General features: G+C 42.7%; 1 protein-coding gene and 1 pseudogene across 5 annotated transcripts; both read right to left on the bottom strand.

Moving 5' to 3' along the window:
- Positions 1 to 32839: 32839 nt before the first annotated feature.
- BMF (Bcl2 modifying factor) lies at positions 32840 to 117525 on the bottom strand. Of its 5 annotated transcripts, none has more exons than XM_061611460.1 (4): positions 117388 to 117520; positions 65732 to 66052; positions 61132 to 61295; positions 32840 to 41357 (listed from the first exon to the last, which is right to left on the bottom strand). In XM_061611460.1, exons 1-4 carry the CDS (start codon positions 117389 to 117391, stop codon positions 41256 to 41258), a joined length of 591 nt encoding a protein of 196 aa, XP_061467444.1. In that variant the 5' UTR covers positions 117392 to 117520; the 3' UTR covers positions 32840 to 41255. The 5 variants fall into 5 exon arrangements, with proteins under 5 accessions (XP_061467444.1, XP_061467447.1, XP_061467445.1 ...); XM_061611463.1 differs by lacking the exon at positions 117388 to 117520 and adding an exon at positions 98749 to 98839; XM_061611461.1 differs by lacking the exon at positions 117388 to 117520 and adding an exon at positions 78192 to 78443.
- On the bottom strand, positions 75528 to 75645 carry LOC133378517 (5S ribosomal RNA; annotated as a pseudogene).
- Positions 117526 to 144179: the final 26654 nt, after the last annotated feature.

Below are 144179 nucleotides of genomic sequence, written 5' to 3'. Positions count from 1 at the left end.
ATCCTCTAACAGTTCTGCTTCCAGTTGTTGCTGCCTCTGCGCTGAAAACACTTGCGTGGTACCTTTTCGCAGCAACGCCGACAGTGCATGCAAAGTCCAGACAGTGGTGGAATGACCGAGAGTCAATCCTTTCACCTTAGTTAAAAGTAAAGCCGCCGCAGTCAACGTGCGTGTGCATGTAGGAGTGCCACGAGCCACATTGTCAATTTGCTGTGAATAAAACGCCACTGGGAAGTGACTGGGACCGTACAGTTGTGTCAGAACTCCGCTAGCTACCCCCGACCTTTCATGAACAAACAAATGAAAGGGTTTACCGTAATTCGGCGGTTTCAAAGACATGGACGTGGCTACACTTTGTTTTAGTAATTCAAACACCTTTTCATTGTCCCGGCTCCATTGTATCGAATCAGGAGCTTTACTGGCAGTAAGCGCGTGTAGCGGTTTGCTCAATTCTCCACAGGATGGCAGCCACGGTCTGCAAAATCCAATCAGTCCCAGGAACCCTCTTAAATGTCTTTTTGTCTTTGGGAGCGGACAATTCTGTATGGTGGAAACGTGCCCGGAATCCATTTGCTGGTGTTAAAATGAACCCCAAATACTTAACCTTCTCTGATAGCCACTGAATTTTCTTCGGGTCAATTTTATGGCCCCTTGAATGGAAGTATAGCAGAAAAGCCTTACCGTCTTCCCGCAGCGCCCCCTGGTGTCCATTCGCAATCAAGATGTCATCAACGTACAAAACAAGAACTGAACCCCCTTTTGGGGTGAACCCCTCGAGGTCGTCCCGCAGACACTGGCTAAACACCCCGGGACTATCACAGTATCCCTGAGGAATTCGGGTCCACACGAAACAGCGCTGGTCCCATTCGAACCCGAACAAATGCTGCGAATCTGGGTGGAGAGGGATGCTGAAAAAGGCATTTTTTAGATCAATGACGGTAAACCACTTCGCGTCCCATGGAATTTGACTGATGATTGTCACCGGGTCTGGAACAACAGTGTGCAAAGGGATCACATACCTGTTTACCGCCCTCAAGTCCTGGCAAAATCTCCACCGGACTGGATCTCCGGGTTTCTTTGGGGGTTTCTTTATTGGTAGGATAGGCGTGTTGCAGGGGGTTCGCTGCGGCCGGATGACTCCTTTTGCAATAAAACCTTCGATTATGGGGTGTATACCTTCTCTTGCTTCTAATGACAGGGGATACTGGGCAACGTTTGGCGGCGGGAGGAATGGCTTTACCTGGATTCTGACAGGGCTTACCGATCGCAGCAACCCCACATCCGTATCCTCTGTACCCCATAAGTCAGGTAGCAGGTCAGCGAGATCTTCTGGTAAGCTGTGACCTATATGTTTGTGTTTAATTGTGTTCCCCACAGGCACCCCCAAAACACTCATCAATAAACCCACCCCGTCAGGGGTGCAAGTTAAGGTAGCCTCCAGTTTACATAGCATATCACGGCCCATTAAAGAAATAGGGCATGAAGCAGAATAGAGAAAAACATGGTTAAACATTTTATCACTGTATTTTACTTGCAATGGTAACGTTATGCACATGGGCGTGGGGTTTCCGTCTACCCCCATTGTCATTTTTACTTCCTTGCTTAACCAAGTGTCAGGTGCAACATTTATCAGGGAGTACGTAGCTTCCGTATCCACCAGAAAAGTCACCGGTTGTCCCTGCACGTTTAAAGACAATCTGGGTTCTTGAATTGGGAGAGAGAGAGAGAGAAAGAAACCTGCCAAAGACATAAGATTCATTAGCCCCGCTCCCAGCCTCTCCCTATCCACATGTAGTCATTGTTGGTTCACTGAACGTCCGCCGTACTGGTCCCATGAAGCCGGTGTCTGTTGAGCGGCGGGTGGAGGTGGGGGCTGAGAATCAGTGTTCGTACCTGTAAAATCTGGATAAAAAGGGTTGTTAGGGGTGTACTGCGCGTCCCCTGTCCTCCACGGACAGTTTACAATATCGGGTTCACGTCATAAAATACAAAGAAAACAATTGCTAACTATCATAGCTTGGGGCATATGAAAGGAGGTAAAGGGGTACCGGGGGAAGGACAAAGTGGAAACATCAAGACTATCTCTTAGACTCTATGTCTGCATATTTCGCATGTCCTTGAGATAAGCACTATGCAGAAGCAGACAAAGGCACTGTTGAGGGGAGGCCCAGCTGCAACCGGGCGCCCCCGTAAATTGGAGACAGACATGATAGTACATTGCTTACATAGCAAAGGAGTATTACAAGTCAAGGATATGAGGGGCATTGGAATAGCGTTTGACATTTCTATGCAAGGCATATTAGTAGCAATAAGCAAGGCCATAAGCATAAATGTGATACAGAAATGCATAGTAGGGAAGTTTCCAGCTTAAACCGGCTTTTATTATGCGAGCCACTGGAATGTAGGTAAGGGTCAGGTCACCAGGAAATAAACCGACATTTTATATCAAAAGTCAAATAAAGGCCACTTTGGTTCTGTTTCCCATAAAGCCCAAGCTAGTTTAGATAAGACAAGTGAACTATAGTTTTATAGACACTAGGGATTCCAATTTATCCTTAACATATTTGTTGTTGTTATGTGCCTCCAAGCCAATTACGACTTATGGCGACCCTATGAATCAGCGACCTCCAAGAGCATCTGTCATGAACCACCCAGTTCAGATCTTCTAAGTTCAGGTCTGTGGCTTCCTTTATGGAATCAATCCATCTCTTGTTTGGCCTTCCTCTTTTTCTACTCCCTTCTGTTTTTCCCAGCATTATTGTCTTGTCTAGTGAATCATGTCTTCTCATGATGTGTCCACAGTACGATAACCTCAGTTTCATCATTTTAGCTTCTAGTGATAGTTCTGGTTTAATTTGTTCTAACACACAATTATTTGTCTTTTTCACAGTCCATGGTATCCACAAAGCTCTCCTCCAACACCACATTTCAAATGAGTTGATTTTTTCTGCTATCTGCTTTTTTCACTGTCCAACTTTCACATCCATACATAGAGATCGGGAATACCATGGTCTGAATGATCCTGACTTTGGTGTTCAGTGATACATCTTTGCATTTGAAAATGACATATATATTAATACATATATTATATCCAATATATATTATTGGAGAACTGCATCACAAAATTTTGATAAGTGTGAGTTTTGAAGAATGGCTGTATTTCGATTCTCATATTGTTTTGGAAATTGTGAACATGACAAATTTAGCTTTAAATGCTAACTGAATTGCATTTCTCCCCCATCCCAGAGTGGTGGTGAGGTTGGCACAGCACAAATGCCCTGGTGGAGCCAATTACATAATCATTTTGTATACATGATGCAGCCAAATATCTAAGCAGAAAAGAAGCAGCTTTTAAATTTTTTCTTTATTTTAAATGTAGCATTTTGGATGGTATAAATCAGCAGAGAGCAGATACTGAATAAAGAAGAAAATTATAGTCAAGGATTTTTTAGAAAGGCACTGAGTACAGAAAAAACATTATGCAAAAGGATAAAATGTATTAAAATAAAACACATGGTAAGAAAAGAACTGGAACTGAAAGAAAGCACTGGCTGGGGCTGATGGGATTTGTAGTCCAAAATACTGGAGGGAATCAGTTTGTGGAAGGCTATTGTAGATGTTTGTGACTTCATTAACTGAATTACTGTCCACACAGAACCACATATATACTCTGATCAAGCCTTAGCATAGAAAATAAGCATGGGGGGTGTAAGGGGGCACACACTCCGACATCTCTGAGTTCATCAGCCCCTGCACACTTGTCCGACTCTGATCTTTTCCTGTTGAGCAGGAAAGTCTACTCTACACAACAATTAAAGCTACAGGAGCCCTGTCCTCTTTTTCACCTCTTCCACAATTTGTGATCGTAAGAGATAAAGTTATGTACCATTTGAAATACCTGTATCTTAGTGTGCACAAGTGCATATCTGCATCTTCTTTAAGCTCAAGCTATAATATCACTGATGTTTGCTGTCATTTCCTAGATACAGCAATCATGACTACAAATGAAAGCAAAGCTCTGTAGGTAAATTCTTAATGGGTCAGTATGGTGCATTATTTCCCATCATATTCCTAATTGCCTCCCCCAGTTCTATTCATCTTTTTGGTGCTCTTCAGCTTTCTGTCTTGAGTGGCACTGTCTGAGAGATCAACAAAGGAGCCCACAAATATTTTGAGTAGCATGCTATCTGCAATAATGGGCTCCACCATTCCTCTGTATATGCTGGAGGGGTGGGACAGAAGTTGCCCTCACTAGCACAGCAGCAGTCCAATATTTAGACTTGTATCCTAAGCCCACTTTCCTGGGAGCAAACCCGATTGAACTCAATATCTTATTTTTAAGTAGACATGTACAATATTATATTTTTAGCGTAATAATTGACCAGACAAATCTTTCCAAAGTATACTGGGAATTATTTTAAACTCTGCACATTTAATGTCACCTGCCACTTTCTTTTCTACTTTTCTAGAGTTATTGCATCATTATGAAACTCTGAAACTCGATCCAGATTCTCAGAATTGTGTTTCATTAGCTCTTTTTGACATTTATCTGCTCACACCTTTTTCAAAGCCATTGACAAATACGTCAGAACAAAACAAACAGTGCAGGTTCCTTCTTATAAAGATTGTGGGGTACTGCATGCTTTCCCACAAAATGCAGTGAAAGGACAGAGTGCACCAGAGAAGAAAAATAACTTGTGGTAGTAGAATGAGCAGTTAATATGAGGCTTCTTCGAATCATCACAAGCCAAACAACCCACTGGGTTTCTTTAAATGATCAGATGAGGTGTGAAACATCTGCTTTCTCGTTTGCTGTGACAGCCAGAAGTCAGTAGTTACTGGAGGTAAAAGTGGGATAATGTTGGTGGTTTTCTACTGCAAAGATTGTAAGTAAGTAATCTTTATTGCAGAGTTAGCCATAGGCCATATGCAAGATACAAACAGGTAAAAAATTAATAGGTATAAAATTAACATATCATGTGAAAACATTTCAGGAGGGGTTTGGCAGGGCATTTATCTCTGCAGCAAAGGACTCTCTCAGTTTCTGAGCTGCCACAGCAAAATTAGCAGTTGCAAAGGTCACTAAATTAAAATCATCAGATAAAAGCACATACACTCTTTCTCTGTCACAGCAAGGTCCTAAGAGAATTAAAAAAGGAGAAAGAAATTTTTGTCTGGGGTCGTCAAAAAGTGGGCAGTGGAGTAGATAGTGAACGATGTCCTCGATGGCCTTGCAGCCATAAATGCATTGGCGCAGGTTCACAGGGATACCCCTAAACCGTCCTTCAAGGTAGGCCGTAGGCATGGCTTGGAAGCGGAGAGCCGTAAATAGTTTGACATATGGTGATTTAATTTAATGCAGGGGTACCATCTTGAAAAGGGGGCCATCTCTATGGATGCACGGTCCTGTGCTGCATCATGGTCAAGGATCCAGTTGCGAAGGGCGATGTTACTGAGATCCATACGTTTAGCTGGGGAGAGGTCATATTTAGAAAGGATTATCAGCCATTCTGTGGCTCCCTTGGCAGATTGCATTTGTGCTTGCCAACACTGCTTGGCCAGAGATGCATCGTCCATGTTATTGAGACGAAGCCAGTATCTTAGAAGAGCTAAGTCTATGCGTGCCGTTATTGAGGGCAGTCCCAGTTCGGCTCTGAGATGGGCTGCCAGGGTCCCCTGTGGGAGGCCTAACAGTTGCCTCATAAATATATTCTGGATGGACTCTAGTTTAGTTCTGGCCATATTTCCCCAGAGTTCAACTCCATATAAGATTTTGGGGAGCATTTTTGCTTTAAATATTTTTATCAGCGGGGGAATAAGCTGACCCCCCCCCGTGTGTAAAAGAACTTTTTGGTTGATCCTATTGCTCGGGAGCCAGCTAGGGCTGCTGCCTTGATTTGCGGGGTCCAGGATAATCTATTGGACAAGTGTACACCCAGATAGTTAAAGGTGGGAACTTGTTCGAGAGTGTCCCCATTTAAAGGCCAGCTATTTTTGGCTTTCATAAATTTTCCGCAGATCATGACCTTTGATTTGGACTGATTAATTTTGAGGTTTTGGGAATCGCAGTATTCTTTCAATTTGTGGAACATGCGTCTAAGCCCAATTTTAGTTAAGGAGCATAATACCACATCATCAGCATATAGGAGGATATTGATCTTTTTGTCTCCAATAGAGGGGGGAAAGAAGGCAGGTGATGTAAGTGCTTCTACAAGGTCATTTATAAAGAAAATAAATAAGAAAGGAGCCAATAGGCAACCATGTTTAACCCCCCTGTGGACTGGTATTTTAGTTGACAGGGAGCCCGTGTTGCTTTGGCGCACCTGGGCTACTGCAAAGATTGAAAATATGACTTGCATGTGTATCCTTTCAATGCAAAAAAAAAAAAAGCTTGGGGGATGTATGGCTATGTGGTGTAAAAGATGGCATTATGAGGAAAAGGGTTCTATTCTGAAAGGGGGAATATGTAGTTACCATCCTCAGTTGGGATGCTCAGAGACCCCAGTTGCTTCCAGACAACCTGTTTATTGAGCATTCATCCTGATTTGTTTGCGGGGAGTTTCCTGTGCATTTTCCCATCAACTTCCTTATTGCAAAAAGTCTGGCTTTTGGGGGTGGGAAGTTTTGATGCACAAGATCTCCAAATAAACTTTAATTGTGCAATTTGAATTTGCCAGTATGTCATTGAAAATGTGAAAAGTGAAAAGTATCTCACTTGAAAATGGTGACAGTCTGGAGGCACCCCCAGACTTTTGAGTGGATAAGGCTGCAGACCTTACTTACAGTAAACATGCACAGGATTGCTATATATGTCTTTTAAAATGAAAAGCAGGCAACTCGCAGTTTTCTGGATAAATCTCTTGATAAAAGCTTGATCTCAACATTCCATCCCGCTTCAGTGTGATCAAAAAGCAGCACCCGGGATGGGTCTGTGTCAGGGGTCCTCAAACTGTGGCCCGCAAGCTTTATTCAGGTGGTCTGTGGCATGTCTGTGAAGAACTGTGGGAAAAGCAGCTGTGAACAAAAAATGTGCATTTTTATTTTCAATTGTACTTTTATTGCTTTTATTTCTTACATTGTACTTTATATTGTATTCTATGGAATTCAAATGGTAACACACAGTATGGGAATCAAAAGAAGCAATGAAAATGACAATTAAAAATCATACAGCATCTAGGACAGCACATTACAATTGCTTAAACAGGTAGAAAAATCATGAAATGGTCCATCAAGACTCAGCAGTGGTCCATAGGGAAAGAAATTTGGAAACCACCGGTCTATGCAGACAGATGAAAGCATGATTCTTATTGGTTGGAGATAATGTGAGTAAGGAGCAGGTTCAACCTTCATTCACAGTGGTGTGTCTGGTTGCATTAAAAGTGTGTGGCTGTCTTTTACTCCTGTGGGGGAAAAAGTAAAGATTTTGGCTGCTTTTGGAAATTGCTGCAAGATGCAAGGGTAAATCCTGTCCTCCACCCTTACACTGGGTGATACAGCCCTCACTGGCAGAAATTTATTTATTTATTTATTTTATTTATCCCAGATTCAATGTGTCTTCCTGCACTTCTGGAAGTGGGAGCTTTGCAATGCACAAGCCCTCTTTCCACTCAGATGTTGCTCAACATAATGATGGGCATTTTGCTCACATGTAATATTCAATTGCATTTCATAAGGGAGAACTAGAAAGTTGGATTTGGAGAATGGAAAGATTAGATAAAAATATTTCCATTCTCTGAATCCAACTTTCTGGTCCTTGAAGGATCCCAAACTTCACTGATGTTATTGGGAAGTGTTGTACGATTCCCTCCTTGGGCTTTTAAACTGGTGCATGCTTTCTTGTTATTAATGTATATAAATGCAGACCCAAACTGAATAAAAGATTATGGCTGCAGACACATTTGTAGTTATACTGTCTTCATTGTTTCCCCACACTTGTTTCTTGAATCCAAGTACACACAACATTTGTTTTTATGCTGCCCCTTTTTACTCCAAAATCTGAGATGCTTTTTCCCTTCAAGCCAGCTTCACATTGACTTGAAAACCCACTGTGACTCCAAGGTGTGTCCAATGGAAACTCTGCTCTGGGCAGTCCTAAAAGGTCTGACATGAACAGTGGGGCTGGATGTATTCCAATCAAATAATAAAGATGTGTATAACTGGGTGCAGATTCTTTTCAAACCGCACCCAAACAAAATGGTCTCTCTGCTTTTTAAGGAACTGGAGTGCACATAGCCCCAATCTGGAGTTGCTTTTTGGAAAGCTCTTCTGTGTTCCTGTGGTTGGCAAATCAAACCTTCAAAATGAAGAATAGTCAGCAGCTGTATCTTTATCAAAGTGAAAGAGATATGTGACCCAACTACACAGTATGTTAATCATGTTTTGGCACTTAAGTGCCAGGCACTGTGTGTGTGTGTGAGGGGGGGCCTTTCTTCAGAGCACAGCACACAGCCACAGCATTAGTGAAAATGATTTTTTTGTTAATGTTAATTACCACACAAGGAAGCAATTTTCATCAATATTATGGCAGAGAATGGAAGGTTTAAACCCTTCTTTTCCCACATGCTGTATTCCTGAGGACAACGGCCGCCCCTCATCCAGTGCCTGATATATAATTCATAAAAATTCACATTATTGCTAGTCACATTATTAACATAACATGTAGCTAGGCCCATAGAGGACTCACTTCCCTCCATAGGGTTTTTTTTTGCTTTAGTTTCCACTATTTTCATAAGACAATAAGAACCCTGATGTACCAGACAAAAGGCCTATCTAGTCCAGCATCCTATACTCACACAGTGGCCATCCCCATGCCTATTGGACGCCCACCAGCAGGACATCAGCCCCAGAGGCCTTTCCGCCTTTTGGTTCCCCAGCAACTGGTATTCAGAGACATGTCTCCGATTCTGGGGGTAGTTTATAGCCAATGTGCAGGGTGATGGACATGTTCAGGGGCATTGGGAGCAGTGCTTACATGCACACCCCTGTGCCCACTTTTAAACAGGCTTGATACCCTCATTAATTCTTGCAGTAGTAAATTCCATAGTTTAACTATGTGCTGTGTGAAAAAGTTCTTTCTCCTGTCTGTTCTGACTCTCCTACCATTCAGCTTCATTGGATGATCCCAACTTCTACTATTATGAGAAAGCGAGAAAAACTATGTTCTCCACACCATGCATAATTTGATGCACCTTTGTTCCAAACTAAAAAAGCTCCAAATGTTGTAACCTTTCTTCATATGGGAATTGTTCCACCCCCAGAAAAGGTGCCCTTTTCTTTACCTTTTCCAGCCCTACAATATCCTTTTTGAGATACAGTGACCAGAACTGTACACAGTATCCCAAGTTTGAATGCATCATGGATTTCTATAATGGCATTATGGCATTGGCAGTTTTATTCAGAGCTTGGAAAAATTACTTGTTTAAACTACAACTCCCATCAGCCCCAGCCAGCATGGCCACTGGATTGGGCTGATGGGAGTTGTAGTTCAAAAAAGTAACTTTTCCAAGCTCTGGTTTTATTTTCAGTCCTTTTCCTAATGATCCATAACATGGAATTTGCCATTTTCAAAGCTGTTACACACTGGGTTGATGCTTTTATCAAACTATGCACCATGCGCGCAAGATCCCCTTCCTAGTCAGTAACAGCTGCTAGTTTAGATAACACCTCTTTATAGGGGAAATTAGGATTCTTTAGCCCAATGTGCATCACTGTACATTTGCTTACATGGAATTACATTTGCCATTTTTGTGCCCTTTCACCTAGTCTGGAGAACTCTTCCTGATTAGAACTACTAGTCAGACCATTTCCATATTGTGTTCCAGTATTATGCACTCTAAATAGCAGCAGCACCCCAAGGTCTTGAGTAAAGAGACCAGCACTGTTACCTGAGATCCTTTAACTACAGTCACAACGGATTGACCCTACGACTTTCTGCAGGCTGGGCATATGCCAAGGGTGGCTAACCAGTAGCTGTTGGACTTCACCTCCTATCAGCCCCAGCCAACATGGCCAATGGTCAGGGATGATGGGAGTTGTAGCCAACAATGTCTGCAGGGCCATTGGTTAGCCACCACTGATCTATGTTTTGCTTTGAAAAATGGTCCTGCCCACAAACTCTTACTTGCATATATAAATGAGAAATTGAAAAACTTAGCTTTTGGATCATGGCAGACAAGAAGCAAAGCCTGATTAATTTTCTCAATTCGCTCTTCTCCCTGCACTATGGTTGCAGTCCAACTTGGTCTTCTCTCTGCACCATCTATTTGTATTTGAGCTATTGGGGTTTGGGGTTGTTGAGTAACATCACATCTAGTTTTGCCCTGAATTATAGGTTTAGTTCTAGTTGCTCTAGAATCCATAGGGCACACTGGTGATGGGAATGAAGTGTGTACTTTACAAAATCAAGCCAATGTGTTAAGACGCACTCACTGCTCCAGGAGTAGCTAATGTTGTGTTCTCCAGAAGTTGTTGTACCCCACCTCTTGTTAGCCCCAGCATAGGTGGGCAATGGCCAGGAAATTGTAGTCCAATAACATCTGGAGGGCACCACATTAGCTATCCCAGTGACTTTCTATGCCCCAGTGACTATTCTATGCCCCAATATTAGCTCAACTAATATTGCCTTCTGGCCACTCAGCAGGCAAGCTGTATGCAGTTTCTCTCTGTCAATATATTGATAGTGATGTTACCATGTACATAGGAGGGCCATACCAGAATTCCTTGAAACAGCCTAAACCATAGCTGACAAGAGTAGGAGAATCTGAGAACCAGATTAGTCCCAGAGGTCCCTGATGTCTGGCTGACTGGGGAAAGGGGAGGTCAAGGTAAGGTGCCAAGAGGGAATATTAACTGAACAAGAATGACACCTACCTATTGTTCTGCGTCAGGCATTGTTCTGATGGGAAAGGCTTCTGGCTGCCCATCCCTCTTGTTGGGCTGATTACCTGTTAAGAGCTCAGAATAGTTGGTTGATGGGAGCTAATGGCTAGTTGTGAATCTTTCTGCATTTGAATGGGAAACCCATCAGAGCTTGGTATAAGATGTATGTATGTGTTTCTGCAGTTTGAAAGTGCAGTTTGCAGTTTGAAAGGAGAGGGAAGAGCAGAGAGTAGGATGACGGGATGCAGTGCCTGCACAGCTGGTCTACTGCCTTACAGGAAGGCCTGTGATTTGCCTCCATTTACACTGTCTGCTTGTATATTTTTTTAAAAAGCAAATTTTATAAAAATTGCTAAGTATCCTATCCAGTCTTCTTCTCCCATCCAAATCAACCTGTTAGTGCTGCCCCTACAGTGCCTCACTGCTTGAGAAAACAGCGAGTATGCAATTCCAATTGTAAAGAAGGAAAAACCCTGTGCTGCAGGTTTTTTAAAAAGTATGTTAACACTGTTCTATATAAAGTTAAAGTTTCCCCTAGAGAAGTTTCCTCTGATATGAAAAGCCTTTCCATTTTGATGCAGCATATTATTTTATTTTTAACACACTATGGCTTGATATGCCTGACAATTTCACCAGAAAGGTCTTACGCCCTTGTCTTTTTCTCCAGTTAATATTTGGTCCTGCTTTCTGTTTTTTCTTCCCTTCAAGCAGTGCTTTCCAAATTTAAAGCACTGCATTTCAGGATTCTACGTTTTCTTAAATTCTCATTTCCTCTGGGCACTTGTTTCCTTCGCATAGTTACACTAACTGGAGAAAGGGGTGTGGGGGAGAAGATTTCCAGATTGAAATTTCCACTCTGTAATCTTCATTTTTAATATTGTTTTATTCTCAAGTTTCTGCAAGCTGCACGTGTACCTGCTTTGGTTTGAAAATGGCAAGTCACTTCAAAGCCTGTTCCCTATAGATCTCTTCTTCTGAATATTTCCCTTCCTGTACGACGGCTTAGATTTCTCCTTGCTGGTTTTCAATGTTTATTTTGGTATTGCATGTTCTAGGCTTCTCAGGGACCCCTCTTACTCCTGAAACCTCTCAATTGGTTGTTTGCAGCATTCTCATTCAGCAAAGTTTATTCACTTTCTGTAATGAGGTTTTGCTGTTGTTACCGATAGGCTGAATCCAAATTTTTAGTTGCACTCAGTAGTGTAGTGACAAATTCAAAAGTGAGAAGTCCCTTCATAATAGTCACAGTATGCCCCCTCACAGCCACAACCCTTCTAAGATTATAGAATCACCTGGCCAAGCTTGAATACTGCTTTCTGCTTCTCTATCACTGTCACCATTTGGCTGTCCTTTCTCAGAGATATTGCTTGAATTACTGAATTCAGTGTCTACATGTTTATCTCCTGCTGTTACCAAACTGCTTGATGATGTAGATGGAAAGCTATCATCAGAATTCACTGTCTCTTCTTTTGCAATTACAGAATTCTTACTCTCCACCACTTTTGAAGTAGGAACCAATAGGAACTCCTTTCACTCTGATTGGCTCCAATCAGCAGGAAACAACAAGGAAGCAAGTTAGAGGACTCTTCTCAGTGGCTAACACACTTCCTTTTTATGCTGATTGGCTCATAGGACACTAAAGACATAGGGACCCTGCTGGGACCTGGCTCCCAAAAAACTAAAGGGTCTAAGATCCTCTGAGACTCTGGACAACTACACCCCTGAAATCAATGGGACTGAAGTCCAGATAAATGTGTCCGATTTCAGTAGGCCTAAGTTTAATCTAAAGTGCAATCCTATGTGTGTCTACTCAGAAGTTAAATCCTATTGAGTTCCATGAGACTTACTCCCAGGTAAGTGCATATAGGATTGCAGACTTAGTCTAGGGGTGCTTCTAGATAAGTGTTCATTGCCGGATCGGTATCTCTAATGCAATTCCCCTTGTACTACACAAACTGACCATGCTGGCTGATGCTAATGGGAGTTAGAGTCTGGCAACATCTAGGGAGCCACAGGGTGTCTACATTCCTGGTGTAGATCTAACCCAAGATTTTGACAATAACTTAACTTTCTGATTCTTACAAACTGTGAGCCATGTGACATAACAAGATGAGTCTGTGGTTGTAAAAAAAAGAGACCGACGAAGAGGCCAAAACTAGATGGACAAGTTTAGTCTGGCAGATGCACACCAATGGCCCTGGAATGGCTGGCCTTTTCATGACTAAAGAAGAGGCCAGAGAATTTTTGGAAGGCGGCTTATCTTCACTACCCCCCCCCAGCTGAGGCCTGTGCTAATTCAGAATGAGTGTGGGAAGAAAACAAAGAAGTCTGCTTGTTTAGTTGTAGCTATGGTCAGACTGAGACAAGAGCTGGCTCATATGAGAGAGCTTAGTTGGACACTGGAAACATCCAAGGTCCTCCCTAGAAATCTGATTGGGAAGCACTATCTGTAGGGATGTTAATGTGAACCTTCATCTATGCTCAGCCTGTATCTTTGTAAACCAGAGGTACAAGTGTTTACCCAGGATTTTAGTTTCCTTTGAATGAGGTTATTTAAACACATATCACAAAAAGCCTTCAGTCTGTAGTAACCTCATTCAAAGGAAACTAAAATCCTGGGTAAACCCTTGTACCTCTGGAGTTCTCACCCCTTGGAGTATTGGAGTGTGAGCTCCTAACAATATAAAAAGAGCTCATTGGGCTGTGAATGCGCTGTGAACACACATTTGCCAGTGAACTGACAAGTGATTATACAAGTCAATGCCAACTCCATCGCACACATGTTGCCACCTCTTCCTTCTCTAGGTATGGTAAATAAGCAAAACTCCCTGCAGGTGAGTGTCTGAGGCAGGGTATTTGTGGAATTTGTGGGGGGGGGGAGGAGTATGAGAAGGAGTCAGCGGCAGCAGAATGGATTGGAAGAAGGGAGGGTGTGAATGGGGAGCATTTGATTTGCTGGTATGCTTGCCTATCAGCTCAGGTGCAAAGGTGGCCTCACAGCACAGCTGATCCCTATTGCATCACATTAATCCCCAGCCTAAATTTGGTTAGCATAGAAAGCTATGATTGACAGTGCATCTTAAAACTCTGCTTTTATTTTAAAAAATAAAAAATAAAAGAAACAACTGAGGAAACAGGAGATCTACTCCTTATGGTTTGGGAATCACATTGACACATGGAGCTAAATCCACTGTTCAGAAGCCAATGTGTGCAGGTATCAATGGCTCCTGTATCCTCAGTTTCCTTTCCCTTTTCAAGACAGCCAATGCCCACAGTCTTTTCCATCTGCTTCCCCCCAACTCTTTGAAGCCCCACACCCACTTCTTGTTAGCTCTTGCTATCAGGTTCAAAATTCTGCAAGATCTCAAGTCTATCATGTCTCTTTGACTGCAGTGTTCATCCTGAAAAAGAATCAATCCCCCTTCCATCCTGAATAAAGAGTCGATGTTCTTTCCCCCCTAAATGTACACACAGTTCTATCCCTGCTTCATCGTGAGCTTGAAAAAGCTGATCCCAAGAGAACCTATAATAATCCATTGAGAAGGGGGAGTCTTCATAGGCTGTTGACAGGAATAAAAGGCTTCTTAGTAACACTGAAGAGGAGCCCTCTTAATCTCCTAGCTCTTAATAGAGATAGACAATTTCCATGAGGCTCAAGGTTTTTGAGGGGGAGAAGAAGAGGCTTCTTAGGCAGTTCATGAGAGTTTGGCCTCAGTAAGATTTCCTCATACTCTCTGGACAGAGTCTTGGCAGATTTTCAGGGAATGGAAAACACACAGAAGGTATGGGAAGAGCAGCAGCAAATAGAAAAATGGACTGTGGTACATCAAGAATGTAAAAAAAAGCAAGAGCTAGAAAATTTGCAGTATTTGCTTTTGCCTGTTATAGACCCACAATTTCAGCATCTTACTCACCATGTTCAATACCTGCTTGGCAGTCCCATCTATGCAATGGGTGACTTAAACTGCAATCCTAGACACACTTATGGTAAACCCCGTTGGGTGGACTTACATCTGATTAAACATGCAGAGGGTTTTACTCAAAGCCATCATGCCAAGAAGGTTATTGCCAAGAGGGAATTTTCTCTCTCTCTCTCTCTCTCTCTCTCTCTTATATAATTATGTAAAAATAAATTTTGGTTAAAAATGATGTTTGCCCCCGTGGGATTGGCTCCATCTACGCTACATCAACTGTCTGCTTGCTTCAAGAGCTGATACATACTCTGCTTCTATGGAAGAGAATGCTATAGTCTCTTATTTCTTACTTGCCCAGCTGATCACTGAATTTCCATAGTAGAAGATGATTCCACTGGTGGATTTTCAATCTGTAGTTTCTTCAGCCCAATCAGCATCTGCATATCCCACTAGTTTGGGATCTCAGATAGCTGCTAACTTCAGTTTCATGGTTGCAGTGCTCTTCAGATATCTCGCCACTCTATTGCTTCCCAGTCCTTTTTGGTTGGCGAGCTGGTTTTTCGGCACAGGTATCCCACAGCTCTCACCACATCTGGCCTGGTAACAGTACTGATATACAGACATTTTCTGATGGCTTGTCTTGTATCTCTCAGCATTTCCTTAAGCAGCTGGCTTTTTCTTTAATTTCCCCTTGTAGCCTACAGCTTTCCTTTCTTGAGGAAGCTTGGCCAGCTGTTCCTTGGCTGCCTGCTTCCACCTATCAGCTTCAGCTTTGGGTAAGGCTTCAATCTCTTTCCAGGTCTCTGGCTCTGGAAGTTCACCTCTCATGACGTAAGCAAGTCTCTCGGGTGGTACACCTTAGTTGGTGTGTTCAGACCATCTGGCTGCTGGCGCTTTGGCTGCCCCTTCTGGCTCTGATGCCTGTTCTGGCTCAGATTCCTCACCTTCCTCTGCAGGTGTATTATTGTTATACCTTCTGTGGTGGAAGAATAACTCAGCTTCTTCTTCCATTTTGCTGCCATCTGTTTTGTCTGGCGCCCTTTCTGGTTGGTGTGCACACTTTCCTTCATCAAAGTGAACATCTCTGTACACTCCATCTTCACCAGTTTTGGGATCTATGACTCTGTATCCCTTCTGCGTTGAAGAACATCCAATGAATATTACTTCCCTGGCAGTGTGGTCAAGTTTTGGCCTCTTTTGTTTCAGGATGTGCACAAAGGCCTTGCACCCGAATACACGAAGGTGAGACACACTTGGTGTCCTATCATGCCATCATTCAAATGGCATTTTGTTGGTTGCAGATATAGGAAGTTGCTTCTGCAGGTAGGTGGCAGTAACCGCTGCTTCTCCCCAGTACTTTTGTGGTAACTTTGCATCCTCCAACAAGGAACAAATAATTTGTCCAAGGGTCCTGTTCATTCATTCCACGACCTCATTCTGTTCTGGGTTGTAGACAAATGTAGTCTGGTGCTCTATGCCTTCCTCACAGAGAAAGTCTTGCATAGCCCTGGACACATATTCTCCTCCGTTGTCAGATCTTATATTTGTGGCTTCCTGCCAAATTTGTTGGACACAATTCTGACATAGTCCTTCAAGTTTTGAAGTACTTGACTTTTCTCTCTCAGCAGGTACATTGTAGTATACCTCAAGTAATCATCTATAAAAGTCAGCATGTAAAAATTTCCACCTTAAGATGGCACTTTCATTGGCCCACAAAGATAAGTGTGAATTAATTCTAGAGACTTTTTGGTTTTCCTCTCACTTTTCTTAGGAAATTTTGGTTTCACACTCTATCTTTATACAGCATTCACATCTTTCTGTACATTTGCATTGTCTCATTTTAATGCCTCTAGCCAAATTCTCTTTCTCTAGAGTACTGACTCTGGCTAAGCTGGCATGTCCCATTCTTCTATGCCAAATATGCAAACATTCAGAATTACAGGTTTCCTTGACCGTATTTGCATGCATAGCTTTAAGGTATTCTAAATTTAAAAGTTCATTTTTCAATTTTGCAGTGCAACATATTTCTCCTTCATCCAGAATGTGGCAAAATTCTCCACTAATATAAAGTTTACCCCACAATTCCATTATCTTAGTAGCACTTATTAAATTGTCTTTAAAATCTGGAACATATAGGCAGTTTTAAGTTCAAGCTGTCTTTCGCCTTCTGGCATTTTGCAAAGCAGTTGGACCGTGCCTATTCCTTGACAATGGAACATGTCTCCAGATGCAGTTTTTACTTCCTGTATATAGTTTTTAAAATACTTAAACAATTTTTATCTTTTATTAGGTGAGTTGTCTATCACATAATTGTGAATCAATTAAAATCTGTTTTTATAATCATCTTTCCTTTCATCAGATACATGGAACCAGAAGCCTTTGTTTTTGCCTTTTCAGTCTGTCTTTGTTTAAAGTCAGGCTTTGCTCCTGTCTGACACCTATTGCAATCTCTTTGAAGGTGATTTGGAGATTTGCATATGAAACCCCTTTTGCTGTTTGTCTATGCCCTTTTGTGGATTTGGGCGATGACTCATCCCTCTGTCTTTTCCATCTCTGCCCGTAGTAAGGTTTGCCTTCTCAGACAGAGTTTGTTCCTGTCTCTCTTTAAAATCCTGGTCCTTCAAATATGATATAATCTGATTCATATTCTGATCTGTCTGTTGTAGCTCACAAGCAATTAATTTATGATGCTCATGGAGAGAGCTCAGGAGCAATGCTTTTTGCATCTCATCATCAATTTTTCTTCCACATCTCTCCAGTTCTTGGAGGGGTTTTGTGAATTTTTCTAGATATGTACTGAGAGTGTCTGCCTCTCTCTCTTCCAGTGTAAACATTTCCTTGAAAAGGAACATTATATGATTTTTAGACATGCTGTCATATATTTCTTCTAGCTTCTGCCACATTTCTTTCACATTCTTACATCCTATGCAAACATTTAGTGCCTCATCTGATAATGCAGAAATAAGCAGAGATTTCACTTTTGCATGCTTACGTCTCCAGGATGCTGTAGCAGTTTGATCCTCTGCCAAGGGTTCAGGATCGGTCAGGATTCCATATAGATCCTCTCCTTCCAGGAGTGTAGTCATTCTAAGACTCCAAACCACATAATTGTCCTTCCCCAGCCTCGAGATCCTTCTCTTAAGTGTTGATTCTTCAGCCATCCTTTCCTATATTTTGTTCTGCTTTTCTTTCTCTATCTTAAAGTCTCCTTTTGTTGATCTCTTTGTAAATCACACACAGTATTTAGCCTTTTTAGCTTTTAGGCACAACTTGCAATTCAACTTAGCTTACTGGGCAAGCACAACCCTTTGTTGTGTAAATTTTTATAAATGTTAGCAGAGATTGTCAATGGTCTGAGATGTGTGTGCGCCAGTGTGTGAGTTTACCCAAGTAGCAGGCTTTTACCCTGCATTTAGATCACTGAGACTTAAGACTTAGTAAAATAAGAAAAGCTACTTTATTATAGAAATACATAGTAGATAGGAAAGGCATACCTAGTTCTAATTTACTAACTAAGTTGGCACAATGCCCAGGTTTGGAAGTTGCCCTCATGGCTCAGGAGGGAGAGAGCAGAGACAAAGGTGTCTCCTCTCTCTCAGACAATCAAAGAAGGGAAAGGGCGGAAGGAGGAAGGGCAGATAAGCTTCCCTAAGCATATCAGTCTAACGACAGAAGGAAGTCAGTCAGAGCATCACAGGTAAAGGTAGTCAAGCCTATCCATCTGGAGGACCCTAACTCTATCTCCCTTCTGGAGCATAAACAAAAGAACAAAACAGGAGTTTCTCTTGCCCCACTTCCAACAGATGTATGGCCTTGGGAGCAGGGCCTGCAGCGCAGCTTTGTTGCAAATGTGTACACCTGATGCCCTTTCAAAATCGTCATTTGTAAAGTGGGCTTCAGATTTTTTTAATAAAGTCACATCTCACCTATACATGGGGTACCATCTCTCTAAGAAGCCAGAATCCTTCCAAGTCTAACCATCACTTTTTACTCACCAGCAACTGAGCAAGTGCTAGGGATATGGGGAGGAAAACTGACCTTAATCTTCACAGACAGCAGTGGAAAATACAGATCTTTCACACAAATCTGAAATGCATCCAAAATAAACATATATGATCTGGAATAATTATGGCTGTACATCTCATGGTTTATATGTGAACTGATGCCAAAAACTGATCTTTTACAACTGTGAAATACATAAAGCTGATGAACAGATAACTAAGGTGTAAGGGCATCTGCTTGTACACTAGGCAAGAAGACTCCAGAAGAAATAAAGGAGCTATAAGCACAAAGGTCTGCATGCCTGAAGAACATTCAGAGATACTGTAGTACCATTTGGTTATGGATGTGCCGAAATCTCTCTTTTATTGTGACCGCAACATTCTTTTTCTTGTTCTTATTCCAAATGCATATTCAGGTTTATGTATCCTTTGTGCTGAAACAATGCAAAGTTCTGTGTCAAGGAAAGCTGAACTCTGGATAAATTATGGAAATTGAACAAATTTGTATAATTCCTCTCATTTTGTATTTTATTCTGCAGTTATTGCTATTTTGCACAATATATTGCTGGTCCCAGGAACAAAAAGCTGTTGAACCCGATCCCCAACTAGTGGAAATCACTGCCAAGATTTTAGTAGGCATTGCCCACACATTTTTAAGCATACCTCTACAACAGGGACCTGAAACTTAACTTGCTTTTTTTTAAATAAAATTGAAATCTGAGATACTGTGCTCAGTATGACATTCTGTACTGGTTTCAATGCTCCCACAGAATTGTGGCATTCAACAGTTTCATGCATGTTACAGCCATAATCACATGTTGACAAATGTTCATTGTTCATTTGTGGTATTGCTACTACTACTGTTTCCATTCCTTAACTTACCCATGTGATGGCTTGCAACAGAGAGCAACCTTTTTAGTAAAATGCACAGTCAATACATGTAAGGTTCTAGTACTCTGTGTTGTCTGTCATGGTTCACCCACACTTTTACAGTGCTGACAATAACAGCCAGTTCAGAGAGCAAAAGAGAGGTCTTTTTAGACTGAGGGATTTTTACATTGGAAGTTAATCACTAAAGGAATTACAGCTAACAACCTGTTCAACAAATAAAGTATTGTGTTGCAAACATGGTTATTAGAGAAGAGTCATCCAAATCACTTACCCCATTTGAATCAGTCATGTTGGATGCTGGTGTAGAATCTAGGGGACTAATATCCAGGATATACTCAAAATTAGTGGAGACATTATTGGGACCATGAAGGGATTAAAGATAGTTTGGGGAAAGGATTTGGGAGAGGAAATAACTCTGAAGCAGTGGTAAAGTTTGTGGGTAATGAAGCCAATGAAATCTGTGTCAATGTACATTTGGGAGAATACTGTGGAAATGTTGCATAGATGGTACTATACTCCTATGCAGCTAACACACATGTAGAGAAATATCTCCCCAAACTGTTAGAACAGATGCAGGGGAAAGGAGACATAAACCTATATGCAACTTTGGTGGGAGTGTCCACCAGGTAGAGAGGTTCTGGAAAAGGGTGCTCTGAGAAATTTCTACAGCATAGGGCAAATGATGGTGAAAACTCCAGAACTAATGCTGCTTTCTGTGTTTGGACAAGACAACAAACATGTGAGACCAAAAGAATGTATATGTTTTATATTGGCTCCGGCTAGACTTGTTACTACACAAAATTGGAGAAATTCTATAGAGTTCTCCATAGATTGTTGATACAGTAAGCTTTGGAAGATAGCAGTAGCAGAGAAGCTTAGCCACCAGATACTGTGATCAAAGGGCTAGTGAAATCAGAATCATTTTTTGTTGTGGAGAATGACTTTATTTCTTTTAGTATGAAAAATAATATTACACCCCCTCACACTAAAAAAAAAATCATTTCAGTTTGGAAAAATTAGTCACAAATGGAAATTATGACAATTGGAGTTAATGTAGGATACTTGTGGAATCACCACTATAATTTGCACACATTCACAATAAGTAATGAAGTGGGCACCAAGTGGGCTCTGTGCAGATGGTCAAAAGGGCAAAGGGAAAGGGCTCATGGGGTCCAACACGTTATAAATGATGTATTTTCTTGAGCTTTATGAGTTTAATCAAAGTCATCCAAGAGCAATTCTGGGAGCCCAAAGCAGGTGGTTCATCCAGTGTTGCCTCTGGAATTGTGAAACATTTAAGAGAAACTAGATTTCTGCAAAGGAAGGGGAAATTGATGCATAAAATACACAGTTTAAATTAATAATCAAGCTTATAACTGCCTGTGCACCTCCATCATCTCTGGTAAGTGTATAGGAAAATGCTGAACCTGCAAGACAGCTGCTTAATCAGTACCTGGCAAGGTGAAGAAGGACTTCATGGTGCCAGGGAATTAAACTGCTGCCAGCTCAGGAAACAAGACCCTTGAAATCTAGCCCACATCTCAGAACTCACGTTATGATTTCCAAAGGACAACGCCCCATGTATTACACATGCAGCATCTCAGGCACTACCATAGCAAGGAATTCACACATTAATGTTTGGGGGAGAACCGGTCAATACATGATACATGGCTGCTTTTCTCCAGTTCTCCCCCACTTCGTATACTCCGGTAATAATTTTGAAACTCACTACATGTATCCTTGCCCCTGGGAGGAAAAAAAATTCTCATGGTGCTTTTTAAAAATTCTGTCAGACTTTTTCTTTGCCAGCTCACTAGAAAAATGTTTGGTCTGCTATTGTGCTTTTAATAGCAGTCGGATTTGCCGAAATCAGCAGAGGGAAGCTTTTTACAGCAGACTACAACGAAAGGCACCAGCTACAGGTGCTGGTAGAAATGCTAGCAATTTGGCTGATGGTTGCCACCACTCTCTCTATATGTGTGCCCCTGGACCGTCACAATGTAGCCTAGCCCTAGTGGTGCCACTGCCCCAGCACATTTGAGCAAACTCAGGGGTGGCTCCATGTCAGCGGGGCAGTGGAATCTGCTCTGGGTTTTAGTCTGAACTTTCAAGGAGGTGTCCAAGGTACTGAAGCACTTTAGACAGCTCTTTGAAAGTTTGGACTAAAACCCAGAGTGAATTCCACTGCCTCACGGACATGGAGCCATCAGCTGCTACTGAGCAAAATTCTGTCCAGTCAACGTTTCTGAGGGCCTGTTTTCTGAACACAGAGAACTAGATGTATTGTGTGTGTGCCAAGCAAGTGTGCCCTGAGCAAGCATGGTAAAATATATGAGACATGAAGTGTATCTCAGTGGTAATGCATGCACAGATTTGACAATGCTTACTTTATGGCAGTTTTGGGGCATAATACAAAGGGCTATTTGGTTTCATTCCAGTCCTCTGCTCATGTTCATTTGCTGCCAAGAAATGACTTACTTGGTGCTGTAATAATTCATATTGCTAAATGTCATATTATTACAATTAGCATAGTCTGTGCTATAAACTGTTAGCTGACAAGTTCACTGCTTATGTGTTTGGGGGGTCGTAGTGTGGCCAGAGATGGATCTCTTCTACCTTTGTGTAAAAAAAGAAGTTTTAACCAGTACAGCTTGTCATGAAGAAATGAGACATTTCCTTTTCTATGTAACTCCATCCACACTTGCCAAAATTTGCTCTTCTATATGACTGTTAAAGTTACAGGATCATTCCCCCCTCCACCCCCCACTCCTTCTATGCACCTGGACAGCCTTGTTCAGGGATGGGGAACTTGTGGGCCCTCAGATGTTGTTGGACTACAGCTCCCATCATCCCAGACCATTGGCCATGCTAACTGGGACTGATGGGAGATGTAGTTCAGCAACAGCTGGAGGGCCTCAGGTTCCCCACATCCTTGCGCTAGTGGATACAGTTTCTCTGGCACATGTCCAAAGCAATGCTTTCATCAGAGTAGAACTACACAATGCACATAGCAAAGTGTGTCACACCCCTATGGGACATGGCAATGGAGAATTGGAGGGGAATAGGAGAGTGTTTAGCCATATCCATACAACCACTTTCTCCCCTCAGTGGCAGGTTCTGGGACTGGAAAATAATCTCGATCAGAGAAAAATGGTCTTAGAGAAGTTATGGGGAAACTGTAGGTGGGGAATAGTTATTTCCAGCTTTTGGCCTGGCTGCAGTTTCCAGGCCTAATTCAAAGTGCTATTTTTGACTTATAAGGCCTTACCTTGCTCTGGACCACAAAATGTTTCTCCAAAATGAATCTACCAAGGCCCTTAGGTCATCATCTGAAGCTGTCCTTTAAGTGCTCCCTCCAGCATCAGCATGGTGGATTACCACAGGAAAGGGAGCCTTTTCAGTAGTTGTCCCTGACTATGGAATGCTTACTCCTACTCTTAGGCATTTGGCTGTTAATTTAGTTTATAATGTGTTGGCTATGTTAATGGCTGTTTTAATGGTAATTATACTAGACTGCGGGGGCGGTTGTTGTATGATCATTTTTATTTTATGTATTTTTTTTTTTATTAAGCTTATATACCGCCCGACTAGCAACAGCTCTCTGGGCGGTGAACATTAAAAATACAATAAAAATAACACAATACAGTATATCACAATACAAAACTGTACAAAAAACTGTACAGTCTAAAATCAAAATATAATAATTTAGAATTAACAGGAATTAAAATGCCTCAGAGAAGAGAAAGGTTTTAACCTGGCGCTGAAAAGATGATAGTGTCAGCGCCAGGCACACCTCCTCGGGGAGACCATTCCATAGTTCGGGGGCCACCACTGAGAAGGCCCTAGATCTTGTCACCACTCTCCGGGCTTCCCTATGAGTCAGAACCTGGAGGAGGGCCTTCGTAGTAGACCATAGTGTACGGGCCGGTTCATATCGGGAGAGGCGTTCCGACAGATATCGTGGTCCCGTGCCGTATAAGGCTTTATAGGTAAGTACCAACACTTTGAATCTGGCTCAGAAGCATATTGGAAGCCAGTGCAAACAGGCTAGCACAGGTGTTATATGCTCAGACCGCTTAGTTCTTGTTAGCAGTCTGGCCGCCGCATTTTGCACTAGCTGTAGCTTCCGAATCGTCTTCAAAGGTAGCCCTACGTAAAGCGCATTGCAGTAGTCCAGACACGAGGTTACCATAGCATGTACCACTGATGTGAGGTTCTCCTTACTCAGATAGGGACGTAGCTGGGCTACCAACCGAAGTTGGTAGAACGCATTCCGGGCCACCGAGGCTACATGAGCCTCAAGTGTGAACACTTTTAGTCTGCAATTTTATATAATTCTAGTTTTGTAATTTTTTTCTTGTCCTATGTAAATTGTCTTGAGACTGTATAGTATCTCAACAAACATGGACTTGGAAACATGAGTGTGTAGCTGCACCCTTAGTTGTAGAAACTTCTCTCCTTCTACCTGATGCAGCAATCCTTTGGCCACACAACTAATATTATCCAAATGGTTTAATATGCCCATAGAGCTAGGCACAGGGCCTTAAAAAGCAGTCATTTAGAAAGTCTTCAAGTTTATTCTGCTTGAGGCATCATTAATGATATCCTACAAGGAAGCCATATACATATGTATTTACCCAAACTGTTTACACAAGATATACAAATGTTTTTTTTATAGCACTGATATGACAGATCATGAAACAAGGTTTATCACACACTGGAAGCTTACCTATCCTTGATCTTTATGACTTAACAGTTTGTTTTGTGTGAAAGCTCAGCATAAATTATTAGTTCCTGCTTGCAAGCTGATAGCACTGCATTTAGTTCCTGCTTGCAAGCTGATAGCACTGCATCAAGTTGCTACTTTTGTCCCATCTCCATTGTTGGCACATAACTAAGCCTGCACCCCTATCTACACTTACCTGGGATTAAGCCCCTTAGAAGCCAGTGGGAGCCCTATTTGGCCTTCTCTCTCCCACATGTGTTTACATCACAGGAGGGGGAGTGTGGGGATAAGCCCATTGGCCCAAACCCCTGCATTGCATCCCCATAGCTGGAAACATCACCTTCCACAGTTTGGAAAGGCAAACCTCTGCACTTGAAAGATAGGCAGCTGCCTTATACTGAGTCAGACCATCGGGGTCATCTAGCTCAGTATTGTCTATAATGACTGGCAACGGCCTTCCAGGCCTTCAGCGGGGGTTGTCTCCTAGCCCTACCTGGAAATGCTGGGGCTTGAACCTTGGACCTTCTGCATGCAAAGCAGATGCTTTACCACAACACTGTGGAGAGCCTTCACTGTCTGTGTTCTAAATCAGGAGGCTCTCCACAGCAGATGTTCAGCCCTCCAACCAGCAGAGAATGACAGGGTTGGCAACTAAGAGATGTGAGAGATTTGAATGCCTGAACAGGGGGGTAAATCTGAGCTGCACATGAACAGGTCTCCCTTGTCCAGTTCACTTCCAGTGTTTATTGCATTATTAACTTATTACATAAATTTATCTGAACAGGTGGTTCATGACAGATGCTGTTGGAAGTCACCGATTCATAGGATTGCCGTAAGTCGTAATCGACTTGAAGGCACATAACAACAACAACCATAAATCTGTAGATAGCTGCTCTGACTTAGGAGTTGTTTAGAACAACAGCTCTGAGACACACCCTGTGCCCCCTTACCTTTCAGTGGGAAAACAACGAACATCCCAGGGTTTTCAGTTGAAGGGAAGATCCTAACTGTGTGCTCTATTCTTGGGTGTTCTTAAAAAGTGTTTTATAGATGTATTTTGTCTTGTGCCTTTTTATATTTCTGTGTTGGTTTTAAATTGTATTTATATGTTGTGTGAATTAATTTTTATTTACACTGTTGTACAGCGCCCTCAAAGCTTTTGATGAAGGACAGTTAAGAAATATTTTTAAATAAAAAAGAATAGAAGCTTCCTTGAAGATCTTTATGCTAAATGCACAAAGGTCAAGAGAGGAGAGGGTGAGGTCAGACGCCGGGGTTGGGGATGGTGCTTGTACCTCAACTCCCTCTACCAAGTTTGAGCCATCATGTGTTCTTTGGAACACCTGATAAGGTCTTGACATGAGACGCACTTCCTATCAGACATTCTGACTTACAGAAAATCTTGGGGACAGAGCTGAATTTGAAAGTATGACCCAATCTAGCATTTTTCAGCCCCTCCAGGTGCCCTTTTTTAATTGTGTATTCGTGATGATTTGTGCCCTTGATGGTATCAGGGTGGTTATATGCGCTCCTACTTTCAACACTGTTTGTGCCTGCAAAACTTCAAGGTCGACATACTGCTTTGTTTCCGATCAGTGCATGCCTGTAACTTCCTGCTGAAATCCTGTTACCTTTTATACCCCAAATGTTCCTGGGTTTGGTTGCTGTCCCAACTGTAGCTCAGATGTGCCCCTCCATACAGCAATAATGCAGTAATATTGGGGAAGCATCGTAGAACAGCTAAAAATGTGGAATGTGGGGCCATCTCCGTGTAAATCTACCACTAACACACTATCACTGCATCAATGACATGATGCAGAAAACACCCGCAAAAACAAAAGTCTGGAGTGACCCCTTTCACCATCAAAAACCATTAAAAGGTAAAAATAGGGGCAGTCATTTAACAGGGGTAGATATAAAAGTAGAGGGGCAATTTGAGCATATGACTCTCAAATCAATGGTTACTTCTTGTTTCTGGCAGAATTATTGTTCTTAACTTGTAACTTAACTTCATTAAGTCATTAAGCTGTGCAGAAATTAAAATTGGTTGCCTGTTTAAGGAAACACAAGAACGAGGAAAGGAAAACCTGCTTTTGTGTGTGTTTCTTGGTGGGTGTGGTCCTCCATTTCTACTTGACCTATTTACTGAAATCCAATTATCTCTGCTCAATGTAGGATTGTTGTTCTCTCTCTCTCCCTCTCTCTGTCACACACACACACACACACACACACAGGGCTTGAGGGTCAGATGCAGACAAGGTCTCTCTAGCAATTAGAAGGATGGGATTCTTTTGGATTCTCTTGGAGTGAAAGCATGTGACAGCAAGGGGCAGCAGGACACAGACACTTTTGTATACCTCAAGAAGCCTGAGGCAAAACAAGGCTGGGCAGAAAATATATAGACAGATCCCTGTTGGCACACAAGGGGAAGATAAGACTGAGAATGTGTAGCTAAAATCAGTTTTAGAATGCTTCACAAGGGAAGCCTACATTAGATATAAATGAGAAAGACATTTAAATTTTAAAAAGTAAGCCAATTCTCCCTCTCCTCAATTGTGTAGGCAAAAGTTAATAATTTATCAAGGAGACAGCGCAGTGGTGGAAAACCTGAAAAATAATTTCCCATGTTTTTGTCTCTGCTTCTAGTCCAACTGGAAGAAAAATTGCAGAGAAGGACGCATGGCAGCCTCCAAAAGACAAGGGCACACTGGCTTCTGAACGCCTATGGCTACAACAACCTACTGCAAATCATCTGAGCCTTGCATGTATCCCAGTAGTAATAGTGGGAGTGCCTCAATGCGATTCATGCCCTCCTTCATTATTTGGCACTTTAAGAAAAATTCTATTCACCAGGAACAGAGAACCTGCATGGCCCTCTGGATGTTGATGGATTCCCATCTCCCACCAGCCCCAGCTAACATAGCAAGTGATCAGCGATGATGGGAGTTGGAATCCAACATCTGGAGGGCCACAGGTTCTTCACCCTTGCTACACACACTTATAGCATAGGATTGCACTGTTACTTATGTAGCAAACACAAAGCATCTAGTGGGACCTTTTTGTGGCTTGACTTTTTGTCAGATAACAGCTTGCTCAGGAAACTATGTGTGTGTGTCACATATATGATTAAAACTGAGAATGAACATGTTTTAAATAGTGTGTTCAGCGCTATTTTTACATAACACAAAATTCTACTATCCTCATGTCTTTGATACATAAAGCTTAATAGTGTAAAAGCACAAGAGTGAAACAGTTCTATGAAGCCGTGATATCTATGCCATCCCAGGATGGAAATGGATGTTTCTCAACCTAAATCATAACAGAAGGGAGAATAGCAACAGACAGGCTGATTGCACTGAATTTTGACATGTGTTCAGGTTTCCTTAGTACGCGGAGACTGGAACAACCTCTACTTGAATTTATCCTCTGTTGATTTAACAAGATCCTTTCAAAACAAAAGACTATGCATCATTGACATTTTGCCTAGCGATAGCATTGGAGCACATTAAGAGAGTTCAGGGTTTGCTTATCTGATCATCTCAGGTTCTACCGAGTAATACTTTTCTTTTCAAACCACTTTTCTGTGTTCATATGAGCACAGCCTGCGATAGCATCTTTGTTCTACCAATTGAGTAAAGATGGGCTTGGCCTTTTCATGGCAGAATTGTTTATTATTACAAAGCTTGGGAAATGTGCCAATGCCCATTCTTTCTCTAGGGGAAGTACTGCCATCAATTTTCATTGTATCTTTCTGTACTAACACCTGCATACTCAGCCCTTTAAAAAAGTTTCATCAAATACAATTTAACCCATGTTAAGATGTTTAATTTACAGGAGAGTTTAAAAACAACTCAGACTGAATTTCTTGCAATCTGAATCAATTCCAATCCTTTCTCCTCCTGGAAGAAGGATTACAGCCAGGGCTTTCATTAACAGCTGATACAAGGCAGCGGGTGCTGAGCTGAAGCAACCCTTCTCAGAAAATCCAATGAGAGATCTCCCCTCCTGCCATAATTGAGCGAGAGAGAGATAGAGAGGAGCCAGCTCAAATTAAGTCCTATTCAATCACACTGATTTCAGTGTGAGAAATTTAAGCACATACTTAACTCTCCCATGAAAACAGATGGCACTTCAACTTGTGTTTCAATTTGCCTGGATTGTGCCCTGCTCTCTTCAGTTATTGGCGGCAACATGTGCATAAGAAATCAAACCATTATGGGGCCAATTCATGTTACCATTGTGGCATGGGAGCTGGATTTCATGGTGTTCTGTTCCTGTCGCAATGATAATGTCTCTTTACAGAAGTCACATAGGATGAGTGGATGATGTAGTTACTTTTCACACCGGGACTGCAAGGAGTTTCAAACAGCCAGCTCTTTTAAAAGCAACGAGACATCTATTCTACCTTTTATAGTTGTGTCCTATCCTTCCCTCTAACCATTGCTTGGGAGTGATTCCACTCCTATCCAATGGACTGGCACCAGAGGGTAGCATTAGGTGACTGATTTACCCCACGATATTTAACCTGGGGGTACATAGGTGTCATAACAGCCATATATGGTACTGGGAGAGATTGTTTGTCAATCTGGAGAACAGTACGTTGTTGAAACCTACCGGTATATTTCATTTTCATCAAATCCAGAAGCAGTACTTCAGTCCTTGAACAGATGCCTGGAAATAGTTAAGGGCTGGCTGGATCCAGAAGCTTGTATATGCCAGTTTGAGGCAGCAGTCTCAGCATCTTTAATAGAGGCAGTGATTAGATTGCTCCTGAAGAAACCTAATCTGGATTTGGAAGATGTAAAGAATCATAGGCTGGTTGTTAACATCCCCTTCCTGGGCAAGGGGCTTGGATGGTGGTTGGCGGCAAACAATGGATGAAACAATGGATGAAACTGATTTTTTAGATCCATTTCAATAGGATTTCAGACCTAGTTTTGGGACGAAAACTGCCTTGGTTGCTCTGTGGGGATGACCTCTACCGAGAGGGGGATAGGAGAGCAAGACCATTTTGATGTTCTTGGACCTTTCAAGAGTTTTCAGTGCCATCAACCATGGCAGCCTTCTGGATAAGCTGCCTTAATTGGGTGTTGGAAGTACTGTGGTATAGTGGTTCCACTCCTACTCAGATGGATGATTCGAGAAGGTGTTCCTGAGGGATTATTGCTCTACCCCTTGGCAGTTGTCCTTTGGCACAGATAGACACCCAGTGGCCCCCAATGCCTTTTGAAGTTGCCCCATTCCATTCTATCCCATCACTCTTACTTCTGTTCTCCAGTTTGCTGCTTTATCCTGACTTTTAAAAGCATTTCTCTCTCTTTCAATTCCCCCTTTTTGGAAGGGACAGCATTTTATTTAATAAAAATAAACTGAATTTGTAAAACTTTCCCCCCCTGGTTGTAAGGGTTTGGGGAAAAGAAGCTTTTTTTCCCCTTCAGCTGTCTGAGAACAAATTGGTAGCCTTCTGCTATGTGTGCATATAGTACATGAAAGAAATTACATTCACTTGCTTTCTAGAACCTTGTTTTCTAGCTGCAGTGTACTCTAATAATCCTCTGTGCAATTGAGAGTAGGCCCATCAAACCCAGTGGGTTGTACCTCTGGGTATAGTGGTATACCTCTGGGTACACATGAAGAGGACCGGGAATTCAAACCTGAGTTAGCCATGGTAACAACTGAAGTAGGGGATTTTTTACTTCTGCATTAGTTAATCCGGAACACCCATTATCAGCTCTGGCTTCACCTACTGCTGGTATGCATCCCCCCCATTTTTCCTTGAGAAAATACAGCCCTTGACAGAAAAGCAGGTTAGAGTTAACCCAGAGAAGACAGAGGTGATGATAGTAAGTCTTCCAAGGGCTGGACGGCTGCAAGTTTTACTTGTATTGAATTGCACTTAAAAGACAAACTGGGATGCTCCTGAATCCTGCCCTGCTGCTGGAGTATCAGGTGGTAGCTTTCACAGACGTTTAAGATAGTCAGCTGGTTGAAAATGTTTCTCTTAGGCAAAGAGTTACTTTGGGTAATCTCTCAAATACGATTACTGCAACACACTTTATATGGAGCCGCCTTTCTAAATGATTCAGAAGCATGCAGCACAGCATGCCCCGTTCAAAATGCCAGCAATGATCTTTTACACCCTTCATAGCCTGGGAGGTTTATGTACCCAAGGCACGCATCGTCCCATATGAATCCCCTATGTTCCCTCAGATCCACAGGAAAGGTGCTACTTCATCTCCCGTCCTTTACAGAGGTGAGAACTATAGAGACACAAGAGCACCTGAACACAGGGAACAAGAGAGAGGATTTGATTTAAGCATTTTATTAAAAATTGTACCAGTTATGAAAAAAAATCCAAGATCAAATTCAAATGCATTTGAAAGCACAAAAACAGAGAAAAGCCAAAACTGAATATATTGCAAAGGTCCAAAAAAAAAAAAGAATAGAGAAAGAAAAAGAAAAAAGAGGCGCTTCTCTTAACTTGCCATTCCGTCAAGGCAGAAGAGTCCTGAAGGCACACAACCAAGAGAGACAAATTGCTACATTCTCACTGGGTCTCAGTCCACGGAAAAGGAGGTTTGTGTGCTTCAGGAGCACGTTTGCCAAGGATCTGGATGGAGAGCCATCCTGCAAGCTGGGAGAATCTAAGTGTATGCAACGTGAGTGTATTATACTTTAAAACATTTAAAAAGCAAACTGGAGAGCTTTCTCTGCCACCCATCTGCTTTCCCAGTGCCATTGGCTAGTGCCAAGTTAACTTCCATAAAGTAAAAGAGTCCAGTAAGAGAGCAACACACACTTCTCTTTCTATATAAAAGAAATGAAGAGCATATCTAAATCCTTTTTTAAACACCTGCCATTGGAAAGAGAAAATGGAAATGGATCCCGACTTATGGCGACCCTATGAATAGGGTTTTCATGGTAAGTGGTATTCAGAGGGGGGTTACCATTGCCTTCCTCTGAGGCTGAGAGGCAGTGACTGGCCCAAGGTCACCCGGTGAGCTTCATGGCTGTGTGGAGATTCGAACCCTGGTCTCCCAGGTCATAGTCCAGCACTCTAACCACTACACCACACTGGCTCTCATTGGAAAGAGAAAGAATTGCAAAAAGGCACATGACCCACATTTAAAAAGTAACTTAACTTTCAGGTTGCTGCATTCCAGTAACAGGGTTTTCAAAAGCACCTTAAGAAGGCAGGTGTTGTCTAGGAACCCCCCACCTCCGCAAAACGCTTTGACTTATATATTTGTCTTCTTCACATCAATTGACCATAATATTTATCTGAAGAGGGGAGAGGAATGGCACACCCTTGTTTAATGGAGATAAGATCAATGTGATGAATACAGTGTTGGGGACTTGCAAGGGGGAGGTGGGGTGGTAATGTGTCCTACTTTACAGAGGACAGTCCTTTCTTCAAAGGGCTGTCCGGTCCAAGTCTAGTTTAAAGATAAAGACCCTAAGAAGAAAGAGCAGCAGAGGCCTTGAAGTGGGCCACCAATAGTTAGGATCTACATCCTAGAGTGAGTTGGCACGCAGGTCACCTGGTCACGCTCTTGTTCCCCACTACAATGAGATGTATTATAATTCTGTTCTAGGAATTATATAAATTTACATCTATACATATCTATACATATGCACATGCAAATCTGTGCCCCCCTTTTGGGTGATGTGTAAGTGGCCACACCAGCTGGAGCCCTAGGTTTAAAATTTCTTAAGCCACTTGAGGGGGGGGCATACCTGTCTGGTAAAGCATGTGCTTTTCATGCAGAAGCTCTCAGGTTCAATCCACAACATTTCCACTTAAAAGGATCAGGTAGCAAGATGGGAAAGAGTCCTCTGTGCAAAACCCTGAAGAGTCGCTTCCACTCAAACCAGACCACTGGTCTTCAACTGGTAGGTTGGTGCCCATTACTGGATCCCCACCTGGCATGAGGTAGGTTGCCACAGCGCATTACCTTCACAAAACTAGATGGTAAAAAAGTGTGGGGGGGAATACATGTTTGGGCTAAAGGCAGATCCCAGGATTGATAAAAGTCAAATGCAACTGAAAAATACAATAGTGGGCTAAGTGAATGGTCTGACCTGGTGTATGATATCCCATGAGTGTGAAAGAAGAAGAGGGTGTCTCAGTCTTTAATAGTTCTATCACAGGTGGAATTTCAACAGGCACAACTCTTTTTCATCTCTGTCTGACATGCCCATTTCTACACAGTGACTAAAGGTACAGGAGCTCCATTCTCTTTTGCACAAGATATTCTGGGCAAGTTTGCCTTATGTGGAACTTCTGATGCTGAATTGGAAGAAAAAACAATATGTACAATGAAAAGTGATATAAAAATGTCTGTATAACAGCAGCAGTTGCTTTCTGGGTTGTGTATGCCTACATTTCACTCCCTGAAACTTTTCAGAAGAAAAATACATAAACGAGAAATCATTAGATTTTTTAAAAAAAATCTGCATGCAATAATTTTCATAACAGCATTTGAAACAATGTAAATGATCCCATACTCTTATGACCCCTAAACTTCCCCCCTGTCTCCCCCATTCAAAGGCTTCAAATAGTTAAAAGATCTCACACACACAGGAAAAGACTTTCATATTCTCCAGTGCCTCCTTCTGGGATACAGGTCCCGTCATTAGGTCATAGCCACACCATACATTTAAAGCGCATGGCTTCCCCCAAAGAATCCTAGGAACTGTAATTTGCCCCTACAGTTCCCATCACTTTTAATGAACTACAGCTCCCAGGATTCTTTGGGGGAAGCCATGTGCTTTAAATGTGCTTTGCACTTAAGGCCCACAGAAAACAATGGGGCAAGTTAGGTATGAGTAACTTAAGTTCAATTGCTTTCAATGGGACTTCAATCAAGCGCAATTAACTTTCCCTCAGATTTTTATTTGAGAAGCCAACTTCCAAAATTAGTTTCAAAGGAAAAGCACCTCTTATGCAAACATGTGCTCGGACGGGAGGGGAAGGGAAGGGTCAGGTTGCCAACATTTGAACTACTCTCTGCAGGTGTGCCTTTCAACAGTAGCTAGATTTGAATGAATTAATAGGGTACAACCTTTTACACCATGGAAATGGACATTAAATCACCTTCCAAACCCTGCAACTCAAGCTGCTGATAAAGATCCTGAACAGCAAGGCATGTGAAACACAGATAACCCTGTCAATCTGAGGCAGAGGAAAAGAAGAACTTTAGATACCACACTTTATTTACACACATATACAATTATATTCTAGTGCATTTTATGTGTTTGGGATGCTTCCAAATGGGGGATTCATTTGCAAACAAATCATTTTGATTTACCAGAAATGGTAAATCCTGATAAAACTGAGGGAAAATATGGCATTTTGATGCTGACAATGTTGTGTGGATGCTGCAAAATTGCATGCATATGTAGCATCAATTCCACAATAAACACCCATCTTGAAGCACCCTTGATCTATTTTCTCCGGATACTTAAGGGTTAGAGTATCAGTTCTGAGCCCATGTATAAATGAAACAGAATGATCACAAGCACTCTTTAGATCAGGGATGGAGAACCTTTGGCCCTCCAGATGTTCTTGGACTACAACTTCCATCATATCTGCCCATTGGCCACGCTTGTGGAGCTGATGGGAGTTGTAGTCCAGCAACATCTGGAGGACCAAAGGTTCCACATGTCTGCTTTATATGCTGAAAGAGTTTCTGGATAGCTCAATGAGAAATTATTTTTGAGGTATTTCCCTCCCCGCCCCACTAAACAATCAAAAGCAACATTTAATTATTTTTAATTACCATACAAAACTGTTTTTAATTATAATAATTGGAATGACAACTAGGGTTGCCAACTGACCAGAAAAAAACAGTCAGATCTTTACGTTTCAGAGCACCAATATGTGCAGAAATCAGCAGAGATAGCTTTTCATGGCATGGGCTGTCACTAGCTAAAGTCAAACACTGTTGCCAGCTAAAGATCAAACAGCTTTCAGTGGCACAGCTACAAGTTGAAAAGCTGGCATCCCTGTCAACCTTGTCTTTCAAGCTATGAAATGGATCAGCTGTTAGGAAGGCACGTGAGTCCTCAACTGAGATGTCTCACAATGAAAACAATTTGCAAAGTCACACCTTGAGAATGCATCAGTGTTTTCAAAGTTAATTTTCTGAGGATTCACTGAAGTGTTCTGAAGGAGCCACAAAGATATTGAAGTGACATGTGGCATGATCCTCTGCAGATGTACTCAGAAGTAAGTCCTACAAGCTCAGTGGGATTTACTCTCAAGTGTGCAATAGGATTGTACCTTTGGTTTATTAACTTTTGTCGTTAGGCAGCTACTTAGAGAACACACTTTTAACTACAACAAATACAAAACCGTTCTGATACCACAAGTTCGCCAATAAAGGAAAACCCTCCACATTAGAATAAATTGCTGGTAGAATATGCCAGTGAGTGATATCCGCCATCAGAACAATTCCCAGGTCTGCTTTACGTGTTACTAGCTCCATTACTGAGATGATCATCCACAGTGGAACTAGCAATGGTCGGGGGGGGGCTCTTACTTGATCTCCGGTCACTGGTGTTGCTGCGTGGGCATGGTGCAAACACACTGGCAGGAGCACCAGATTGCCTCCACTGGCATGCTTGCATTGTGCTGATCTCGTCATTGCCTTGCTCCTGCCATTTTTTTTCCTCGTAAGCTGCAGCCAACACCAGTAACAGGTCACGTAAGTGCTGGTGTTCCGCCCTGCTGACTGTTACTGAACCCATACCCAAACATTTAAAAAATGTTGTAATATGAGAATGAACTACAAAGATATCTGCTTTCACTACTCAAAACTGGGCAGATCAGGAGTAAGAAATACTCACCAACTCGAAGATGGTTATCCTCACATGTCATTGTCTGTTCTGCAAAAGGTATTAAAAGCTACACCAGAAAAAGTTGGGTGTTGGGTTCCCAGGTTGTCACCTGGAGATTGGCCCTAGACCTTGAAAATCACCCAGTACATCAGGTGATAAGGCAACCATGTAACCATCCCAAGGCATTTTGCTGCCTGAGGCAAAGGAGATGGCACCTCTACCCTCCCATCTCCATCCATCCCCAGATGTCATTCAGACTGGCAGCTGAATCCTACTTCAACATTAGTGATGAGACAGGGTCCGCCACTGCACCTGAGGGGCTGCAGGGCAAGTCATCCAGCATATACAGCTCTTTCCTCCAATATCTCACTGTTGTTCCTTGCCCCCCCCTTAGCATCTGCTGGCTGAGGTGGCTGCCCCATTCTCCCTAACGGGCAGGCCCTGCAGCCATGACTTCCTTCCGCTGGTTCCTCCCTCCACCCCAATCTCTGCTTGCTATGACACGCTGGAGTCTGGGTGTGCTATATAGGCAGGCGTATGTGGTTGGTGGGGTAGGTCACAGCATGGAAAGAACAGGTGGGCAAAGTGTCTACCAATGCATTGGTTTTGTTTTTGTAAAGGTACAGGGAGGGGCCACACCTCGGTGAAAGGACACATGCTTGGCATGCAAGCAGTGACGGCAACAATTCCTCACATATCTGAGTACAGCTGGGATCCCTGTCCGAAACCCTGGGGACTCACCACCAATCAGCATAGACTAAACCGAGCTAGAAGGACCAATGGTTCCAGTCAGTATAAGGCACCTCCCTAAGTTGTAGGCTGCAACTTGGCAATCTGACCACAGTGTAAAAATACAAATTGATTTTTTTGGTGGTGTTTACAACATTTTCTCCACACTTACAAACAGGTAATAATGGTTACTAGTTATTGTCTGCTTTGTTTGCAGCTAGTGGGGTGGTTTCTATCAAGGAGTGCAATAAGCACAAGTACTTGTCATCTGACACTGTTACCTTCGACATTATGCTCAAGAGTCTCTCAACCTTTGCATATATAGCATTCCACTAGGCCCATCCAACTTGTAACACCATTTTCAGAATTAGTGCCATACTCAGCCCACTTCCACAGAGCTGTATTGTCAAAGTAGAAGCCAGCTATTGCTGCAAATCACCGACTATGTAGGTGCTTGTTTGTGCGAAGTACTCATTAATGCAAATCAACACAAGCTCACAGTTTCTTTAGAACAGCATCTTGGTGCATCTAACGAAGGCTTTATCGCCATGCCAAAACAGCCCTATTCAAACTCCACATGGAGCAAAACAAGCCAATCTGAGGGAAAGCAAAGTTGCACACATTGCCTTCCACGCAAGTACTGGATCCCCCTCCCTGTTCCCTTACACTAGTAGATACGGACAAAGCTTGTGAGTGGCGGAGAGGTGCTGGTATAGTGAGAAAGTCTCGCTCAAGGGCAAGCGTCCAAAACGAGAGTTCCATCCTTCAGCAACACTGATGACTCGCTGCCAGGAGGCTGCTTAAGTTGGCAGAAGAAGACAGGCAGACCTGGTACAATGGGGGGAAAAGACTATGCAGTATAGAAAAATCTACAGAGACCAAAAGAAAACGGTAGCAGTGGATAAGTAGCCACAGAAGTTAGACTGCAGGGCATTACTAGCACAGAGACCATCAGCACTTTGTGAAAGGCCAATGTTCCCAAGGGCTGTTCTTTTTATCTTGAAGACCAATCCCCTCCCTCCACCATGGCCTAATTTTTGGCAGCTGAGAGCTACCTTGAGCAGTACAGTTTGTTATGATTGCTGTCTCAGTTTCCAAGAACTGCAGCAAAAGCACTATTACTGGCTTTCATATATCCAACAAAAGTTAGGTTTTAAAAGGACTGACAAAGAAAGAACAGAAAATGTGAAAGAGATAGCAAAAGGAAAAGATGCCTAGAGAAAAAAAAACGCTCTTCTCCGAGGATGCTTCCAGATGGGGAATTAATTTGCAAACAGATCCTTGAGATATCACAGATGGGTAGTTGGCAACACGCAGGTTTTTAACTTTTGGATTTTTCCTGGGAAGGGTAAATCCAGATTAAATTGAGGTGTGTGTATGGAAATACTGAGTGGCATTTCATTCCCAATGATAGCATGTGGACACTGCAAGAAACTTGCATGCATGACAGCACCAATCCCACAATAAATAATCATCTGGAAGCACCTTTAGTGGACAAATATGCTGGTGACGGGTGTACAGAATGCAGGATTTTTGTTTTTAATGTCAGTTCATCCTAAAACTTGCACTTGAAAAAGTAGGCACACATATAAAAGAAATCAAAGGCTTTAACTCTATGGAAATGTGCACAGATCTAAAGATATAAAAAAGGGACCAAATTCCATTACCTTCCAAACAGTCCAGATTAAGTGATCTTGAGAGCTGTCCCTCCAAACTTCGACTTTCACAAATATCTAACTGTTCTACTGTTCCAACACTGCAATCCAAATCTCTGCTAGGTAGTGGCAGGGCTACCACCACATCCATAGCCCTGCTAATCACATGGGCTGTGGCAGAAGAGAGGCTTGGGATCCTGTGGATCCACGGCCATCTCAGCCCTTCCGTCCTCTCTGCCCCCAGAATACCCCATTTCAGGGCATTCTGTGGGCTGCCAACCATTCCTCCTAGCCCAGGGCTAAGGAGTTTTGGATTGTAGCCTTAAAGCATGAAATATTTACTTGAGAGGATGCCCAGAGATGTCCAAATGCACAACAGAGCACAAACGTATACCCTTCAACAATTCACAGATGAAGATAGGAACAAATATTCCTCACACCAAAGATCACTGTGCATACAATCCACCTCCGGTACTATATATATGCAGTGGCAGTGTCTGCACTCATTGGTCATGCCCTGCAATGCCTTTGCTTATGTGCATACATTTACAAACCCATGCACTCCCTCCCAGCCCCCAGGTTAAACTTTTAGACACTTCGGGAGAGAGCTGATTGCTGAGGAGAGCAACTCTAGCATGTCATAATAACAAAATGTTAATAAAACATCACAGAGGGTTAAAAAATGTACACTTCCCAGAGACTGATACTAGAAAAATATTGGAACAGTAAAGGTATATAAACAAAACACAATGGAGTTGCACACTATAGCAGACTCATTGGGAAGACCCATATCAAGCCAAGTCTTTCTAGCCTGCATAGCTGAGATATAAGTTTTAAAAGGGCATGAAAAGGACAGAGGAAGCAAGAAATGTGCAGCTCCTCATGTTCTGTGACCACATCTTAAGCAGCAGATTGCTGCTGTTCTCCAGGAACTGAGAAGTTAAAATTTCTTGTAGGTTCCCCAGATCCTCATTCAGGATCGGCACTCACGTCTTTATATATTCAAGACGGGATGGAGTGATTGTGTCTGTCTGCTAACCTATTACACAGCCTCACTGCAGGTCTTGTTTCTCAGTCACACACACTTTTAAACAGGAATGTAATCAGCATTATTACAATTGTTCAGTGTTAACCAACAGCCAATACTGACAATAATAAAAAACGTAAAGGGTTGCATCCAACCAAGTCATCCTTTACAATGGGACTTCCTTCCCCTCTCTCCCATCTGCTCCAGAGGGTTGGGGGAACCCCCAGCACAGATTTGGGGTGTGTGACAGGGGTGCAGGGAGAGGAAATGCTGTTGAGCAGGCAGAAGTCCTTGTACTATCGGCACCACTGTGTCGGATAAAATCCAGTATTATTGATTATTCAACAATAACAATTATGTCTTGATATTAACGGAAGGCACACATCTTTTGTTCTAAATAGTTTGTTGTGCTACCTTGATCCAGCTGTACGTACTATACAGTTTCAAAGCTGACAAGAACTCAGATGACATCTATTTGTTTACTAACCAATGTTCACTCATGACAGCCTCCAATTTTGCTGGCAATTGGAGATATACTGAATGGATTTTAGGTATCAACTGTGCAAAATGTGGGATAAGAATTACTTCTATTGATCAAGAACAGCAGTGAAAGGGGCTGCCAAAAATGAATCTGACAAGTCTTTTAATAATTAAAAAAGAAGAAGCCATAATCTTCCCCACACCATCACCAACTCCATAGGCCATTATAGGTTGTGCAATCTTGTTCGGCAACTAATTTTGTCCGAGAGCCATTCTGAGAAGGGGTGATGTACGTATATATTTATATGGTGGAAGGCCCAAACACCACCTCCCAAATAAGTCTGCCAACAAAGTCTCATAGTCACAACCACACCTCCAAAGTGATCCGTTTTCATATCAAGACTATTAGAAACTCTCCAAAGGCTGGATTTGGTTCAGGAAAACCATTTTCCAACATGATGAAAACAGTGTTCTAAGCAGGAAGCTACCAAATCATCATGGAAAATGTTAAAAAATAAACTAACAAAAAATAGCTCTGCCAATTAGCACAAATGATGCAAAGGTCAGCTTCACAGGAGCAAGACGCAGCAAAGGTAGAAGGAAATCTGGAGTAGAACGAAGGCTGGGGTGGAGGTACAGCTGAAAACCTTGTGGGAAGGAACTTTCTCTCTCCCAGACTGTCTTCTTCCCCAAAAGGAATAGTTGAAAAATTAGAAATTTTGGGAAAAACTGAATTAAAAAAATTAATTTTCTTTCACAACGGTTGTGAACTTCTTTAAAAGTAGGGTTTATAAATCATACTGGTAGAATCTGTTTGTGATGGTATTATTTTCTTAGATCAAAGATACCTTTTATACAGTAGTGTTAGTAATCATATCACTGTTACTAATTTGGGCTGAATTGCTAAATGAGGAACACTCTCAGATGTTGGAAAAAAGACTACTAAATGTTGCAGAATGCAGAACATCTTCAGGTATTTGGTGCAGGAGTGCTATCTGGGAGTCTGCCAAATATATTGCTCCTGCAGGATTGTGGCAACGTCACTGGACAAGAGACCCTCTCATATCTCGCGTGTGTCAAGATTGAAAATGTCACGTTCAAAACCTGCCTGGGTGCGCAAATCTAGTTTCATCGTTGTTTGGATCAAGGCCTCTCTATCTAAGTCCTGATAATAAACCTTTCTTCACATTTCCTGCAATGTTTACAGTTTTTGTAGTATACCAATAATGTGTGTTGTTGTTGTTTTTTAAAGAAAATTAATCCTATTTTCCCCAACTGGCAAAAACTAAGTAAGGTACTTTTGAGGGCAGTAGACTGCAGCTTCATCTCTAACACTGGATATATTTGAAATAATGGGTTGAATAAAATTAAGGCATTTATACTTTAAAATTTCATAAATATATCATACAGTACAAATTTATCTAAGTTAAACACAATACACTTCATATTCTTAAAGTAGTAGAGTAATCCTTTAAATAAGAAAGTATTGCATATATTTCAATTTTTCCCAAAATATTGTTTTTAAAGATGGGGAGAAGAGGGAACCCAGTTTCATGGCTTCATGAATTCCAGAGATTTCTAGTCAAGCTTTACCCCTTTTTTGCACCAGGGTCTCCAGTAATAAAATGTAAGAATTAAAGATTGCCCTGCTGTACATGTATGTTATTTCACAGTTGTTCCTGAACAGATCTTCTTCAAAGTTTTCCCATTGTGCAACAAAGGTGTCTCATTTGGAAGATACCCACATTTGTTTCAACTCATCAGCCCTGAAATATAACCAGCAATCAATGTTACAAAATGCTGTACGCCCTTCATCAGCTAAAACCGGAGGTTTCCTATACCAGCCCTCTACTTGCTCACTTGCGTCTTCATTACAAGCCATACACTTCATGGGAGGATTGTTCTTCAACAGTGTTGGACCAAAGCTCTCCACCTCAGAAGACAGGGAGCCACGGAGAGAGAAAGCAAGTCCTTTTAGAACAAGTCTTTTTGTACAAGAGTCCTCAGTTTCACAGGAACCTCCCATCTGTCTAGTGGCATGCACATTTCAGCCCTGGATTTGTTCAGTGCTCCCAGCAGACTGGATGGGACCTGGAAGAAGTCGGGTAGGTCTCACCTCCGACCTGCGCGGTGTCTGTTTGCCTCCATGTTCAACGCCACATTATGGAGGAAGAGAAGAATCTGCCACCAGACCTGATTTCTGTTCTGCTGGTGCTGCAAAAAGGGAAAATGGTCTAAACACGATTACTCATATTAAAATTATCACCCAAGACCTGATCTTATTCCAATGAAAACTAAGCTACATTTTCAAGAACAGACACTTCAATCCCAGCAGAACAACACGTCTGAAGGAAAATGAGAAGAGGGAGAAGAAGAAAAAGAGAGAGGTAGATTCTCCAGGAATAATTGTAGCTCCAACATTATAAAAAGAAAAGAGCAGACCCTTTATGTATTGTGCTCACAAAAGGATTAAGGGTTCCCCCCCCCTCCTTTTTGCAGGATTCTGCAGAGTTTAGCCAAGTGCTGTTTTTAATCAGATTGGCTTCTGAGCCACTCAAAGCCCCAGCTGCAAGAACAAACAACTTTTTTCCTTCCCCCCTTCTTTTTTTTTAAAGGAGAGTGACCCCCTCTTCTCCAAAACATAGGAGAAAGGAAAGGGAGGGGAGAGAAGTGTAGCTGGTGATCCATCTGTAAGTGATTTGACACCATGAAGGTCAAAGGGTTAATCTTCAATTTAAACCACACTGCTGAGACAGCAAAACTGATTTTATCCAGTACAAGAAAACACACTCCTATGCCCGCACACTCTCTCCCCCCACCATGCTTTGCTTCCCAGCATCTCCAAGATAATACTGCCCCTTTTTATAGCTCCTTTTGACAGTAAGCCATAAATAATCAGTCTTGGAGCCCTTTCCTACTGACTGGAGCCAATTAAACCTTAAGCAAGAACACACTTGAAAACAAAAACAGAAAAAAACCTAGGGGTTATTTCAGGTCCTATTATCAAGCAGCAAATGCAGGAATTTGGTGGGGGCGGGGACCCTTAACCCTCTGTGGCTACCTTTGAACAGGAGTACCCGTTCACTCATCTCTTGTCAAATGCCACAATCTGGCTTTGAGAGTTACGTGCTTTTGGATGCCAGATCAGAGTTTCAAAAATGAGAAATGTGTGTAGACACACAGCTGGATCCAGAGGTCCAGTGAGTGGAGTTCTGCTCACAGCATTCTGCTGTGGAAGGAAGGAGAGAGGTTTCGCCAGAGTTCTGCCTTCCCTTGCAGCCCTGGAACTCTGCTCCAGAGAGTTGGAGGACCCTCTTGAATAGCATGGGAGCTGGTATGGAAAGCTGCAGGGGGAATTGCCTTCAGTGAGCGGCAGCCTCTGGTGGATTGCAGCTCCTTCTGTGAACAGAAGGAGCTCTTCCGTCTGTGGAAGGTCTACTCTGGATCCAAGTCCCTGTCATTGTTCTGCACAGCTGTACTTAAGTGAAATGTGGTGCCTGCCTTATGTTCCATGATGCTGTGATGTAGAAGAAAGGGACAGCCCCTTAAAACAAAGGACCTCTGGCAGCTCCAGGGCTGTTTCTCCTTCATGCCATCCAGCCAAAGATTCTGGTTCTCCCCAATTATCAGCATTTAGTCTCCTTGTTTGTTAACAACGGCGTATTGTTTCCTCCAAAACATTCCAAGTAGCAGAGAATGAAAGCCTGGTTTATGGTGACCGGGGTTGACCCCAGACATTAAGAAAGCCCAAGCAGCTGCACCACATGACTGAAGAAGCACATATCTCAGTTATGCTTTCTGAGATTAGCCCTGTTGGATCTTCTGTGTCCTTGGAAGGGATCTGGAAACATACCAGTTGGATCACTTACTGAATCACTGACATCCCCAAATGACTGCTTGGGAAACTTCAACAGTCAAACCTGATCTGGAACTGCCAAGTATACTTTTGAGAATACAGTATTGGCTCTTAGTGCTTACAGAGGATTTGCACAAGGGACCTCCCCATACACGCATTGCTCCTGCAGTTCCCATCCTCCTTACTGGATATATTGGTGGCATGGTAAAATAATCACAGGTGGAGGAGGGGATTTGGAGGCGTCACAAGTATGCTGACTGAATATGCCTTTATTTCACAACTTGTACTTAGATCCTGCTCCTGTCTTACAAGTGCATTGGAAACACCAGAACCAGTGGGCTGTTGCTACGTTGTTTGACCATGCTGTGGTTTCTGTCATTCTCCTGGGTGGCAATCCACTTTGTAAAAAACAAATGTATAGCGTAACAATGCATGCAGAGATGGTGGCTGGGGTTGCCACTGGGAGGCACCTGCCATGGCTCACGCCACAGGAGGGGGAGGCACTGCTAACATCCAGGGCCCCCTGCTCCTGCACCTCCATGCTGTCACTACCCATTCATCTGTCCTTGGTGATGAGAGGGAGCAGCACCCTCCACTTGACTTGTGCTCTCCCTCTGTGCAACTGCGCAAACTGGGCCTAGAAGGAGAGTTCAAGCAAGTGCTGACAGTGACGAGAAGGAGAACATCATGCCCAAAAGGGCTCCCCAAAACCTGGTGCTGACTGCATATTTGAAAATATGAGGATAGCATGTAAATAAAGCCATGACTACTATAGGTCCATGAGTGGAATGTAGGTTGTTGGGCAGATTTTACCTCGTCAAATAGGAATGGTGTGAAGAACACAGTGACCTTGGCACATATACTGCTCTTGACATAGTGAAGACACCAATACCCCACAGCAGAGTTATCGCTGTAAGTGTGGCTTGCAGCTAACCCAAGGATTTACATCAGTACGAGTACAACTGAAGGGCCACATCTGAAACCACTTTTTGGCACAAAATACACATAATAACGTCTAATATGTACCACACAGGCAGGTATATTTACTTGCTCGATTTTTCCCTTCCAAATTCTCATAAGCAGCACTGGGGAGAGGATAAATTATTGAGAATTTGGAAGGGAAAAATCGAGCAAGTAAATATACCTGCCTGTGTGGTTCATATTAGACGTTATTATGTGTATTTTGTGCCAAAAAGTGGTTTCAGATGTGGCCCTTCAGTTGTACTCGTACTGATGTAAATCCTTGGGTTAGCTGCCAATGGGTTAAGTGTTGTCTTCTCTAGAAGAGGTCTCAGCACTGCCACTTTTGGCACAGCAGGGACCAACCCCTATACAAACAGGCACTGATCACCTGTTACCCAGAGGTTCAAGCCTCCTCAGGCAGCTTTAATTAGCCACAAAGGGCAAGGACTAAAGATACACCAAGTAGCCTGCCCATGTCCTTAGGCAGAAATTGAAGATATTGCTTCAACAGAACTAGACTGTACACTGGCTCCATTTATCTTCAATTCTGCTACAACCATCACATCCAAACTGGCACAACTGTGTGATTTGGTCTGCAAACTGTATTGCGCATTGGTCACAATAGACCACCAATGGTTCAACTTCAGGAAAATATTTCTGGGCAGGTCACACAACTTTTAGCACTTCAAATATATATCAATACATTGACCAAGTGGGGATTGCAGAGAGATTATTATATTTTGAATGTTAGCCATCCATTCCTGCCACACTTTTTCATGCAAACTGCATGTTAATAGTCTAGACCAGCCTTTCCCAACCAGTGTGCCTCTAGATGTTGTTGGACCACAATTCCCATCTTTCCTGACCATTGGCAATGCTGGCTGAGGCTGATGGGAGTTGTGGTCCAACATCTGGAGGCACACTGGTTGGGAAAGGCTGGTCTAGAATGATGGGTAGATGTTTTCTCAATAGGAGATAATAGTTAGGACACAGTTGGAAATCTTTACTTGAGGGTTGTGAATAGGAGAGGCCACTTGAACTTAAGTCTGAGCAATTATGCCCCCCTAAAATGTGTAGTCAATGAAATTAAGAGAACATTTTGATGGAATATTCTGGGCAGAAGAGTAAAATTTGTGAACAACCTTTTTGAGAAATTTCATCATACTTATTGTTGATTTAGATTTCTGTTGTTAGGTCATATTGGCAGGTGATAGAAGCAAAGGGCTAAGAGAAGAAAACTGGAAGGAAAAGGGGCCGGGCCTGTCATTTCTTTCAACAGTATTTAAATAACATTAAAACAATATTAAAACAATTAAAATTTTAAAACATTAAAATAACATTAAAACAATTCACAGATGGGGAAATGGGGGGAAGGGGCATTTTGCCAAATATTCTTCAGGGGAGGACTCAAATTATCCAACAATCCAAAAGGGGCTCAAAAGAGAAAAGAAAAAAATCAAAAATTAGTCAAAAATTGTTTTCTGACAAATTTTGTTTCCACCTACGACAGCATCCTTCCAACCCAGTTAACAGCAGTGAGATGACGTATGCTATACGTATATGTAAAACCAGCAGTTTTGGGGAGAAGCAGAGAGTTAGCAAGAAGGCAGGAAACATGTAGGGTCCCACTCTCTGGGGACGAAACATGAGGCAGTAGATCTGGTGCACAGCAAAAGCGCAATGCTGCTTGATTCCACTCATGCTCTCCTTGTGTCTTTGTAAATGAATCAAATATCACAAAATACCAGAAGTCTCCAATGACCTCTCCTCTAAGGGAGAAGCAGCACTTCCACTACTGGCATTAGGAACCTCAGGCCTCTATGCCTTTCTCTCTGGCCCTTGGGGCTCTGCCTGGGGCATAGCTCTTCCCCACCAGCCCTGTTCTGCATCTATCCCAAGTGCCTTTGCCTGGCTGGAATGTGTTCTTGAACTGTGATAATGCCTCTTGCCAGCCTAGAGGGAGGATGGAGAGGGGTGTGTGTGTAGAAACCTGTGACTTTTGTGTGGCTAGAATGTAGCCTAGTCCACAAAGGTAAGAGTCCTATCTGTTGCATTTTTTGCCTCATTCTTGTCTGCATCTGTCCCCCCCCCCACCTCAGAAGGCTGCCCATGAGGGAATGCAGGCTGGAGGTTTCCCAGCAAAAGTTTCCTACTGAATATTGTATAGAACAATATTCATATAATAATAATAATAATAATAATAATCAGGTTTTCAGTACCTGTAAGTGCTTAAGTGTCACAGGTCCACCTTCTCCCAAGAGTATGCAGCCACCCCTCCCCCATAAACACTGTTGAACTTTGCACTGCACCATATAAATTCTGTTCCTTTTTGGGATATGGTTATAATTATCCAGGAATCTAATAACTATTATTCCACCCAGAGTCTTGTACTCAAAAAACTTTCCATGATATTTACAAGTGGTGTGTATTGGTGTGTTTTGAGGATAAACGGAGAGAGAATTCAGAAGGAAGTAATAATGCTATATGAAACACCCACAAAATGTACTTATCTAGAAGTAATTTCTCAAAATATCTGAGATCTTATTTCCATCACATCATTACCAATTGGGACATCTAGTGCATGAAGTAGATATTTCAAGAGGTGGAGCTTCTTACACAAGAGAGCAAACTTTTATTAATGGAATGGATGTAAAAAAAAAATCACTTTGGCCCAATCTTCAAAAACCAAGGTGTGGCTACTTCAAAACCTACTATTACACTTTTATTAGACTATATGGGTTCTGAACCCTGAAGTTGCAATCCCAACAGCATAAAATGGAACTCTAAAAAATGGAGCAGGAAATCAAGAGGACTCCAGCAACACAAACACAAACCAATGAGTATGATATGCTAAAGACAAAGTATGCAGCCCACTAAAGCTGAGTCACTTGAAAAGTTGTTTTGCCTGCCAGGTGGCTGGAGGCAAACTGTGCTGCCACAGAACAGATTAGACATTAGGTAAAACAAGGAAATTGCTCACGTTCCCCAAGGCAAGAGGTCAGGAACAAGTTCCAGTTGGAGAAGGAAGTTGGTGGGCACAGTGGGGGAAAACAGAAGTAACCACAAAGGTGACCTTTAAAGATCTGGACAACACACACAGCCTTATATGTCTCCATCCTTACTATTAAAAAAAAAGTAGGCAATTAGGAAGGAAACTGTCCACTCTGCTAATGGTTCTTCAATGCTTATTTTTCAGCCCAAACGCCAAAGGGAAAATGAGAGAAATGCTTCAGATATTGTGAAGCCATCATTCTGTCGCAGAAAATGCATGCTGATGAAAGGGGTGTGTGTAGCAATATAGGTCAATCACAACATAACTTCTTATTTGATGTCCAGATGCCACTAAGCTTTTCAGAACAGCACAACACAATTCAGGAAGTGACCCAAGGGGAAAAGTAAAAGAGAAATCCTAGCCAAATAAGCAACAAGAAGGGTTAACAGAGTCTGTATGGTGAAAGACACTGCCTGAGGGTTTTGCAGAAACATTTGTGGTGGGATGGGGTGAGGAAGACTCAACTTATTTGCAGGACGTAAACAATTCCTTGGAGTGCTTATAGTTAAAAATAAACCGTAACTTGTATCTTTCCCTTTCTAACTCAGCCTGCAGGAAGGGGTAGCAAGAGAACACCATGGCAAGAGCCAGTTGATTTCTAAGCCAGAAAAAGATAAGTGCAGGCCACCATTTCCCAGGCCCACAAGGTATGGCCCTTCTTGTCTTGCATAACTCAGATGGTTTGTTTAGTTCCTTGTTCTGCTTGCAACAAAAAGGAAAGAAGGGCGCAGCATTCCCGTCACAGGCTCTCACCTCGGTTGCTTTGGAATTAGCAGTTCTTGAGAGGCTTAGGTGAAGGGTTTGAAAAAAAGGGTTCTAAGTTTTTAAAAAAGCATCCATACAAGCCTCGCAAACTGTTAAGGAAGGCATACCCATGCCTATCCTCAGAACAGGGCAAGCGCTGCAAGGAAAAGAGAAGGGAAGCTGTATCTCATTGGTCCAATGTATGTTTTAAGATGCCAAAGCAAAAAGCTTTAGGAAAACGTGTGTGAACTTTTGTGTGTATAGCCCACCAGATGGCTTTCCCATTGGTCCTCCACACTGGGGACCAAGAGCAGGATCGGGAATGAGTCTGCCCAATCAAAACATATTTCAGGAGAGAATATGGTCAGATTGATTGGTCTCTGCCTTCCTTGAGCTACCTCTCCTCTCACCTAGAGCACAATAGCACAAGCATCCTACACACGTATGGTCACACAGGATACCTCCTCCAAGTTACAATTCCTTTTCTAACTACCTCATAACACCCAGCCATTTCATTCTGCAGCTCGCTCTTGTCATTTTAAGTGTCTTTAGTGTTTATTGTATTTGCATGTGTTTTGCTGCATTTTTAAAATGTGCAGTATAAACCACCCGGACATATTTATACATTATGAGGGCAGTATAGAAATTCGATAAATAAATGATTAAAAGCTTATTCTTACAATAGTTTTGAAACCGAAGGACCTCTCTGCCACCTTTTTCTTCCATTAGGATGAAGCACAAAAGATCCAAGGGATCATTCCTCCTATCAAATTAGGATGGTGGTATATGGCTGTGCTGGCCATCTAGCCTGACCTCCTGCAATAGAAAGAATCCTGAGGTCTAAAATAACTCCCAGCAGCTGGCCTCAGAGATTCCTCTCCAGAAGACAGAGAATGACCTTAACTAGGCAGCTTGCAATCCAAATCAGCAAATACTGAGTCAGTCACAGGAAGACAGTTTATGTATGTGTGTGTGTATGAATGTAGGTATGTGGATGTGTGTGTGCATATATATTTTACAAATAACAAGTTTCTTACTGTCATTCCTAACCTACAGTGCAATCCTCTTTCATGAAGAACATAAGAAAAGCCCGGCTGGATCTGGCAAAAGACCCATCCTCCACCCCTACCCTTTTCTCACAGTGCCCAGCAAGTAGCATGAGAAGCCCACAAATAGGACAGGAGTACAACAGCACCCCCCACCTGCTTGTGATTCCCAGCATACTGCCTCTGAAAGTGGAGGTAGAACATTGCCAACATGGCTGGAATCCATTGATAGCCTTATCCTCCCTGACTTCATCTAGTCCGGTTTTATTTGCCTAATCCTATACATACCTACTAAGAATGAATTTAATGAATTCAATGGGGCTTACTTCAAGGTAAATGTGCATAGGATTGCAGCTGTTGGTCTCCTGTTTTAAAGAGAAGGCAATGCATTTCCTCTTAGTCTGCAGCAGCAAAGAAGCACTCTGGCACTAACAGTGAATCACTCACTGCCATTCGTAGTGCAGGGTCAGAGCCCAGATCTGAGGTCTCAGACAACCAAGGATCAGCATTTGTCACCATTTCAGAAGCAAACAGCACAGGGAGGGAGAGGATGAGCAGAACTTAGCATCCATGGAATGAAGAAATGGAAAGATGAGGGCAAGACAAAATATGTAAGCAAAGCATTCGCCCAAGGTATAACAGAAAAAGAACAGGAGAAAAGGAATATTTGAAGACCAGAACAGATACGAGAGAGGAAAGAGCAGCAGAGACCAGAGGCAGATACGGTTGAAGAAGAGAGTAAAGCAAAATGTCTGCTGCAACTTCTTGGGAACGGTTTCAGTTGATGTGGCCTGATGACATAGACAAGGTGCTTGCGATGATGCGGCCAGCAACGTGTCCTCCCAACCCTTGCCCTTCTTGGCTTATTAAAGCTTGCTGAGGGGGTTTGACCGAGTGGATCCAGGGTGTGGTCAACACATCACTGAGGAAGGAAGTGGTTCCAGCGGCTCTGAAAGAGGCGGTGATCCAACCACTCCTGAAAAAGCTGTGGACCCATTGGTCTGCAACAATTACAAAGCGGTCGCAAATAACCTCTTTTTAGGGAAGGTAATTGAGAGGGTTGTGGCACAGCAATTGCAAGTACTCTTGGATGAAACAGATTATCTTGACCCATCCCAGTCTGGATTCAGGTCTGGTTATGGGACTGAATCGGCTTTGGTCGCCCTGATGGATGACCTTTATCAGGAAAAGGACAGGAGGAGTTCGACCCTGTTCCTCTTACTTTACTTCTCAGCAGCTTTTGATACCATTGACCATGGTATCCTTCTGGGCCGACTTGATGAGATGGGCATTGGAGGCACTGTTTTACAGTGTTTCCGATCCCATCTCCAAGGTCATTTTCAGAGAATAGCATTGGATGATTGTCTTTTGGCCCCCTGGCAGTTGTGCTGTGGGGTGCCGCAGGGTACCATCTTGTCCCCAATGCTGTTTATATGAAGCCCTTGGGAGCGGTCATAAGGAGATTTCAGCAGTACGCTGATGATACCCAGCTCTATTTCTCTGTAACATCGGGAAAGGCCGTGCAAGCCCTGGATCGCTGCCTGGACTCGGTGGTGGGCTGGATGAGGGCCAGTAAATTGAGTCTGAATCCTAGCAAGATAGAAGTGCTGTGGGTTGGAGGTTCCCGAGTTCAGATAATTGGTCAGTTGCCTGCTTTAGATGGAGTTGTACTCCCTCTGAAAGAGCAGGTTCGTAGTCTGGGGGTGCTCCTGGATCCATCTTTGTTGCAGAGGCCCAGGTGACCTCAGTGGTTAGGAGGGACTTTTACCAGCTTTGGCTGGTAAGACAGCAGCGGCCATTTCTGGACCTGGATAGCCTGACCACTATTGTCCACACACTGGTAACCTCTAGGCTGGATTTCTGTAATGCCCTCTGTGAGGGGCTGCCTTTGAGGTTGGTGTGGAAGCTGCAGCTGGTGCAAACTGTGTTGGCGAGACTGCTCACTGGGGCAGGGTATCGCCAACATGTCACTCCATTGCTGAAAGAACCTACCCGGACACTGCGCTCAACATCTAAGGCCCTCCTCCGAGTGCCATCCCATCGAGAAGCTCGGAGGGTGGTGACTAGAACCAGGGCCTTTTCTGTGGTGGCCCCCAAACTGTGGAACAGCCTCCCCGATGAGGTGCGCCTGGCGCCGACGCTACTATCTTTTCGGCGCCAGGTGAAAACCTTTTTATACTCCCAGGCATTTTAAAGTGTGTTTTAATAGCTTTTTCATCATTATTTGTATTTTGGATGTTGTTTGGTTCTTTTATTGTTTGTTTGTTTTGTTTTCTTGATTTCTTGTATTTATTGTATTTATACATTGCTTGTTTTTTATCTTTTTGTACACCGCCCAGAGAGCCTTCGGGCTTAGGGCGGTATATAAATTAAATAAAATAAATAAATAAATAAATAAATTGGCTGCCCATTTGCTACTGGGCCAAGTTCAGGGTTCTAAACTTGGTGTACAAAGCCCTATACAGCTTGGGACCAGGGTACCTGAAAGACTATCTTACCCCTTATATACCCAGTCGATCACTGCGCTCGGCAGGTGAGGGCCTCCTGCGGATACCATCGTATCAGGAGGTCCATTCAGCACAATATATGACACGGACCTTTAGTGTGGCGGCACCTACCCTGTGGAATTCCCTTCCCTTAAATATTAGACAGGTGCCATCTCTGTTATCTTTTCAGTGCTTGTTGAAGACCTTCCTCTTTCAACAAGCCTTTTAAGTTAAGATCTTGTCCCAGTCTGTGTTGGAATTGCTTTTTAATGTTTTTAAACCTTTTTTTTTTACAAAACAATGTTTTCAACCTTTTTTTAAAAAAAAGATGTTTTGAAAGCTTTTTTTAAAAAAATGTTTTTAAATATGTTTTGTTTTAATGTATTTTAAAGTCTTTTTTTATAATGTTTTAAAGTGTTTTTAGTGCTTTTGTTTGCTGCCCTGGGCTCCTGCTAGGTCTAGGAGGAAGGGCGGGATATAATTAAAATAATAAATAAATAAATAAAACATCACCAGAAGCAGAGTGGGAAACCCACTGCTCAGGCAGGAACAGATACGCAGCTGTCAAGGGTTAAGAAGAAACAATTTTGCAGGTAGTGAGAGAGATCTTTACAAGGTAAAGATCCAATGCCAGGAGAAGCAGCTTTATGCCAATGTCTTCACCAAAAGCAGATCCACACTTTATACACCATTACAGTACCGACGTAAGTGATCTGCATCAGTAATAAACACCATGTATGATGGAGAAATGTGCATTCAGGGTGCTCACACTCGGGAGAAGCATCCCATAGCACATCCTTGCTAGGTATCAACTGCACCTTCCCTTTACACATCTTCACAGCAGTTAATACTGGCCAACTGCTGCTGTATAAATTGCTTACCAAGCGTGCATTGGCATTTAGCCAAGGTAGATCTTGGGTCTCAGCAGTTATCAGAGGGCAGCAAGGCCCCTGGTTGAAGACCAGCCTGCCCCAATAGGGTCAGCCCATCTCAGATCTACTAAGTATGCATTGATGTGGCACACTGATGCTTTCTGCAGGAATCTAGGTCTGAGAATCTGTTCCTAACTTGCTCTTAGATTTAGTGCAAGCAAGTCAATGAAAGCAGATTGCCAAAGAAATAAGCACAAGGCTTATCTTGCCTGTAACAACTTTATTTTACAGGGCATGCAAAAACATCCTTCTGTTCCTAAGAAACCAATGGGTACGGATCTTTTGACCCAGACAATCTTTCCCTCTTAGCTGATGCCCCAACAAGGAGGGAGTGGCCTCTACTTATATTACACAAAACTGAAGGTAGAAGTAGAACTTTCATGTCTGCTGGTGGAAGCTACTCAGAAAATCTTTAGACAGAGCCACACTCCCACTCTGTTGGAAACACACAAAGGCCAGCAGTCAGGTGCAGCACCAAAGTCTCGGTTAATTCAGCCTCTTGTCAGCAGTTGTGATGACTCAGAGGCTAAATATAGAGAGCGATTTAAACAGTGCTGGCCACAGAGCAAATACTACCCAGCTTCTCCATTTCTCACGCACAGTCATACACAGACACATGCCCTGAACATTTTTTCTTCGTATGTCTAACTTTAAAAAAACAAGCAAACCAAAAACGTATGAGCAGCCTGAAGAGGCACAGTTCTTGGCTCAAGTGTCTTTTCATTGTCATTGCCTGGGGTTGCATTGCATCACACAAGCAACTTTTTAAAAGGGATGGTGTGCAAGGCAAGCAGCATTCGGCAGCAGAGGGTCAAGGAAATGATTCCTTTTGTGGGGGGAGTATTACTGGTATTGACAAGAACACCTATGAAAGGCTATGACATATTTGCCTCCCTTGGTGTAGCTTCTGCAGAAGCATAGAGGAATTTAATAGTTGGTGCTTCTCCCCTTTTTGCCTCACTGCCATAAACTTTTATTGGTCAATATATACAGCTCTCAGTTACAACTCATTTTCAGCATAAATGTCCCTGGAGCCCCAAAGCATTATCTCAGCAAGATCTGGAGGCCAGAACAGGGGACTGGAGTCAGGTCTCCTGAATTTTATTGACAGTTATGAAGCCCTCAGTACTCTAGGAATAAACTGCTTCTCATTTCTTATAGACTCCCTGTCTATTACATGAGACTGTAGCCAAAATACAGTCAAAGGGAAATTGTTTACTTCTGCTGTTGTTCTAAAAGACTGTACACTGTTGAGTTAACATTTGGTAGATTCTTACACTTAACTACAATCCTATGCATTTTTATTAGGGGTTAGGTTTTAGTGAACAGTGACTTACTTCTGAGTAAACCACAACAGGACCAGTCTGCGGCTCATCTGCAGCCTGTGTCCTGCCTACCAAGGATTCAACAACTGTTCCTTAGATGGGCTGGCATCATGCAACAAAGTCCAAGCCCTGGAGATAAAGATGTGTGAACCTCAAAATGGCTCAATAATTTTTTAATGTTTTAAAAAGATGGATTAATGTGCTTTGACATACTACCAAAGGAAGGAAAAGAGTATCGTAAACAGAATTTGTCTTAAATATTAAAGTGAGGGCCATTTTTCCAATACATTAAAAGAGCAAAGGAGTTGAGTATATCTTCTTGAAAATGAGCCTGGTGGCAGTTTAAGCTCTAATGAAACTACTCCCAAGAATAATATGCATGTGGATTTATGTACATATTTAATGCTGGAAGCCTCTTCATATTCTTTAGTTCTTTTCTTGAGTTTGGATAGTCTTAGAACTCAAAGAATAGCTCTGCAGTTTGCCTTGTTTTATAAGTTTACAAAAAATTCTCACTCTCCAGTAACACATTTTCCTGCTGGATGAAAAGGTCTCTGCGTCAAGTTTAAAAACAATACAAAATGAACACCTATATTGAGTTGTTTTTTGTACAGTTTTTAAAACTATTTTTAGCTGTTTTTATAGTATGTTTGTACATTGCCCTGACACATATGTGAAAGACAATTAATAAATTAATAATAATAATTTGTACCACCTACCACCACCTCCTTTAAAGTTTAACAGGTAACATTCTAGGGACTGTAAGGTTTAAGAAAGGATTAGATAAACTCTTGATATTTAGATGAACTCTTGGTCACTGAATAATGATCAAGATGCCTGAGCAAGGAAAGAAATGTGCAACCTATGCAGATCAGATCTTTCAAAATTGTTACAACTGTATAGTCACATACATGAAACCTTTCCTACAAATGTCTCTGCTCAATCACTGTTCAACACCTACATTTTTGAAGAATTCTGGGGCACAGCATGTGAAACTAGAATGGACCTCAGTGGTCCTCTAGCCAGGAACATTAAACACTGTTGTGTTCAATAGATGCTTTTCCAGTCATTATATTAAAAATATTTTCAGTCAAAAGGAAACACACCTTTCCTCAGCAATTTATTCCATCAACTAACTGTTCTTATAACTGGGAATAGTTTCGTTATATATATTTTAAATAGGGCTAGAACGTTTAATTGAGTAATCAGGAAGATTAATTGATTTTGTTCAAATCAAAATTTTGAACTACTAAGAAAGTGTCACCAACTAATTGGACAGCAGATTATAAAAACGACGGATGACAGCTATCATCTCAAAGAAGCATTCCTCTTTGCTCACATAGGAGGGAATGTCATTTCTAAGATGGTGCTGTCTATAACAAGTGTGTACTATAATTGTTCTTATAATTCCATATTCTATTGCTGTAACCCACCCAGGGATCTTATGGTGAAGGGCGGGTAAGAAATCTAGTAAGTAAATAAAGAAATACTTTAAAAACAAAGAACATATACATCTTGCTTCAGAAATAACTTTTAATACATAACACAAATTTAATCAATAATATATTAAAACTCGTATGATTAATCAAGTAGCATTTAAACAAACTGCAGCTCTGATTTTAAAAAACATAAGTAGAGCCCTTCTGGATCAGACCAAAGGCCCAACTAGTCCACTGGCTAACCAGATGCTTATGGGAAGCCCACAAGTGAGATAAAGGCGCAAGTTCATTCTCCTTACTCAGGCTCTTCAGGAACTGATATTCAGGGACATACCACTCCTATATCAGAGGTAGTACATAGCCATTGTTGCTAGAAGCTGTTGATAGCTTTCTTCTCCATTAACTTGTCTATCCCCCCCCTTTAAAGCATCCAAGTTGGTGGCTATCATTACATCTTGTGGGAGCAAATTCCATTAACTATGTGCTGTGTGAAGAAGTACCTCTCCTGAATCTCTCACCATTCAGCTTTATTGGATGACCAACAATCCCAGTATTATGAGAGGAGAAAAATGTCTCCCTATCTACTTTCTCCACACTATACATAGTTTTGTTCACCTCTTCATGTGCCCCCCCTTACTCACTTTTCCCTAAGCTAAATGGCCCATATACTATAATATTTTCTCAGAAGCGAGTTGCCTCAATTCCTTGACCATTTTGGTTTCCCTTTGCTTCACCTTCTCCAGCTCTAGACGTCCTTTTTGAACTGAGGCAACCAGAATTGTACACAGTATTCTTATAACTATTCTCAGTTATAAAAACAGCTGCACCATAGATTTCTTTAACACAATTAAAATATTGGCTGTTTTATTTTTGATCCCTTTTCTTAATGAACCCTAACTAACAATATTCATTTTATTTAGGTTATGGTTCTATTAGGGGGTGCGGGTGAGGGGTAGCCTTTGGCAGTTTTTCTGTCACATCCAAAGACCTGGCAGCTCACGGAGGCCAGGGAAGGAGGCAGAGCGGTTTTTTCTTCCTCTTCTTTTTTGTGCCCCCCCCCCCGGCCACTGACTGTAGTGGAAGAGAAACCAGTTATACTAGCTGGCACAGTATCAGGCCAGATCCATGAGCCTGTAGGGGAGCTTTGGTCCTTGGATACAAGGTTGTCCTGTCCCACTTTTAGATTGCTCTCTTTCAGGTCCTACCGAGGACACCACCAGAGGCACATCTAATCCAGTGGCATACTGCTGTTCTGTCAGTGAAGCAGGATGTAAGCTGCTTGCCATAGCCTTTGACCACTTTTTGGATTGCTCTGAAAATGCCATTTTGAGCCATTGAACCAGTCTGAGGCAACCACATGGGCAAGTCACAGTCTTCCTGGCCACAGACATTCCCTCTAATAATATACAGAGAGTAGCAGCTGGACAGCAGTCTGTTATCTTTGCCAAAAATGAGAGGAGAAAATTGGCGAAGAGTGAGGCGGGAAGGAAAAGACGGTATTAGCATAAGCACAGCAATAAATAAAGCCTTCAATGGTTTCAAACATAGTTCCATACAAAACACTAAGTTTCCCTACAAGAGGGCCAATATCAGTCCAAAGACTGAGTGATGACGACCCACAGGTTAAGTTCTTTCCCATCTGTGTTCAGGGTTACTTTCTGTCTCCTACCTTTTTTTAAAAAAAGAAAAATGGTCAACTAGTACTCTCCCTCTCTTTTACAACACTCTGTTATTTCAGCTGAAAGAGAAAGAGCCCCTCCTCTCTTGGCTGCATGAGGTTGTAGTAAAGAGGGATGCTTTTATTTACTAACTCTTCCACATGCTTGGCTGACACGCCATTCTCCTGCCTCTGTCTCCAAGCTTTTCGCACACTACTTTTGCTCTGCAGTCGTTCCTCAGAAGCTCTCGATGCCACGGCAATACACACATACTTCTTGCCCAAAAAAGAAAAGGGGAGGAGACCTGCCAACTTTCTTTTTTTGATTACAGCTTTTATTTTATTTTTCCTCCTGGGGCATTCTTGGACACATTTCCCAGACAAAGACATCGGATAGCTACACTCCCCAGATGGAAAGCGTCGAGTTACAACCAGTTCTACGGCTTCCCTTCAGGACTCTTGACAGGAGGGGAAAAAAGAGTCACCCTGTTAACCTTTGCTGCACTGGGCAAAGTTAGCTACACCAGAGATGACATTAAGGATGGATCTTGAAGAAATACTGTCTAAGGGAAAAAATAAGAGAGGATGATGTCCAAAGGGGGCTGGGAGGGTAGAAGGAAGAAAAGATTTTTAAAAATCCCTCCCCATCAATCAGGTGGATGTAACATATTCACAGAAAGCAATAAACTAGAATGCCACATGACAATTTGATGAGTAAGTTTTAAATGCTCCAGTTAACCCTTTTTTCACATTGCCTTTGGAAATCCTGCTTTCTTAGATCAAAGAATTTCGGAGGCTGCACTCTTTTGCCTTGGAACCTCCCCAACTACTTTGCTCAATTGCAGCCACACCCCAACATTGTAGAAAGAAGCCTTGGGAAGGGAGGGGGAGAGAAAAAGCATGACGGTGGCATGAGATTCTGAGATAACCAATGGACAGTTGCAGTGTGAATCTCTGGCACCACATCAGATGATCGTCACAAATAGTGGGCATGCACATCCTTTCCCCTGGGTTGATCCTACATTTGCACAGAACTTGGTAGTGGTCACAGAATTCCTATAGGAAATACCCATGGCTGCAGAATGTCACACTCTCACCCTCTGCAGCCACTGCCCAGATTCATTTCCGATACTATCCAAAACTGCAAGAGCTTCCTGAATTGTAATCCCACTCCTGTCCAGTTGGAAACATCCACAGTGAAACACTGCAACTCCTGTGCCTTCATTTACGTGCATTAAAACAGCTCAAATGAACATCCTATCTTACAAAAAGCCATAAAAAGTGCAGGTTTCCTTCTTAGAAAGTTTGGCATGCTCAGTTACAGAAATCCCTGGCCCCTGACCAAAGCTTTGGCCTTGTGACACAACATGTACTCATCTTTAGAAGCGAAGCAGAACCCACAGCAATGATAAGCTCTGGCGTGTAATTCTTCTCAGCTGGAGTGGAAACCTGCCCAGGTCCTGATAGGATTGTTCTGGGTATGTTAAAGCAAACTGGTTTTAACGGTCCTGGCTCTCCCCCAAAGAATTCTGGGAATTTTTTATCTTTGTTGCAGCACTGAGATTTCTGTTTGAGAACGTTCTACGTGGGCTGGGAAGGGAGAGACCCATTGAAGTAGCAGTGAGGGTAATTTACTCAGAAGTAAGGGGGAGAGATGCAAAGCAGAGGGACCATCTCATGACTAGAGGTCACTTTACCTCCACTCAGACTGCAAAGAAGAGGGGCCAGAAGTTCAAGGCCTTACATTTTCTTCCTTTGGTTTAGGACATACTATAAAAGGAGAAAAGTCCAAGGTGAAACTGACACCTGGTGGTTCTGCAGGTGCCTTTTCTTCCAAAGAAGTTTAAATAAAAAGCAATACTAAATAGTGGATTGGAGCCAGGATCCTTTAGTGAGTATACCAATACTGTACACTGCACTCTAGCCCAACTCAGTAGAGACAGGGTAGCTAAGTGGATGTCTCTAGTTCAAATCCCACGTCTGCAAAGAACTCACTAAGTGGCCTTAGGCAAGATCCTCTCTCAAACTGTCTGTCTCAGTCCCCCTCATCTGAGGTAGGGGGGATAATGATACTAACTTACCTTATAGGGTTACTGTAATGACTGCAACTAGAAAATGCTTGTGAAGCAGCACAAAACACTTAAAAGCACTATACAAATGTTAAGTGTTATTACTGTTAATCTACCCCAGAACCAATGATAGGGTGGGAAAGAGGTAGAACAAAGAGAGGTATTCTGGATACAGCTAAAATTCTGTTAGTGTCTGGCAACCTTTTTGAAAATAGCAGCAGTTCCTCAGTGTGTTGTGTTGTGAATTGAAATGAGATGTTGGAGTTGGCAGGACAGAGGAGAATCCTTGGGTTGGGAGCCAAGAAAAGGGGAGATGAAGGAAAAAGTCACAGGCAAAACAGTGGACTGAGGGAGGGGCATGATGGAGGCTTCTGCATTACCCACTCTTTCCTCTCCATGACAGAAGCATAGTTTGGAATGCAAACTACTGAAACCCAAAACCAGGCCTTTTACATTTACACCATATGGTAGCATGTTGACAGATGGGATGGGCAAGGGAGGGGATCCCTTTAGGGATGCAGGGTACACCTGCGTGTGTCTACATAAAGAGAGACACATTACACTCTTCTGTGTGATCCCGCTGAAAAATCTAGTTCATCCACGGGACATATTTGGCTCCTAGTGCAACAAGGTGCCCAAGGGCTGCTCCGAAGCATTCACCCCATGAGGAAAAGTAGCCATTCGCTAAATACTACTACTACTACCACTACTACTACTACTACTACTACTACAGGTAAAGGTGTCCCCGCACTTATAGTGTGAGTCGTTTCCGACTCTTAGGGTGACGTCTTGCAACGTTTACTAGGCAGACCGTATATATGGGGTGGGATTGCCAGTTGCAACCCCGGCCTTTCTTTACCCCCCAGCATATGCCGGGTACTCATTTTACCGACCACGGATGGATGGAAGGCTGAGTGGACCTTGACCCCTTTTACCGGAGATTCGACTTCCTCCTTTCGTTGGAATTGAACTCCAGCAGTAAGCAGAGCTTCAGCTGCATTACCGCCGCTTACCACTCTGCGCCACGGAGGATCTTACTACTACTACTTTATTTAGTGCTCTTTAGGTACATGGTACTTTTCAAAGAACGAGAGGACAATTCGTTGCATTCAAGGGCTCACCATCAAGAAAGTAAACACAGGAGACACAGCACAGCACAGAAGAGGAGGAAAATGGGAGACAAGGATAGACACAGGAAGAATGTGTGATCATTTCAGTTGCACATACTACTGCTTAGTTACACCAGGGCAGGTGTAGCCAACATGGTGCCTTCCAGATGTTGTTGGACTATTTATTTATTAAATTTATATCCCACCCTTCCTGCCAGAAGGGCCCTTTATTCCTACCCACTGGCCATGCTGGCTGGGGCTGATGGGAGTTGGGAGTCCAATGTCCAGAGGGCACCACGTTGGCTACCTCCAGACTGGGACATGAGGACTAAGAGTTGTACCAGAGACTTGATGTGGAAAAGTGGGTTTAGAAGAGGGATTTGGAGAAAGTAAAGGCAAGGGCATCACACAGGTATTCTTGAATACAATTCCATGTGTAAGACATAGTAAGGGAGAAGCTTGTTTTCTGTTGCTCCAGAAGGTAGGGCTAGAGCCAACTGATAGAAATTGTACGGAAGCAAATTTTGGCTAAACGTTAGGAAAATCCTCCTAATGGTAAAAACTGTTCAATAGTAGAACAGACTGCCTTGGTGGGCACACCTTCACTTAAGGTAACTAAGGATACTGCATTGTAGATCCTACACTGAGCAGGTGCTTAGACTAGATGAGCTCCAAGAACCCTTCCAGCTCTATGATTTTGCAAGTGGAGAGTTGTTTGAGTGAGCAAGAGACTTTTGGATAGTTGAAGTTGTGGAGCTGGATGAGCAGGGGGGTTACAAGTGAGAATCCAAAGATATGTACTGAGACACATCACTGCGGTGTGGTTAAAATTGCCCCTACATAAGCTAACCCACAGTTTCTTGAGAAGAGCAGTCTGGCCCCTTCCTCAACAGTTTTGCTGGCTTCTGTCTTTGTCCTACAAAACTTAATGAGGACCATTTAGAATCAAGCTTCTATCTGTATAGCTCCTCATGGGCCCTACTCATGTTGCAAGGGTAGCTGACTTTATATAAAAAACTAATATCGTTATGCGATATGGTGCTTTGGATTAGGGAGGCCTAAAAACAGAAAAACAAAATAGAATACTAGTTCTTAAAAAAACTATCAGGCAAAGATGAAATACGGTTAAAAGAAACAATTTCTCAATTGAATGTTATTAACAGTAATGCAAAAAAAATTGACTACACAGTGGAAAAAGAAGAGGTAACACATTTGGCCAGCCAAGGTAATCTCAAAGCATCCTTGCCAATGAATTATGTACCACACTCCACCACCAACACCCCACTTTCCTTGCCCAAAAGACAGCCTACCCTCTGTAGGTGAAGCCTGTGAAACTGGTCTGCAATGCACTGTAACTTCCGCGCAATCTGAACTTCAGTTTGCAGTTCTTGCGGACTCTCCCGAGGTTCCTCCTGGAGGTGTGGATTCAATGAGAAACCAATTGGGTTGACATGTAAACGGTACCCAGCATTCCCTGCCAAACATCAGAGAAGATAGCTTACAGCCTCTCATCATGTGCTATAAAACAACACACCATAAGAGAATATAGTTAAACTCTATAGCAAAAAGTATCATAACCAAGATTACCTTGTTTCATATGTGAGACATATTTGAGACACCTTCAGCATATTATCTGAGACTTTGCTTTTAGTCTTTAAGCCAAGAATGGGGAAGCTGTGGTCCTTCAGAATTTGCTGAACTACAGCTTTCATTATCCCCAACCATATGCCACGGGGCTGGCCAGGGCTGATGGGTATTGCAGTCCAGCAACATCTGGAGGGTCATAGATTCCCCCATCCCTGCTCTAAGCAAATACAGTTCATTGAATCTCCTGAGAAGTGTCATTTGGGTGGCAGCTTGAAAGAGGCCTTGCTACAACAATAGCTTTTTGGAGCACACATAAAAATATTAAATAGTCCCCCAAAAGGACACACACACATCCTAACTACTACATTATTCTTCTTAAAGAAAACAGAAATAGTGGTGAGCAAAAGCAGAGTCACGGAACTTGGAATTGCCCCAGTTATGCTATTGGAATTAATTGTGCAACTTGATATTTATTTGTTGACTTAATTGCAAATAGGACTAACGCGTTGTTGTTATTATTAGTTAATTAACCATATGAATTTAAGGGAACAATTCTAAGCTCCTGGGGAGGGTCATTGGATGCTGTGAACCTCTCCATTCCTCTGACCCCTTCCCTTAATCCTAAAGTACTGTCAGCCCTGGAGCAACACAGTTAATTCCCTGCCAAGGGCTTGATGGCAGAATTGTCTGTAAACTCATTCAATCTGCATATGGTTAGAAAAATAGCACTCAAGAAAAAAAAGCAAATGCCTTTTCCAAGTTGCTGCCCATCTCTTTCTGCCCCTCCCATGCATGTACTGTTATTTTAAAAAGAATTAGCACCTTTTAAAAAGATCCTCTGCCTAGTTCAATAGGTGCACTCTTTAAACAAAATATTTTCAATCAGGTAGGCTGCAATCCTATACCTACTTATTTGGGAGTAAGTCCCGCTGCACCCAATGGGACTTACTTCTGAGTAGACATGCATAGGATTGTGCTCCTAATCTAGCCAGTTAATCAATTAAATGTTGCAGCCTTAACTGCAAAGTGTGAGGGGGGAGACTGCAAAATAACCCGGAGTGGGGTAGAAATGTGTTTGATGACACCCTGAGACTATTAAGAAGGCTTTTTTACTACAAAATGGCACGAGCTGTCATAGGTGACAAACTCTGTCAGATGCTAAGTTCTTAAAGAGACGGCAATAATGAATGTTTATAATATGCAAAGAAACCATAATCTCTGTCAGGGCCCAGACTAATTCCTTCCTCTTTCAACAAGTCTTTTAAGTAGTTAAAGGTGTTTTGTGTTAATATGTTTTTAAAGATGTTTTGTTTTAATATCTTTTAATGTCTGGTTTTTATGATGTTTTAGAGTGTTTTAGTGTTTTTGTTTGCTGCCCTGTGCTCCTACTGGGAGGAAGGGAGGGATATAAATTTAAATAATAAAAATAATTCAATTAAATTTCTGAATAAATAAGTTAGAAATTGTCAAGCAAGAAATGGAACGTATCAACATTACAATACTTGGGGTGAGTGAATTAAAATGGACAGGAATGGGACATTTTTAATCAGGCAACTACAAAATATTTTATGCAGGAAATGAGAAATTAAGAAGAGGGGTTGCTTTAATAGTGAGAAGTGATGTAGCAAAAGCAATTAGGAGCTATAACGCAAGGTCTGAGCGAGTGATATCAATAAGATTAAATGGGAAACATATTAACATAGCCATCATCCAAGTCTATGCTCCAACAGCAAATGCAGGAGAAGAGGAATTGGAGAGATTTTACGCAGAAATACAGGAAGAAATTGATCACACACCAAAATAAGATGTGATAATAATCATGGGGGACTGGAATGCAAAAGTAGGGAACAGAGAAGAACTAGGAATTGTAGGGAAATGGGGCTTAGGAGACAGAAATGAAGCAGGAGAAAGACTTATTGAATTCTGTGAAGCCAATGATTTGTTTCTTGCAAACACATTTTTTGAGCAACCGAAAAGACGATTGTACATGTGGACATCACCAAATGGTCAATATAGGAATAAAATTGATTATATAACTGGTAGCAGAAGATGGAGAAGTTCCATACTTTCTGCAAAAACAAGACCAGGAGCAGGCTGCGGTACAGATCATGAACTGGTAATATCGAAAATCAGAGTAAAGCTAAAGAAGAAGAACAAAGTAATCATAATGCCAAAATACAATTTAAATAACATTCCAGAAGAATATAAAGATCAAATAAGGAACAGGTTTGAGGCTTTAAACTTAGTTGACAGAGAACCAGAAGAACTATGGAGTGAAATCAGAGACATTATCAGGGAAGAATGAAAAAAGACATTACCTTTAGTTAAAAAGAGAGAAAGACCTCAATGGATGACTGAAGCAACTCTTTAAATGGTTAAAGAGAGAAGGAAAGCAAAAGCAAGAGGAGATAGAAACACAGTCAGAACCCTAAATGCAACAATACAGCGACTAGTACATAGGAACAAAGAGAACTATTACAATAGTTACTGTATAGAAATAGAAGAGGACAACAAAAAGGGAAGAACAAGAGCCCTATTCCAAAAGATTAGAGAAATGAAAGGCAAATTTAAACCAAGAGTAGGAATGTTGAATAATCAACAGGGGAACACAATGACTGACCGAGATGAAATACAGTAGGGCCCCACTCATACAGCAGGTTCTGTTCCAGGCCCCCGCCGAAAAGCGAAAACCACCAGAAAGCAATACACTGAAGAACTCTATAAAAGAGATGACAGGATGATAGATTCATTCATGGAGGAACTGTATGATGAAATAAAATACTTGGAAGAAACAAAGCACCAGGAATAGACAGCATACTAATAGAGCTGCTACAAGCCACTGAGACTGAATCAGTCCAAATTTTGACAAAAAGCTGTCATGAAATATGGAAAACTAAACAATGGCCCACAGACTGGAAGCGTTCCATATACATCCCAATTCCAAATAAAGGGGACCCCAGGGAACGCCGTAATTATCTAACTATTGCCTTAATATCCCATGCAAGTAAAGTAATGCTCAAGATTCTACAACAAAGGCTCTTACCATATATGGAGCAAGAAATGCCAGATGTTCAAGCTGGATTTAGAAAGGGAAGAAGCATCAGAGATCATATCGCAAACATATGTTGGATAATGGAACGGACCAAGGAATTTCAGAAGAAAATCACCCTGTGCTTTATAGATTACAGCAAAGCCTTTGACTGTGTAGATCATGAAAAACTATGGAATGCTTTAAAAGAAATGGGGGTGCCACAGCATCTGATTGTCCTGATGTGAAACCTATACTCTGGACAAGAGGCTACTGTAAGGACAGAATATGGAGAAACCGATTGGTTCGCAATCAGAAAGGGTGTGAGACAGGGATGCATTTTATCACCCTATTTATTTAATCTATACGTAAAACATATCATACGGAAAGCAGGATTGGACCAAGATGAAGGACGTGTGAAAATTGGAGGGAGAAATATCAATAATTTAAGATATGCAGACGATACCATACTACTAGTAGAAACCAGTAATGATTTAAAACGAATGCTGATAAAAGTTAAAGAAGAAAGCACAAAAGCAGGACTACAGCTGAACATCAAAAAGACTAATGTAATGTCAACAGAAGATTTATGCAACTTTACAGTTGACAATGAGGACATTGAACTTGTCAAGGATTATCAATACCTTGGCACAGTCATTAACCAAAATGGGGACAATAGTCAAGAAATCAGAAGAAGGCTAGGACTGGGGAGGGCAGCTGTGACAGAACTAGAAAAGGTCCTCAAATGCAAAGATGTATCACTGAACACTAAAACCAGGATCATTCAGACCATGGTATTCCCAATCTCTGTGTATGGATGTAAAAGTTGGACAGTGAAAAAAGCGGATAAGAGAAAAATCAACTCATTTGAAATGTGGTGTTGGAGGAGAGCTTTGCGCATACCATGGACTGCGAAAAAGACAAATAATTGTGTGTTAGAACAAATTAAACCAGAACTATCATTAAATGTGCTATTTCAGCATTAGTCCAAGTTCCACGAGGTGTAGATATGTGCTTGTTTAAAATGGTAAAAATATGAGGTTTTTGGAATGCTGAAGATGTAACAAATTGTGTTTTAGTAAATCCAGTTTCATGCATCATCGTGTAATATTGACGATACGGATTTCAATATCCTCCAAGTTCAGTCCTTTGTACTATACAACCTGATGGCAAAGGTATTAATAGAAAGAACTATATTTCCTCATAAGAATAAGAAGAAACTCAAGAATGCTGCAGATACTAACAAGTGACACTTTCTTGAGTGCAAAAGCAAAGAAACATCCTAGCATTCTTACCATAGAAGAGTCTCTGGGGCTCTTCAGTGACTCCACAAGGCAACATGACATCGTGGCTGGAAGAGGGTGGGTTGAGGGTTTGCGTTGCCTTGTCTTGCTGCTTGGCATGCCTGGAGCCTGGGCCACAACAGTGTGTAAGTGGGAACAGCTGGAATCTCCCCAGAAGGCAGTTGTAAGATTTGCTCTGGGTGAAAATGCCAGGAAAGGTCATCTCATTGGGCTGACTGGCAAGTCCACAATCTTCAGAATGGAACACATCATCATCTAGCCCATCTAGATTGGAGAAATCGTCCTCCAGGTAGTCAGAGGAATCCATTTCACCTGCAATTAAAAATGAAAGAAAGAAAATAGATAAGATACCACTGAATTATAGCACCAAGAGTATTCTAGAGAGAATTCATGCTTTTTCACAAAGAAGCCTATGAATTAAATTTGGAAAACCAAATAAATGATGGAGGCCAATTGGACAAGCTCTCCTCATCTAACAAGGAGAAAGTAGAAAAACAAAATGCCATTTAAAGGTTCGTACTTTTAAAGAACTAGATAGCCATAAGGAAAAAGACTAAGAAAAATATTTTAAAATCCAAGCACCATGCTAGCTTGCCACAGCCACATATACAAGCATATGGACCTTCCATACCCAGCAATTAGAATTTAAAGTTCTTGATAAACTTTGAAGATTCTGCAATCACAAAAATGTTTGAAGGTGTTAGGTCTGATGGATGTATCTGAAGAACAGAACTGGAACAGAAGGTGTTAGGTCCTAGTCACAACTAGCAGGATCTGCAAAGTACCAGGAAATGCTGCTGAAACTTTTGACGATCAAGCAGGATTGGATCAGGACCTTTTGGTATCTAAGACAAGAAATCCAAATGGCATCTTTTGCTGAGATTATACACATATATCAACATCCAAATATGTCACCTGAGGCACTCTCTCCCTCACCTTGTTCGATCTGTTTAATGTAATGGTCTGAAGAGAACTTTGAAGCACATTTGGTTAATGCACTTAGAAGACTCCTTGCAGTTGGGAGCCCTGTTTTATCAGGGATCCCAATCAGAAGAAGGATTCTGTTCAGCTGAACATGCTTAGAAGCCCCCTTCAGACCTTTCCACTCAACACGGGAAGCATGGGGATGGAGCATGCATGCCCAATACACAGAGGACACTGAGGGTAGAGCCAGTGTTCCCACCTCAACTCCTTAGTCACATGATCAGTCTAAATGTCCCTATTTTCGTAGGCTTCAAGCAGTTTCTGTTGGTTGAAGTGCAACTTGTGAATCTGCTTCCCTTTATGCAATGCCCCACTTCATGCCCAACACAGTTGCCAGGCTCCTCACCCAGTGCCTCAACTGTTCTGACTCTTTCTTTCCATTATCCACCATATTCTGGCTCTACATAACTCAGCTTCACAGGATGACAACATAACACTGGCAGAACTTCCACAAGCTGCCCTAACAAATTCATATGATGTTTGTATGCTTGCCACAGAAATCTGTATTTCCTGGATGCAAATTCTAAAGGTTTTTCTTGTGGGAAGGGGTTGAAAAGTTGGGACTTACTAATGAACAATTAATGGAAGAACCTGGATTATAACCTACTAGGGGTGGAGGAAGGAGCCTTCTCACTGAATTGCTAGATGACATTTCATATACTTCCCAACTAAAGCATTGTATACACAGCTTTTGTACATCCTCTCTCTGTTACGTTCTCCCACAAATGCATGAAAGTCTACTTGAAAAATGCTCTGACTCCCTGAAAGTGAATTCCCACTGAATTCAATGCTAAATCACTTCCAAATAAATGCTCTTAAAATCACATTCAGAATATAGAAAATGAATTATAATTTCTATGAACCAAGTATGTGTTTTTATTTCCCATTTCTTTCTTGAAAGTCATTAGATCCTGATCCACTATCAGGGCCAGACCAAGACGTTCTGCTGCCTGAAGAGCAGAGGTAGGGTACCTCCAGCCCACAGGCCTAATTAGATCTGCCAGTCTTCTGAATTTGGTTCGCAAAGTCATTTTTGGGAAACCATGATGTCATATGACATCAGGCTTAGAGATCTGTTATCTCCAATGTAGGCAGTAAGCGCTAAGATCAGAGAGAAGGGATCTTTTATATTCAGTCTTTGGGCAAAGTACCACAGTCCTAAAATTGGAGATAAACCTCTGCCTGCTCATGGCTTGACATTTGAACCACCTGAAGTCATACGATGTCAGGTGATTAAGAGTTGTGTGGCACTGCTCATCTTTCAAAAATGGTTGGTCAGTTCTTCAGGCAGAAAGAGATTGCCCCACGCCACTGGAGAGGCATAGCAAATTTCCCTTCTTGCTTCTTCTTGGGAGCAAAAATATAATAAGAATAATTTTTAAAATGATGCTTTTTCATGTCCCCTCAAGGTATGAGCAAAATCACTGCAATGTAATTCCCACTCAACACAGGTGTTCACAGATGTCATACTTAATAATACTGAAACCTAGAATCAACTTGCTCCCATATCACCTATCCCTCTCCCAGTGTAGATTGGTTGTCAGTGTAACCAGACAGTTTCCATTCCAAACCAAGATCAAAATGGGCGTAAATAACTTTTATAATCTAAAAGAACTTGGAGCAGATAGGCCACTGGCAACTCAAAACATCTTAGTCAAGAAGGAAAGGCAGGAGATGAACCTATAATTGCCAATATAAAGGGATCAATAAAACACCTACTGAGTACAACTGTTTCTTAATGGAGATAGGATTACTTTCTTCTGGCCTGGCTCCACTCACCCAGACTGGCCACTGGCTCCTCTTATGCAGGAAGGAATATAAAGGACTTTCTTTTCTAAATAATCCTTAGTAGAACAACAAGGTCTGTCTCAGCTCTAGTGTGTCTTCTGACTTGTTCTCTAAGCCTAGGCAGGTCCATTCATCCAGGTAAAAAACTCTTTGTTTGGGAGGAAGCTTTTTCAGCTCATAAATCTGATTTTTATATTTGATGATGGAACTCTCAGATGGTTTTAATATTGTTTTTTACTGCTGCCTTATTTAATTTTTCCAAAATTGTTTGATTGTTGTTTTATATTTTCAACTGTATCTTCCTTAAGAGCATGGAAAGCTGTCTTATCAGGCTATTCATCTAGTCCAGTATTGTCTACTCTGACTAGAAATGGCTCTCCAGAGAAGTCTTTTAATGAAAAATGCTGGAAACTGAACCTGGGACCTTTCGCGTGCAAAGGATCTGCTTTACCACTGAGTGATGATTTTTCCCATTTGAATAGTATATATGTTGTGAGCTGCTTTTCTAAAAAAAAAAAAAAAGAGTGAGATGAGGAAGATTATACCACACATGAAGTGTGGTAGAATGTGCGGTAAAATGATCAGCTGACCAGGCTGAAAGTACACGTCTGTCTTAGCACTGTACTGTTAGTTTTGTTTCGCTAAGCACACTTGGGGGTTTGCACAATCTTATAATGACCTGCTAGCTGAGGGCTATGGGATTTGGCAAGAGTCTTGCTATAATGGTGGATGCAGAGACAGACATTCTGGCAGAGTTGTTCTACTGGTGAAACAGCTGCAACACGATGAGATGTAGGCAACGCAGAGAGCACGGCCATCAGTCCTGCCAATTGACCCTGCCTGCTGAGGCTGATGGGAGTGGGAATCCAACAAGCTCTGGCAATCCACAGGATCTCCATCCATGATAAAACCCTTCAATCCATAGCCATGCCCCTGTCAACTGCAGAATTTCACACCAGCCCCTGCCCTGATGCAGGCCCAGTCATTTTGATGAGAAGAAATTAAAAATAAATAGCTGCCCTACCTCAGTGACCGCTAAGAAAGAGCACAGGATATGGTGCAACTCAGCACCCAATCACAGCACACCAATGCCACAATATAAACCCCCACACAAGGTGACCACAAGTCAGCTGACAGGACACATAGCATGTCACACCCACATTATAGCTCACAAGTAGGAACTCTGGTGAGGAGAAACAGGGAGAAAGAGCAGTTTGCACAAAAGGAGACACTTTGCAAAAACATTTCCCTCCTGAGCCTATATGGGAACTTGCACACATTGCTAACACTTCTCCTTCCAGAACCCTAACAGGTACCCTCCCTCAGGACATAAGACACTAACACCAATTTGCACTCCACTGCAGTAACTGAGGGTGTGTGGCAGGACACATCAGCCCAGACAGGTAAGCAAGAGATGGATAAAACAAGGATCCTGCTTGTGTACCGCCCACCCCACTGCACAGCAGACTCCCTGGCCGAGGTGCTGGGCTATCAATGGCTACTAGACGTGATGGCTGTGCTGTGCCACCCTAGTCAGAGGCAGCATGCTTCTGAAAACCAGTTGCCGGAAGCCTCAGGAGGGGAGAGTGTTCTTGCACTCGGGTCCTGCTTGCAGGCTTCCCCCAGGCACCTGGTTGGCCACTGTGAGAACAGGATGCTGGACTAGATGGGCCACTGGCCTGATCCAGCAGGCTCTTCTTATGTTCTTATGTCTCGGCTGTACGGGCGTTGTCCCCAGAATTATTAGTGCTGGGTGACTTCAACGTACATGCCGAGACTGCTCTCACTGGAGCCCCTCGGGATTTCCTGGAAACCATGGCTTCCTGGGAACTGCACCTTAGTAATATTGGGCCCACCCATGTAGCCGGTCATGCTCTCCACCTTATGTTTGTCCTGGGAGGGGAGGGAAGTGCTCTGAAGTTGGGGGTGGTTTCTTCCACCCCTGTGTCATGGTCAGATCACTATCTGGTAAATATAGACTTCTCGATGCCACACTCCCTCCGCAGGGGAAAAGGACCTATTAGAATGGTCCGCCCCAGGCGCCTGATGGATCCAGAAGGATTCCTGACTGCGCTTGGGGAATTGGAACCTGCTGAAGGCCGCCCGGTCGATGCCCTGGTGATAGAGTGGAATGAGGGAATCACCAGAGCATTGGACCGGGTGGCTCCGAAACGTCCTCTCCCCCTGAACAGAACTCAGTTAGCACCATGGTATACACCACGGTTGCGTAATCTGAGACAGGAGGTGAGACGACTAGAACGCCGGTGGCGGAAATCACGTTCCGAAGATGTCTGGACACAGGTTAGAGCAGCAATAGCTGCCTATCAAGTGGCAGTGAAGGCAGAAAAGAAGAAGTTATTTGCTGCCTCCATTGCGTCCGCAGAGTGCTGTCCCAGGAGGTTGTTCCAAGTGGTCCGAAGCCTGGTCGGTCCAGTTGCTCAGGAACCCTTGGAACAGTCAAAAGCCTCCTGTGACAAATTAGCAAAGCACTTTGCTGACAAAATCGAACACTTGCGGAACTTGATCCCGTACGCCGTGGATACAGTAACTGAACCAGAGTTGGCCAGTTGCAAGCCGGTCAAATGGGATCGGTTTCGGCCTCTCCCTTCTGAGGATGTGGACAAGGTGCTCTCAACTGTGAAGCCTACCACATGTCTAAATGATCCTTGCCCGTCGTGGCTCCTTGTGAGCTGCAAAGAGAAATTGGGCGAGGGGATTAAGGCGGTGGTTAATGCATCCCTGGAGGAGGGTGTAATGCCATTAGCCCTCAAGGAGGCAATTGTAAAGCCCATCTTAAAGAAGCCCTCCTTGGATCCCCAAGTTTTGAACAACTTTCACCCAATTTCAAATTTACCATTCTTGGGCAAAGTCATTGAGCGAGTGGTGGCTAATCAGCTGTCGGCACACTTGGATGAAACGGATTATTTAGATCCATACCAATCGGGTTTCAGGACTGGACATGGAACTGAAACAGCCTTGGTCGCTCTGGTGGATGATATGAGGAGGGCATTAGATAGGGGAGAATTCACCTTTCTTGTCCTCCTCGATCTCTCAGCGGCTTTTGATACTGTTGACCACAGTATCCTTCTACATCGCCTGGAGGGATTGGGAATAGGAGGCACTGTACTGCAGTGGTTCCGCTCCTTTCTCTCCGATAGGCATCAACAAGTAGCATTGGGGGAAGAGGTTTCAGACCCTTGGCCTCTCAATTGTGGTGTGCCACAGGGCTCTATCCTCTCTCCCATGCTATTTAATATCTATATGAAGCCGCTGGGGACAATCATTAGGAGATTTGGGCTGCAGTGTCACCAATATGCGGATGACACTCAGCTCTATCTCTCGTTTAAATCCTCACCAGAGTTGGCTGTGGAGACCATGTCCAAGTGCCTGGAATCCGTGAGTGGATGGATGGGAAGGAACAGGTTGAAACTGAATCCTGATAAGACCGAGGTGCTACTCGTGGGGGACAAGGGAAGGTTGGGAGATAGTGACTTGATGTTCGATGGGGTGAAACTGCCCCTAAAGGACCAGGTCCGCAGCCTTGGGGTTGTTCTGGATTCCAAGCTGTCCATGGAGGCTCAGATCTCGGCAGTGAGCCGGGCAGCTTGGTATCAATTACACCTCATACGTAGACTGCAACCCTACCTTCCTGTTCATCAGCTCCCATTGGTGGTACATGCCCTGGTCACCTCTCGTTTGGATTACTGTAATGCGCTCTACATGGGGCTACCCTTGAAAACGGTCCGGAAACTACAACTTATACAAAATGCGGCGGCTCGACTACTTACAAATTGTCGTCGCCGGGAGCACATCACTCCAGTGTTGTTCGATCTGCACTGGCTTCCAGTTGTTTTCCGGGCCCAATTCAAGGTGTTGGTATTAACCTTTAAATCCCTACATGGTCTCGGCCCAGCTTATCTGATGGAGCGCCTCCAACGCCACCAATTATGCCGCCCGACAAGATCAGCCACACAGGGCCTTCTCTCAGTCCCGCCAACTAAAACAGCTAGGTTGGTGGGGACTAGAGAGAGGGCATTCTCAGTGGCGGCCCCCACTCTCTGGAACTCCCTCCCGTATGATCTCCGGCATGCCCCTTCCCTGAATGTATTCCGCCAGGCCTTGAAGACCTGGCTTTTCAGACAGGCCTTCGGGACTTACGGGGAGGGTTAATCTCTATGACTAATTGCCTATTACTCTGAACTGTCATTGTTTTATAATTTTTATCGTTTGTATTGTATTATTATGATGTATTTTATTGTAACTGAGTTGTACGTCGCCTAGAGTGGCCACTGGCCAGATAGGCGACACATAAATTAAATTATTATTATTATTATGTAACGTACAAGTTTAAAGCACTATTGCACCACTTTAAACAGTCATGGTTTCCCCTAAAGAATCCTGGGAACTGCAGTTTGTTAAAGCTGAGAGTTATTCAGAGACCCCTATTTTCCTCTGAGCTACAATTCCCAGATTTCCCTAAGAAAGGGACTGAGTTTTAAACAACTTCGGGAATTGTAGCTCTCTGAGGAGAATAGGCAGTCTTCTAACCATTCCCAGTACCCTTAACAAACTACAGTTCCTAGGCCTGGCAACCAAGAGGTCTTCTGTCTCTTTAAAGGTTGTGCAGAGGGAAGGGAGAATTCCACCTTGTGGTTTTTCCCATTACAGAGTTGCAAGAACACTTGGCTGACTTTCTCTTCTCCTAAAGATACAGGATCAGCCTCAGGCCATGAACCCGGCAACCCTAATCGTGGCTAGGAGCATTTACAGCCTTATCCTAAGATGTCTTTAAGGCTTAAAAATGTTTTTAAAGATGTTTTGTTTTAATATATTTTAATGTCTGTTTTTATGATGTTTCAGAGTGTTTTAGTGCTTTTGTTTGCCACCCTGGGCTTCTACTGGGATGAAGGGTGGGATATAAATTTAATAAATAATAAATAAATAATAATAATCCTGCATGAAATACTCTTCCAGTGAAATTCCAAATCAAAATATCCCTCCCTTCCCAGTAAAAAGTGTACAGCTCAAAATAAGTTTTTGGTGATCCTTCCCTACTCTGAAAAAAAGCTGAGACAAAAAAAAAAAGGGTTCAATTCCTTTTAGTAGCTCCATAAAATGTTTGAATGTATAAAACCAGAGATGTCCGCTGGCATGTCCTTGGGTCAGAGATTACAAGAGAAGGCAATGAACTGTTTTTTAAAGCTCCTTACAACCAGCAATTAGTCTCTTCTTATTCCTTGTAAAGCTAGCATAATCTAAACACGCACACACATACAAATAAAAGCCTCCAAATCCTGAACAAGGAAGTGAAATTCAATCCTTGGGTCATTTGTTTTTGCTGTGGTTTGTGCAATATAACGTGCAGTTAGGCTACTTCACAGGAGCCTTGACACAAAAGGATGTTGCATACTTACTTGGGAGTAAGTTTCATGGAAATCAGAGGGACTTACTTCTGACTAAACATGTATAGGATTCAGCTGGAAATCTAGCCCAATTCTAGATACCTGCACTACAGAGAGAAATTTAACTTAGGTTTGAAGAAACATGATTCAACCTATATGGTGCATCTTTATTAAACTGACTGATCAGATATTCATTTCAGTTATAGCCCACAATTCAGACCCATACAAGGGGCATTGATTTTATTTATTATTCATTTATTTATTATTTGATTTATATCCCGCCCTTCCTCCCAGTAGGAGTCCAGGGTGGCAAGATGTATGGTTTATCCAGGCATAAGAGGAACTTTAAATCAAGGCTAGTAAATGGCAGCATAAACAACATTCTTCCTGAATTTACTTCAAGAGAATTAAGGTAAGTCAAGAGCCCAAATATAGAACATCAGCACAGGAGACTATTTAACAATCCATGTCCTAAGGTCTCTAGGGAGAGCAAAATGGAGAGACACACCCCAGTATAATGCTTGAAGATTGCAATCTAATGTGCGCTACTTGGGAGAGTTGAACACAGCAGAGCTTACTTCAGGGTCAAGATGTGCAAGTTAATACTGGGTGGCTTTAATCCTAAACATCCTTACCCTGGGAAATGTCCCATTGTCAGTGAAGATTTAATGGGTCATACTTCTTTATTTATATGCATACACACACTGCATACACAAAACTGTGCTATAAAGCTCACAGTTCCAGAATCTGCATGCACCATATCTACAGTATAAAAGGAGAGATGAAGATTGCAGATAATGAACAGTGGAATAGGAGTAAACATATATACCACTGTCTGTGGCAGTAAGAGCAATATTGTCTTGGTCCAGATTCGGAGGAGCATCATGTGATCTGCCTTTTCCTGCAAGTCACATTGGAAGCTCACAATACACATTCTGAGGAGAATCTTCTCAGCTTCTCTATGTTCTTGGGAGGTGGTGGAATGGACTCTACCATTTCAAACTGCAGGTATGGATCACATTTTTTAAGGTCGCTCTTTGTTAAAATGCCGACAATACTGCTGTTTCTGTTTGGAGGAGTGGGAGGGGCCAGAGCCTATATTTATTTATTTTATTTACATATCGACCCATAGCCGAAGCTCTCTGGGTGGTTTACAGTAACTGTATCCCTGTTATTATAAATTTTACTTATTTGAGAGAGATGTAGAATACAAAAATAATATGCATCCCTGCTGTCTGAAATAGTGCAGTCCACTTTACTACCCTAGGATACTATCGCAGCATTCTGCTACATGTATAGACTGGGCCTAAGTTGGAAGTGGAAGGATGAGTGGCAATAAACATAAAGAAGAAGAGAACTGAGCCAGTTCTATTCTAAACTATGGGGGCTGGAGGTAGAAAGGATGTTGTTGGTCCTCTTTAGCACTCCCAAGTGCTTACAATAAGCCCTACATTCAACCTTATATAGATGGATGGTTATCCAGAAGTTGTTGTTATATGCCTTCAAGTCGATTATGACTTATGGCGACCATATGAATCTTCCCCCCCCCCACATATTCATAGGGTTTTCACGGTAAGAGGTATTCAGAAGTGGTTTACCATTGTCTTCCTCTAAGCCTACAGCACCCGGTATTCCAGGCAGTCTCCCATCCAAGTACCAACCAGGTCTGACCCTGCTTAGCTTCTGAGATCAGACAAGATCGGGCGTGTTCAGGGTAGTATGGCTGTAGACGATATTCAGTAGGGTGGACCCCAAATCTCCATAAATGTCTATAGACACTAGCTGCCACTGTAGTCAGGGCCTTACACCATGTATCTCAGTAATTAAGTTAACTATAAACAACAAACTTGTAGAGGTCTATAGCAGTGATGGGGAACCTGTAGCTCTCCAGGTGTTGTTGGACTACAGCTCGCATCATGCCTGATGACTAGCCATGCTACCTGGGTCTGATGGGAGATGGAATCCAACAACTTCTTGACAATCACAAGTTCCCTCCTACTTGTTAACAAGATTCTATGCACAGTAGATCTCAAAGCCAAAGTGTTCACTCACAAAGCAATTCTGTGCATGGTTACCAAGAAGCAAGGTCTGCTGTGTTCAGTGGGGCTCACACCTAGAGAAAAGTCCCTAGAATTGATTGTGTGGTTTGGGACATTGGGCTTGGTTGTGAGAAAGAAGCTCCTGCAGGGCCCTGCTGTGCTATGAAGCTTGGGGGAGCTCCCCACTCTTTCAGGCTATCTGCTTCACAAGACTGGGAGGCTAACATACCAGTCTGTGAACCTTGGAAGTAGGACAGGATACAAATAAGTAAGCTTTAACAAGGAGAAAGTTTTTAAATGACAGAAATCCTGACTATTGAAGGATAAGAAACATATAGCCTAGGCATGGTTTGCCCTACAAATCACTTAGGAAGACGGATTGATGCTTTTATATTTATAGCATTTAGAAAATCCCAGCCTGGTCAGCAACTGGATGGGGGACTGCCTGAGTGCCCCATTTAACCAGCTCTAAATTTCCTGATAGAGCTGTTGAAGCATAACACATAATAATCCTGTCCTTTTGAAAGAAGAAAGTCAGTTCAGCAACCACCTTAAAAAAAAAATTAAAATAGTGCCGCAGTTCTCCAACTTGGAAGCACCTGTTGGGAGCTACACAATACATACATTCTTCAGTCTCCCTCCAGCATTCCCTAACAAAAACAAGAATTCAACAAAACATTACAACCACTTGCCTGCTCTTAGGAAAGGAGCAATGAGGAAGGACAGAGGGAGGGCTATAACACACGTGGCCGCCAGTTAACCAAAACAAAGCAAGCTGGACTTAGTTTTAGGACTTCACAATTCCTTTTTAACTTCTCCTTCTGTCCTGCAGGGGTATCTTTTAAGGCTGAAATGCACTGTTTCAGTTCAGGATGAGGCCAAAAGGCATTCTTACAAAACACATACGGTCGCGCACATACAAAAGAAACCCCCAAGTTATTGAGATGATTTGACAAACACAGTACTTTTCATAGCACATCTGGTACATAAAGTCATCTGATCCTTTAGTTAAGTATTTCTTTCACGGCATATTAGTGGCCAAACTACCTAAAACAAATTACTCCTTTTTTTATTAGCAACACTAGTCAAACCAGCAGGTTAAAATATCCGCTCCTTTTGGTATGTGCGTGATCTATTGCTCTGTGGGAAGAGTTCAAGATCCGTTTACTACTGATGACTCTCAAGGGGCTCAAGTATTTCTCTATATAGTGAATGATGAATTGAAATATATTCTTTAAGGCACGCCAAGAAGCCTCAGTGAAGGAAATGGTTATGAACCATTGAGATAACTGACAGTTTCTGTGGTACCACTAGCTTGCTCACTTTTTCTGAAATAAGATCCCTGCTCAGAAAAATAGTAGCTAACAGCTACAAGACGGACAGAAATCCAACACCAAGTTTTTCTTTTTAGTTTCTATCAAGCAGCTGTTTTAGAGGCACAGAAGCCTTGCCAGAAAAAAAGGTGACAACCTTCATCTGAAATTGAGCTACATTGATCATTGATACTTTTCATTCTGCTCAATCGTTCCCGGTAAAGACTTTCTTCCCTGGAAAATTAGGTGAAAAAGCGAACAAGGGATAATAATGGGTGACCTCATGAGATCCCAATTTTGTGATGTATGCAAATAAAAGTTTACGCAGATAAATATTTGTCAACAAACATTTTTCTTAATGTTAGACACTGAAATTTTAAAGCAAGATCAAAAACAAAAGCACCCTCCCGCAGGAAAATGTAGCACAGAGATTTGGGAGGGGTGTAATACCCTTTGCTCCCATGCTTTAATTACTGCTCTTTACGATTTTTTAAATAGTTGTTTTGTTTTAACATGTTTTAAAGTCTTTTGTTTTTAAGATGTTTTAAAGTACTTTTAGTGTTTTTTGTTTGCCACCCTGGGCTCCTTCTGGGAGAAAGGGTGGGATATAAATAAAATAAAATAGTTATTAGCTCACAGTACACTGACATCTCAGAGCTGTAAGCACCAAGCCTCTGATGTGTATATCTCAAATAAAGCCCTTCAGGGGATTCATTCATTTATCTAAACTTAGTCCACTTTATACTGAAGTCTAGCGAGTAACGATCGATACTAAGGAAACACAAAACCCCGTTAAAACTTCAAATGAAGATCTGATCAAAGAGCGCGATGCTATCAGGAGTGAACTCGCTTTCCGCATTCTGCGGGAAACTCTTGTCACAGATCAAATATAATACTAACCACCACCACCCCCGTCCCCACTGACCTGCTGCCCTAATTACGACTCGGCCTAGGAGGGACTGCTGTCTGGGCTTTGCGGCCAGCGAGTGTCTACCTTAGACAAGAGACAGGAATCGCCGGGATCGCGCGCTGCAAGGCGGGGATCAGCGAACCCTCAAAAGCGGAACCCTCATCTGATCTGCTGCTGCAGCGCCAGCAAGAGCGGCCAGAGGAAAGCGCGGGAGCCGGAAAGTCCCCGGGCTGCAACCTCAGGCGCCACCGCCGCCGCTAGCACCACACGGCATTGTTTCCAAAATACACTTGCTTCCTGGCATTACCCAAACAGCTGATGGGAGCCACGCCCCTCTCGTGACGCGCTCGGACGAGCTAGCCAATAGGGGTTCCTCTAGGCGCCCAGCGCTCCCACAAGCGGCGCTTGGGGCTGTCACAACGTGGCTGGTTTGTCGAGTAGGGCTCGTGATCTCCATTCACAGCAAGGCGGGCCAGGAGCCACCGAAAAACCGCTTCTGCTTCTCCCCGACTTCCGACCTAGAAGCAGCTACTCTGATGCTTTCCGAAGGTCTGGAAAAACAACTCTATGAGCCTCCCCTCTGCGCTCTCGGGGAAAGCGGCTTCACACGATCTAACTTTTTCTGGAGATGAAGAACTGGCTCTCCCGCCCACCTACGTACATGCCAGTTGCTTGGAATCCCACTGAGAGGGCATGGTAGTTTGTATTTAAATTACATGTTCCATGTAGTTGTTGTAGTGAATAGCCCTTCATAAACCAGTCCTCTCTAGATTGGTCTAATAATTTTTAAAAGTCATCTAGACAGCACAATTCCCAGTAGAGATCCTTTGGAGACTCACTCACTTCCCTCTATTGTAAAAACTCTCCTGTTCTTGCCTTTGCTTCCTGTTTTTAAACCAGTTGTAGCTCCATAAGAGGACCTGGTTTATCCTATGACTCCTCCTGACACCTCACTCCTGGAACTATTCTGCAAGACACACAAAAAGCAAGGGAAGTCACCCTGGTCCATACTGAAGTGACCAAAATCCTGCTTTCTCTTCTTTTTGATGCGGGGTGAAGACTTTTTTCTCCCCTGCTAGGCTTTTTAAAGGGTGTCGAGGTTCTGGCTGTTTAAAAGACTTTTAAGTTCTGTTTCTTTTTAATGGTATTGCTTAATCTTTGCTGTGATGTGTTTTATACTGTACTTGTTTTTATTATATTAATAATATACGACGTTTATATAGGCTATCTAGAAAATTTAGATTGTGGGGCAGCATAGAAATACCATCAATTAAGAATAGAAGTCAACTGTCCCCAATATTTCTCTTTCCTTCTTTTCTCTATCTAACAAGGGATTTTTGTGTCTGTCTGTGTCTCTCTCCCCCCCCCCAGGTTTTATACTGTAAAAAATGGGGATCAACCATTATTTCCTTCTTTGTCCCAGCAGTCCTCATGTGCAACTTGAAACCTACATAGTACCTAGCAGACATAATTAGATTACTGTCTCTTGTACTATATATATCTATATCGTTATTGTAACGGTCAGTGACCAGCATAAGGTAAAAGGAAGAAAGATACAACATAAAAATATCGGACAGGAAAAATTATCCCAATATCCACAAGAACAAAATACAATAAAATAGGATAGAATAAAATCAAATAAGGTTGTTAAAACATAAACATTATAAAATAGAGTTATGTTATATAAAAATATAATATTATAAAATAGAGTTGTCAAAAACATAATTGTAAGATCTCTTGTACTAAATGCAGACTTTGAGGCTTCAATATCAAGTTAGCTTTTCTTCCCTCCTCCCCAATGCTTTGCTTAACATTCAGTCTGATTAATTTATTTATTTATTATTTGATTTGTATCTCACCCTTCCTCCCAGCAGGAGCCCAGGGCGGCAAACAAAAGCACCAAAAACACTTTAAAACATCATAAAAACAGACCTTAAAATACATTAAAACAACTTTAAAAAGAATTTTTTTTAAAAGCTTTAAACACACCTTTAAAAAAAGTTAAAAAACCATATTGTTTTTTAAAAAAAGGTTTTAAAAAAATTAAAAAGCAATTCCAACACAGATGCAGACTGGGATAGGTCTCAACGTAAAAGGCTTGTTGAAAGAGGAAACTTGTCAAAAGGCGCCGAGAAGATAACAGATATGGTGCCTGTCTAATATTCAAAGGGAGGGAATTCCACAGGGTAGGTGCTGCCACACTAAAGGTCCATTTCCTATGTTGTGCTGAACAGACCTCCTGATAAGATGGTATCTTCAGGAGGCCCTCACCTGCAGAGCGCAGTGATCGACTGGGTATATAAGGGATTAGATGGTCTTTCAGGTATCCTGGTCCCAAGCTGTATAGGGCTTTGTACACCAAAACTAGAATCTTGAACTTGGCGTGGTAGTAAATGGGCAGCCAGTGCAATTCTTTCAGTAGTGGGGTGACATGTTGGCTATACCCTGCCTCAGTGAGCAGTCTCACTGCTGCATTTTGCACCAGTTGCAACTTCCGGACCAACCTCAAGGGCAGCCCCACATAGAGCGCATTACAGTAATCCAGCCTGGAGGTTACCAGTGTGAGGACAACAGTGGTCAGGCTATCCTGGTCCAGAAACGGCCACAGCTGTCTTACCAGCTCAAGCTGGTAACAGGCCCTCCTAACCACTGAGGTCACCTGGGCCTCTGGCGACAAAGATGGATCCAGGAGCACCCCCAGACTACGAACCTGCTCTTTCAGAGGGAGTACAACCCCATCCAAAGCAGGCAACTGACCAATTATCCGAACTCGGGAACCACCAGCCTACAGTGCCTCTGTCTTGCTAGGATTCAGACTCAGTTTATTGGCCCTCATCCAGCCCACTGCCGAGTCTAGGCAGCGGCCAAGGGCTTGCACGGCCACTCCTGATTCAGATGTTATGCAGAAATAGAGCTAGGTATCGTCAGAACTCAAAAGCTTACTCACTGCTTTGGAAAACTTTGGCTGGTTGTAATAAAGGTATTGCCCATCTACAGATTGGAAGTATACACAAGTATGTCTCCAGTCATTCCTTGCCTTACTACTACCCTGCTCCTGTGTCTCCCTTCTCCATGGTGGCTTCCCCATTGTCAACATAAATTTGTAAACTCCATGGGATCTCTGTAATTGCTTATGAAACTGTAAAGGACAATGCACATTGATACAGTACCATCAATAGTAATGTTTATTCAGAAGTAAATCTTACTGAGTTCAATGAGAGCTATTCCTAAGTAAGTGTCCTTAAGAGTCTTTGGCCAAGTTCTTAGGATTCAGGCTGTGTATATACCATACACTTAAAGCATATGACCCCCCAAAGAATTCTGGGAACTGTAGTTTAGCCCTCCCAGAGCTAGAATTCCCAGCACCCTTATGTCAGGCCCAGGATGTGACTCAGGAACCAGACCAATGGCTGTAGTTAATTCGTGTTTTATTAGGGTAATGTCCAAACAAAGACTGTGTTTTCTCATGAAGCAATACAGGGATACAGGTCCTGCGGCATTGGGAGAAAGTTGACAGAGCAAGGGACTTCTTCCCGCCTGTTCTTTAAGAAGGGGCCAAACGGGCGTGCAATCTTTCGCTCCTCCTTAACTGCCCCTCAGGTACTGCCCGCCTTCCCCCCCTTCTCTCCTGTCTTTTCAGCTGTCTGCGTGTGCGCGGTGAGGGGGGAAGCATCACCCCCTCCTCTTCTGAAGTTTCCGATTCCAGGATGGGGGATAGGGGAGGGGCTGATGGTAAACTGCCTCCCCGCTTTTCGGCTGTGAGCAGCCCTCCCTCTTCCCCCTCTTGCTCTGAGCCTGAAAGAGGGGGAGGCGTGAGAATGTCCAGGGAGGGCTCAGGCTCCCCGTTGCTAAGCGACCTTATCACTGGCAGTTCCTCTGTTTCGTCTTCGCTCCAAAGGGGGGAAGTTCCTCCCCCTTCCCTCTGCCATCCATCCGAATACTCTTCTCCCAACTCTCCGGGATCCAGCTCCCCGGGATTGGGACCCCAGCTCTGCCTTCCGACACCATCCCCCCTCCCAGGCTGTGCCCCCCTCCCCTTGTCTGGCTTGGGACGGTGGGGAAAACGTTGATGGAAAAGTTTTACCAATTCTGGAGCATGCACATCAGCTGCATCTTCCCATGATCTGTCAGCCACCCCATAGCCTTTCCAGTGAATCAAGTACTGCAGCTTGTGGCGTCTGATCCTGGAATCTAAGATCTCCTCAACTTCAAACTCAAGGTGCTCATTTACCAGGAGTGGAGCTCCGGGAGGTTCCTCCGGCCGTAACTCACTGGGAGGGGCGGCTTTCGTTAAGAGGGATTGATGGAACACAGGATGTATTTTAAACGTGTCAGGCAGCTTCAGTCGGTACGCCACGGGATTGATTTGAGTTTCTATTTCGAAAGGACCCACCCTCTTGTCTTGTAATTTTCTACATTTGCCCGGCATCTGGAGGAAGTGGGTGGACAGCCATACCTGGTCTCCCAGTTGAAGGGGGGGGGCCCTCCTTCCTGTGCAGGTCAGCAACTCGCTTGTACTCCGTTTTGGCTTCGTTTAACTGCTGTTTTAGTGTCTGTTGCAATTCCTTAAGGAAGTTCTCAGCTACCGGTACCAGCATTCCTTCTGAGCTGCTTGGAAAGACTTTAGGATGGAATCCATAATTAGCGAAGAACGGGGTTTGTTGAGTGCTGGAGTGCAGAGAATTGTTGTAGGCGAACTCTGCAAAATGCAAATATGATACCCAGTCAGTCTGTTGATAGGACACATAACTTCGTAAATATCTTTCCAAAACGGCGTTCAAGCGTTCCGTCTGCCCATCTGTCTGGGGGTGATGGGCGGAGGAGAGTTTTAATTCCGTCTGCAACTGTTTCCACATTGCTCTCCAAAATTTGGCTGTGAACTGAGTTCCTCGGTCTGAGACTACGCTGTTTGGCAATCCATGCAACCGGTAGACTTCTTTTATGAATAACTTGGCCGTTTCTTTAGCCTCTAAGGCCCCTGCACAAGGAAGAAAGTGTGCCATTTTGGTAAGTAGATCCACCACTACTAAGATGGCTGTCATTCCTTGGGACTTGGGTAGATCAGTTATAAAATCCATGGAGAGGTCCTTCCAGGGTTCGTGTGGGACAGGCAACGGTTGTAACAGTCCTGCTGGTGTCCCTGTTTGTGTTTTTGTCCACAGACAGACAGAGCAGGACTTTACATAACTCTCAATATCCCGACGCATTTTAGGCCACCAGAAGTCCTTGGCCACGTTCTGAATGGTCTTGTAAATCCCAAAGTGTCCCGCTGTGATGGAATCATGACACTGGCGTAGGATTCTGAGCCTTAATTCCCCTTCTGGCACATATCTGGCGGTTTTGAACCATAACAGTCCATTTCTCCAGTGAAAGGTTACTTCTGAGTCTTGACCTTGTCCCGTCTCCTGCTGATATTTTAGCATGTCTGCATCTTCTTGTTGTGCCTTTTTGAGTTCCTCTTCCCATGAAGGCTGGCATACTCCCAATGTTAATTTCTCTGGCGGGATTACGTACTGAGGCTGGTCCTCGGATTCACTTTCTTTGTATTGTGGCTGTCTGGATAAGGCATCCGCTCTCTGGTTTTTGGCTTGGGCATGGTAAGTAATCTGGAAGTTAAACCTAGTGAAGAACTGGGACCATCTTATCTGTCTCTGGTTCAGCTTTCTGGCTGTTTGGAGGCTTTCAAGATTCTTGTGGTCGGAGCGCACTTCAATTCGATGAGAGGTCCCCTCTAGGTATTGTCTCCAGTTTTCAAAAGAGTCCTTGATGGCCAGCAGCTCCTTCTCCCAAACTGTGTAGTTCTTCTCTGCAGGCTTTAACTTCCGAGAGAAGTACGCACAGGGGTGCAGCTCCTTCCCTTCTTGGTCTAATTGTAGCAGGACCCCCCCGATGGCAAAATCTGAAGCATCTGCTTCCACTACGAAAGGGCGGTTCGGATCAGCAAAGCGCAGAATGGGCTCAGTAGCAAACCTTCTCTTCAGCTCCTCAAAGGCCTCGGTGGCGTTCTCTGTCCATTGAAACTTCTTCTTCCCCCTTAAACAGTCAGTCAGAGGAGCTGTTAATTTGGAAAACCCTGGAATGAACTTTCTGTAATAATTGGCAAACCCCAAAAACCGTTGTACATCCTTTTTGGTGACAGGTTGGCCCCAGTCCAATATGCAGCTTACTTTCCCTGGGTCCATCTCCATGCCTTCCGCTGAGATTCGATATCCAAGGAAGTCTAGAGACTTGAGGTCAAATCCACATTTCTCTAATTTAGCATACAGGTGATTTTCTCTCAGTCTCTTCAACACCGTCTTCACATGCTGGTCGTGGTCTTCCTGGTTCTTTGAGAACACCAGGATATCATCTAAGTAACAGATTACATACGTGTCCAACAAGTCTCTAAACACGTCGTTCATGAATTTTTGAAAAATTCCTGGACTTCCACAAAGTCCGAACGGCATGACCAGGTATTCATACTGTCCGTAAGCGGTCAAGAATCCTGTTTTCCATTCATCTCCCTCCTTCATTCTGATCAGATTGTACGCTCCTCTCAAATCCAACTTCGTGAAGATTTTTGCAGAGCGCAGTCAGTCCAACAACTCTGAGATCAGGGGCAGCGGGTAGCTGTTGGGGATGGTGATCTGGTTCAATGCGCGATAGTCGTTACAGGGTCTGAGTTCCCCCCCTTCTTTTTCACAAACAATAGTGGCGCTCCAGCAGGGGATTGTGAGGGGCGTATGAATCCTCGCCTCAGGTTTTTATCCAGGAATTCCTTCAGGGCCTCCCTCTCATTCTCTGTGAGAGAGTAGATTCTCCCTGATGGGATGCTGGCTCCTGGCACTAGGTCAATCGCACAGTCGTAAGGGCGGTGGGGGGGTAAAGTCTCTGCCTCTTTTTCATCAAACACATCTTTGAATTCTTCATACTTTGGCGGCAGGGTCACTTGCTCGATCTCTTGCACTGCCCCCGCTAAGGTGTTCTTGATTCCTTCAGGTTGACAGTTCTCCTGGCAATACTGTGAGGTGAACCACACCACCGCCTCCTTCCAACTTATTTTGGGTTCATGCTTTGCTAGCCAGGGCATTCCCAGAATCACCTCAAAGTTCGAGAGATCTGACACGTATAGCGAAATGAACTCTTCGTGCCCAGGGATTTGAAGTTTCACTTCCTCCGTGGCTTGTGTCACCCCTCCTGACTTCAGGGGTCTCCCATCGATAGTCTCCACAGCTAGGGAAGCGTCCAGTTTCCACCGGGAAATTCCATGATGCTTGACTAACTTTGCATCAATAAAATTTGTGGAGGCTCCACTGTCAATTAAGGCAGTGGAATTAAACACCACTCCTCTGGAAGTTGTAATCCGAATAGGCAAGACCAACACCCCCTTTGAGGGAGGTTGGATCGTTGGGGGGCCTTTATACAACGCTGCCCCCAGTCCACCGGCCTGCACGTGGACTGGGTGTTCTAGTTTCCCGACGGCTCGGCTTTCCCCCCTTTCAGTCCACAGTCTCTGGCCACATGACCCGGCTTTGAACAATAAAAGCATAAACGTTCCTGGCGTCGTCTTTCCTTTTCTTCTTCCGACACTCTTGGCCTAGCCCCTCCCTGTCCCTCAGTTGCATTACCTGCCATCCCTGCAGTGGGAAGGGTCTTGTTGCGGGATGCCGAGGCTGAGTATCTCGGGACCTCCTGCTTCCTTTCCAGGCGCCTTCCTTCCATCCGGTGATCTATCTGTAGGCATAGCCGGATGAGCCCTGGTAGGTCAGCGGGGGGGGAGGTCCTGGCCAACTCATCCAGGATTTCAGCATTTAATCCACATAAACATCAGGGCGGCGTCATTGTAACCAGTTTCCTGGGACAGAATTTTAAAAGCGTTAGTGTACTCGGAAACAGTCCCTTTAGCTTGCTTCAGAGCGCCTAGTTGCCGCGCTACTGTTTCAGCCCTTTGCGGGTCTTGAAACATCTCGGTCATCTCCTGTATAAATCCTCTGTACCTTCCTAAGACAGTATCCTTTCTCACGAGATACGGAGTCACCCATTTTGCAGCTTCTCCCTCCAGGAGGCTAATCACGAAAGCTACTTCAGCCCCATCGTCTGGAAATTCCGTGTGCCTGACATCCAGATATAACTCACATTGAGCCACGAAGGTTGCCAACTGATCACTTTGTCCCGCGTATTTTGGGGGCAATCCAATGGGAACCTTTACTACGGCAGCTGGAGGGGCTGTTCGCATCTGGTCTATCGTGGCCTTCAAGGTTTGATTATCCGTCTTCAGCGCCTTGACTGCTGCTAGCAGGGCTTGAACATCCGTCTGCAAATCAGCTACCTTAGTCCTCAAGAGTTCCACTTCTTCCATCTCAGAAGTGGGGTTCGTCCCCCCCGCTGCTCCCTTTGACATCTTGTCCCAGTCAAGTGAAGAGAGCGTTGAGGGTGATTTAGGTGGCTCTGTCAAGCTGTCAGGCCCAGGATGTGACTCAGGAACCAGAAAAATGGCTATAGTTAATTCGTGTTTTATTAGGGTAATGTCCAAACAAAGACTGCGTTTTCTCATGAAGCAATACAGGGATACAGGTCCTGCGGTATTGGGAGAAAGTTGACAGAGCAAGGGACTTCTTCCCGCCTGTTCTTTAAGAAGGGGCCAAATGGGCGTGCAATCTTTCGCTCCTCCATAACTGCCCCTCAGGTACTGCCCGCCTTCCCCCCCTTCTCTCCTGTCTTTTCAGCTGTCTGCGTGTGCGCGGTGAGGGGGGAAGCATCACCCCCTCCTCTTCTGAAGTTTCCGATTCCAGGATGGGGGATAGGGGAGGGGCTGATGGTAAACTGCCTCCCCGCTTTTCGGCTGTGAGCAGCCCTGCCTCTTCCCCCTCTTGCTCTGAGCCTGAAAGAGGGGGAGGTGTGAGAATGTCCAGGGAGGGCTCAGGCTCCCCGTTGCTAAGCGACCTTATCACTGGCAGTTCCTCTGTTTCGTCTTCGCTCCAAAGGGGGGGAAGTTCCTCCCCCTTCCCTCTGCCATCCATCCGAATACTCTTCTCCCAACTCTCCGGGATCCAGCTCCCCGGGATTGGGACCCCAGCTCTGCCTTCCGACACCTTAGCAAACTAGTTCCCAGAATTCTTTGGCAGAAATTCATTGCTTTAAACTTAAGGTGTGTATGCAGCCTTCCTCCCTTGAAATGTGGCCGTCCCTGGAAGGCTTGAGCCCAGTTTAAGGTGGGGTGGGGAGCTGTTCTGCATAGCAACACCTCCTCCTCCTCCCACTACCCTCTATCACTGGGTGGTGCGGCAGAGAAGATTCAGGAAGCAATGGGTTGTAGTCAGCTAAGGCCTACTCAGAGCAGAGGCATTGAAATCAATGAACCTAAGTTACTGGTGTATATTCACTTTTGTGGGTCTACTCTGAGTAGGGGTAGCCTCAAATACCACCCTATGGTTGTAAAGAGTAGCTACCACTCTTTCTGATCACTCACCTGCCCTCCCCCTTTGGGATTCTCTACCTGCTTTCTCGCACTGTCTCTGGGCAGTCAGGACAGGAGAGGGCCTAGAAGTGAGTACTCGAAAGCTGTGGCTGCTTGATACAAATGCAGTGACAGGCCTCTGCTTGCTCACCCTTCCAATTAATTAATTAATTAATTAATTAGTCGCTCATCTGGCTGGCTGTCCAGCCACTCTGGGCGACGTACAAAATAAAAACATACAAATACATTAAAACATTAAAAATCTCAACAATAATAATAAAACCTAGCCCACCCCAAAAGCCTGCCCGAAGAGCCTTCCTCTCTTTGGGTAGTAAAGTAGGGAGGATTTGGCTAGGGGAAACAATCCCCACTGTTCCACTGTCCAGAGGGAAAGCACAGGTGAGTGGTCATGCCTGTTTTCTTCCTTTGTCACTGTGGTGGTAGCCATTAGAGTCAGTCCTCCATGCTGCAAGGGCAGAGAGTAAGCGGGCAGAGGTAGCAGCTTGGATGTATTTTCTCTCTGGGCAGTGCCGTAAGATCCAGTCTTCTTCATCAAGCTGCCCTGCGAGTGTCCTCGTGATCTGCCACCTCTGTGCAGTTGCTTGCCTTTTCTTCAAGGCAGAGTAGGGCGGGTGGGGCTGCCTGGAGGGAGCATCCAACAGTATGTTTCCCATGGTCCTCTGTAATTTGGAACGTGCCCAGTTGAAAATCATTGTCCCATCTCCAGCAGCTTTGTCCCCATTGGAGTTTACTATGCATTTGCTGTTTGCATTCCCATTGAATTTACATAGTCCACATGACATTACCCTCAACCAATATCAGTCTTGATGCTTTTCCCCTGTAATTTTGGGTTTACCCAATACAGGGATAATTGGGATAATAAGTTGGGGGAAATCAGGCTCCAAACCCTCCACTCGAGATTGCAGAGATAAATTCTGGATTAGACCAGTGGCCATCTAAACCAGCATCCTGTTTTCACAGTGGCCAACCAGATACATATGGGAAGCCCACTAACGGGACCTGAACACAAGAGCACTCTCCCCTCCTGCAGTTTCCAGCAATTGGTATTTGGAAGTATGCTGCCTCTAAGCATGGAGGCAGGGCATAGCCATTGCGGCTAGCAGCCACTGACAGCATTATCCTCCATGAATTTGTCTAATCCTCTTTTAAAGCCATCTACAGTGCCTTGCAAAAGTAATCAGACCCCTGACCAATGCTCTCATATTACTGAATTACAAATGGTACATTGTAATTTTGTTCTGTATGATATTTTATTTTGAAACACTGAAACTCAAAATCAATTATTGTAAGGTGACATGGGTTTTATGTTGGGAAATGTTTGTAAGCAACATAAGAAACTGAAACAAGTTGCTTGCATAAGTATTCAACCCCCACACATTAATATTTGGTAGAGCCACCTTTCACTGCAATAACAGTTTAAGTCTTTTGAGGTAGTATGTACCAGCTTTGCACACACTGTTGAAGGGATTTTGGCCCGTTCTTTTTGGAAGATTTGCTCCCGGTCATTCAGGTTGGCAGGGCATCGCTGGTGGACTGCAATTATCAAAGAGCGCCACAGATTCTTAATGGGATTGAGACAGGACTTTGACTGGGCTACTGTAGGACATTCACTTGTTTGTTCTTGAGCCACTCCAGTGTTGCTTTGTCCTTGTCCTTGGGAACATTGTCCTGCTGAAAAGTGAATTTCCTCCCAAGCCTTAGTTTTTAGTGGGCTGAAGCAGGTTTTCTTGCAGTATTTCCCTGTATTTTGCTCCATCCATTCATCCTTCAATTTTAATAAGATGCCCAGTCCCTGCTGATGAGAAGCACTCCCACAGCATGATGCTGCCAGCACCATACTTCACTGTAGGGATGGTGTGTCTTGAGGCATGGGCACAGTATTAGGATTGCACCACACACAGCACTTTGAGTTTTGGCCAAAAAACTCTATCTTGGTATCTGACCACAAAACCTTTTCCCACATCGCAGCTGGGGCACTCTCATGCTTTCTGGCAAACTCCAGACGTGCTTTCATATGGTACTTTTTGAGTAACGGTTTATTTCTTGCCACCCTCCCATACAAGCCAGTGTTACGCAGAGCTCTTGATGTGGCTGACTGGTGCACCATTACTTCACTCCTAGCCACTGAACTCTGTAGTTCCTTCAAAGTGATTGTTGGCCTCTCTGTGGCTTCTCTCACAAGTCCCCTTGTTCAAGCACTGAGTTTTGAGGGTCAGCCTTTTCTTGGCTGTGCCTGGGTGGTGTGATGCAGCTTCTACTTCCTGCTTATTGATCCAGCTGTGTTCACTGGAATATCCAAACACTTGGATATTATTTTGTACTCTTTTCCTAATCTATGCATTCGTATTACATTATCTCTCACATCTTTGGTCTTCGTTTTCCTTCAGATCCACAGCCTGACCAATGACCCTTCAACTTCAACAGTGGGGTTTTTATCCTGACAATGTGATAGTAACTTTAATGGTTCACAGGTGGAGGCCAGTGGTAAGGTAACTGTGTCCTCGATAGGGCAATTTCTTTCATCTGTGTAAACTGGGAGCTTCCACAGCACAGGAGTTGAATAGTTATGCAAGCAACATGTTTCAGTTTTTTATGTTTCTGACAACAAACATTTCCCAACATAAAACCAATGTCACCTTACAATAATTGATTTTGTGATTCTGTCCTGGTTGGGGAAATGTTTTTAAAAAACAAGATGCACACAGTTATCTGCGCTCATGCCATTGATACTTAATTGGCATAAACGAAAAAGTGGATTGACAGCTAAATAATGCTCTAATGTCAACAAGCCCTACACGTCTGTTGACACTCTCAGACTACAACCCTAAATGCACTCATTAGGGAATTAGAAGTAATTTCCACCAATGGGGCTGAGTAAATATGCACCATCACACAGATGTTTAAAAGATCAATGAGGCAAGACTTAATTTGCAGGTGCTATTCCAAGGCTCTAGGTCAGGAACAGTGAACCTGGAGTCTACCAGATGTTACTGGACTCCAACTCCCACCATGCCCCGCTGGCATGGCCAGTGATCAAGAAGTTGTAGTCCAGCAACATCTGGAGGGCACCAGGCTGGCTACCCGGTTCTATAGGCTTAACAGTTCTAGCTTTGATAATCCTAGTCACTAATACCCAGGACAGAAATCCAGAACTTGGTACCCAGTACATATTTTTTGATTTCTGAGATTTTAAATTTTGAGGTTTAATCTGTATTTTTACAAGTGTGTATAGTGTACATTTTTATCATTGTAAGCTGCTTTGATATCTAGGTGGTGAAAAGCAGGATATACGTTTTTTAAATAAAAAAACACATAGCAGATTGAGAGTGACAAAGACATACACAATTTTTAGACCTGCCAAATTCCTCATTTGGTCTGCAAGGCTGTCTTTTCCCAGCCACGCCTAACTGTAACTCACCTGACATCATATGACATCAAATATGAGGCAGGTAAAGTGACAGCTGCAAAGGAACAACCGGGAGCTTTAAGAGTGCACTCCCAATAGTTTGAATGCAAGCCAAGCTTGTGAAGAGTTTAAATTTTAAACCTTTTAAAAATGAATTCAAGGCAGCTTACAAAAATAAGACAAAACTTACATAAATAAGACCATATACATCAACAGATAGAAAATAATAATTGTGGAACAGCAATCATAAAAGAAAACAACAAGGCATTACTTAAATAACAAACAGCCATTCATAGAACAATAATCATAAAAAGAATGTTAATGTAACATGCCACAAAGTACTACTTAGCAAAAAAAAGCCTTCTTAAACAGCCATGGTTTGGCAAAATAACTAAAGGAATATAGCACCAGAGCCTGACAGATCTCACTTGGAAAGGCACTCCACAAGGTGGGTGCAATTACTGAGAAGGCTCTGCTTCTAGCAACTCTAGAATGAATTCCAGAACTGGAAGGAGAAGGGGTGTAGTAAGTCTTCTGAGAACAGAATAAAATTGAATGTGGGCCGGTGCAGCACTGGTAAGCCTTGCTAGTAACCTTTCTAGCATTTACCATTACATATTGGTGTGGAAAGTAGCCTTACTTGTATTGGTCAGCATTGTTGAAGGGAGGCAAGGAGAGCCTTACTGGCATTTGTCATTTAAAAAAAAAAGCTAGATGAGCACTCCTGCCCTGGAGTGTTATATAGTGCGGAGCACCCCTCTTCTAAAGCATAAAATCACTAAAGCTAAACTTTTTAAAAGTCACCATATGACTGAGGGTGCTGTTGGAGGAGTTGCTGTTCTATACCTTATCCCTGCGCGGCACTGAAAGGAATTTTCGGTCCATCTCTCACATTGTGAACTGCTTCATGGGCACTCTGAGAAAACTGCGCTCTCAAGTGACCATTTGTGTTGCAGTAAGTAAAAAAGCTGCCATGACACTCTTGCAGCCACTTTCCACATAGCAAGAATCCTGTCTGTCTGGGAGAAGCACTGCATTTTCCCCAGAAGCAAAATATAATGCAGCCAGTGGTCAGGGAAAATGTGATATCGCTGTAGCTGATATCCCCACAATTTAGACAGCAGATGTTTGGACTGTGTGCAACAGAGAGGCAACAGCTGCACTTTATTTATTTAAAACATTTATACACTGCTTAATCATTTGAATTTCTACATGGTATACATAAAACACGCCATACATAAAATAAACAATAAAATAATCATAAAACCAAAACTAATTGTTGCGAAATGCCCTCTAAAATACACATTTTTCTCTGAAATTGCCAGTAGAGGGCAACATCACCAACACAAACCAAATATACAATGGCTGGGAAAGTGCAATACATGTGCTTTAGCATTTAAAACAGATAGTTGAAGCACACAGTGATCATTTATAATTATTTATTTATTTATTTATTTATTTATTTATTATTTCAATTTATATACCGCCCTTAGCAGAATAGCTCTCAGGGCGGTGAACAAACAAGATAAAATACAATATATCATAATAAAAATCATAAAAACATATACAAACAAACAACAAAAAACACTACAAAAACACAATACGACAAAAATTAAAAATACGGATTAAAAGATTAAAATGGTTAAGAAAATTAAAATGCCTGGGAGCATAAAAAGGTCTTTACCTGGCGCCGAAAAGATAAAAGTGTAGGCGCCAGGCGTACCTCTTTGGGGAGGCTGTTCCACAACTCAGGGGCCACCACAGAAAAGGCCCTAGATCTAGTAACCACCCTCCGGGCTTCCCGATGGGTTGGTACCCGGAGGAGGGCCTTAGATTCTGAACGAAGTGAACGGGTAGGTTCGTATCGAGAGAGGCGTTCCACAAGGTATTGAGGTCCCACGCCGTGTAAGGCTTTATAGGTAAGAACCAGCACCTTGAATCTCGCCCGGAAGCAAATAGGAAGCCAGTGCAGACGCGCCAAGACAGGTGTTATATGCGAAGACCGACTGGTCCTCGTCAGTAGTCTGGCAGCTGCGTTCTGCACCAGCTGAAGCTTCCGAATTGTCTTCAGGGGCAGCACTACGTAGAGCGCATTACAGTAATCCAATCTTGAAGTTACCAGACCGTGAACAATGGAGGCGAGGTCGTCCCTGTCCAGATAGGGGCGTAGTTGTGCTACCAGACGAAGATGGTAAAACGTATTCCGTGCCACCGAGGCCACTTGGGCCTCGAGAGACAGGGAAGAGTCGAGAAGAACCCCCAAACTACGTACCTGTTCCTTCAGGGGGAGTGTAACCCCATCCAGAACAGGGTTAACATCCACCATCTGAGCAGGGAAGGCATTCACCAACAATGTCTCGGTCTTGTCTGGATTGAGTCTCAGTTTATTAGCTCTCATCCAGTCCATTATCGCGGCCAGGCAACGGTTCAGCACATCAACAGACTCACCTGAAGAAGATGAAAAGGAGAAATAGAGCTGCGTGTCATCAGCATACTGATGGCAACGCACTCCAAAACTCCTGATGACTGCACCCAGCGGCTGCATGTAGATGTTGAAAAGCATGGGGGACAAAACCGACCCCTGAGGGACTCTGCAATGGAGAGTCCATGGTGTCGAGTGATGTTCCCCAAGCACTACCTTCTGGTGACAATCCGCGAAGTAGGAGCGGAACCACTGCCAAGCAGTGCCCCCGACACCCAACTCCGCAAGTCTCCTCAGAAGGATACCATGGTCGATGGTATCAAACGCCGCTGAGAGATCAAGGAGAATCAACAGAGTCACACTCCCCCTGTCCCTCTCCCGACACAGGTCATCATACAGGGCGACCAAGGCTGTTTCGGTGCCAAAACCGGGCCTGAAACCGGATTGAAACGGATCTAGATAATCGGTTTCATCCAAGAGCGCCTGGAGTTGGCTGGCAACCACCCGCTCCAAAACCTTGCCCAGAAAAGGGATATTCGCCACCGGTCTATAGTTGTTTAAATTATCTGGTTATTATATTATATTATATTATATTATATTATATTATATTATATTATATTATATTATATTATATTAGCTTACCAGGCAGATTTGAGATCCTGGTTACTTGAAAGCAGGACTGCTGTGCAAAAGACGGTGTTTGCGCTTGCAGGATCCCCTGGCATTTCTACCTAACTGAGCAAGCATTTTAAATCCATTTTCGTTCCTCTTTTTATAACGTGTTTTAATGGCATTGGCCACATAAACAGTATTTCTGTCTCATAAGCATCTTTTCAGTTTGGGTTGCTGCCCAAAAACATAGTTCCATCTCTAAAGAAACAGGCAGTTCTTCCGTTCAGTTATGATATTATTTTGCAGGTAATTTAGCTTTGAACTTAAAACAATTCCGCTCTCCAGAGAATCCCAAGGCACATTAAATGGGCAGGCATGGTTGACATCCTCATTTCTTTTTAATGAGAGAAATAAGGACAGCCTGATCCTTAAATCAAAGTACTTGGATCTGTACCAGGTTACAACCTTGTACATAATAAAGGCGTTGTGCTCCAGGTGTAAGCCAAGGGCGGTGGGCAACCTCTTTGCCACTAAGGGTGGTGTGGAGACAGATGAGACAGAGCGGAATAAGGCAGCGGGTGGGACCAGAGCTGGCATCCACACAGACACAGACCCTTTCCTGCCCCATATACGTGCAGACATACAGACAACCAGGGCCAGCATCAGACCTCTGTGAGCCCTTGGGCACCAGACCGCCACGAGCCCTGCCTATCCCCTGCGTGTGTGTGCACATTTAAATATGCCCGGTAACACCACCTCTTGCAGCGCCATGGCACCACGTCAACACACTGGCCTGCCATCTTGGGTCATGACAGGCATACGTGTGCAGTGCACTGATATGGCAATGCAAGAAGTGGCACAATTAGGCATATTTAAGCATGCACCAGCTAAATGTGCATGGGTGATGTCACCTGGGAGAGTGGAGCTCCTGCTGCGTGATCTGTGACCCGCAACCTAACGCTGGGGGGATCACTGGGCGGGAGCTGCACTCTCCCAGCCCCAGGGGCCCTCGACCAGCACCCAACCTGGCTGCCCACTGGTGCCAGACTGACAGACAACCTTTCCCCCCTTCTCTCTCTCTCTCACAGACACAGATTAATCTCGCTTCCCCAGCTGTATCAGGATTGCAAAGAAGTGCAGGCTCTAACCTGCACTAGTCCCCACCAACCTCAATGCAGCTAGAACTGCTGTATATTTTGTGTGTGTGGGGGGGGGTTAAAGCCTACACTCTCCAGCACCCTGTGGGTGCAGCTAACACTGGTGTCCTTGTGCTGCACAGAACACAGCAGTCTCTTTCCTGTCACCCAGCTAATGGCTGATAAACAGAGAAAGGGCTCCCCTGAGATTGTTGGGCTGCATTGAGCATGGCTGAGGGCTGCATATGGCCCATAAGCCATGACTTGCCCATATGGGGTGTAGGCCATCCCTGCACAAGTTGTGTTCAGGTTGTTTTTAATGATGTAATTCAAAACTGTTGTGACTCACCCTGAGACCTTTGGGAGAAGGGCGGGCAATAAATTTTAACACCGCCACCACCAAGGTTATCCCAATGTAGTAGTTAAAATGTTGGACTAGGGATGGGGAGACCCAGGTTCAAATCTCCACTCAACCATGAAGCTCACTTGGTGGCCCTGGGCCACTCCCCTTTCCTTAGCCTAACCTACCTCACAGAATTGCTGTGATGATAAATACCAAGGGTGTGTGTGAGAATAATGTATGGTGTCATGGGCTCCTCTGAGAAAGGGCAATCACCTCTCCTATTAAGGGCTGCATTACACATTACATTTGAAAATGTGTGCCATGCAAATATCTTAATCAGGAAAGTGACTAATTGATTGCAGCTCCAGGTCACTTGGCAATAGATCCAGGTTTATCAGACTATTTCAAGGTCCCCCCTGTGAGTGGGGAACAGTGTATGCAAGGCTGACATAGATGAGAGATGGGAGAGGCACTCCAGGTGTGCTGTCAAACCAATTTGTTGGGTTTTTGGAAACTACCATTACTGGGCTGACTGTTGTTGATGGTGCTTTTGTATGCTGTTATTTCAGTATCTGTGCAGAACTTTAGACTGATTTTTTAATTATGTTTTTCTATAAATTGTTGTTGAAATGTTAGTATGATGTTTTGAAAATAATTCCAAAATCCATTGTGGGACAATACCTGGGCAGAACAATCCAGCTATAAGAAGCCAATGTAATCTACCCCTATTCCAAACTTTGTTCAGGAGCGGAGCCTAAGCCAGCTCCAGCCTGGTTGAAGGAAAACAGGCCTTTAAAATAGAGTTGGATTTATACCAACTTTTTTTGCCAGTGTAATTTCTGCTGGGTACTAGATCACAAGTCCAAGCTGAACAGTCTGGAATAGGATAAGTCTCCCCCAGCCTCATCCCAACCCTCCCCTGGAATGCCCATTTTGGGGGGACTATCCCCACCTTTGGCTGAGCTCTGGCTGAGCCGAGATGGAAGACATATACTGGCATATCTCCTGCTAAGCCAGGATGACGGACTTCAGCCAGTGTAGCCCCAGTTGAGCTAAGACTCAGCTGGAAATCCACCTATTCCAAACTCCACTCATCCCGGTGGATCTTGCGTTTGGATTGCTCCCTTGCTGGGCTAACTAACATTTTTCTTACGGGCCAAAACGGCTACCTTTGTTTTGTCTGATACTGATATACTATTGCAGTGCTCTTTGATGTTGATACTATATGGATTCCTCTTTTTTATATTGTGAGCTGCTTTGAATACAGTTCCTTTTATGGAAAGGCAACATCAGTCCAATCTAACATGTTGTGAATATCTTGTACACTTATATTGCTGCTGGATTGAAGTTAGCATGAATATCCTGCCAAGTACAATTGTGGTTTTATTTCATTGCCTGAAAAGATGCTAAACATACAAATACAATCTATTTTTAATAGGACATCTTTCCACAGAAGGTGTTTAGTATTAGGGTATATAAACATATCTTTAGAGCTGCATCTGTCACCTGTCATGGGGAGGGAGCATTTTAAATGTGCTTTGTGAAAACATTGTTTTAAAATGTACACACTTTCCGCAGTGGCCGACTAGCTCTGGGAAGTCCACAAACAGGGCATGAGGACAAGACCTCTCTCAGTGTTAGGAACTGATATTTGGAGGCATGCTGCCTCTGCTCCTGAAGATAGTAGATAATCATCATGACAGGTAGCCACTAATAGCCTCATCATCCATGGGTTTGTCTAATCCTTTTTAAAAAACCTCTATGTGGAGAGTCACCACATTTTAGGCTAGCGACTTCCATAGTTCAGCTATGCACTGGGTGAAGAAATAATCACAGGTCTCTGACATTTTATTTAGTTTGGCCCAAGTATCAGAATTTATATCCAGTTATGTAACTAGAGGGGGGCAATCCGGACAGGGGTACAAAATGGACAAAGGTCATGTGTTCCTTTTTTAACAACATTGTGTTACATAATGTTTTCAGTATGGAATAATCAGTCATATTTTCAAGTAGAGTACAGTAATGAAAAGCCAGATAACCCCTTGCACAGGAGAAAGGCAGCAGGTCAGGCTGATTGGCCCCGTCCGTGCCAGCGGCCTAACACAATAAAGTACATTCACCCACCAAATATTGCTGGTGAGATTAGGAGATAACTAGAATGCCCAGAGTAGTGCCCTGAAAGGGCTGCAGCCATTCTTAACTTCAGTTACCTAAGATTTTATCATGAATTCCCTAAAGGGGTCAATGTGGTCACAATTTGTGATTTATGTTTTAATTTATTTACCTGTTACATATAAAGCTCCCAGGCCTGGCACCAGAGGGTGGCTAGGTTGGGCCCTGGCTGGCCCTGAAGGACCCTTCCTTAGGGTAGGAGGGTGGTGCTCCCATTCTGCAGTCTGCTTCTCTAAGGGGTTGATGCCCCCACCGCCATCTTGGCTAATGGCAGGCATGCGCGCTACATGCATGCCATGCACTCTGATGTGAGAGGTAGGTGGGATGTATGGGCAGGCTTATTAGTGCCACATTGCCTGTATCGGCAGGGGGTGTTGGGCTATAGTGCTGTGGGCTCGGGGCTGGCTGGTGCCCAAGGGCCCAGTCATGCCTGGCACCGGCCATGAAGGCTCCTTCAGACAACCTATTAACTGAGCATTCATCCTGATTTGCTAGCACAAAGCTTACATGGAGGTTAGATTATACGTGATCTTTATTGAGCATTCATTCTGATTTGTTTGTGGGGGGTTTATATGACAATGGGCATTCATCCTCATTTGCTTACACAATGTTTACACGTCTTCCCATTGTTGAGATTTTGGGCATTCATATTCATCCCACACTTTTCAGTGCATTTCCCCATCACTTTCCAAACCACAAAAAACTGTCTCTTTTTTAAAGTAAATTTGTTGTGCTAGGGTAACAGAGCACTTTAATCCACTTTAAGTGCGCAAATCTAAATTTCCTGGGATGCCCTTGAAAACCTTATGCAAAATACTGACAGTCTGGAGGTGATCATACTCTCTGAGATGATTGTGAGGGGAGTCTGAGCACTTTCAAATTCCTGGGAGGAGAAGGTGCAGAACCGGGAACCTGTCCTCGGCATAGTCATAATTAGTTACAGTACATAAAAACAGAGAGAAAACATTTTAGTGCAGCTGTTTACTCTGCTTATAGATGTTGCTTGCAGGTCTGCTTTACTTACCATATGAGCCAGACCATCTGCTGAAGAAATCCAGGGCACAGCAACATCATAATACTGAAGCTTCCCTCTTCAGTTTGTGCTCTTATATGCTTCTGGGACAGAGGCATGTCTGGACTTGCCACGCTCTGATGCTCTTAGCTCTGTCAGAAGCCTGAAAATGCTAAGGGCTTCCAAGGTTGCAATCCTAAAATACTTACTACAGTGAGTAAGCTCCTTGAACACAGTGGGACTCACTTCTGAGTAAACATGCTTAATACTGAGCTGTACATTCCCGCAAAATGTACCTCAGAACCAAACCAGATTCACTATTACCATTTTGTTGCTTACAAATAAGTAATTTTAGTTCAGACTGTTTTGGAAGTGTGAATCATAATGCTATAAACTTTGGGGGCAAGGGCCCCAAAGGTGAAAGAATTTTTTAGGTTCTAAAGAGAAATTCTACTTTTCTACACAGACCATTACCAGCCTGCTCCGGGTGCGCGGCTCCTGTCTGTTCTACCTACCTCTCTCCTGTCTTCTGCTGCTGCATCGCTTCACGTGCAGGGCTGCCATCAACCAAAATGACGGTGGAGGCTTCTCTAAGGGGCGGATGACCCCGCCACCATCTTGGTTGATGGCACACATGCGTGGTACACTACATGCACGCACATGCCTGCCATCAACCAAGATGGTGGTAGGGACATCAGCCCCCTAAAGTAGCCTCTGGCACCATCTTGGTTGATGGCAGCCCTGCGCACACAGTAGCAGAAGACAGGAGAGAGGTAAGTGAAGTGAGTGAATGGGCGGGCGGCCTGGAAGCTTCCTCCCTGGAAGCTCCCCCCCTCGCAGCAGGGGAGTACTACTCTCCCACCCTAATGAGGGGCCCTTCAGGGGCCCTCAGCCAGGGCCCGACATGGCCACCCTTTGGCACCAGCCCTATTTCTACATAATAAAGAGGGGAGAAAAGGCATTCCTGCAGCATGAGTAAAAAATATAAGCAACAAAATCCATTCAGCTTAACATTGTGTGTTAAGGGCTTTCAGCATTTCCACAAGCTCCAAAATAGAAGGAAATTACAGCAGTGAAGGGCCATACTCTTAAGAGCCATGTTATTTAGGCAATATTGATATAGTATGGTATCCAATCCTGTGGTTCATTCCAGCTTCACCACTTCCTTGGAGCTGGATGGCTGTTAGTGACAGAGTGGTGGACCTAGGTCCTTGATTTGTTAGTTCACTGGAGTCAATGGGCTCATCTACATGGGAGCATTTGTTCATAAAAATACACTGTATTTATCTTCTTAACAGATTTGCACTGTCCGCAGTTCCTGCTCAATGTTAGCTGCAAATCACTTGTTCCCATTCACACAAGAAACCATTTCCCTGGGAAGGATTAGTCTCACTATTTCCTTGTGGCCCTGCCCTCTAATTATACACCAATTAGGTGACCAAGCATGCTCAGTCTGTTCTACCAGCTGCAGTAGGTTCCTTTTCAAAAAAAATCTGTAAGTGCGAATATCTGTGTTTTCTGTGCCTATAGTTGGTAGGATACAGCTGAAATACAAATCTTTGTTTGAGCAGTGTTATACTTTTGTGCACAAGTTAGGGGGAAAAGAAAATAAAGGCACCGTTTGCAGCAACATAAGAAAGGCCAGCAGAATGGAGGAGAGCAACCAGAAGTTGCTTGTCAGCCTACATGAAATAAAATGAAAGAAGGGAGGAGGAGATAGTGGGCATGGAGAGGGGAACGATTGACACCCCCACCTAAAAGCATTGGAGCAAAGTACCTACATGGAGTAGGGCACAAAGCCCACATGTATTTTCTCCCCTTTTGGTATTATCAGTGGATTGAGTTAGTACGGATTTACAGGGGGGAAACTCCGTGATAGCTTCTGTTTGCTGGTAACGTCATGTGAACCATGAAAATTTAAAGGAGATTTTAGCACCAAACACACAGTAAATCACCATGTAGATGAGCCCTAGGCAACTGAAACTATAACGCACCTGAAGCTATAATTCCATGTTACAAGTACCCAGCTGACAACCAACACCACATTAGAGGGAAGAAGATTTATCTACCTTGTTGCTGTGTATTCTGACCCTATCTTCATCCCCTAAAAAAATATTTTAACAACAGACTCAAAGGAAAACTAGCTACCAGGAGGTGATTCCAGGTGATGTGCTAGACAAAGAGTATCCTTGACTACTTGTGAAATGGAAATAAAAGGTGCCATCAGAATGCTGAAATATTGTTTTGAAGAAAGAAAAAATGGGTGTTGCCGTACAGTACAGTGAAGCTATGGCGGTAAAGACCCATATCTGACAGTACATTTCTGGAAGGCAAGTTTTTAGGCACAATAATCAAAGTTGTATCACTTTTTAGGCAGTCTTTGGTACTTGGCAAAGCTCTATCCATAACCTATTTAAAAATATACACCAAGAATTAAGTTTAACTATCATGTATTCTTAAGAAGGAGCCCTGGGACAGTTCACAAAGTGGCTAATAACAGAGAATCACAAAGCTACAATTTCTAGAGTTGTTGAAAACTGAAATCAGTTTAAAACTGTGGGTACATACAGTCATACCTTTAAAAACGGAAGTTGCTACGCTCTTCTCTAGAAGCATATTCATCACACTGATGTCAGATATACCTGTTTTTTTCCAGAATGCATTTCAGTGAAATCTGTTGGGTTTGCTGGAAGCAGAAGGTGGCTGCACTGTCTAGCTGGTGCCTCTGACATAATTATCTCACCCATTCCATCTCCATTTTGTTTTTCTTTTTTAAGAGAGAGACAGAGGTATGTTTTTTAATAAATCATATGATCTTTTAATTGCAAAAACCAAGGCCTGGCGAGACTGTGGTCCTCCAGAAGATGTTGGGCTCCAACATCTATCAGCCCCAGTCAGCATGGCCAATGGTCAGCAATGACGGAAGTTGTAAACCAACATCTGGAGAGCCACAGGTACTCCAATTTTGATTTTAAACATAATATGATGATTAAGCCAATCTTTTGAGGGTATTTTCTTTCATATACCCACCATGAAATTTATGAAAAATTGCTGGGCTGATAGAAGCTTGAGATATGAAATTGAGGAAGCATCCAAACTAGGAAATGTGGTAGTAATGGGTGACTTCAACTACCCGGACATAGACTGGCCGCATATGTGTTCCAGTCATGACAAAGAAGCAAAGTTTCTAGATATTCTAAATGACTATTCCCTAGACCAGTTGGTCATGGAACCAACCAGAGGGACGGCAACCCTGGACTTAATCCTCAGTGGGGACCAGGACCTGGTGCGAGATGTAAGTGTTGTTGAACCGATTGGGAGCAGTGACCACAGTGCTATTAAATTAAACATACATGTAAATGGCCAATTGCCAAGAAAATCCAACACGGTCACATTTGACTTCAAAAGAGGAAACGTCACAAAAATGAGGGGATTGGTAAAAAGAAAGCTGAAAAACAAAGTCCAGAGGGTCACATCACTTGAAAATGCTTGGAAGTTGTTTAAAAACACTATATTAGAAGCTCAACTGGAGTGCATACCGCAGATCAGAAAAGGTACCGCCAGGGCCAAGAAGATGCCGGCATGGTTAACGAGCAAAGTCAAGGAAGCTCTTAGAGGCAAAAAGTCTTCCTTCAGAAAATGGAAGTCTTGTCCGAATAAAGAAAATAAAAAAGAACACAAACTCTGGCAAAAGAAATGCAAGAAGACAATAAGGGATGCTAAAAAAGAATTTGAGGAGCACATTGCTAAGAGCATAAAAACCAACAACAAAAAATTCTATAAATACATTCAAAGCAGGAGACCATCTAGGGAGGCGATTGGACCCTTGGATGATAAGGGAGTAAAAGGTGTACTAAAGAACGATAAGGAGATTGCAGAGAAGCTAAATGAATTCTTGGCATCTGTCTTCACAGTGGAAGATATAGGGCAGATCCCTGAACCTGAACTAACATTTGCAGGAAGGGATTCTGAGGAACTGAGACAAATAGTGGTAACGAGAGAGGAAGTTCTAGGCTTAATGGACAATATAAAAACTGACAAATCACCGGGCCCGGATGGCATCCACCCGAGAGTTCTCAAAGAACTCAAAGGTGAAATTGCTGATCTGCTAACTAAAATATGTAACTTGTCCCTCGGGTCCTCCTCCGTGCCTGAGGACTGGAAAGTGGCAAATGTAATGCCAATCTTCAAAAAGGGATCCAGAGGGGATCCCGGAAATTACAGGCCAGTTAGCTTAACTTCTGTCCCTGGAAAACTGGTAGAAAGTATTATTAAAGCTAGATTAACTAAGCACATAGAAGAACAAGCCTTGCTGAAGCAGAGCCAGCATGGCTTCTGCAAGGGAAAGTCCTGTCTCAGTAACCTATTAGAATTCTTTGAGAGTGTCAACAAGCATATAGATAGAGGTGATCCAGTGGACATAGTGTACTTAGACTTTCAAAAAGCGTTTGACAAGGTACCTCACCAAAGACTTCTGAGGAAGCTTAGCAGTCATGGAATAAGAGGAGAGGTCCTCTTGTGGATAAGGAATTGGTTAAGAAGCAGAAAGCAGAGAGTAGGAATCAACGGACAGTTCTCCCAATGGAGGGCTGTGGAAAGTGGAGTCCCTCAAGGATCGGTATTGGGACCTGTACTTTTCAACTTGTTCATTAATGCCTAGAATTAGGAGTGAGCAGTGAAGTGGCCAAGTTTGCTGATGACACTAAATTGTTCAGGGTTGTTAAAACAAAAAGGGATTGTGAAGAGCTCCAAAAAGATCTGTCCAAACTGAGTGAATGGGCGGAAAAATGGCAAATGCAATTCAAGATAAACAAGTGTAAAATTATGCATATTGGAGCAAAAAATCTTAATTTCACATATACGCTCATGGGGTCTGAACTGGCGGTGACCGACCAGGAGAGAGACCTCGGGGTTGTAGTGGACAGCACAATGAAAATGTCGACCCAGTGTGCGGCAGCTGTGAAAAAGGCAAATTCCATGCTAGCGATAATTAGGAAAGGTATTGAAAATAAAACAGCCGATATCATAATGCCGTTGTATAAATCTATGGTGCGGCCGCATTTGGAATACTGTGTACAGTTCTGGTCGCCTCATCTCAAAAAGGATATTCTAGAGTTGGAAAAGGTTCAGAAGAGGGCAACCAGAATGATCAAGGGGATGGAGCGACTCCCTTACGAGGAAAGGTTGCAGCATTTGGGGCTTTTTAGTTTAGAGAAAAGGCGGGTCAGAGGAGACATGATAGAAGTGTATAAGATTATGCATGGCATTGAGAAAGTGGATAGAGAAAAGTTCTTCTCCCTCTCTCATAATACTAGAACTCGTGGACATTCAAAGAAGCTGAATGTTGGAAGATTCAGGACAGACAAAAGGAAGTACTTCTTTACTCAGCGCATAGTTAAACTATGGAATTTGCTCCCACAAGATGCAGTAATGGCCACCAGCTTGGACGGCTTTAAAAGATTAGACAAATTCATGGAGGACAGGGCTATCAATGGCTACTAGCTGTGATGGCTGTGCTGTGCCACCCTAGTCAGAGGCAGCATGCTTCTGAAAACCAGTTGCCGGAAGCCTCAGGAGGGGAGAGTGTTCTTGCACTCGGGTCCTGCTTGCGGGCTTCCCCCAGGCACCTGGTTGGCCACTGTGAGAACAGGATGCTGGACTAGATGGGCCACTGGCCTGATCCAGCAGGCTCTTCTTATGTTCTTATGTTCTTAAGCTTGTTAGATTTGTTCTTTTCCATTTCTGATTCTTATTATTCTAATGAATTAAAAACACACATGGCCAACAAGAATAGAATGCAAATTACAAAATAATGGATATGTAGCAAAAATGCATTTGATTTTGCTTTTCAGATATCACTGGATTTAAGGCCCTGGATTATTCCCTCCGTTGATGGCCTTGGTTCCAATTCTGAAAACAGAGCCATCATAACAGCTGCTCTGGAAGCTCTTGGCTGGGTCTGCAGTTGATTTCAGACTTCTCCTTCAACAGCCAGTCAGTTCCAAACCAAACTATTGTTTGTTTGGGCTTGTGAGACTCCCAGAGGCTTTTGAAGTCTGAGCACTCCACTATTAGACTTGAGGAAACAATGAAACACAGTAAAATATGTGTTTATGTGTATTTATGCCAATGTGCCTAATATGAAGGGAAAAATAGTGATCTGTAGGAACAAAAGAGGTTAGTAAAGGGGCAACAATTTCTCAGGAGACTCCTTTGTGACAAGCTCTATCAAACAACACAAAACATTTGAAAAAACAAAAAAGGAAAGACCTTGCACACAAAAGTCATTCTTAAATATGGTGAGCTCAAGATATTTTGCTGCTTGAGGTGAAGGGCAATATGGTACCTCCCCCATTCCTGGCATAGGAAGTGACCAGACTGGTAGCTGAATCTTACCTGAACACTGGGGAAAGGACAGCATCTTCCACTACAGCTGAGGGCAGCAGCAGTAGCAGCTGACGGGTGGGGAATCAGAATGTGCTAGAATTCTGCCCAATTCGGATTTGGTACTGAATTTTCCATTAATTCACTTATTCTCTAAAGTGCACATTGGATTTTTATGTAGCGATTTTCTGTGGCTATTTTCAAAAATGTTTTTTTTAAAAAAAAATCACCTCTAAAATATTGATATTAAGAACTATAATTTTATCGATATTTCTTTTCATTTATTGATAGTTCCTCTCCAAATATGGGCATTTCCCTTCCAAATATTGATATTAATATCAGTATTTTCTGTAAGGGGAAAAAATAGACTGGTAAAAGCAAGGCTAGCAGACAAAGAACAAACTCAAATTGATACTGGAATGTTAGGTTGTCGGAATGCTTTTGAACCAGCACCGGCCAATGGTTCCCATCCCAACTGGTGGGGTGGTGGTCTGTTGCTCTCCTGGCTTCCTAACGCTGCGGGCTGCTGTTGCTGACCAAGAGGGAGAGGTGCCAGAGATTTGGTGTGGCAGTGGAGTCAATCTGACGTTCCTGCCACCGCATGCTGCACAGCGCCAAGTTCTCCATGCCTGCTCTTCCTGCTCTCAGAGGCAGCAACCCACACTGTTAGGAAGCTGGGAGGCAACAGAGCCCCACCCATTGCTGCCCAACGGGCCACTACTGGTCAGCAGGCTACCTCAGGGGATGCAGGGCAGACTACTGGCACACAAAGACTTGTCTGTTCCTGTCCCTCAGCACCTGCTGCATAAGGCAGCTGCCTCACTCTGCCTTATAGTAGGGCTGGCCCTGGTCTTAAGCTAGGGCTCTTTTTCTGGACTGTGGTTCAGGTTACAGATATGATGATGGTAAAGCTCTTGTTTTACTCCAGGGCATAGGATCAAGATCCCTACTACGGGTGGAGGAGAAAGTCAATTCTGTTTGCATTTTAAAGGGAAACTGCCCAATTCACAGTTCTTGAACCAAGATGCAAACCGGAACACAATTATCCTTCAAAATTTGTACTTCTCCAAATTCTGCAATGCAGTTCTCCAACCAAACAGCATGTGCAAAAACGCATATAATGGGAGAACGTATGCACAAAAATGCTTATGTAACTAGGAAAAAATTAAAACGCATTTTATTAGGGAAAAGCTACTTCTCAAATGTGTATATTAGTCAAAACTATATGAATAATATGTATATTAGGAGACATTTGCATTACAATGCTTACACATTTTCTTTTTTTAAATCACAATCTACTATGGAAATGTGAAGAACGGAATTTACAATTGGGAAAAAAGAGAAACTGAAATGGACAGATTCTTCCATCCCTATCCCCTTGGCAGCTCATTAGACATAACTGGTTGGCTGTATTTGGCCCAGCAGTGTGTGATACAAGGCCTAGGTCATTAAAAATTTCCCCAGTTTCATACTGTCTCAAATTGTAGATGACATGGCATGGTCTGAAGACATCAGGATGCAGCAGCTTTGCTGAATCTAAAGGCAGGTCTGGGTCTGCTTAGTGCCTAGATGGGAGTCCAGGGGAGAACCCAACCTATACCACCTTAAGTTGCATAATGGTGGAATATCAATTATATCATACAGGGATTGCTAACTTTTTTAGGCCCGTGGACATATTTGGATTTCTAAGCACCACCTTCGGACCACTTCACTCCCTCTTCCCTGGATCAGGCCACCCCTCAGAGACACTGAAAGAAAAAGCACACACACTTTTTAAAGCAATCTGGTAAAAAGTGGGATCTGGTAGAATGAATCTGAGCCTTGAAAATTGTACAGAGCTGAAAGAGGAAAAGGAAAAGAGTGTCACTCTTCCAGCTTCCTTCTTCAGGTCTATGTACTTCTCCAGAAAGAAAAAAGTCACCATGATCAAGGGGGCAGCAAGTAGTGGTTATTCAGAGGCTTTGTTGGTGTAAGGGGAATACCTCAAGGGTGCTATTGCTCCTATGGGTGCCTCATTGGCACCCCCTGATATAATCAATATTTAAATGCAAAGAATACATACTGTGATCACTGACTTCAGTGAGATTGCTCCAAGCAAAAAAATTGAGCCCTGCACCTTAAGACGCTAAGTAAAAGTGCATGTCTGAAAACAACCTAATGCAATAATAGAGCTCTGGAAGACATTTGCCTTGCAATGCTTTTCAGAAAGATATGACAGGATTTAATGAAAGGATGGACTCAGAGGAATTCCTTGAGGAAATTAGTCATTGTTAAGCAATGGCTCTGAGTAAACAGACCAAAACCAAGACTGAGACAGTGTGTCTGAAAGAGAAAATAGTGAACTGAAGCAAGTTGCATAGTGGTAATTTTGCTTAATTTTGATAATAAAGCTGCCACAAAAGGAAACAATCAACTTTGAAGTTTTCCTGCACATGAAAGATCCATTTAGAATGAATGGAAACTGCACAAGAATTAGTGGTCTTGCACTGTTCCCTTTCATTTCACTTCAGCTTGCATAATGAACCAATGCAGCCCTATTTGTTGGCACCTTGCTAGCAGTAAGAGCCATTCAGACACCCACCCACCCAAAAGGGAGAATCGTGTGATGCTTTACTGGAGAAAAATTACACAAGCTCTATGGATAATTTTGTTCAGAAAATGATACCAAAACCAGATAGCTACACTGGTCCAGCAGAGCAAAAAGCACAGTTAGTGAAATACATTTTATTGTTATTTATTTATTCAATTTCTATCCATCCTTTCTGAAGGAATCTGGGCAGCAAACACATCAATGATAATACCATTTTTAAAATAAGCTTTTTAAGAACAATAAAGAACATTCTAAAAAAAGGTTCACAATGCAGTATGTAAGCTTTTGAGTCATACAGAACTCTTTCTTGGACTGGATTATCAAGAATCTCAGTAGTTAGATGTTGCATTTTGAGAAATGGGGGGGGAAGGATTTTTGGCTAACTTTCTTTGAGGGATGAATATCTGGAACCCCCACAAAGAGCTTAGCAGCAATCATTGCATTTATCATGCAAAAAAGGATAATAAAGGAAGTCTCAGTCTGATTCTGACACATCTAGGGCTAAATAGAAGCCCCTTTGCAAAGAAACAAAACCAGAAAAACACACATCTCTTTTCATTACAAACAACTGAAATTCCCATAGAACGCATTCTGCAGAAAAGCAAAAAAGATTCCTTTCAGCTGGGATCTAAAGAGTTGTCTTCAATTCTGAAAATAGAAAATGTATTCTAAAAATTAAATTAGATTATTTCTGTTTGAACAACAACACCTGGAAGCAGAGGGTTCAAAGAGATAGAGGTTCAAGCGGGGCTGTTTGAAGGCCCTGTGTAAACATCCCCATGCTGCTCCTTAAACTTCCTTAAAATCTGAGGCTTAAAGAGCAGCAGAGATGTTTACAAAAGGCTTTTTGTTATCAGGACTTCAAAGCATCACTATGTCAGGTGATTGACATATGGGCAGCCCGCCCACCTGTCAAATCTGGCTTGCCAGGGGTTGGGCCAGAAAACATGCCTGACCCCTGATCTAAGTAAACATGCAATAATCAGTCCAGATTAAGATTGGCTGATGCCTGGGAACTATACTAATTTGCCGAGAGGGGATAGAAAAAATGGCCCTTTATATTATAAGGATGCATCACTCTTCATTAAAGGAAGTAAAATTTGATGCTTATAATGCAGCCTCTTTTGCAGCCTCTTTCCACATCTTCACAACAATCATGTGAAGTAGGTTAGGCTGAGGGTTGGTGATTGGCCCAAGGCAGGAACTGAACAAAAACCATGATAAACCAGTTCAAAATGTGAACCTGCACATGCTGAGAATATTTTTTGTTGTTTATCAAAGTTGGCAAACTCAGTTTTTCTTTGTCTTTTGCTGTAAAATATCAGGAGGGAGGATGCCTGCTTTCCTGGTTTTGTGTGTGTGTATTTCTAATGTCTCTTTTACCTGTGAATGTTTATGGAGTTACAGATGTCCATTTTTAATTTTTAAAATTAAAAAGTATATTATCAAGTTTTCTCAATGTTTTGTTGCTATTGTTTTTACTCTAATGTCAAGAATGTAGCACTGGAATGGTGGGACAGAGAGAAATGTTTGCTGGGTGTTGTTACTGAAGTGTTGTATCCAGTGTGTTACTCCTGGATTTTTTAGGAAAATTCTGGCGGGTGGGACTTAAATTAACTGTAGCAGCATTATGTGGGGAGGGGTGATTAACTGATTTCCCATCCATTGGGGGGAAATAGGGAAGTTGCTATTGTTGATATAATCACATAAATAGGCATGCATGTCAAAGTCTCAAATCCTTTGGGCTCAAAAAAGAAAAAAAGGTGGCTGACCTGTGTGATAAAATTGCTGTAGTTATTATGACATATTAATAAAGAATCACAACAAATGCTCTTAGAATACACTGCTTGCTTTTTTAACAATTTAAAACTTAAATTTATCCAAGCATGAGCATCTGAATTGCTATAAATCCTTTTTTTTTTTACCCCTTCCATCTGAAATATCAAGCCTGGTCTTGCACTGAGTTTAGTATTGCCAGCCTAAAGGCCCATCCATACCTAACAGCAAAACCCATGGTTTCCATATTCGGTTGGTGGCCTCAAGATCTGGCTACCTATTAGCTACCAGGCTAAGTTCAAGGTTCTAGTTTTGGTGCACAAAGCCCTATACAGCTTGGGACCAGGGTACCTGAAAGACCATCTTATCCCTTATATACCCAGTCAATCACAGTGCTCTGCGGGTGAGGGCCTCCTGCGGATACCATCTTATCAGGAGGTCCGTTCTGCACAACATAGGAAACGGACCTTTAGTGTGGCGGCACCTACCTTGTGGAATTCCCTCTCCTTAAATATTAGACAGGCACCGTCTCTGTTATCTTTTCAGTGCCTACTGAAGACCTTCCTCTTTCAACAAGCCTTTTCAGTTGAGACCTTCTCCCAGTCTGTGTCTGTGCTGGAATTGCTTTTTAAGATATTTTTAACGCTTTTTTAAAAAACAGATGTTTTAAAACTTTTTTTAAAAAACATTTTTTTTAAGTTTTAAAAATGTTTTTAAAGATGTTTTGTTTTAATATATTCTGAAGTCTGTTTTTATGATGTTTTAAAGTGTTCTTAGTGCTTTTGTTTGCCACCCTGGGCTCCTACTGGGAGGAAGGGTGGGGTATAAACAAACAAATAAAAAGTGTGCATATTGTTTAAACAGTAGTTATTCTTCTCCACTGTATCTATATATCCTCTGTATCACCCTCTTTCTTTTTAGTTCATCTGTTTTTGTAAAGTAATAGAGTTGGTAGCAATCTTGGAACAATAACTGATGCAGGGTCTGCAACGCAGGAATGGAACTACAACATCCCTGACAGATGGCCATCTGGCCTCTCTCTCCAGCAAGGTTCTGCTTTTAGCCTCCTGATTTCCTGTTCTTAGCTTTCCTGATGTTGCTGACCAGATTTCCTAATCATTGGTAACTTTTCATGCTTTCAGAAACAGATTTTGTAATCTGAATCAAATTTAGGCTGTTCTTATACATGATGCTACAATCGTTTTTTGTTTTTTCTCACAGCAGCAGTTCAACTGTAATACCTATACTGGCTAGAGTGTAAATTCTTTTGTGCTTTCTATCTCAAATTAACAAGATTCATGCAACTAACATAGGCTCAAAGATGCTTTTAACGTTATGTGTGAAACCAGAAACTTACTCAGTATGTCTTAGAGGACAAATAAGCATTCAAGTATAATAAATAGAAGGAAACCATTTATTAACATAAAGAATATGAAAACACTAAGATTATAATCCATTTATGCTACAGCATTTTGGCGTAACACAATTACAACACAATCCTAAAGCATATTTACTCAGAAGTAAGCCCTGTTAAATTGATTGGAATTTACTCCCTAATAAAGGTACTTAGATTTGGCACTGGGGAGGGGGAAAGTTCCTCTTAAAGCAAATACCAGCCTCAGAGGAGGGATTTGACTCAGGAACACAGAATGGAAGAGCTCTGATGCCAATGATTCTCAACCATACTCCCAGTTGATGCAATTTGCAGTTTTAAAAACCTGCAGGTTAAATGCAAAGACACATTGAATATCATGTCCAGTTTGACCCTTGCAGCAATGCATGGGAATGAATGAAGGAGAGGATGTGTTTTGCTCTAAAGGTACTGTAACCACTTTAACCTTTTCTGTTTGAAAAGAACTGTTGGATAACAATAAAATTACAAAATGCTTATCCCATTCAAAACTGCTACACAGATACAAATGCCTACTTCTGTTATTATCTGTTGTGCCTTAATAATTCATCTTCCCTAAATTCATTGTAAATTGACTATAATTTCACATTGTATAATTTAAACTCTTGTATACTTTAGACTCAAGGTGCTAGCTTATGTAATGAAAGACCAAGATACCAGCAGAGTGTATCCATGGAAAAGTACCTATGGGTTCACTGGGGATGCACAACACCTTTTCCTGCAAGGTTCTCCATACTAGCCCCTAAATGTGAAAACCAAACAGAAACTTAAAACAAACATGAAAATGTCAAAATGATTTTAACAAAGGATACAATATAATATATACACTTATCTGGGGACTGAGAGCAACTGTCTAGGCCGGGGATGAGTTCCCAAACTGTGGTCCACAGTGTCCACCAGTGTACCATGCAGTAGTGTTGCGAGACAATTTTCATTGAGGGGGCAGAGACAAAAATTGGGGGCAGAAGGGCTGGGGCACTGGTCACTATAAAAGAGTTTCTGGGGAAAATGTTTGTTGCTTCTATGGATGTAAGGGAGTGAGTTAAAGGTAAATGAAAGGCAAAAAGAAAAAGACAATGATGATTTCCTAAATGCAATACCATACCAAATTCCTATGAGTAAGGCAGAAAACTCAGCATCCGACGGGCAGTCAGGGTTCGTAACCAAAACTAGCCAGTCAGCCAAGGTCACAGAAATCCCATGTAGCAAAACCTGATCCGGGGCTGCTGTTAGTGCAGAATGCTGTGGCACGATTGGTGATGTAAGTGAGACCCTATCAGTACATAATACCTCTACTCTGAAATCTGCACTGGTTGTCGATTTGCCACCAGGCCAAGTTCAAGGTGTGCTTTCCATGTTAGGGGCGCCATATAGTACTTGTTCTGCTCTTGTAAGAAATTGATCCTTTAATGTGGCAGCACCTACACTTTGGAACTCCCTGCCTATTGTCATCAGGCAGACACCTTCATTGTACCATTTTCAGCACCTCTTAAAAACATTTTTGTTTAGGCAAGCTTACCCAGGCAGGTAGAAGCTATTGTGTTTTTTATCTTTTTAACTCATTGTTTGTTTTATTATTTTGAATATTTTAAAATACCTGTCTTTAACTGTTTTTACCAATAATTTTGTTTTAATTTCTTCTGTAAACCGCTTAGAGGTTTTTTACAATAAAGAGGTATATAAATGTTGTACATAAAATACATAAATAAATGTTGGAGTCACTGTGGCCCTTTGGTCTCTTCCCACTTTTACGAACAAAGGACCTTATACCAACTCAGGCCATTTGATACCGTCTAGCTCAGTACTAATGACATAGATTAGCATTGGCTCTCCAGGATTCCAGGCAACAGTCTTTTCCAGAGATTGAATTTTGGACCTTTGCATGCAAACCATATGCCCTGCCACTGAGCTACAGCCCTTCCCCTGTTTACAAAACTAACTTTTAAAACTGTTCTTTTCAATTCACTAATGGATGCACATCATACCTAGGGCAGGTCCACACCATTCATTTAAAGCACATTAAACACACATTTGAAGCACATGAATCACACCACAGAATCATGGGAACTGTAGTTTGTTAAGGGTGGTGGGAACAATAACTGTGAGGGGGAAACTACACTTTCCAGGATACTTTAGGGGAAGTCATGTGTTTTAAATGTATTGTGTGGATCTGCTTAATAAACTTTGCTTGCATGTAAATTGTTTTAATTATTTTTTTTAAATTGAAATGAGCTATAAAGTTTACTGGGTGACCATGAGCTACTCACCATCTCTCTGCCTAATCTGCCCCACAGGATGAAAACAACAGAGGGGAAACATGAACATCCCAAAGTAGACCATAGTGTGAAATCAGTTACTTATTGGGACATAGTATGAACAAATATTTATATAAGCATGACTGTCAGAGATGTTTATTATTTACACAACCTGTAAAGATATTTGTAGTGCAACCCTATGATTGTTTATTCAGAAGCAAGTCCCAATGTATTCTATGTTGGCCATTGCAGAACATTTTTAAAAATAAAATCAGTATTAGTTTCCTACATAATAAAAGCAGTGATACCTATGTAAGCCCTGCCTAATTGCTTTAAAAATAGGATTGGAGGGGGAGACAAAGATTTACAACACAAACATAATTATTTGCTATGTTCACTCAAAAGTCTCATTAATTTACAGCACAATCCTAACCATGTCTACTCAAAAGTAAGTCCTATTGAATTCAATGAGGTTTACTCCAGGTATGTGGGATTAGCATTGCAGCTTTACTCCCAGAAAAGCAAATATTGGATTAAAGCTTCATATTGGGAAGGTTTTCAAAACACTGGTCTCTTCAAAATTGAAACTTGTTTGACTCCTGCACACAAGAGCAGAAACCACTTAGGGTACTGCTGAAATCTATATACTTACTCAATTTATGAGATTTTCAGATAAACAGGAAAAAGACAACAGTTTCTACCTGCAATGGGGTCTAGGCACTGCCTGGAGGCCAAGAAATCCCTTGTCAGTCACAACCCTGACTTCACTTATTGGCTATAAACCTGAAAGGGCAAGGTTACAGCAGCCAGCTAAGAGATCATTTGACTGAAGTTCCGGGCTGTGTGTGTTGTTTGGTGCATATCTCGTGAACCAGACCACCTAGAAACTTAAGTTTTGTTTTTAAATGAAAGCTGAGAGTCCAGAGATTAAGGTGACTCACCTGGAGAGGACCCCCCCAAATCCAGAGTCTCCGGGCAAAAAACAGACACTTGGCAACCCTACCAGCAAATGTCACACACCCTATTTTGGTAGTACATAGGTTTGCATGTGAAAAGTTAAATAAAATGAATCATTTATGATTTGCACAGTTGGGTAGAGGTCTAAAACTGTTGCAACTAAGGCTTTAGCCACATTATACTCTTCAAAACCATTTTGAAATGGAACCAGCTTAAAAGGATATCTTCAACTTTTTTTAACTAACTAGGGAAGAAATGCCCCCCAGACATGAACGCACACACAATATTCCAGCTCCCCATTGCCTGAGCTAAGTAACTAGCTCACTCACCTCTCTGCTTCTTCTCAGATCCCGCCCTGAACCTGGCTAGGTTGCTGCACAGTCTAGGCCCCGAAGCCTAGGCATACCCACCAGATGCATTAATAACACTCAATACCTACAGAGGCTGCCCGAGCATTACAGGTGAAAGGAATATCAGTGTTGCCACAAGAAAAAAAAATCCCACCAGACCCATGCCCCAAATCCACCAAAATCTGTCCTTAACCCACTACACACTCTGTTTGAAAACATTTTTGCACTGTTGTGAAATAGTGTTAGGAAGAATTGCTTAACAAGGTGGATAATAGAATTTAAAAGTACTAGCAACTATTGGTGTGTTGTATTTAAGTTTGGAACTGCAGATATAAATATGTGTGTGTCTTTTAGATCTGAGAGAAGTATGGAGGTTTTGCATTCCTTTTTTTAAGATTTAAAGAATGCCATGTGTGTATTTGGTTGGCTACTCTGAGAACATGATGCTGGAGTAATGGGCCTTTGCCTGATCCAGCAGGCTCTTCCTGTGATGATTATAAGATGTACTGTTAGTACAAAGGATACCTGTTGTGTAATCACCTTATTAAATACAGAGGTTCCTCACTGGTGAGGCAGGTGCACTCTGTGCATACTTAGGCCATTTATTTCTCAGGTTTATAGTTCCTTATCATCATGTCTCCTTTGGTGGTGCTTAGCCTGCATCACACTTTGATTAGGTAGAATATTGCCTGCATATTTTCCTTCTCAGTAAGCCAATTGGCAGGAACCTCATTGTCTATACCTTTGAAAAACAAGCACACTAGAGGTACTGGACACTTGACTTAAAAATTCTCTTCTCTGTCACTGCCTCATTGTGTTGTGTTGGGCAAATTACTCTGGTATACTTTCAATCAAAGGGGTAGCAACTTAGAGACAGTACATAGGAAGAGAAATGCAAACAATTAAAAATACAAGAAAATATCCAAAAGTAGAAAAATTTTTTAAAGGCTAGGTTCTGGCTAGAGTTTCATGAAATACGTGTGTGTGTGTGTGTGTGTGTGTGTGTGTGTGTGTGTGTGTGTGTGTGTGTGTGTGTGTGTGTGTGTGTGTGTGTGTGTGTGTGTGTGTGTGTGTGTGTGTGTGTGTGTGTGTGTGTGTGTGTGTGTGTGTGTGTGTGTGTGTGTGTGTGTGTGTGTGTGTGTGTGTGTGTGTGTGTGTGTGTGTGTGTGTGTGTGTGTGTGTGACTGAGTGAGTGAGTAAGTGAAATTGAAGTATTTGTAAAAACAGCCAGATTCTGACCATAAAATGTTTGACGCCCACTAGATTTCCCACCAACCACGAGAGAGGAAAATTCACCATCAGACATGCACCTAAAACACTTGATTTTAGTGGGAAAATCATTAAATTGGCAACAATGGGGGAGATGTGTGTCCTTCTTGCCTTGCCTTCCTCCAACTGTAAACCCTTACGTTTGCCAACTCCCTCCCTCATTCATCAAGATTTGTGTTCATTCACACCTTTAACTCTTATATTTGCTGTGTTTGGTACCTACCCCCTTTTATCCATGAGACAAAGATACCGTGGATTCTTGAGGATAATTTTATTCATCTGATCACATCCAGTCCCATTCTTGGCCTAATCCCTCCTGCGTCTTTTTCTTCTCCTCCCAGCTCCTCTCCTCAACTACTGAGCCCTGCTCAAGACAAACTTCTTAAACTCAAACTTATTATTAACAGAATACAAAACTATGTTTGCATTCCCTTGGTAACTTTGCCCTGCGCCTCTCTTTGGATGCCTAAACTGTATTTCTAAAAGCTCAGCTTAAGTTACTGCAATGCTAGAAATTTGGGGACTGAAGGAAAATTTCATTGGGGGGCAGAATTATCATTTGGGAGGCAATGGCCTCATTTGCCCGCCTGTCGCTACACACCCGGTTCCATGAATTTCATTCAGGTGGCCGACAGTGAGTCTGTGGATTTGCTATTGAAGACTGGAGATGGTACATCCATCACAATAAATATTCCTGTTGATTGTATTTTAATTACTTTGTTTGGATTGTATTCAGCTAAATCCTACTCAGAGTAGATCCACTGAAATAAAGGAACTTAAGTTAGTCATGCCCATTAACTTCAACTGATCTACTCTTAAGTAGAAATAGTATTAAATACCACCCCATTTCTATAAATTATTATTCTATATTAATTTGAATTCTGTAGAGTACAATAAAATACAATCTGTAAAAAATAAAAGAAGCAATTAAAATACAGTTAAAAATCATTCAGCATCTAGCACAGTGCACTGGAATTGCTACAGCAGGCAGAAAAATCATTAACTGGTCCACTGAAACCCTCGGCAATTTTCAAGTAGTCCATGGAGAAAAAAGAGTTTGGAAACCACTGGTCTAGGGGACATGCATGGGATCGCTCCATTAGTTCTTTGTAGCCACTATCAAAGGCTTTCACTCCCATAAATGGCAACAGCTTTCTGACCTAGGGCGCTTCCAGGTGGGATTCAATCACATCCCGGCAAATTCAGAAAGCCCAATTAAAGCTGATTTGGAGTTCTGGTGAAACAAACCCCCTCCCCCCAAAATGTGGACTTTCCCAACAAGAAAACAATGGGGAAATGCACTGGGAAGTGTGGGATAATAACACTTGCTCCGTGCAACCTAGTCTAATTGCTCCACAAACAAACTGGGCAGGATGCTCGTTACCTGGCACCTGGAAGTAACCCTAGGAGGGATAGGAGGAGATGTATTTTCTAGACAATGACACCAAGCAGCTTTCTGAGGGATGTTATTGTTACAAGTCATGCTGTGTACATTTCCTTGGGAGCAGGTAGGCACAGTGATACTCGGTGGGACTTACTTCTGAGCAAACATGCAGAGAATTGCACAGCTGCTTGCCAGCATCCCTTACCCTGTGTATAAAAAATGGAAAACAAATATACTAGATGTATAAACAGCAGAAATGAATAAGAATAGCTCACCCATTTTCTCTGCCTTTCTGTTCTTACGCTTGTTAGGCACAGCCCCTCAGACCCCAGTGTCAGGAAGGCTTCCCTATCCTTTGACTCCTTTTCCTCCTCTGCTCCTTTTAAGCATTTGTTCTTTCTAGAAAATTGGTTGCAAGGCAGAGACAGATTTTCATTTTTAATAACAAGTGAGCTTCGGGTTCCCAACGGAAGAAATGTTCTCCATTGGATACAAGAAGGTCTTGTGTCACCCAAATTCTTTATTTATTAAAGAGACAGAACAGATCCTCTTACCACCCCCTCCCCACCGACCTCCCCGTAAAGTCACCTCCTTAAATCAGATGAGATGTTTACTGGGTCTTCATCTGCTCCACCCATCCCTAAGATCAGCAATGATAGGATAGGCCTGAAAAGATGCCTTTGGGAAGCAGAACAAGATACTTGGCTAATTTAAGTGTGCTGGGGCATAAGCCCCTGGCCAGTAGGGACCCCGATATGCCCCAGTTTTGTTGCATAACCTTAGCCTTCCTTGCTAATTGCCCAGACAGGTAGTTTGCAAGCAACTCATCAATTCATAAGAGGAGAATGGCCCTCTGAACTGAGTGTTCATGTTTTTGCTTTACAGATGGAATTCTGTCAAAAATTCTGCCTTCCTCTTTCCTGATCCAGTAGACTTCCTGTGCTCCAAGAATGGCTATGAGTATAAAACACAAAAATTGGGCCTAATCAGAAGGTGTGTGCTCTGACCTTGGAGTTGCCAATGACATACTCTTCTGCATCTACAGATTTCTTGTAATTTTTTTAAATTCACGGAAGGAATGGTATCATAAAGTGTACACAGATGTGTTTCTTTGTCATCTGGGGCTGACATACTGAAATGTGGATATGACACATATTTCTACCAACGTTCCCAGGACATTCACCAAGCATTCATATGCTTCAGCTTTGCTTCTGATCATTCCACAGTACATGGACATGTGTGTCTTTCCCACTTAATCTAGGGTTGCCAGGTCAGAAGCATCCCAAACCCTGAGATTTCAGGGGCGGCCCTAGTGATGTCGAAACTGAAGACCTTCTTCTTTCAACACTCCATTTAAGTAGAGACCTTATCCCTGTCTGTATCTGTGTTGGAATTACTTTTTAATACATTTTTTACTTTTATAAAAAAAATGTTTTTTGTAGATGATTTGTTTGAATATATTTTAAAGTCTGTTTTTAGTTTGTTCTAGAGTGTTTTTAGTGCATTTGTTTGCCACCCTGGGCTCCTACTGGGAGGAAGGGCAGGATATAAATCTAATAAACAAATAAATAATAAGCTAAATTAAGCATGATATATTAAGCTGCTTGGAGCATACCACTCAAACCAACAAAAAATCTCTGACTGGAAATTAAGATAGAAATCTTAGCTAAATGAGGGTGTTCCTAGGTCCAGCTGAAGTGACAGGATCATTTCTTCTCACTTAGGGAGCCTAGGTAGGGAACATTTAATCTAACCTACTTGCTTCTGGCAAGAAGGGTTTAAGTGTCCTCAGGCCAGGCCAATCACCAGAAGGCCACTGTAGGAAAAAGGGAGCCTAGTGTTGTTGTGAAGATGTTAGATGGGAGATGTTAGAGTAAAGATGGATGCTCCTGAAGGCTACAATTCTAAGCAAACTTACTAAGGGACTAAGTCCCATAGTACTCAACAGTGGGTTGAGGGTGTTGGGCCGATCACATGGAACCACTGTTGTTGCTTTTATGGATATAAGGGGGTGAGGTCCAAGGTAAATGAAATGCAAATAGAAAAAGAAAAACAAAAGACAGTGATGATTTCCTAAATGCAATACCATACCAACTACAAAAAGATTCCTATGAGTGAGGCAGAAAACTCAGCATTCGACGGGCAGTCAGGGATCCTAACCAAAAACCAAAATTAAAAAAACCTGGTAGGCAGTCAGCCAAGGTCACAGAAATCCCATGCAGCAAAACCTCACCTGGGGGGCTGCTGTTAGTGCAGGATGCTGCGGCACGATTGGTGACTTGCGTGCGATCCTATCAGCACATAATACCTCTGCTCTGAAATCTGCACTGGTTGTCAATTTGCTACCAGGCCAAATTCAAGGTGTGTTTTCCATGTTGCGGGTGTCACATACTACTTGTCCTGGTTTTATAAGAAATCAGTCCTTTAGTGTGGCAGCACCTACACTTTGGAACTCCCTGCCTAATGACGTTAGGTAGGCACCTTCATCGTATTCTTTTTGACACCTGATAAAAACATTTCTTGTTTAGGCAAGCCTACCCAGGCAGGAAGAAGCTATTGTGTTTTTAATCTGTTTTTAACTCATTGTTGGTTTTATTATTTTGAATATTTTAAAATACCTGTCTTTAACTGTTTTTACCAATCATTTTATTGTTTTAATTCCTTCTGTAAACCACTTAGAGGTTTTTTTATAATGAAGCGGTATATAAATGTTGTAAATAAAATACATAAATAAATGTTGGAGTCACTGTGGCCCTTTGGTCTCTTCCCACTTTTAGGAACAAAGGACCTTATACCAACTCTGGTCATTTGATACCAGTACTGATCACATGGACTAGCATTGGCTCTCCAGGATTCCAGGCAGTGGTCTCTTCCAGAGATTGAATTATGGACCTTTGCATGCAAAGCATATGCCCTACCACTGAGCTACAGCCCTTTCCCTGTTTAAAAATTACCTTTTAAAATTGCTCTTTTCAATTCAGTGATGAATGTACAACATACCAAGGGCAGATTCACACCATGCATGTAAAGCACATTCAACATACATTTGAAGCACATGAACCCCACCATGGAATCATGGGAACTGTAATTTGTTAAAGGTGGTGAGAACTATAACTTCCCAGGATTCTTTGGGGGAAGTCATGTGCTTTAAATGCAAGTTGGATGTGCTTTAAATGTATTATGTGGATCTGCATTACTTCATAAACTTTGCCTGCATATAAATATTTTTTTTAAATGGAAATCAGCTACAAAGTTTACTTGGTGACCATGAGCTACGCACCATCTCTCAGCCTAATTTGCCCCTCAGGGTGAAAACAATAGAGGAAGACCATGACCACCGCAAGCAAGAAGGGCACACTTAAAATGTAGAGGAAATAATCATGTACAACCATAGGGTGAAATCAGATACTTATCTGGACATAGTATGAAGAAATATTTATATAAGCATGCATTCAAAGATGTTTATTATTTACACAGCCTGTAAATATATTTATAGTGCAATCCTACGCATGGTTACTTAGAAGCAAGTCCCATTTACTCAAACAGGGAAGCGTGCACAGGACTGCAACCTCAAGTGATAAGGAACATCACTCACCCAACCCAAAACTTAGAATCATGCCACTTTAAGCAGTTTCGCAACTATTTTATACTTATTTTATGATTATTGTATTTTAAATGGATTTATTTATTGTTGTGAGCTGCCTTGGTTTCCAACCCTGCCTCAAAGGATTGTTGGAAAGATTCCATATACCCACACACTGGAGATGTAAAAATACATACACCTTATATAACAGTTTATTGTCAAAACCAGTTGGTCATTGCAGAACATTTTTTTTAAACCAGTATTAGTTTCCTACCAAATAAAAGCAGTGACCTTTCAGTGAAGGGAGGGTAATAAATTCTAATTCTGTCCGGCCAAAATGCTTTTAAAAAAAAAAGGGTTGGAGGGGAAGAGAAAGATTTACAACACAATCATTTCCTGTGTTCACTCAAAAGTCTCATTGATTACAGCACAATCCTAAACATGTCTACTCAAATGTAAGTCCTACTGAATTCAATGGGATTTACTCCTGGGTATGTGGGATTAGCATTGCAGCTTTACTCCCAGAAAAGTGAGCATAGAATTAAAGCTTCATATTCAGGGGAACAGCTGCAGCATTGGGGGACTGGAGAAGACCTGCCCTGGGAGTGAGTACCTAAGTATTCGGGTGTTTGCTTGCTCACTCCTTTGGGTTGCTGTCTCTTGAGACATCTGAGGTCCCAGGTAGGGGCTGCAAGGACTGGGACCCCCTGCCTGATCCTGACTCCAGAGAGAGGCTGCAGTCAATCTTGCAGCCTCTTGCATCAGCTCCTGGCTGGGTCAGGGGACATAAAAGGGGCCTTGGGAAGCCCCTTAGGGAGTCCCGAGGGTGCTACTTCCTATTTCTTTTTTTAAACCAATCTAGAGGAGATTGGTGGGAGGGCATACAGCGCATAGGTAGTTCCTGCACAGGGTGAGAACCTGTGCAGTAAACTGAATGATAGGAGAAAGTCGCCAGATGCCTTCAGAGTGAGAGTCTGTAACTGGCAGAAGGTTGGCCCTCCCTGGATGTGAGACGGGGGGGGGAGTAGATGTGCCCTATGTGAAAGCTATTGGGTGAGTCTGACTGTTCCCAATTCTCTCAGAGGCCTATTGGGATAAGGTAGGTTTTGTTGGTGGGCTCTTGTTGTGTCCATATCAGGTGTATAAAAGGAGTATTAGTAAGGAGGGACATGGGTGATGTCTCAGTGATCAGTGATGTTTCAGTGATCATGGGTAGAGGGAGGTACGGCCATGGGGAAGTGGTGAACTACCATAGAAAATGAGGGCAAGGCTATCTACGCCTTATTCCTCTTTCCCACTCCTCTCATGGATGGGTTCCTTGTTGCTCATCTGCTGTGCCCACTGGCCTGTGTGTGCTGTTGTTTAACGCCAGATTGGTACACAATAAGACCACACTCATCCATGATCTGATCATGGATGAAGGTGCCAGTTTGGTGTGCATTACTGAGACCTGGGTGGGTGACCTGGGAGGAGTTGATATGACCCAGCTTTGCCCACATGGATACTTGGTGCAACACCAGTACAGGCTGCAGGGATGGGGGGAGGAGTTGCTGTGGTCTACAAAACTTCCACCTCTGTCACCAGGAAACCACTTTATCCTGGAGCTAGCTATGAGGGCCTGCACCTGGTGTCCACCCAAGAAGACAGTAAACTAGGGTTGCTGCTGGTGTACCGCCCACCCTGCTGCCCGGCAGCTTTTCTAACTGAGCTGGCAGAGGCCATCTTGGCTGTGGTATTGGAGAGCCCAGAACGATAGTACTGGATGATTTCAATGTCCATGCGGAGGCTGCCTCTAATGTTCCTGCTTGTGACTTCATGGCCTCCATGACGATCATGGGACTGTCTCAAGTTGCCACCGGCCCGACACATATGGCAGGGCACACCTTCATCTTGGTTTTTGCTCCAAATGGAGGAAGGGGTGGTCTGGAGATGGGGGGGTGGATGTCACCCCATTGTCATGGACAGACCACTTCCTGGTGAAGTTTAGACTTATGGCATCGATCCTCCCCTGCAAGGGTGGTGGGCAGATTAAGATGGTCTGTCCCCAGAGACTAATGGAATCCATAGGATTCCTGAATGTCCTGGGGGAATTCCCAGTAGATAGAGCAGGTGACCCCATTGAAGCCCTTGTCATGCAGTGGAACAGCGAGGAGCATCAGGCTTTTGACATGGTTGCCCCTGAGCACCCTCTCCAGCATTGTGGAGCCTGGTTTGCACCTTGGTACACTAAGCCTTTAGTGAGCTAAGCTAGGAAACAAACCTTTAGTGTGGTGGCACCTACCCTGTGGCATTCCCTCCCCTTAAATATTAGACAGGCACCATCTCTGTTATCTTCTCGGCACCTATTAAAGACCTTCCTCTTCAAACAAGCCTTTTAAGTTGAGACCTTATCCCAGTCTGCATCTGCGTTGGAATTGTTTTTAAATATGTTTTTAAAGCTTTTTTTTAAAGATGTTTTGTTTTAATGTGTTTTTAAGGATGTTTTGTTTTGATATATTTTAAAGTTTGTTTTTAAGATGTTTTAGAGTGTTTTTAGTGTTTCTGTTTGCTGCCCTGGGCTCCTACTGGGAGGAAGGGCAGTATATAACAACAACAATGGGAAGGCTTTTAAAATAGGCTATGAATTAGATAAACTGCCCTCTTCAACAGCCCAGAAAATTTAAACTTGTTTGACTCCTTATAATTAGAAAAGTATTACATATTGTAATGGCATCATGAGCTGCAGAATACACACTTTTTCAAATTTCTGTTCAAAAATTATTTGAAAGATAAATGTAAAATGGTATTTTTGCGAGTAACAGAAAACCTGCATGTACACTTTTATTATAATCATGACTGGAATTGTTTACTGTGTATGCCTACCAAGATCCTGCTGTTCAGTTCTAGATTTCCTGGTATATTACTGTGGAAAGGCAATATTGTTGCTGCTTAACTCTCTCAACTTCTGATGTGCAGATAAACAGGAAAAGGAAACTGTTTTAGGATTTGCAATGGGTTCCAGCTATTGCCTGGAGGTCAGCAAATCTCTTGTTGATCACAACCCTGACTCATTTATTGGCTAAAACCTGAAAGGGCGGGGATTAGAACAGCCAACTTCTAACAGAAGTTGTGGGGGAGGTGCTGACATTTTGGTGTATCTGTTCAACCAGAGCACCTAGAAACTTTACATATATGTTTATGGGATCGGAACTAGCAGTGTGACCAACTAGGAATGAGACCTTGCGGATACCTTGATGAAGATGTCGACGGATGGTGAGGCAGATGTGAAAAAGGCAGATTCCAGTTTGGGGGACCATTGAGAACAGGATTGAAATAAAACAGCCAATATTTTAAACTGAGAGCTACTTGTATTTGCCTTGTGTCCACCAATAGTAGGGCTTTCAGTGTTGTAGCCCCTTTAAAGTTGAATTCATTCCTACTTGAGATAACTACTCTTTCAGATGCATGCTTAAGACCTTTTTCATTTACCCAAGTCTTTTTAAAATGAAATCGGATCACCTTCTGATGATCTGTTGTTTTAACTGTATTATTTTTGGTGTATGTTTTATACCTATTTTTTTTTGGTTTTCAGTACACCACTCCAATATTAATATGAGTGGTTTATAAATAGAATAAAATAGAATAAAATAAATAATGCTGTTATACACATATGTGGTGTGACCGCATGACCAGCAGCAAAGGAGAGATGCAACATCTGCAGAGCAGGTAGACTTTCTTGCCATCTACAACTGCTCTGCATCTGCTGTTGCCCTCCATGTTAGGAAAGGAGAGCCATCAACCCATCCCTGGAGGAAGATCCACTCCCCCACTGATTTGCAGCAGCTTCAAGGCCAAGACTCCTGGGTGGGGGAGGATAAATTTCCAGACTGAGTGGCTGAGTCTTTGACCTCCAGCAGCAACAGGAGAGGTGCAGTAGCTGGAAAACCTGCAGCGGAAACTTCTTGCCACATACTACTGCTCTGCACTTTGCTACTGCCCTCTCTGAAAGAAGAGAAGAGCCGTCAGCCCATCCCTGAAGAAAGACCCACTCTGCAGGTCTTTGACACAGACTCCAGATGGGGAGGGGGGAAATTCCCAGAATAACACACCTGACCTTGAGTAGTGTATGTTTTATTTTTAATCTGCTGGAGGGTGGGTGAGATTTTTTTCCTTTTTTTCCTTTGGCAGTCAGGATTAGCGTGCCGCCAAAGCTTTCTGTGGCTGTAGGGTTGGTTACTGTTTTTTTTAATGTATGATATATTATTTTGGTTTTTAATTATGTTGTAAGTCACTTGGAGACCTTTGGGTAGCAGGCGACTAATAAATCAAATAAATAATAAACACTGTGTACAATTCTGGTTGCCTCATCTCAAAAAGGATATTGTAGAATTGGAGGAGAGTCAGAAAAGGGCAACCAAAAGGATCAAAGGGATGGAGTGACTCCCTTATAATGAAAGGTTACAACTTTGGGGGCTTTTTAGTTTACAAAAAAGGAGAATAAGGGGAGACATAATATGGGTGTATAAAATTATGTATGGTGTGCAGAAAGCGGATAAAGGAAAGTTTTTCTCCCTCAAAATACTAGAACTTGGGGCCATGGCCATCCAATGAACCTGAATATTGGAAGATTCAGGACAGAGAAAAGGAGGTCCTTTTTCACATAAAACAATGGAATTTGCTCCCTAACGATGTAGTGATGGCCACCAACTTGGATGGTTTTATTCAAATTCATGGAAGATAAGGCTGTCGATGGCTCCTACCCACAATGGCTGTGTTCTCTGTCTAGTATCAGAGTGGTATGCCTCTGAATACCAATTGCTGTTGTTATGTCCTGTTAAGGCATCTGGCTAACCACTGTGAAAACAGGATGCATGTTTCCTCATGGTTGCACTTCCAGCATAGGTATATTGTGTTTCTCTGGTACAAAAAGTATGTTTGCATGTGGGAGTATAATCTCACACTAGGCATTTTGTCTAAAGGTGCTTCTAGAAAGTTTATTGTGGAGTCAGTGCTGCTCTTGCTGTGTGCATAAGGTTTCTGCACTGTCCACACGGCATAATTGTCATCAAAATGCCAGCCCATACTTTTAAAATATACATTTAATCTGGATTTCCTCTTATCACAGAAAATCCATTTGGTATAAATAACCTGTTACACATCTGTAGCCAACACTGGTGTGGAAGCTCATGAGTTGTTTTTTTCCTGTAAGTGGGTGGTTTGTCACATGTGTGGTGATGTTTTGGGGGTGGTCCCTAATGCCACACCCATGCTTACATTTGCTTTTCATTTGTTTCCAGCAGCCAAAACAATACAAGTGAACCTATTTCTATTGACTGCCACATACTGAAGGCATGTTAAAATTTCAACCCAGTTTGGTGGAGCTATTCTGTTAAGATCTCAACACATGGGGGGTTGGGTTGAGTTTGAAGACTGTAATCACAGTACGCAGATGGGGACTTTTTTTTTTTTTAAAAAAACGCCTCTTTATAAAGACATCATTATAAGAACTTCAGTATAGCTAAATAACAGTCTTGCACAAGAACTCTTTATTAAAAATGTTTTAAAACATCAAATGCAAATGGATGTTATCTCCTGCCCAAAACGCAAAATTGGGGCTGTTAAAATTTGCTCATGCACTTCCTGTGTAAAATAAAAAAAATTAAGTTTGCACACATAGGTACAGAAATGCCTGCTTAGATGTCCAGATTGGGGGAAAAGCAGTGGAGGGCAGAGAAGTAGTGGCTGAGGGGAAGAGCCAGAAAACACAGCACATAAACGTTCCATCAAGGACCACCCACTGGTATAGTCAGGAAACAGTGAAAAAAATATAAGACTAAAAAAAAAGTGTGTGTGGACCTATTTATTTGTCCAGGATGAATTATCAATATATTTGATGCTCTTATGTTTTATACCTATTATTTTTACTACTGTTCTTGTCCATTTTATGAATTGTACTTTTAATGCTGCTACTTATTTTTTAATTTTTAATAAATGCTATTTATTAAATTTTATATTTTAATTTCTGTATGCTGCTTTGCATGCTGCACTGAATATTTTTAATTATTCTTGATATACAGAATTATTCTTTTTTCACCACTAACCCAGAAATTTCCTCTGATCATTGATCATTTTGTGCAGTGTTGTCCTTGATGTTGACAACAGACTACCCTACAAGGACCCAGAAAAGCAACTGAAGATCCAGCCCCATAATTTGAGAGTCATCATTTTGGGGTTTGTTTCTGTAACAGGACCTTCCCCTGTGAAAAGGGGTATAGTTATCGATGTTTACTTTCCCCCATCTACTCGTATGGAAGAGCTGTCCATACCAGTTAGCTACAGCAAAACTTTTCCATTAGCCACACCTGGAGGGAGAATGGGTTGATCCACCAATCAGTTGTGAAATCTCTTTGAAGCTGATTTTTTTTAAAAAAAATGCACTCAAGCTGATCCCACCAGGTTTTACAGTAACAAGGGGGGGGGGCTTGACTAGTTTCATGTGCCTCCATTTTCAGAAGAGGTGGAGGAGCACTGGAACCAGGAGAACAATAAATGTATTTCCACCCAAGGTATTCCACATTAACTCTGTTTGAGACTTTAAGCATTAAAGCTATATGATATGTTACTTTAGCACCTTCACTGTCAAGGGGGAATGCGGGAACGAAAGCAGAAAAATAAGGGAAAGATGAATTTATGCACCAGTGCAAGATTATGAATAAATTCAGCCTTTAAGAATAGTGCCAAAAAGAAAAATATGATTGAAATGAGGATCTGAAAGAAAGAAAAAATGGTTGCAGGTCAAATCTGCCTAAGATGGAATTGATGATAGCTGGCAAAGGAAATAACAGAAGAGTGAAAATTACTTTATGCCAAGATTATTGGTTGGAGAAATATGTCTTTCCTAAGTAGGGGAATTTACTTATTTATAAGAAGCAATATCCAGGGCTCTAAGGAAGAACTAATGAATCGTGGGCGGAGCAATCCTATACTCATATTTTGCTGGGCCCACAGATATGCTACAGATATGCTGGCAGAACATCCACCACATCCAATTCCTGCCCAACATGGGGCACAGAGAGGATATATTCTCAAATGATCATACAAAAGTGTCAGGAAAACAGCAGATGTTTCCCCAGCATTAACTTGGATTTTGGCCACAGCCCACCATTCAGGGTTGGTGCCAGCATCCGGCAATGATACCAACATGGCACATGGAGATGAGGTGGCCAATCAGAGCAGGCCAACTCAGTGCTGTGTCTGACACACTGTCACGCCCTTCAACATGGGAAAAACAGAGACAACCAAACATCAGGTAAAGGTATGGGAAGCCTATGATGTGCTCTGCAAGGCAGGTACAGACATAGTCAGGTTGTCACCGGTTTGATTTTGGTAAAAGAAGCACTTAAGTGATAGAGTTAATTTCTAGACAGGAGGGACAGACCACAGAGAAGGAAAGGGTTAAAACAATCTATATAGGCCATAACAGGACAAAAAAGTGTTACTGGACAGCAGTGTGATGGATCAGCTACACTTGGGGAAAATGCACACCTGTTCCATTATGTTGAGAGCCAGTGTGGTGTAGTGGTTAAGGTGGTGGACTATGACCTGGGAGACCAGGGTTCGAATCCCCACACAGCCATGAAGCTCACTGGGTGACCCTGGGCCAGTCACTGCCTCTCAGCCTCAGAGGAAGCAACGGTAAACCCCCTCTGAATACCGCTTACCATGAAAACCCTATTCATAGGGTCGCCATAAGTCGGAATTGACTTGAAGGCAGTCTTCCATTCCATTATGTTAAGGTCAGCTTTATGAACTTTGGAAGAAAAGCAGAAGCTGAAAGGGGAAACACTGGAAGAGGATTGTTTGCTCACAACATCACGCAGATGCCACGTAAAAAGTAAGTGAACCAGGTGTAGCCAATTCACAGTAAAATGCCCAGTGTGGAAATAGCCTGATTTAACACATCTGTCAAGTCAGAAAAGCCTCCTTATGGCAGTACCCTACAATTCATGTGTGGAAGTTTTTCCCCTCCCAGATCCCAGTTTGCCCTTATTCCCTTTTGCTCCTGGTATTTGTTTTAGTGCTTCACAACTGACGACTTTAACAAAGGCACCTATTTGCTTTTCTCAGATGCCTTTTTTGCAGATGCTCAGCTTTTGGCAAGAATAGTGGCACCTTCTTATGGGCAGTACACATCATACCTCACACAGAAGTTTTAAAATTTCCATTTAACATGCATACTATTGAAATAGTGTTTTATGAGTACTGCACATTCACTGCACCTAAATAAATAGAGTGCACTTCACAGGTGCTGAGTGTACAGTCTATAAATCATTAAAGCGAGCAGCAAGGCTGCCACATCACACATGGATCAATGTATGCCAATTTTGTTTAGTCTCAGGGTTGGCACCCATGCCCCAGTGCAAGTGTGCAAGTGAGATTTGTTCTTTACCTGCCCAAGCAGATGATGCTGGAGCACTGTCTAGGGCTAGGCTTTAATGAATTGTAAAGGAGGGATGGGTAGTTAAGGTAGGCTGTTCATTGATGTGAATGGCCATAGCCTATGTGTATCCTGGGAGTTGCTCCTACGCCTAGAATTTTGGATTGTGGAACGGATCAGCAGCATATTTCATCATCTTCGTTGTTAAGGCAGCAGCTGTTTCAGATACTGATTGGGTGATTATCATTCACCCTGCCTTTCTCTTCATGTGCTAGGAGGATTTTCTTACTGCATTTGCATGTTCGTGTTGTTTATGTATATGTCAGCATAATCTTTACTATGTGTGTTTTCTGGGTATTGTAAATAATGGTATCCATGAAGGGACTGGGGGAACAGGGAGATCTTGACTCTTATTATGCTTGGCCTTCATAGAACAGCATCAAATTTGCATGATGGTTTCCTCTATTGTCTTCTTACTCTTTTGTTCAGCTCAGGCCACTGCTGACCAGAGCGACTCCAAGGCTAGACAAAGAGAGAGAGATGGGCTGTAGTTGGGTTTCGCCAGCCTTGCAGTATATCTAATGAGCTGTCAGTCAGACCAGTTTCAGACTGTAATCTGCTACTGCTAAGAGGGGCCAGCACCAGGGATTCATTCTAACCTGAGGCAATACTCACATTAAAGCATAGCATATCTTAAAACATCATCAAAATTCACACAAAGTCAGCTATACAACTGAAGAATGTGTAATTACAGTAGTTTTAGGGTCATCGTATGTTTTTATGTACTAATAGTTTACTGATTGTTTTATTTTAAAATATTAGAAATGCTGAATAGTGACAGAACAAACAAATCCCTCTTGATTCTGTAAGGCTGAAAACTTACATACTTTATTAGAGAGTAAAGTCCCATTGTTCTAAGCCCTATGGAACACAGAAGAATTTATCTCTGTGTTAATATATACAGTACTGAGCTATTATACTTTTGATGTAGTGGAGCAGAGCACTGCATTTTGTTTGACCACCTTCCTGACGCAATCGGAATTCAAGGAATAGACTTGGAATTATTCTCTTCAGTTTTGAATGAGTATCTTGAGAAATCTGGTTTTGGATTCTGTCATGCGGTGTCCCACAGGAAAATGGTTCTGTTTTCAGTGCCACTTAACATTTGTCTGAAACCAGTGGGTGTGACCATCTGGGATTTTGCAGTGAGATGTCAATATACTATGACCCCCAGTTCAGTTGTCTTTAAATAGCCGTTTTGTTGCAGTCTTGAATCAATGGTCTAGAAGTGGTGGTTGAGGGCTAACAGACTGCAGCTAAATCTGGACAAGGCAGAGTCGGTGTGTGTGTGTGTGTGCGTGTGTGCACCATCAAAGGGGGGTTCTCTAGGAAGACAAGCAAATGTATCTTTATCTGTTTTTGATGGGGTGGAAATTCCTTGATAGAACAGAAGGATCTATCAAAGAATAGATTGACTTTCTTCTGGCCTCCCTATACCACTCATGAGATGAGCAACAGCATTCTGCAACAACGGAAGCTTCCAAAATGTTTTCAAGAACAGAGGGAAGTACAAATTCAGAAACCAGCTTGCTGCTCCAGAATGACAGATCCTGGAGCTTGGATCTTTCAGATGGGCAGTTAACATGCACATCTGCTCAGAAATAAGTCCCAACATGTTCAATGGGACTTATGCCCAAGTAAGTGCGCATAGCAGGTGGGAGCCTTTGGTCTTTCAGATGATGCTGGACTACAACTGCCATCAGTCCCAGCTAGCATGGTCAGGGATGATGGGAGTTGTAGTCCAGCAAAATTTGGAGGGCCATAAGTTCCCCAAACCTGCTGTATAGGATTGCAGCCTAATATTATTTTATTTAGGCAAGCTTTTTATGGAGTTGAGATATACAGGGTATATATACTTATGTTTGTATACTGTAACTGGGTGTTGATCTGCGCCATCTCCAATATTTTGTCATGGTGATATGGGCTAGGTGGTCATCAACGTGATGGCAGTTATTTTTAAATTTCTTTTCCCCTTCCACTGAACTCAATGGAAGAGGAAAATTCCTTGCACCAGGTTCAGGACTGGTGTAAAGTTGTGCTATTACTTGCACCAACAAAAGTTCTATAAGTGCATCCAAGGCATTGTATCAGCATCTTTTGCAGCAAAACCATATCTAGTGTTACACCAGCACGGTGGGGCGTCCTCCATATCCTATAGCCCCTCAGCTGGCATAACAGGGCTCCATTAGAAGGAAGGGCAGGATATACATTTATTAAATAATAATACAACAACTGAACTATGGAACTGCACTCTCAGACTTTTTCCTTTCTGAATCTCTTCAAACAATTCTCCTCAGTACTCTTCTCAATCTTCTTGAAGGGCGTCCTTTAGCCTGCTACAGCAGTTTATATATGATAAGATATTTTTTATACTACTCTCCAATAAAATTTCCCAGGGAGGTTAATTAACACTGACTCTTAAGGTTTTTGACTGGTCCCTCTGATTGTTCTTTTTATTACATTATGTTGTATTTTACACTTTAAGGATCCCAAATAAAAAGTGGGCTATAAATTAACTAAATAATAAATAAAATGGTTTTTACTCCTCTTGGTTCCGATGCTGCAAATGCTTTGCTTCTATCACACATTTATGCCAGCCAAATGATGTTTTATCAGTGACAACACTTTACCATCACTGCAGATAGATAAAATCAAAATTAAATAAAACTGTACCCAAAGTAAAAACAAACACAGAGGGTCAATGAATGTAGGTAGTCCAGTCCATACATTTAAAGGTGTATCTTAATGCATTTGCACATTTTGACAGTTTATAAATACTGTATTTGCATATCACTTCTGGAAAGCAGCAAATGTTGATTTTTATAGCCACAGACTAGTCATGACAAACTGTCTTCACAGTTTTGTAAGCTAACAATGAAGACTAGTCTTGTTTGCAAACAGATTTAAAACTTTTGGAAATACCCCCTTTGTCAGTTCTTTGTGGTTTTATGGGAGTCTCCTATAGAACAATTAATCACAAACCCACATCTGTCTGTAATCTATATTAATCAGAGTTTAGGCATTGGGGAATCTGCAGTGAATGACTGATGATATTATTATGATTTGAATTAAGGATCTATTCCAAGACAGGGAACATGAAAATAGTTTGAATAAAATAGTTGAAAATCTTACAGAAAATTAACAAAAGGCCAGTTCACAATTGGTTCCAACCCGGTACACATTTTCTAGCATAGCTAAGCAGCTATGCATGCAGATGTTAGTTATTCTTATGATCATGGCAGCAACTGCTCCTACCTTTTACAGCAGGAGTGGGGAACATTTGGCTCTCCAGATGTTGCTGAACTACAAGTCCTATCAGCCCGAGCAAGCACGGCCAATGTCCAGGGATGATAGGAGTTGTAGTTCAGCAACATCTGGAGGGCCAAAGATTCCCCACTCATCTTACAGCAACCAAACTCTGTGCAACAAAGTAGGATCATCCATAGCGAAACACATACACTTTACTTCTCATCACGCTTATTACTGTAGGGCGCCACAAGCAAACAGCAGGTATAAGAAAGGTACACCCTGCCAGAGATACAAGGAATACATTTAGTCAGACAATACCAGACATCTCAAGCAAGTGAGCTACTCCATGTATTACAAGGGAAGGTACAAAAAATGGCAGTGACTTTGAAGAAAATACCTTTTCAATTCCAAATAATGAATTGGGGCCTTGTTTGCATATTAAGCTGCATTTTAAGACCTGTGAATGACTTTCCGTTTACAGAAAGAGGCTTTCCTGCCACTACTTCCCAAGCCCCCCCTCCCCCAAAAGCACACATGTAGGTGAGGGGATCTTCAGTGTTGGCATGGGATGTATCACAAGCAGCTGAAACTGAAGAGAGGAAGTGGAGGCACCACCAGCACCAACCCAGAAACGGCCTGTGCTCATGCAAACAGACCTTGGGATCCAACACCTTGCATTATAAAATGTACCACAAAACATTTTAGACAAATACCTAGACCACCCTTTCCCAACCGGTGGCAATGGTGGCTGAGGCTGAGGCTGATGGGAGCTGTGGTCCAACAACATCTGGAAGCACACTGGTTGGGAAAGGTTGACCTAGACTGTAATGTTTAGTACCTATTTGCTGCTGTGTAACATGTGAAGGAGCCTGTAGTCCTTCGGTCCGGCTTCTCAAGATACATTTTCTTAAAGCACAATCCTATGCAGGTCTACTCAGAAGTCCCGCTGTGTTCAGTCGGGCTCAGTTTGTGTAAATATGTTTAGGATTGCAGCCTCAGTTAACAAAGTCCAGACTCCCCTGTCTGCTGACCCATTTTTAGTTGAGAGAGGGGAGGAGGGAAAGGGAGCAGGGCACAAGATCTTAGGAAAGACATTGTTGATTGCTACCTCTAGACAAAACTGGTTTTCAGATAGTTATGGAATGCCTCAGAAAGATTTCTTCCAAAAAATAAAAGGGAGGGGGGGAGAAACCAAAGCTGAGGAATAAATACTGAAGACTCTTCTCTGTGTTTTAGTGCAGAGCATGTCTTATTTAAAAAGAGAAGCCAGCAAGAAAAGTGAGATAGAGACTATCTGAGTGAAAGATACTGAAGTACAATCCTGGTGTGAATAATTGAAGTGGAATATGGAATGCACACCACATTATCAGGGACTTCTGGAGACTGCATCTGATCGGAAGAACTGACTGTTACCTGAGAGGTAATGGAGAAGTTGTTGGCCCAAAGCTTTGTAGTCTCAGCCTGTTGTGGAACAGTGACACCAGGGAATGGGGGGGGGGAGGGAAGGAAATCCTCCAGGGGGCACCTTCACTCATTGCACAAAGTACATTGGATTTGAAAACCAGGCACCAGTCCAAAGTCTAAACATAACCTCACAAACGAATTGTTCAGTGATGTCGCGGGCAGCTAAGAGCTGGCCTTTGAGGAAAGAGTGCCAGGATTCCAACAGCAGAGATGCCAAATCACTTCTCACTGCTACTGAACATCATTTCAACAGTAGTTGCTGAGAGGCTGATTGCACACTTCTGTCCTGCCAGATTCCATTTTGAAAGATAACATTGTTATAGCTGGACCTATATGATACATTTACTGATAGGCAAAAAAACCCTTGCGGTTTAAGAACATACCTATGGCCAACAGATATTTCTGTCAAACTTTAAAAAGCAGAAAGATTGGGCATCTATAGTGAATGCACCAAGGAAGCAGGAGACCTGACCCCCACTCTGAGACGTTGCTGTTGTTATGTGCCTTCAGGTCAATTTCGACTTATGATTACCCTATGAATCAGCAACCCCCAATAGCATCTGATGTAAACCACCCTGTTCATATCTTGTAAGTTTAGGTCTGTGGCTTCCTTTATGGAATCAATCCATCCAAAAAAGGGCCTATGACCCTCCTGGGAAACATGAAGTAAAAGGGTGAGGATTGGACCTTGAGATTGATAGACAAATGGTCAAGGAATACCTAATCACTTTGAATGAGTTCAAATCTCCAGGGCCCGATAAACTGCATCCTAGGGTATTGAAGGAACTGGCTGAAAAACTCTCAGAACCGCTCTCTATTATCTTTGCAAAATCATGGAGGACTGGTGAAGTGCCGGAAGACTGAAGGAGAGCTAATGTTGTCCCTATCTTCAAAAAGGGCAAGAAGGAGGAACCGGGAAACTACAGACTAGTCAGCCGTAACATCAATCCCTGGAAAAATTCTGGAGCAGATTATAAAGCAGTCAATCTCTAAGCACCTTGAAAGGAATGCAGTGATTACTAGGAGCCAACATGGATTTATAAAGAACAAATCCTGCCAAACTAATCTCATCTCATTTTTTGATCGGGTAACCTCCCTTGTAGACTGTGGGAATGCTGTGGACATAATATATCTCGACTTCAGCAAAGCTTTTGACAAAGTGCCCCATGATATTCTGATTAGCAAACTAGCTAAATGTGGGCTGGATGGAACAATTATTAGATGGATCCACAGTTGGCTCCAGAATCGTACTCAAAGAGTGCTTATCAATGGTTCCTTCTCAAACTGGGCGGAAGTAACGAGTGGGGTACCACAGGGCTCGGTCCTGGGCCCAGTGCTCTTTAACGTTTTTATTAACGACTTGGATGAGGAGGTACAAAGCATGCTTATCAGATTTGCAGATGATACAAAATTGGGGGGCATAGCTAATACCGTGGAAGACAGAAACAAAATTCAAAGGGAACTTGATAGGCTGGAGCATTGGGCTGAAAACAACAGAATGAAATTCAACAGGGATAAATGCAAAGTTCTACACTTAGGAAAAAGAAACCAAATGCACAGTTATAAGATGGGGGATACTTGGCTCAGCAGTACGACATGTGAGAAGGATCTTGGAATTATCATTGATCATAAGCTGAATATGAGCCAACAGTGTGATGTGGCTGCAAAAAAGGCAAATGCTCTATTAGGCTGCATTAACAGAAGTATAGTTTCCAAATCGCGTGAAGTATTAGTTCCCCTCTATTCAGCACTGGTTAGGCCTCATCCTGAATACTGAGTCCAGTTCTGGTCTCCACACTTCAAGAAGGATGCAGACAAACTCGAACGGGTTCAGAGGTGGACAGCAATCTGTCGGGAATGCTTTGATTTGGATTCCTGCATTGAGCAGGGGGTTGGACTCGATGGCCTTGTAGGCCCCTTCCAACTCTACTGTTCTATGATTCTATTATATGTGTTCACATACATTTGTGCACTGGCACATTAGCAGATCCAGTAACACTCTCCTCCTATAAGCCTAGTCCTGTAAAGACTTATATCCTCTAAGGTTCTGAACCTAAAAGGAGGGACCTGATCCATTCAATGTGTAACACTCATCTGGTTCAACCTACATTTCAAATGAGCTGCAATTTTGCCACATGCAAGTATATGTTAGAGCATTTAAGCCATATGCCTTAAAATTGCCACATGATGGCTTCACCACATCATGCACTATCTTAGCTGAACATCTGAATCTACCACATATGCTTGTGCAAGCCAACATTCACACGGTACAAGCCTCTAGACATGACTTTCCTTGATACGTCTTTCATGTCCATGCAAATTTTGATGTGGAAGTGTATTCACAAAAGCAATTCCCACAGATACATTCTGAGGTGGTGTGGTTGTGCAGCGGCCTGCAAGCTTCAATGTCTGAATCATTTAAGTGACAGTGAATGCAAGGGAATGTATGCATGTTTATGTTCTTGCAATAGTTAATGTTTGGTTTCACTAGTGGACAACTAAGGAAGAAAGAATAAATTTACAGCTATTACTATGTAGATCCATTTATGTCCTCAAGATATATAAAGACAATGAGAGAGAATAGTGGGCAGTCACCAGATCTTACAAGACAGGGATCACTGTAGCTAGAAATGTCAGTCAAAAGATGATAGCTGATATTTCAGCATCTGTAGTACACAGTTGTGTAAGGAGTAGATGGTTTATTCAGTGGCTTCTCAATGACAAATGTCAGTTGTAAACCTTTCTAGGGTGCACATCATAGTCGTATCTGAACTCTATCTCAGCTGTCTGGAAACCAGTAATAGAAAACGGCCATTTGATCTTGGCATTTTTAAAAATCTAATCTCATCTATCTATTGCATGCTCTGCTGAGCGGTACCTGACCACCTTAACAGAAATTACACAAAGTCAACAACCTTCTTGGAAGAAGCTTTGTATGTTAAAGTATTATTTACCCCAGTAAATAATGTCACCCTAATTATAATTACAATAGCTGTCTGCTTCATTCAAAGAAATTGAGACCCAGGTGGGTATCTTTTGGTCATCCATATGCAACCCTAGTCACACAGAATGTAGTGCACAACATATCAAGGGTATGTGTATGGGGTCTATATTGTGCCCATTGTACTAGTAATATGCGACTGTGTTAACATACTAGTATGGTTATTACTGATAGTATTCAGTTGCTGAGGCAGCAGGTGTTATTTACATTACTAGCATATCATCAGTGTAATTAACTCCTTGCTGATCACAGATATGCATCTCATTTCCATGTTGAATGGAGAGCAATATGGGTGGGGGGTGGAGATGCAATATGCTCCTTGCAGTTTATTTAAAGAATTTATAAACTGCCCACCATTCAAAAATATCATTGGGGTGTACAGTAAAGAAATACATAAAATACAAAGTTAAAACAGTAAAAAGAGTAAAAACACATTAAATCCATCTGTAAAACTAACAGGAACAATATCCAGCAATGCTACTCTGAAAAAGCCTGGCTGAATAAAAAAAACCTTAAGTAGACACTTTGTTGTTGTTATGTGCCTTCAAGTTGATTACGACTTATGGCGACCCTATGAATCAGTAATCTCCAATAGCATCCCTTGTTTGGCCTTCCTCTTTTTCTACTCCCTGTTGTTTTCCCCAGCATTATTGTCTTTTCTAGTGAATCATGTCTTCTCATGATGTGTCCAAAGTATGATAACCTCAGTTTCATCATTTTAGCTTCTAGTGACAGTTCTGGTTTAATTTGTTCTAACACACAATTATTTGTCTTTTTCGCAGTCCATGGTATGCGCAAAGCTCTCCTCTAACACCACATTTCAAATGAGTTATTTTTTCTCTTATCTGCCTTTTTCACTGTCCAACTTTCACATCCATACATAGAGAGCGGGAATACCATGGTCTGAATGATCCTGACTTTGGTGTTCAGTGATACATCTTTGCATTTGAGGACCTTTTCTAGTTCTCTCACAGCTGCCCTCCCCAGTCCTAGCCTTCTTCTGATTTTTTGACTATTGTCTCCGTTTTGGTTAATGACTGTGCTGAGGTATTGGTAATCCTTGACAAGTTCAATGTCCTCATTGTCAACTATAAAGTTACATAAATCTTCTGTTGTCATTACTTTAGTATTCTTGATGTTCAGCTGTAGTCCTGCTTTTGTGCTTTCTTCTTTAACTTTCATCAGCATTCTTAGCAGACACTTAAAAGAAAAAATTGTTAGTGCCATCCTAATTTCCATGGGGAGTATTCCAAAGTATTCCTTCTGTATGTGGAACATGCAGAGAAAATTCCCAGTGAAAAAGGAGTGACATTAATATCACTGCTCAAGGTCACTGTTTCTGTGTTGCAAACTGTCCATGATGGCCCATCTCCATATTCAACACAGAAAAAAAAATAGTTTGCTACTACTTTCGTTTTACTATTTGTATGGAAAATGATTATCTTGTAAGCCATCTTGAGGGTATGATAAAGTGGATATAAATCTAACAAATAAATACATAAACAAAGAGACAACACTACTTCCTTCTCTGAGAAACCCCAGGGTTCTCTGGAACACATTTTTTTGGGGGAAATCTAGTGTAGAAAGATAACTGTATGGCTGTTCCCTAGTTCTTTCTTTGGAGACTCATCAAAGCTCAAGCCAGAGCATTTTTTCCAGAGGTGAGGTTATTTTCCTGAATTTTTCCTTTACAATGCAATCCTATACAAGAATACTGGAAAAGCAAGTTCCAGTGAGTTCAATTTGACTTATTACCAGGTAAGTACGTATAGGATTGCAGTCTTAGGTTGGTGCTCCAGCAGCACAAGGATTTCAGCTTGCCCAAAGGGAATTCCCCCCTCTCCTCCCCTTGAGCCCTCCCCAAATCTGCTCCAGGGGGTTGGGGGAATCTCTAGAAAAGATTTAGGGGACATGTTGGGGGGGAGGAAGAAGTCCCATTGCACAAGAAGAAATCCTTGTGCTGATGGGACTGTGATTTAGTACTACTTGAGATATAACCCTTAATGTTCTAGGCTTTAGTACATTCACAACCAAATCCTAACCATGTTTACTTGAGATTTAAAATGCAATCCTGTAAATTAGTGGTTCCCAACCTGGGGGCCGTGACCCTCAGGGGGGGCTGCGAACGGTAAAGAAATGAATTGTTTATTTTTTACAAAAGGCTTCACTCCCTGGACGCTGTCTGCTCCCACTGCCACTGCAAGTGACACCTCCCCCTTGCTCCAAACGAGAGGGGAGGACTTTTGTTGAAGCGCCAGAGCATCTTTCAGGTGTGCTGAGGGTAGGCATCTGCCTATAAAACATGTGACAGACACCAAAGGAGGCTGAGGGTGGAGCTACCAGGAAGAAGAGGGGATTACTATTGCTGACTCCCATCTCCTTGCACTGCCACTGCTGACGACACTCTTACACAGAAGGAGAGGAGAGGGCTTTTTGCGAAGCAAAAAGAAGCAAGGCTGCAAGGAAAGGCTGCTTTCCCCCTTTCTTCTTGGCAGCCAGCCTGCCTGCCTGTCTTTCCTGGCTCCTGCTTCATTGCCACCTCCTTTTAAAAATTAAGAGCTCAGGACTTGCTCGCCCCCCATCTCTGAGGCTAAGTGTGTGTGCCAGCATCCCCCTTTCTTCTACCTACACTCCGCCTCCCCAATCTCTCTCTCCAAGATGCTACAGCAGTTGAGGGCTTCCCCCCTCCCACGTGCCCAAATGCATGCATGCCTACAAATGCTTGCAGGAGGGGCAGGTGTGTTTATGTATGTGCATGTGCTGATCTGTTTTCTGTTCCACTCTCATTCCCCAAGTGCATGCTAACCAAGTCATCAGTTCTGATGATCATCCCAAGGCCTGAAAGTACTAAGTCTATCCATCCTTTTGTCTTCACAATTTAGCATCCCTGACACTACCACGCTGCTGCTTCTTGATGATGATGATTAAAAAGCTCAGCAGGTTGGCTGAGGCTGGGGTCCACATGCTGCAGCTGAAATTTATTTATTTATTTATTTATTTATTACTGGATTTATATCCCACCTTTCCTTCAAGATGCTCAAAGTGGTGCACATGGTTCTCTCCTCTTTCCGTTTTATCCTTACACCAACCCTGTGAGATAGGTCAGGCTGAGAGACTGTGTCTGATCCAAGGTCACCCAGTGGGCTTCATGGCTGGGTGGGGATTTGAACCTGGATCTTAGTCCAACATTGTAACCCAATGGTGTTGGGAGACAGGACTGTACATCTTCAGACTGTGGGGGGGAGAGGGGAATACCAATTTGATTGGACCTTTGCATTTAGAAAAGAAAGCAACACCTCCCTGTTTGCAGGGAGCTTTTAATGGAAAGGGATATTTGGAGATGTGATTTTTGCCGCACAACATTTTTTTCAATTAAAAGAGACTAAAATTGCAATGGAGGGGGATCACAAAATTTTTACCCCCCTTACAAAGGAGGTCCTGTACTCATAAAGTTTGCGAGCCACTGCTGTAAATGATTACTCAGAAGTATGTGCCTCTGTGTTCAATGGGGTTTATTTTCTGGCAAGTATATTTAGAATTTTGCTGCCTGAGTCTTGTAGATGTTTTTGAAACTAACAATGCAATCCTATACATGCCTACTCAGACATAGGTTCCAATGAGTTCAGTGGGACTTACTCCCAGGTAAGTAGGATTGGAGCCTCACTTTCAGGTAAGTATGTTGAGGATTACAGTGCTCCTAAGGAAGAACACTGTGGCTATAACTTCCAATAAAGCAATAAAAGTCTTTAAAAAAACACATCTTAGCAACTCATACAACCATTGAAGGCCCTATTCAGAGATCCTTATGCACAGCAGGGGATGGTTGGTACTATCACCTTTATATAGGGGACAGGCTTGTGAAAATCTACCCACTCCTGAAAAGGAGCATCATGTGTGTAGACTAGCTGCTTGAAGCATTTTTTCCTCCTTTGTAACATTTCTTTGCCCTGTATCCAGAAGCCTGTTGTCATACAAAGATTGACCTTGCTGGCTTGGAGTGGAGGTCTTCAAGTCTTTATTGCCAAAGCCAGGCATGTCAGTAGCTTCTTGCCTAATCATCTGTACTGGTGAGTTAAAATTCTCTCCAATTGACCAAGGAACATTACTAGCATTGTCCTGTGCTTGGGTGTGGCATGCCTGGATATTATTTATTATTATTTATTTATTGAATTTATATTCCACGCTTCCTCCCAGAAGGAGCTCAGGGTGGCAAACAAAACACAAAAGCACTCTAAAACATCTTAAAAACAGACTTTAAAATGTATTAAAACAAAACATCTTTAAAAACATCTTTTTTAAACAAAGTGTTAAAAACATCTTAAAAAGCAATTCCAACACAAACATAAACTGAGATAAGGTCTCTACACTTGTTGAAAGAGGAAGGTCTTCAGTAGGTGCCGAAAACACAACACAGTTGATGCTTGTCTAATATTTAAGAGGCAGGAATTCCAAAGGGTAGGTGCCACAACACTAAAGGTCTGCTTCCTATGTTTTGCGGAACAAACCTCTTGATAAGATGGTATGTACAGAAGGCCCTCACCTGCAGAGCACAGTGATCGACTGGGTATGTAAGGGATAAGATGGTCTTTCAGGTATCCTGGTCCCAAGCTGTATAGGGCTTTGTACAGCAAAACCAGAACCTTGAACTTGGCCTGGTAGCTAATGGGCAGCCAGTGCAATTCCTTCAGCAGTGGGGTGACATGCTGGCGATACCCTGCCCCAGTGAGCAGTCTCGCTGTCGCATTTTGCATCAGCTGCAGCTTCTGGACCAACCTCAAGGGCAGCCCACATAGAGAGCATTACAGTAATCCAGCCTGGAGGTTACCAGTGTATGGACAACAGTGGTCAGGCTATCCCAGTCCAGAAACAGCCACAGCTATCTTACCAGCTGAAGCTGGTAAAAGGCACTCCTAGCCACTAAGGTTTCCTGGGCCTCTAGTGACAAGGATGGATCCAAAAGCACCCCCACACTATGAACCTACTCTTTCAGAGGGAGTATGACCCCATCCAAAGCAGGCAATTGACCAATGTTCTGAACACGGAAACCATCAACCCACAGTGCCTCCGTCTTGCTAGGATGTACTCTCAGTTTATTGGCCCTCATCCTGAGAACCACCGAGTCCAGGCAGCAGTCCAGGGCTTGCACAGTCTCTCCCAATTCAGATGTTACAGAGAAATAGCACTAGTTAACATCAGCATACTGCTGACACCTGGTTACCAGTTGTCTACCGAGCCCAATTCAAGGTGTTGGTATTGACCTTTAAAACCCTATATGGTCTCGGCCCAGTTTATCTGAAGGAGCGCCTCCAGCATCACCAATTATGCCGCCTGACAAGATCAGCCACACAAGACCTTCTATCGGTCCCACCAGTTAAACTAGCTAGGCTGGTGCGGACTAGAGAGAGGGCATTCTCGATAGTGGCTCCCACCCTCTGGAATTCCCTCCCGTTCAACCTTCGCCATGCCCCCTCCCTGTCAAGTTTCCGCCGGACCTTGAAGACCTGGTTGTTCAGACAGGCCTATGGGATTGCTGGGGTGGGTTAGTCTTTTAACTCTTGTTACTAAATGGTGTTTTATTAATTATTATAAAATGCGGCGGCCAGACTGCTAACAAGAACGAAGCAGTCCGACCATATAACACCTGTTTTGGCCCGCTTGCACTGGCTTCCAATACGCTTCCGGGCCAAATTCAAAGTGTTGGTATTAACCTATAAAGCCTTATACGGCGCGGGACCTCGATATCTGTTGGAACGCCTCTCCCGCTATGAACCGGCTCGTACACTACGGTTTGCTACGAAGGCCCTCCTCCGGGTCCCGACTCATAGGGAGGCCCGGAGGGCAGTGACAAGATCAAGGGCCTTCTCAGTGGTGGCCCCCGAACTATGGAATAGTCTCCCCGAGGAGGTTCGCCTGGCGCCGACACTATCATCCTTTCGGCGCCAGGTTAAAACCTTTCTCTATTCCGAGGCATTTTAATTTTTTGTTAATGATTGTAATGTTTGTAATTTGATTTTAGCCTTTGCTGTTTTTAGATTGTGAAATTTGATTTTAGACTGATGTTTTTGTATTATATTGTATTTTATTGTATCTATGTTCACCGCCCAGAGAGCTATTGCTAGTCGGGCGGTATATACGTTTTAAAAATAAATAAATAAATAAATATTGATTATGGTCCTTCTTGGTTTTTATACTGTATTTTATGGTATTATGGTATTATTGTATTTTGTACATCGCCTAGAGTGGCCGTTCACTCGGCCAGATAGGCGACTCAAAAATAAAATTTTATTATTATTATTATTACCTCAAATCTCTTGATGACTGCTCCCAAAGGCTTCATTAAACAGTATTGGGGACAAGATGGTACCCTGCAGTACCCCACAGCACAACTGCCAGGGGCCCGAAAAACAATCTCTCAGTGCGATTCTCTGAAAACGACCCTGGAGATAGGATCGGAACCACTGTAAAACAGTGCCTCCAATACCCATCTCACCAATTTGGCCCAGAAGGATACCATGGTCAATAGTATCAAAAGCCACTAAGAGATCAAGTAAGAATAACAGGGTCTCACTCCCCTGTCGTTCTCCCGATAAAGGTCATCCATCAGTGCGACCAAGAGCGATTCAGTCCCATAGCCAGCCTTAACGCAGATTGGAATGGGTCAAGATAATCTGTTTCATCCAAGAGTACTTGCAATTGCTGCACCACAACCCTCTCGATCACCATCCCTAAAAAGGGAGCCTGATGCTGCTCCTTGTTCCAGAGCGTGACAAGGGCTTCAACAGAGTCACTGCTCTATCTGCTGGGAACTCCCCCAGGGCATTAGGAATCCAGCAGATTCCATTAGTCTCTGGGGCCAGACCATCTTAATCTGCCAAGCCATGCCAAGCACTCTCTTTGCATAGACCCTCTATTCTGACATCTTTTGACACCCTACCCTGTGCTCTTACCATGGTTTCAACAAATTTGTGAACTCTCCTGTAAGTTAGTTGCAACTTCTTTAACCTGTCTACCTCTTATACAAACAAGTATGAATCTTTTTTTAGAGCTCACGTGCCCATTTTGTGCAGAATGTCTGCCAGTGTTTGGTTTTGGATCTTGATGATACAGGCTTGAATTAATATGCTAGTGCAGGGCCAGCTAAAGAGGCCTGGAGCCAACACCACATTATCTCAAGTCACACTAAGCTAACAGTGCCTGCAGTTAACAGGGGATCATGTGCCTGAGCCATATAAATAAATGAAAGGGACAGAGTCATCCTTCAGAGGCTTGTCACCTTTTAGGCACTCATGCATAC

The sequence above is a fragment of the Rhineura floridana genome, chromosome 2 (genome assembly GCF_030035675.1).
Source record: "Rhineura floridana isolate rRhiFlo1 chromosome 2, rRhiFlo1.hap2, whole genome shotgun sequence".
Lineage (NCBI taxonomy): Eukaryota > Metazoa > Chordata > Lepidosauria > Squamata > Rhineuridae > Rhineura > Rhineura floridana.
Note: the sequence above shows the minus strand (reverse complement) of the source record. Positions and strands in the feature narration are given on the sequence as shown.

Excerpts from the sequence above, each read along its gene's own strand:
- BMF (XM_061611460.1), bottom strand. Across the intron at positions 61,296-65,731 it reads GCCCCAGAGACTCTTCTATG|GGAATGCTGGGTACCGTTTA; the intron begins GTAAGAATGCTA and ends GATGTTTGGCAG. Across the intron at positions 41,358-61,131 it reads ACAGGCTTCACCTACAGAGG|CACCAGCAGAACAGAAATCA; the intron begins GTAGGCTGTCTT and ends CCCTTTTTGCAG.